The 144179-nt window shown below is 38.6% G+C and overlaps 2 protein-coding genes and 1 pseudogene across 11 annotated transcripts; 1 reads left to right on the forward strand and 2 right to left on the reverse strand.

Annotated features, from left to right (window-relative positions):
- Nucleotides 1-18764: 18764 nt before the first annotated feature.
- Nucleotides 18765-58346, reverse strand: FBXO8 (F-box protein 8). The gene is made up of 6 exons (XM_022594901.3): nucleotides 57777-58346; nucleotides 43083-43419; nucleotides 40192-40318; nucleotides 23303-23421; nucleotides 21263-21459; nucleotides 18765-19750 (listed from the first exon to the last, which is right to left on the reverse strand). The coding sequence occupies exons 2-6, from the start codon at nucleotides 43409-43411 to the stop codon at nucleotides 19563-19565; spliced, it is 960 nt and encodes a 319-aa protein (XP_022450609.1). The 5' UTR covers nucleotides 43412-43419; nucleotides 57777-58346; the 3' UTR covers nucleotides 18765-19562.
- CEP44 (centrosomal protein 44) lies at nucleotides 57711-77138 on the forward strand. 10 transcript variants are annotated; one of them, XM_089912723.1, is made up of 12 exons: nucleotides 59982-60070; nucleotides 61019-61216; nucleotides 64490-64628; nucleotides 67211-67358; nucleotides 68555-68701; nucleotides 69083-69205; nucleotides 71189-71350; nucleotides 72559-72765; nucleotides 73253-73328; nucleotides 75745-75869; nucleotides 76123-76160; nucleotides 76941-77138. In XM_089912723.1, exons 3-12 carry the CDS (start codon nucleotides 64540-64542, stop codon nucleotides 76981-76983), a joined length of 1158 nt encoding a protein of 385 aa, XP_089768849.1. In that variant the 5' UTR covers nucleotides 59982-60070; nucleotides 61019-61216; nucleotides 64490-64539; the 3' UTR covers nucleotides 76984-77138. The 10 variants fall into 10 exon arrangements, with proteins under 10 accessions (XP_089768852.1, XP_089768853.1, XP_089768851.1 ...); XM_089912727.1 differs by lacking the exons at nucleotides 61019-61216; nucleotides 64490-64628 and adding an exon at nucleotides 57712-58519 and having other exon boundaries at nucleotides 59962-60070; XM_089912725.1 differs by lacking the exons at nucleotides 59982-60070; nucleotides 61019-61216 and adding an exon at nucleotides 58426-58519.
- A 59242-nt stretch (nucleotides 77139-136380) lies between these two features.
- On the reverse strand, nucleotides 136381-141374 carry LOC149748846 (peptidyl-prolyl cis-trans isomerase FKBP4 pseudogene; annotated as a pseudogene).
- Between the last annotated feature and the right edge of the window lie 2805 nt (nucleotides 141375-144179).

Here is a 144179-nt window from a genome sequence, read left to right on the forward strand (position 1 = left end):
CGAGAGCGTCAAGCCCAGAACGCCTAAGGGCAGAGTTTGCTGGATGAAAACCAGTCCCTTCCCTAATAGCTTGTGGGAAGGTGAAAGCTGACTGCCTGACCACTCGCCTCGCTTGGCATTTCTCTGCGCCCGCGCCCACCCCTGGTCGCCCACCTCCCCAGTCCTCTGGCTCTGCTCAGAATTCCTCTTTGTGGCTTTGATGGGCGCCCAGAAACCACTGCCCGGGGGCCAAAGCGGTGGGGAGGTGAATTGGGTGTCTAGCACCCTGATATCTAAGATCGCCAGACATTCCTCGTATCTGAATTTGTGAAGTAGAATGAGGAAAGATCTGAAGTACATTCCTGGGATGATAACTGGAAATGTCACACTGAAAATTATACTGATCCATTGCAATGACTGCAAACAGTGTTCCCCTTTTACAAGCATCCTTACATCCTGCTATCTCTAAAACAATGAACTTGAGAGGCTGGACGGTGGAGGGACCAGGCAGTGATAGCGGGAATCAAGGGACTTAGGATCAAGCAGCAGTTTTCCTAGAGCTTTACGTGACCTTGAGAACGTCACTATAACCTTGATGGGCTCAGGCTTCCCCGTGCACAAAACGATATCTGATGATGCGCTCTCGGGCTCTCTGACTGCTGGACAGCAATCAGGCCCTGGCGTGCTGAGGCGGTCGGTTGCTAGAACCATCTCCCCGCACCCTTTGCCTGTCTGATAAAGTGCAAGCGCGTATTTGGAGCCCAGGAGACGCGGATGGGAAGTCTGAGGGCAAATACCGCGGGTCGGGGCATTTCGCGCAGAGCCCGGGCAGTGAACCAGTCTAGAGCCGGCGTGGTCAGGACGAGTGAGATAGCTGTGCCCGCTCTGTCCGAGCTGACAGTGATATATGCGCCGGTGACACAAGCTGGCCGTGAACCTGGATGGTTGGACGGTACTTGGGGGTTGCGCGGAGTTAAGGCAGCACCGCGCAGCACAGGGCGGAGGGAGATAACTGCAACCCGCACGCCTCTCCCAGGCCTTCACGCCGGTGCTCACAGCTCCAGGGCGCGGAGATGGCAGCTCTTCTTGCTTCGTTCGATTCAGTGTCAAAGCCCTCGGTTCACTGAAGGCATTTCCACTTCTGGACGTGTCGCCCGCGGGCCCCGTGGCTCTGGACCCAGCTCGGGATGCAAGTCCCGCGCCGATGGTAGGAACCACTCGCCCTGGAGTTCAACGCCGATTGCCTTGATGATGGCGGGCGGGGAGGGCGAGTGGGGAGCGTTTGCCTAGGGGAAGAACCATCCCTGATCATCTATTTTAAGATGTGAACTCCTGCGGAACCCAACAGCGGCTGTGGCCTTAGCCCCAGCGCCAGGCAAGCGGCCAAACCTCGCTCTCTGTGAAGCAGCGAGACGGTTCCATCCGGCTGCAAATATACTGTTTTTGTTTTTTGTTTTTTTCTTTTTTTACAGCCACCGTCCACAGCAGCTGCAGCACCGAGGCTGGTGGCGGCCTCCCGGGATCACGAAGCGAACGCCTCTGCCGGGCAGGCCTCCGGCGGGGCCGCGGGACACCTGATGAGTTCCTTGGATGCTGGCCTGACCCTTCCCGGTTCCTTTACCAACCCAGGGATTCGAAAATTCATTTTATAACCATCTCCGGACAAAAGCGCGCGACTAAGATTGCCAAGAGTTCAACTGAAGTCAGGCACCCATGTTTCGGGGAGATTTTCCCTTGAGACTGGGGCAAGGGGCTGTCCCCCTTTACGAGTCGCCCTATTTCTTCCAACTCTGTGGTCCATTTGGTTCCAGAGAGAGAGACGTGGACACGGTCTGGAACCAGACAGGGCGGAAAGTGCGGCTCCTGTCCCTCGCTCAGGTGTGGAATCTCGAACCCACCCCCATCCCCCCCACCCCGTCCCGGATGCAGGGATGCGGGAGAAGCGCGCATCTCCGGGCACCGGTGGGAAGATGGAGAGACCAGGATGCGACAGTCAGGCCTTAACGCTCTTCGGGGATGAGGTTTGGAATCTTGGAGGAGTTGCGCCCTGCTTCCCTGCTGTGCCTCTTGTTTATAGCGCGCGCGCGCGCGCACACACACACACACACACACACCACACACACACGACGCACACACCTAGAAGTGGATGGAGAGGGGCCTGGAGAGACACTCCCTCCCCCATCCCCACCCAAACCCCACCGCCGCCACCCCCAGGCGATCAGACTCTCCTAAGGCCACGGGATTTGCCCAGTTCTGGTGGAGGTCACAGAAGATGTTAATGAGAAGATTCAGGAATGGTCCGACGCGGCAAAGCTCAGAAGGAGACAACCCTCCTTCATTCATAAATATTTTACTCTAATGTATTCAAGACCCTAAATGACTTTTATTCTGTTTGGAGTCTTCTCTGAAAGGGACCTTGGTACGGTTTATGCTCGTCAAGCGCCAGAACACAGTTAAAGTGAAAGGAAAAAGGCAACTAAAAGAGTGTTTAAAAAGATGCACGTAACATTTTAAGATAACCACATACAAAATGCTCACATAATTCTTATGAGAACAGTTACAATGAAGAAAATCCATCTCTGATGTAATAAAATGTAGTCCTTTTAGTCGTTTCCACAGTCATTCTAAGCTGATGCTGTTTGATTATACAACTTGACTTTGCAGAAAAAATAGTACCTTTGGCTTTTTAAACATACACAGTTATTTTGAAGCAAAATGTTTTTTAACTATCTGGCATGCACACGAAACGCTAAAAACACGGTCACTGTGTTTTAGAAATTGTCATAATAAGTTCTCCTCTATGAAATCAGAATTTGCCCCATTTAAACCAAGAAATAACAACTAACTCTTTGGTTTCAACAGGTTTTTCTTCTTAATTCCTAGGTGTGGATTGAAAAGTAGTAAATGAATATTTGCAAGAAATCATTAAAAAGCAAGATTAAAATGGTGTATAATCTTCCTAGATTATAAAACATTAACATATTAAAACATAATTTATATACCTTTCATCTCTGCCCATATGAAACTGTCATTTATAAATTTTACACTTTTATGAAACATAATTCACTTATGTTATATGTATTTTACAACAAAACAGAAGTCGTTTAGTTTAAGCACATATTGTATTAATTCTTTTCTTGATTTATTTTTGTCTTTAAAAAACCTCTCTCCCAAATGAGATGACTTTTTGTTTAAACAGCAACTTATATCAAAATATAAAATCTGAAGGAATTGTCTACTTGAAAGACTTTCAACAACTTTAGAGATATTTGTTGGGGTTTTTTTCCCTCTTTCTTTCTAATTTCCATAACTTCTCTATGTGAATATGTGTTTGTGTGATCTTCACTATCTTTTCCCACATAAGTCATGCATATCAGGCAGGAAAAGTTAATTTTGAAACTCTTATTTGTTTTAAAAATGTTACACACTGTGTGTTTGAGGCGAATAAGCTAAATTTAGAATATTTCTAGTCACAATGATAGAGCAAATGCAAGGAATACTATACTATTGATGTTAAAAGACAAACCCTCTCAGGTAGAAAATCAACTACTTATCTTCTTTTAATTAAAAAAATATGTACATTGAATTCTTTGGTCAGGCTCTATAAATAATGTGTCCTCAATAGCTTTGATTGTCAGTAGTAATGTTGAGATTATGAGCTAGATTTAAACCAATTAAAGAGAATTTCTGAACAACACAAACATAAAAGGGAAAAGACATCTCCCCCCCCATACCCACACCCCGAACTTCTATCCCCGATGCAGTAAGAATAATCTTTTTATTCCATTAAAATTGTCACTAACCTTATAATGATAAAAGAATGTTTCCATCTCTTACCTGAAGGAGACTTGTCAGTATAACAGGAACTGAAATTGGGACTGTTTTGTGTTGTCTATTACAGTACAGGGCTCTGTACTGCTTTGCCTCTTTGAAGGCTGAAGTAACAATGTATGACTATTGCCCCCTGGGACCTTATGAAAATGAGAGAAATAGCTGGTTCCAATAAATGCTATAGACCTTGACCCTGGGACAGAGATGAGAAAAACAAATTATTTCACATACACTAAAAAATAATTAAAATGTTATTCTAAACTTTGTTTTTCTTGCATATGTTATTTTGTATGTGCATCTGATGTTATACTCAGTCACCCAAATATGTAAGAAATGATTTTACTTATAAAAATGCTACTTAAACCTTTTTAAGAGGGGCAAAAATCACCTTAGAAAGCAGCTGCATTGCAACTTCCACTTTTCAAGTATGTAACATAAATGAGTTTTACATAATGAATATACATGCTTTCAGCTAAAAAAGAAAACAAGCTTTGTATCTCAACAATATATTATGAAAACATGTTAGGATATTGTCAACCTAAGATCAGCCTGATTTGAAAACAAAAAGAATAAGTTCTTTTAATGAACTACTAGCATATGTTATATGTATACTTATTTTGCTGATTTCAGAATGGAAATTAATTCTCCTGAGAAAGAAATTTGAGGCGGATTACCTATGAATTTTTTTAGCCTAAATGTTAAGGTACTAAAACATAGTCATATGTTTTGCTTTTCAAAATATTTTCAAAAGACAGTCTGAAAAATCAAAGACATGAGAGGAATACTGAATTTAAAAGTTATGATCATTATTCTGCGTTTTAAAATTACCAATCTTTATGCCAGGAGAAATATGTTTAAGAATCATTAACACTTTAGTCTCATTGAAGTAGAGGCATGGAATGTTATTTTGAAAAAGAGAAACATATTTATACATTTGCATATGTATTCTTTTTATAAAAAGAGGGCTAAATGGGTTTAATAATTTTTGGTAACAAAAAAGGGAATAAGAAGTATCACAGCCTAAAGCAAGAAGAAAGCCAGTCATGGTTTTTAGTCAAAGGAGAAAGGGCATTTTCCAGGGTAAATTTAGTTTTATTTGGAGCAGTTGGGGTGAAGCCTCGAGGGGTAGGTGCTTATATCAAGTTGAAACACCTGGATATCTGTCTACACAGAGCAATGACGTCCAGTGGTAACTGATCCTTTATTAAACAGCTATCTACTGATGGCTTACTAAGTGCCAGGCACTGTTCCAGGAGCACCAATGCACAAAACAAACAAAATCCTTGCTCTAGGTTGACTCAGGGCAATTCTTCCTGGAGAGTATGGAAATTAATCATTGGGTGGGGGGAGGGGAATCTTGTAGTTTTCAGGTTGTCCACTAGGTGGCAAAATGTGAAAAACCGACCGCAACGTGGAGCAAAACTTGGTGCAAAGAAGACAGTATTTCTCTGAAAATCTCATTCATATTTTGTTTAAAATGTCTCGTTTTGAGCACCACGGTTAACGGCGAATGGTCAGAATACATCTTGTGTTCAGTTTACAAAGCATTGCCAGCTGCTTTCCCCAGACTCCCGTCTGCAAGATCCCGAAGCTTATCTTAAGAAATTTTGCTCTTTTCCTTCCCATATTTCTCAGTACCTTCAGGTGGGCGGTGTACAGAAATTTGTCTAAGGATATGAACATCTGGCTTTGCCTAGGGCCCCACGAAGGCTTGGATCAAGTTCATTCAACTTTACATAGATAAATTCAGGCATTAGACTTCAGTTTGCTAACTTGGGGAGTTACTGTCCAAAACACTAACATCTTAGCATAACATTCATGCTGACAAGTACCAAACACATTTGCTAATATATATACACGCATGCAATCATGCATAGATTTTGTATTCAGAGACCACTTAAGTAAGACCTCACACTTACATTAAAGAAATACAATTACTTCATTTGATCAGATCTGTTCTTTGGCATAGAATGAAGATATTAGTTCCAAATAAAATCAGATCTGCATTCATTTTTAGATCTTCCAAAGACATGTTTAAGGAATCTCCCGTTCTTAGAAAAATGGTTTATACAGGATGTAGAAACACTTGTAGAGGGGCTTAAATGAAGAATTTGAGATTTTGCTCTGCTTTTGTACTTCTGTGAAGTCAGGATCTTTGTTTCCAGATGAGTGTTCTTTCGATCTAAAACTGAAATGTTAGAGATAAACATGTCTATGTGGAAAAATGCTCTCTCCAACAAGTCTGTGTGCTCTTTTCCTTAAGGACAGTATTAGTAGAACATTCACATTTTAATAAGTGTTGCGGAAAATTTTCTCCTTGCATTTTCACTCTGGCCTTGGGAGTTCTTCGTGCATTTGAAATGCATGGATCACAGCAGAATTTATCAGTTTGGTCATCGGGTTTGATAACAGCTGTGGATAAGAAGGAAAGCTTATTTTATACAGAAATTGGAAGTGTGGGTAAGTTTTCTGGCAGATGTGGTTGGTTTTGAGTTCGTGGAGTTCTAGGGTAACCGCTGTTTAAAGGGATGTGAAAACATGCACGTGAAGCTCAGGGCTTTCAATACACACCAGGCACCGGTTTATACCCGCTCTGCTTCCCTGGGGGTCCCACAGAAAGTTGAACTGTAACAACTGCATTATTGATCATGATAATTTCATGCAGAAATCATTTGTATAAAATCCATTTGTAGCTCTCAGTATAGCCAAGCTAAGGGTGTGGTGTGGTATTACTACTGAACAATCTCTTCTTAACGTGCCTTAGCATGGTAACAGGATTTACCTGTCTGAACAAAAGAAGGAATAATTAAAAGGTGTTCACATATATGAAGCACTCCTCACTGAGGCTGACGGTGAGTTGTAATCCATTCCCACTGACCGCAAAACAAGAAAAAGCCTCGAAGTGAAATATAGGGAGACTGGGGCCCTTATGGTAGAAAAAGGTGGGAAAATTCTAAGAAATTAAAGTTATAATGTATATATATATGTATAACTGAATCACTTTACTGTACAGCAGAAATTAATGCAACATTGTAAACCAACTATACTTCAATAATAAATATTTTTAAATAAGAAAGGAATTAAGTTTATAAGTCATGGAATGGATTATAATGGGAGCTCATGGAATCTCCTTCTCTTGAGGACTTTATCAGTAAAATTTTATGTCAGTAATCTGGGTTTGACTTTCTTGTTTTGTTTTGTTTTTGTTTCTCGCTCTCCCCAAATGTCCACATTAATTCTGCTTTGGATCTCAAGACCTGGGAATACAGCTTTTAATGGTTTCATAAAAATTCCATTACAACATTCTTTAATGAATTTATTATAATGAAATTTTATCCTGCATTGCAATCATTTTAGACTTTTCTCATAGACTTACAGCCTTTTACTAGAATTTTGCTTTTTATATTTCACAAACAATATTGTAACAGGAAGAGTAAAGCTTCAAATGAAAATGTTTAAAACACAAAATTCTCAACAAATCAACGTCTTTATGCAACCATATTTTAAACTTATCTTTTTCAATATACAATCCTCTTCATAACTGTAATTATTGTATACATTCTGACTAGGTTTTTTTTTTACTTAATATTTTATTATAAACAGTCCCCTCTATGCTTAACTAGTTTTTATATTTTTCTAGGTTAGTAGCTAAACACACTTGAATTTCTTTCCTAAACAAATTCTTCATCATAGTAAATGGCACCATCATCTACCCAGATTTTAAAGCCAAAAATCTCGGAGCATTCAATTTTTTTGTATCTCTGAGGCCACTGCCCTTTTCCAAGCCTCTGTGACTTTCCATCTGAACAACCTCAAAAGTCTGAAAACTGGCCTCCTTACTTTTATTCTTCTTCCACCCTATTGTCCATTGTTCACACAACAGTCAGAATGATTGTTTTAAAAACATAAATCACATCACATCACTCCTCTTTCTAAATCCTGCTGTAACACCCCACTGCACTTGAACAGAACCCCATTGTGTTACTACTGCCTACCAAGATCCACAAGCTATGACCTCTGCCTTCAGCCCTAAGACCATTTCCCTCTATGGGTTCTCCTATTCATTCATTCATTCATTCATTCATACATTCCTTAAATATTTACCGACTTTTTCTTATGCTTCAGTGACTTTTTTAGATGCTTGGAATAGAAAAGTGAATAAAACGTCAACTTCCTTCCTGAAGCTTCCATTCTACGGTACAGGGACCAAACTTGTTCTTGCCTCACAGCCTTTGCATTTGCTGCTCCCTCTGCTTTGGCATACCCTTTTCCAGACCTGCTCAGGGATGGATGGATATATTTGGATAGATACAGATGCGCAAATATGTCACTATAGCCAGTATATCCAGAACTCACTAGCCTGTGACCTCTAAGTAAAGTCACGTTTATGTTCTCAGCCTGCACTTGTGAAGATTAAATGAGTCAGAGAAACATTATCTGTAATTTTGATTTTATTAAGATCATTGCCAAATAAATATCTCCATAATATTTCCAGAGATTTCTGAGACACAGTTCCTTAGGGTTTTGACCAAACTACAAAATGCGCTCCTCTGTAGAGGGATTCTAAGTTACAAAATGCATTTCCAACAAGCTGAAAGATTATTTCCCTCCAGAGCCAGAGCTCTGCTGTGTAGCCTGGTGCAAATACCCCCGGCTTAACGGTATGGTTTTTATCATGGATGCTGACTGGAAAATAATTTAGAGATGTTTTTGATTGGAAACAAATTTGGACCCATCGGTGCATTGCATCTAAAATGTTTCCCCTGCAAAGTGTTTAAACTTTTATTTTTGCATTTATCACATTGTATTATAGTCACGGGCAGAGCGACCACAATTCCTAGCTTACGCCTGTTGTCTTGAGTACCTGGTATAGACAATAAACTCTAGTCCCCCAGGTTATGAGGCAGGTGTCTGGCTGGAGAAGCTGAGGCGTGCTGGGTGGTCCTAAGCCGAGTGTGGGTCTGTTGGAGAAATTGGTGAGGCTGGTGACCCAGGGATGTCTGGCCGATTTGCATGCAGAGAAGGGCTTTGAGGGGAAACTGACACGCTGGAGGCTGAGGGCAGAATCAGTGGAGGAGAGTCAGGAGGGCCTCAGAGATTATGTCTAAGCCTGTGAGGAGAGAGTTTCTGTTCCCGTTTCTGCTAAGAACACATCATAATCTAAGACAAGGAAACTGCAGGGAAGAGTACCATTTTAGTTATTTATTTATTTATTTTTAAAGAGGACCATTTTTAAAGTCTTTATTGAATTTGTTACAATATTGCTTTTGTTTTATGTTTTGGTTTTTTGGCTGCGAGGCATGTGGGATCTTAGCTTCCCGACCGGGGATCAAACCTGCACCCCCTGCTTTGGAAGGTGAAGGCTTAACCACTGGACCTCCAGGGAAGTCCCCATTTTGGTTGTTTTAGAGCTTAGTTACGCTTGTATCAGGAACAGCATCCTGGCGGAGGAAATGAGGGCAATGAGACATAATCCGAAGGTACTTTGCAACCCTCAACCTCAGAGAGCTGTGAAAGCAACTCAACCTGGGCTTCTAAGGATTCTGAGAAATATTCAGGTTGGGGGTGGGGTAATGGATTTGCGTGGGTCTTAACCATCAGTGCAGGATTTAACTTGGTTTGGTATCATTTTAGTTTTGAGTCCTCCAGTTATAGGGCCAATTGCAGCCTATCCATTAGAAAAAAAAAGGCTATTTGATAGAGCCCTTCTTATCCTGGCAGGGACATGGATTGGCAAGAGGAAACTTTTCTGAATAGATAGGACCTTGGTGATTTAGTGAAAGGTTCTTTCCATTGCAACAGGATGCTATCTTTCTCTATCCAAGGCTTGTTATTAAAGTACTCCGAGATTTTTGGATATTTGAGAACACTTATCAATATCAACTTGCTCATTCAACAAATAGCTATTTAGACCGTACTGTTTTCCGTGCCCCGTGTGAAGTGATCATGACAACCTCAGTATATGTATCTATTCCTGTGGTTTCTTCTGTCGTGTGTATGCAGAGGACTCTCCCGAAATGTAATCTTAGCATCTATCTCCAATCTCTGCGCTAGATTACATTTCAAACTACCTGCTGAATGCCTTCACATAACTGTCCTGTCTGCACTTTAAATCTACTGACCTAAAGGGGATTCATCCTCTCCCTCTCGTCACCACCTTACCTCCAACCCAAGTCAGTTGTCCTGCACTTGTGTTCTCTCTGTTTATAACAGCAACACCTTCTTCAGACCATTTGGAGTCATTTTTTTTTATTTTTTTATACAGCAGGTTCTTATTAGTTATCCATTTTATACATATTAGTGTATATATGTCAATCCCAATCTCCCAATTTATCACACTTAACTCCACCTTTATGGCCAACAGTCAGTCTTTCCCCAAGAGGGTTTACTTCCAAAATGCCTCTCAAATCTTTCCTCTATCGTTTCCACTCCAACAGCAATACTAAAATTCAGATTTCCACCTTATTTCACTTGCCTAATTCCAGTAGCCTCTTCACTGGTTTCCTTATCCTACAATCTGTTGCATTTCTGTTTGACATTTTAGATTGGCTTTAGAAAGTTCTTCCCAAATCACAGATCAGAAATTACATCTTTGTTCATGAACATTTCCAATTGCCTACAAAAATAAAAAGTCCCAACTCTCCATTTTAGCATCTCCTTTGTGCAATCTATATTTTCCAGCCCTTTCTTCCACTATGTCATTGCTCAGAACTTACCCTCCAATTCCAGCAGATTATTCACTTCCATGACCTCAGACACTTGTATGTTTCCAGGCTTTTGATTATGCTATTGCCCTACCCGGGAGGACACCTACTGAAATCACATTCCTCCCTTTATAATCAGCTGGTTAGTACTAATTGATCACTCTCCTCTTCCTAAAATACTAGGTTTGGTTTTGTTTTAAACTCTTTGAACACACTTCTTCTGCTGTACTTTACGGTTAGTAATACACCAAATGTACTTGGGGGTCTGCCTCCCCTGATCCCTATAAATGGTCATGTGAACTTCCAAAGCTCACATAGCATCTCCAGACCTCTGCAAAGTTGCAGTGGTAGATATAAAATATTATAGAACTGTATGTGATTACGGTTGCCTTCCTCTCACTGAAGTCTTGGATGACAGGGCAGTTTTTTTCATTTTTGTTCTCTTTCGCCACACCTGGTTAACTCCTTCCTTGCACAAAGTGAGCCATCTTTGAAGACTTAAATATTTATGTTAAAACTTCACTGTCATGTAAAATGTAATGCCCTACATTTATGTCATATTATAGGTACTTGGGGACTATAGTAATCTTGAATATGTGAGAAATGAGATTTCTCTGAAATAGAAAAGCACAGAATGCATCAGAATAACTTTAGGAGAGCAGGCCATGCCCGAAATGTGATTGACTATAGTAAGGTTTTAAATAAGTTGATATAATAATAACAAAAGTATTAGAGACATTCTGAGTCGATGACAAGGGAAATTGCTGAGAAGGTCAAAACACTGTTCCACCTAACAGCATAAAATAAAGAGACACACAGCAGCAAATATTGACAATATCTGGTGGCCAGTGACTTCAGTTATCAAAATGTATTCATGCATTTATGTATTTATGTCTATTTATTTATTTATGGCAGTAATCCCATTCAGGAGGGCTCCAACCTGAGACCTAATCACCTGCCAAAGACCTTACCTCTGAATACCGTCTCACGGGGGATTAGGTTTCAACATATGAATCTGGGGGAGGGGGGACACATTCAGTCTATAGCACTAGGAAGTTTGACTTGAACTAGTGTAGCTTGCTCTTTGCTGCCCTTCCCAAAACATCTGTGGCCCCCTCCATCCCATTCTTATCACAAAACCCATGCTAGTCAAAATGCAATTCTGATACGGGTTGGAGTCGTTCTTCAGTCTCAATGATACCCATCTCAGGTTGCCAGCTGCCTGAGAGGTACTTCTTTTCGGGGTCTTATAATGCGTGAGTATTATTTTATTAGTGTATTTGTATAAAGCGGAGGAAACTGCTGCTGTTTACCTGGTGCGCCATCTCCATGACATACGCATCCCAGTCTTTGAAAAAATACATGCATTTATACACATACACACATTGAAAAAGGCAGGGCCACTAGCTCCAATCAGCTAATGATGGGGCCCTGGAAGTGGGAGGGGATGGGGGGGGACAGGGTCCCCCGTGTCATGTCCTTTATACTTTTCTTACAATTTTTTCAATTTCACATTTTTAAATTTTAATTTAATTTTTTTTTCAACTTTCAACTGTGCAAAACTCATCTCTATTGAGAGAGAGATGCATTTGGTTATTTTGGTCTGATGCAAAACAAAGCATTTGATTCTGGTAGTTTTCCTTGCTCTGATTCCATGACCATCAATCAACTTTCTGTAGGCTGGTAAAGAGAATGTACTGATCACATTCGGTAAGTCATCACAGTAACATCCCCTTTAGTTCTGGATTTAAAAATCAAAGCCACAAATGACCAAATTGAAAAAAGAGAGAGAGAGAGAAAAAAATAAATCACACAAACAAAATATCAATGCCATGAAAAATATATATTTTTTGAGGTGAGTTGATAAAACCAGATTTCTGAGGAGGTAACCAGACCAAGAACACATAGAAATTCAACCTGGTAATAAACACCACCTGCGAGAGCTGGTTGCATGGGCTTCACCTAACCCAACAGGAACTGGGCCTCATGCAAGAGTTTCTCATTTCTCTGGTTCATTATTGACAATGGCCATAATCTTTTTTGGATGTATTATTTTCTTTGTTCCAGAAAAAAGGAAGGAGATTAATTGAGGGAGGGAGAGAAATATATATATTTTTTGATTTATGATGTCAGTAAGGACAAAAATCTCCAAAGTTAACTAAAATAAATAACTGTGAATTCCTTCATAAACGCAATTGTCTACATTAGGGGAAAAATATGCAATGCAGCACCCAAACTGCAATAACACGAAAATTCACACACCTTGAAAATAGTGTCTATAGTTTCTGAGAATTTTAGAAATGCAATAAACTATGCGATGGCCTCAAGATTGCAAATACTCTGGAAGAAACTCACTGCAGGGCAACGTGATAGGTGACAGTGGTGCTGGTATATACACACAGGGCCTTATTTTGTTTCTTGTGTTGTCTTCTCGGTAAGAGCAGCAGCCTCGATCAGCTGTTCTAGGCCTCTCCACTTTTCTGTGATTTTCTCAGATTTCCTAGCACGGGAATGAAGCCAACAGTCAATGGAAAGCCCGGCTCTGGCTGAGGGTCTTTCTCTTCAGGTTGTGTACACGCACACAGCTCAGAAGAGACCACCATCCTGATGCTGTTTAACAGGAAAGCACTCTTTGCTAATTTTTTGCTTTGATAAAAAAAAATTGGCAAATATACATTGTGTTACATTTCTACAAAGATAGTCCTACATTAGTATGGTTTCCTTATGTGGTTAATTAAGCAACAAAGCAAAAATACATATTGTATTTACACCTGATAACTGGCCACATTCAGTAATTTTGTTTTAGCTAATCATATCATCGAACATTTTAAAATGTAAGTTCATAAGTACGTAAGAGTGTATTATGTCAGATCACAAATTTATAGCTTATTTTAAAAACTTGATGACAAAATTAGGTCATGCTAATGGTTAAAAAAAAGTATTTTCGAAAGTAAAAAATAATTTTACTTTTTAAAAAAGTTCCACCTTAATTCTTTAAGTAAAAAAAGAAAAAGAAAAACAGCAAGTGAGCGGAGATCTTGGAATTCCTTTCTTGTTTAATTTTTAAAATAATTTAGGGGGAAGGGACATACTGGTAAAGATTTTGTCTTTAAATAGTTTCTTTTGGAAAACATCAACAACTGAAATATTTAAAAAGTGATTAACCACTTGCAAGAGACTGAAAACATCCTAGGTATGTGCATTCCCAAAACATACATTTTCCAATTGAGACTTTTAAACTGTCGATACCCAAGAGACAATGCCATTGACGTGTACCTGGCACTAGTTCTGCCAGTTAATTTTTTCCCCAGAGAGTACTTTTGGGCGACAGAGTGGCGTCCTGGCTTCCCAGGTTGTTGCATTGACAAACTGCAGTGGAGTAAAGTCAAGGGGCCTGACAAAATCTCATTAATCATTTTAAATTAAATCCAACCCTCCTGTCCAACCAGGCCGAGAAGAAAGCCAATTTTTTTTTTTTAAACAAATGAAAATTTCCTCTGTAAAGATTTGGTATCTTTCTCTGGTTGGTCTTTAATTTGATTAGACAAAAATAAAATAAAACAATCCACTTCTCTAAGCTTGAAAACAAAACATTTGTCCAGATATGATTTAACAGATCAGCCAAGTGTCTTTTAAAAATGAAACAAATTTTGAATAAAAATACCTGGAAACATTCTGAGGGGAAGCAATACTAGTTAAATTAGGAACACTATTTATCTTTATTTTCTGAATACTTCAATGAATTTATTTTGCTCTATCGAAAATACATCATCCTTAATAACATTTAAAAGAAGAAATAAGAGAAAAAATCCATTATCCATAATATCTTGGTATATTGTATCCCAGTCTGTTCTTTCCATTCATAGGTTTTTGCTTTGTTTTACATAGTAACCATAATGTGTGTATATATGCAATTTAATCTTCTTTTTAATACTTATCATTATTTATAACTGTTAACTCACATTATTCATAAACATCATGGCATCATAATAACAGGTCATGAGGATGCGTTCTGGTCTACTTGACCAGTGCTTAGCATGCTGTCTGGTACCCCGTGTGTACTCAAACATTGGTTATTTTTTACAATAGCCCCAGGTTTGGGGCATTCCAGTGGTTTCTATCTTTTCCTTTTTTTGAAATTAAAAACAATGACGTGACTAAGAGTGTACGTACTGCCTTTCCTCTATTTGGGATTATTTCCTTAGGATGGCTTCCCAAAGTGGACATATTCACTTACAAATGCTTGTAAACAACTGTAGGGAGTTGAGCTATTAATAGCGATATTAAAGAAAAAGTTCACTTTAAACACAGGAAAAGACTCCAATTAGAATAAATGGGTTATTATTTTAAATATATAGACTTCTGAACAAGCTAACTCTCATTGAGCACCATATTAATAATATTGCCAATCATGTAAGAGATCAGTTTAGAGAAGTAACAAGATCAATGGCTTAAACTCTCAAAATTAAAAAAAAGACAATCAAAGTAGCAGTAATTTATGCAAATATTTGAAATTAGAAGACCCAGAGAAATGAATTTACATCCAGAACAATACATAGGTTGAATCTGTATTAGTTTTTTTAAGAGTTTACTCTAAACATTCTGATTTGTAAATTGTGTACACCTGAAAGGTCTGGTTATATTTTTTTGAAATGCAAATAGTAAAGTCATCTTTCTATATACTTATATATTAGAAACTAAACCAGGGCTAAAATAATTCAGTTAGGTTTACTGAGAAACTGCTTTGGGCCAAGGTCTGTGTTAGGTGCTGAGGGAGACATAAGAAGAATAAAATTTCCACCTGCAAGAATTGAGAAAGTTGCCCTGGAGGGGAATGAGTCTGAGGGGACTTTGAAGGACAAATAACATTTCAACAGGTAAAGAGGCAGAGGGGTTACAAGCTTTCCGGAGAGAAGCACCACAGATGAGATTAGAGAGTGTTAGTTTGAACAGAGTGCGCTTAGAAAAAAATCCTGTTGATGATCAATTTGGAGGACTCGTAAAAGTTTTCGAGCATTTTCTCTTTTCCTTTTCTTAAAAAAATATAATCTGTACTGTATTTTAAAAACATAAGTAATGATGGTGTATAGAAAGGATGCACTAGCAGTATGCAGTTGGTATGGTGTGTTCTGGGCTTCAAACAACACGGCCCTTACCGGAAAGGACGGTGTAGACAGGTCTGAGTTGCAGTGGACCATAAATTCTCTTGTGGGTTTCCACAGAGCTCAGATTACACACTGAATAAGGAGGTATTTGGGCAGAGACGATATAAAAGCCATTAGCGCTACTATGATTTTCTAGCCTCAAAGAACTCAGCCCCAAGTGGAAAAGGTAGACTCTCGAAAAGGCCTGAGTGTAGATGAGAAAGGAACAATCTACTTGGGCTGCAGCACATGCAAAGCTCAGCGTCCTTCTTGAAACTCCCCTTCCCTAGCTCTCGGGATGCCATTCTTCTCTGGTCCTTCTACAGTTTTTTTTGTTTGTTTGTTTGTTTTTTGTTTTTTTTTTGTGGTACGGGGGCCTCTCACTGCTGTGGCCTCTCCCGTTGCGGAGCACAGGCTCCGGACGCGCAGGCTCAGCGGCATGGCTCACGGGCCCAGCCGCTCCGCGGCATGTGGGATCTTCCCGGACCAGGGCACGAACCCGTGTCCCCTGCATCCGCAGGCGGACTCTCAACCACTGTGCCACCAGGGAAGCCCCCTTCTACAGTTTTAAAGAGCCCTCATTTTCTTTCTTCTTTTTCTCTACAAAAGCTGAAATGCTGCGTTTCCCAAATATTTCTTTTTACTCAACATATTCCCTAGAGGAGGTGTCTTTTCCCATGCTTTACCTCGTATAATGACCCCCAAACTTACATATCTAGTCTTATTCTGTACCTGCAATGTTCTATTGATTCTTTCAAATTCAAAACATCCAAAAATTGGAAACATCATCTTTTCTATTTCATCCCATTGGTTGCTTCCCCTAGTAGCTACCTTTGATGATAGGACAACCAGATCCTCATATTAGAAGCCCTTCCCCCAAATCACTAAATCCTATCAATTTTCAGTTGGTTTTAAAAATTCATTCCTCCTCTGTAAATCCTCTGCCACTTGCCTAGTTCAGGCCTTACAATAGAATCTGACAGGCTGGGAGCAATCCTTGACCTTAAGAAGATCACATTTTGATAAAGAAGTTGGACATGTAGAAAATTAACACCAGTAGTATGTGTGATAGAGACAGTCTTTGATAGCTTTGACCAAGAAATTAGATTTGAGGTGGATCTTAGGTGATAAGTTGGGGGACTTTAAATATTTACTTGGTTCCACCGGGTCTTAGCTGAGGCAGGTGGGCTCCTTAGTTGCAGTTCGCCGCCTCCTTAGTTGTGGCATGCAAACTCTTAGCTGTGGCATGCATGTGGGATCTAGTTCCCTGGCCAGGGATCGAACCTGGGCCCCCTGCATTGGGAGCGCGAGTCTTAACCACTGTGCCGCCAGGGAAGTCCAAGGGGGACTTTAGATACAGGAGGGAGAGGAGGATGCTACAGAAAGAACAGCTTGTAAAAGGCAAAGACAGACCAGACCACATTTGAGGAATGTTGCTGGAGATGAGGCTTTAAAGGTAAGCGGAGGCCATGGGCTTCCCTGGTGGCGCAGTGGTTGAGAGTCTACCTGCCGATGCAGGGGACACGGGTTCGTGCCCCGATCCGGGAAGATCCCACATGCCGCGGAGCGGCTGGGCCCGTGAGCCATGGCCGCTGAGCCTGCGCGTCCGGAGCCTGTGCTCCGCAACGGGAGAGGCCACAGCAGTGAGAGGCCCGCGTACCGCAAAAAAAAAAAAAAAAAAAAAGGTAAGCAGAGGCCAGATCGTGAAGGGTCTTACATGCCACACTAGGGAGGCTACGCTTAATTTTGTAGTGAGAAATGAGACATTGAAAGACTTTCTCTAAACTCTCCCTACTGATCATCTAAGAGCCACCTCAAATATAATAATGTGGGTAAATGCAAAAGAGCTTTTTTTCTTAATTTATTTAAAATATATATGACTGTCCACAGCAAATTATACCATTATATTGTGGAGTTTATAACATAGGCTATATATAAGACAGATGACAACTATAAGATAACCAACAGGGTAAATACACCTCTATGGTTACAAAGTTCATATTTTATATTAGGGGGTACAGTGTTAAGTGCATATACATTGTGTAAGGTTGCATATCTTGATATGGGCTTGGTTTACACAGGTGTGTGCATTTATGAAGACATTGATTAGTACACTTATTAGAATTATTTTGTCATAGAATTCAAAATTATGCACATGTGAAATATATTTAGATATCTGCTTCAGAATCTTAGAAATTGTTTACTACCAGTCTGAAATTCCCCTTGATTTTCAAAAGTTGTTTTGGTTATCTTATGTTTTGTCTTTGAAAATTCTGTAGTACATCGTTCAGTTGTAATATCAGGGCTAGATCTGGAAGGCAGGACTACTCACTGCTGTGGCCTCTCCCGTTGCGGAGCACGGGCTCCAGACGCGCAGGCTCAGCGGCCATGGCTCACGGGCCCAGCCGCTCCGCGGCATGTGGGATCTTCCCGGACCGGGGCACGAACCCGTGTCCCCTGCATCGGCAGGCGGACTCTCAACCACTGCGCCACCAGGGAAGCCCTACACTGTCCTTTATCATTCCAATGTTAAGTGTTTTAATGATTAAATAACTGTTAAGATATACATCATACGTTTGCTCTCCATTAAGCGGTAGTTTTCCTCTCATTACCCAATCATGTAACTTCTGTGAAGGCAGAGCCCATGTCCAGGTATCACTAGTACCTGGCACAATGCTTAGCACATGGAAGACCCTTGATAAATATATACTGAATGAATGAATAAAGACTGTTTACCATCATTCACAATATTCCTTTCCCAACTGATTCTGAACAGAAATCATCAAGATTAGGAGAGGGCCTCCCTAGTGGTGCAGTGGTTAAGCATCCCCCTGCCAATACAGGGGACACGGGTTCGAGCCCTGGTCCAGGAAGATCCCACGTGCCGCAGAGCAACTAAGCCCATGTGCCACAACTACTGAGCCTGTGCTCTAGAGCCCGCGAGCCACAACTACTGAGACCGCATGCTGCAACTACTGAAGCCCATGTGCCTAGAGCCCGTGCTCCCCACAATGAGAAGCCCGTGCACCACAAGGAAGAGTAGCCCCCGCTCGCCTCAATTGGAGAAATCCTGTGCACAGCAACAAAGACCCAACACAGCCAAAAATAAATAAATAAAATAAATAAATTTATAAAAAAAAATTAGGAGAATAGTAAGGTTTGACTACTTCAGATATAAGTTCTAATGACATTTTGTTCTTATGTGTGGAAACAGATTTTAACGTGTTTTGCTATGGTTTAAAGGACTTGAGACTTAACTAACGCAGAAATTTAAAAAATGAAGTGATTAATTTCTGTTATAAAAATAAGTGCCTGTTTTGCATAGTAACAAATCAATACTCTTTTCAAAGTTCAAAGGAAAGAGAAGCTGGTATTGCTTTCTATTGAAGTCAGATCCAACGTTTATGAAGACAGTAATAATTTCATATCAGAATCAAATAAATTTCAGAACTCAGTTTGAGAGAAAAAGGAAAGGCTTTAGTTAAAATCTTTACAATAAAATAATTATGATTATAAATCTTTTTAGTTAAATATGTACACATTACATGGTATTTTAAAAAAGAATGGAAATGAATAAAGTTTTTCAGGCAAATCTAATGCACAAATATACCATCTTTTTTAGAGTATAATGTCAGTTTAACATTCTTAAACAGCTGTGTCAGACAATGGCTCTGCTTTGTGCAAAACATGATAAGCAAAATTAAGAAAAATTCTGCAAAATTCTTTAGTTCCCCAAGGAAATTACTAGAAAAGAAAAGAGTAAAAGAAAAAAGGTTGTACACTCAAGCTTGATTGTATACAGAGGCTAGAATGACCAGCACTAATGTAACCCCCATATCCCCTAAATAAGTCCTTGGGTAGTTTTAGTTTGAAGTTAAAAGTTAAAGTCCTAGCAATTGTGCTCTTATGCAGCCACATGGCCAATAAGGTAGATGTTGTCATAAAGGTGCCCCACAAAATCTTCACTAATGTTCTGAGCAGCACGGCGGGTATTTCGAATAAATTCTCTTTTTGACATTTTATTCTTCACATGAGGGCTAGTGAGATCAATGGAAAGTAGAATCAAAGAGTAGCACAGTACATAGACAGCATCTGGAAGGAAAAAGAAACACCTTGAATTACTGGCTGGTTTTTAAACTGTGGTCTCAAAGGCAAAACTGTTCATAATTTCTAAAGCTCAAGATTAGATTATAATTAAACATAATCGCCTGGGCCTTCCCCAGTCTGGTGATGAAAGTCCTGTGTCCTAGGAAACTCCTCTCCTGGGCAAACAGGGATGTCGATCATCCTAACTGAACACCAATTCAGTGAGCATTTTCTTCAAACAGTTTAGGAGTTTATAGTAAAAAGTCATTCTAAATTTAAAAATTTCAGAATTGGCTTTGTCTCTTGCTTTCAAATGTGATATTCCCATTCAACTACGCATTAAATACATTTGTACTGTCAGTATATCTTCCCATTAAAAAAAAGTCGGGGGGCTTCCATGGTGGCGCAGTGGTTGAGAGTCCGCCTGCCGATGCAGGGGACACGGGTTCGTGCCCCGGTCCGGGAAGATCCCACATGCCGCGGAGCGGCTGGGCCCGTGAGCCATCGCCACTGAGCCTGCACGTCCGGAGCCTGTGCTCCTCAACGGCAGAGGCCACAACAGTGAGAAGCCCGCGTACGGCAAAAAAAAAAAAAAGTCGGATGTTTATTTTCAAACGCTTTTACAAAAACCTAATTTAATTAGAAAGCATTTTAAATGACAATAAAATGTATTAACTTGGTACTAGAAAATAAAACGTAAACATCTCACAAGCTTATTAAATTACCCTTGTCATTTAAGATATGTATTTAAAAGGTCTATGGAATTTACATATTAATCTCGAAAGTAAATCTTTAGGGAAAAAATTGCTAAACTTGAGCCCACGCAACAAAAACTTTCTTCTTTATATTGTTCAGGGCAATAGTTGATGTTTACTGTTAAAACAGTAAGAAACCTCATGATACTTGCTACTACTACTTGCTACTACTATGGTGTTTATTTTTCAGAATATTGCGGTCTTAATAAAGATTGTCTTGCACAAGCATGCTCAACAAATTTCATATGATAGGAAAAGGCTTTGCAATCTCTGTAGTAAGAGAAGCACAACAAGAGTTTTTTGATATGAAGAGAGAAATAAATCCATATCACATGAAAAAAATACATAGGTGACTCAGGCTATACCATGCCCATATACACATACACACAAACAGTGAAAACTAGTTGTATTAAAAACAAATTTTAGTAGAAAAATTCTAGGTGTTACCTATGTAATATGTGCATTATTAAAAGCTTTAAAAATAATCTCTCAAGTTTTTGATTAGACTAGTAAAAATATCCAATGCTTAAACAAGAATTTTAAAGAATTCATATACCTAAGTCTAACTTTCCTCCTAAAACAGTATATTTACTACATGTAAACAATAGCTATGACAAACTAGTTATTGCTAGAAGCAATAAGACAAGTATTTGTAACTACAGGAAGCATTTTTCCCCATAGTGAGAAAAATATCTCATCTACTACTATTTTTACCTAGAGATGGGAATGGGAGAAGGAAGGAATTCACTATATACATTCTTACCAGGACTAAGGCCAAGTTCCCTCATTAAATCAGGGTTACAAGCACAGAATCTATGTGAGAACTTTGTTATAAGTGTTTCAAGATACTCTCCGCGCTCTTCAGGGGCATGGATGTGACGAAAAAATTCTCTCAGTGCATTGGGCAAGAACTGATTTCTAAAATTATGCAGTGTTACAAGGTCATCCAAGACATCTCTCCTAGTAGAAAAAGAAAAAGGTACAGCTTTAGTTAACTTTTCTCTATTAAAAAAATGATGGGAAAAATCACAGATTATTCATTTTTTGGATGAAAATACTTTGTTGATTACCACATCAGCAATCCTATAAAGTATATGTGTCTTAAAATTTTAAAACATCAAAGTATGATTATTTATAAAATTAAGCAATTTAAAAATCTTCATGAATAGAATAACAAAACAAGGTGAAACTAGAAATTCTAACTATAAAATGAATTTTTCAATATTAAAAATGGTAACTTTTTTCAAGTATCTTCTTGGCTAAATCCAAATGACAAACAGAATTCTTTATTTTTTTAATTATGAAAATAAGGAGAATCTTCACTTTCCATACCAATCCACATCACCAGAGGTAACAATTGTTTATGTAGACTTTTTTTAAGTGTCTACATATACCCTATATTGTTCTAGAATTTGCTTTTGCTTGTTTCATATAGTGTATTGTGAGCAGCTTTCTGTGTCTTTACACAAAGGTCTAACTCTTTCATTTAAATGGCTCCACAGTAGCGTATCTTATGGATATAAGAATTCTAATGATATAGATTTAGGTTGTTTACAATTTTATAAATATTTGTGTACATATGTGCATATATACTTATCTTTTATCAATAGCGTTCTAATAGTCACACTTTGTTATAATATGCTTCAATCCTTACTGAACTCAAGTGTGATTATATGACCATGATTATAGAAATCTTAATTTCTACCAGTTGCTTATGGCAGGGATAGGCAAACTACAGCTAGTGGGCCAAATACTACAGCCCACTGCCTGTTTTTATAAATAAAGTTTTACTAGAACACAGCTACACTCACTTGTTTACTTATTGTCTATGTCTGCTTTCATGACACAATGGCATGTGTTATAAGTTATAAGTAGCTGCAATAGAGAGCATATGTCCTTCAAAGCCTAAAATATTCACAGAAATATCTGGTTCTTTAAAGAAAAACTGCTGATCCCTAGGTACCTAGCGTTTAAGGACAAAAAGAGTTAATGACACCGTCTTTACGTAAGAAATTTCTTTCAATGACCGATATGCTGAACTATAAACCCCTCAAGGACAGGGATTATGTTTTAATCAACTGTATACTGCTACTTCTAGCAAAGTTCCTGGAATATAATAAATACAAATTGTTGTTGAAAAATCCTGAGAAATAAAAAAAAAAGAGAGAATTACAATGAAAAGACAAACACATTTTTGAGCCATTCTTTAGATTTCTATGAGATCTATAATTTTTAAAATGGTAGTTCGGTGACGTCACATCAAAATATTTTCACAATATTTTTCTGTCTGTTGATACCCAGAATTCAAGAGGACAAATGAATGACTATCAAGTCAAAACAGCATACGAGGCACTGTCTCTGTAAAGCACGCTATTAAATCACGCTTCCAGAATTTTCAAGCTTTTATGTGACACTTTTGCGTAGTATGATGCAAATATACACACCTTATAGGGTTTGTGTTTCTGAGTACTATTTGTCCATTTGATTTGTATATGGACAATTTCAAAATTCAGAACTTTTAGTTACCAAACGCTTAGATTTTATGTCTAGTTTTGGTCTGCGATCACAAAGGTGCTGGACTTCCATTTTGCGTCTGTGCTTGGGCTTTTTTTTTTACCTTTACAATGCTAAATCCCTCATCAGCTCGCAAGAGAAATGATCTGCAAGGTATAGGAATCTTTTTCCTGTCTTCACTCAATTTTGCAACTAGATGAATGCTACGTAGTACAGTTTTTAAGGTAAAACTTAACTCATTAAAAGCAGTATTTAACTCATGTCTGATGAAAAATTAATTTTTTTTTACCTTTCATCAAGATAGATTCTGAGTTTTTTCCAATTTAGTGTTCTTGTACAGAAGATAAACTTTGCTATTTCCTTTGGTGAATCATCTAGGATGCCCTTGGACATAAAGTAGTTCACTCCCTAAGACAGAAAGACAAGTCTACATAAATAAAATCAGTCTTCCTTTGTAAATTTAACAATTAGGCAATAGCAGAACAATAGCTATAGATTCTTTCCAGCATTAATAGACTGTTTATAGCTTTAACATGCAAAATACAAGCTAGAACTTGAACTGAAACTGTTATTTGTGGTTGATAGTTTACATGCAATGAAAAGTAGGAAATTCAAAGTTAAGACTTCTAAGGACATCCTAATTCAATTTTCTGGCTCAGGTCAGTTAAAACTAACTATCCAGAAATATGACCTAAATTGGCGGTGGGGGGAGTGGGGAAGAACAATTACACAGACTTTAAGAATAAGCCTTACAACAAACACTTCAATTGCCTAATGGAAAACATGATTTCTAAAGCTCAGACACATATTCTAACACACTTTTCAAGGAAATAGCTTCTTGAGAAAAAAGGATTCTCCAAATCAAAGACTAACAGGTTTTTTCTGGAAAGAATAATCATTAAATTTACTTAAAGTAAAAGGAGCAGAGTTCCAGACTGGTTTATGGGTTGTATACACTTTGGCTTCAATACATTCTGTAAGAATTTAGCTCCAATACACACTGAGGTTAAACATAATAAGACAAAACAATTTCAGTGTTTTTCATAGGGTTTATCTTTGAATTTCCTTTTCTCTGCATGCAAAGTTTTCCAGAGAAGCATTACCCGTAAGGTTGTACCCTACTTTAGATTTAAACCACCAACAACAAAATAGCAACAGAAAAATCAAACACTGAAACCAACGTTCTCTCATGTATATGAAGGTCACATTCAAATAAATGCCTTATGTGGATTTGAATGTGCAGTTATTGAAATAAAAGCAGGTGTGTTTATTTCAACTCACAGTTATCCAGATACATGCATTCCCATGAATGCTCATGTCTGGATAATAGCACAATGTGTGCAGTTAATTGGTAGAGAAAATGACATATTATATACACACAACATACTGTTTTCACACATAAATTCCTTCCGCATTTCTTCCCTTTACAAACACTTACATAGTGATCAGAAATATTGCATACATTAGGAATTCAAAAAATTGGAAGAATTTTAATAAAAGCTCTCATAAAATTTTTATATTACATTTTTAAAGCAATTTGGTACCATGAGGTTATGCTTTTGAAAGGTTATAATTATCTATAAAATGTAATTCAAAGATAAGGTTTTTATATAAAACTAATTTTATGAGGATAACAGGCTATTAGCAATGTTATCAAATTTTCATAAGAATTTGAAAAGTATAAAAATAATCCTAAAGCACTGATTTTAAAAAGCATATAAAGAGCAGAATGTTAGAACGTGAAACTTTGCCAACTCAGTGGTAAGCCATATTTCAGACTGCACCCTGGATACAAGGCTAGAGCACATAACATGATCAAGATGAAAAGCCAAAGAACTTGTTTGGAATGAGGCTCTCAGCAATTGTCTGAGGGGGCAGGAACGAGAGAAACAGGAATGCTTGTTCCATCCTTTCCTCCATTCGTTTGAACAATCGAGAGTTGACTGTATATTTAATTGATCTACTCTGCAAAATTAAGCCAGGTTTTGATTTTTTTTTCTAAAACTCCTCCATTTAAAAAGCATAACAACATATTAGAAGTATTACCAGTGCTTAATTTTAATCCAAGTGATTCAAAGACAAAGGAATGTCAATTAAGTAGTAATTAATAGGTTCTTTATTCATGCTTACTTGTAAATCAGTATTTAAGAGACACAAAACTAATTCTAACTTACTTTTTAAAAATTTACAAAATGTAAAAAAAACACTAATGTGATCTGTTAAATAGCATGTAATTCTCTAATTATATGATATATGCCATTGTTAATATGGTTTGATGCTCCTCAGTTGTAGATTAACACTGGCATTTGCCTTATGCAAGCATCATACAATTGTTGGTCATTTCCTTTTTTTACGGAATACATGTTTGAGAATTTAATATGTAACCTCACTTGAGTTCTCTAAAATCAATCAGATGCAGAGGAGTAAGCAGATGGTTTTCAACCCAGTCCTGAAAACCGGCTACACAGGCTTGAAATCAGCCAACACTGCTGGTTTTCAGGAAAGACAGCATCAGTTTCAAGCCCGGGATTCCTTTGGAAAGGAAGATTACTTTAGCAGGGCTTTCAGAGTGAAGAGTAAGGGATGACAAAACAGAAAAGGACATGGGACCGGATTATAATTGTCTTCAATAAGCAAGCTGGCCACCATCCGAATTCCTATCTTGTTTTGTAAAAAGCAATAAAATACGAAAGAAACCATAGCATGACATCTGTTGAATAACTACGTATTTGTTTAATACATGTATGAGTATTTTTGATTTTTAATAATGTTTTACAAGAATGGTACAGAGGAATCCCTAGATCATACAGCATTAATTATAGTTATTAACCAGGACTAAAACTCTCAGCAGTATATGTGTGTGTTTCTGTGTGTGTACGTGTGTGCATGCGCGTGTGTCTCACAGGCAGAGAGGAAATCATGAACATTAATATTAGCCTATATTAACATAGTTTCCAGAAAAAGGAAGGTTTTAGCTCATTATCATCTACATGATTCACTAAAAAGTGTCCAATTCTGGATGTCACATTTTATGGGGCATACTGACAAATTAGAACTATCTGAATAAAGGAAACCAGGGCCTGATTGGATTGTTGGAGGGTCTAGACTTCATGTTATGTGAGGAAGAGTTGAGGGATACAGGGATATTAGGTCTAAAGATGAAGCTATTTAGGAAAGAAGAAAAGATTAAGGCATTAAGACATCTGAAAAGATTAAGACTTATGACATCTGTGTCACAAGGAAAAAGGAATAAACACTGTGTGTGGTTTGAGTGAAGACCTTAAGCTGATGAAAGCTATGGAACGTCTTCCCCAAATAATGCACACTGCCAGGTTTACAGTGATAGACACAAGTAGAAGAGTTTTGCTTTAAGAAACTTTTAAAATAATGTCTTTCAAGAGGTCCCTTTCCACAGAGTTATGGGAACTCAAGTCCAAGTAGAAAGCTAGCGGATGAGCAAGGTAAGGAAACTGAGTACAGCCAACTCACTTGAAAAATGTATTCGTATATAGGAGGGAAAAAATGGCAAAGTTAAAGCGCAAAAAGATAAGAAAGAGAAGATAACTGGAGCTGCAAGTAGAGAAGAGGAGAGCAGGCGAAAGGAATGAAAACACAGGTGGGGTCTAACATGCTTTCTCAGCCTGGAAGACAGGATAGCGGTACTGGTTTGGAGACAGGTGCATGAAGAAAATGTTAAAAGACAAAAACAGAGTGCATGTTGGTTTTCTTTTTAGGGAGGATGAGCCATCTGGAGAGAGTTGAATAAGAGAGCTGGCTTGGCTCCTTGAGCAAAATGGTAAAGATTTCTACCAACAGTGGTGCAGGGTATAACAGGAAATCCACTAGGAATAAAGAAAAGGAGGGCCAAGCAGCAATGAAAACCCAGGAGAAGTTAAGGTGAATTCATCTCATCTCATGCTAAGGTTTTCTTTAATAGAACACATGCTGTCAGTGATTCAAAGACAAAAAAAATCAAGAAATTCTGTAAAGCATTCTCCATGGATTATGTCACTAAAAATTGTTATGCAAATGACAGCACCAAGACTTAAACACTCCAATTAGAGCGGTAAGCTGTTTAGACACAATGTTTATTTAGGTGGCAAACAAATAATTCAAGAAAACATATGCAAATAGCTAAAGCCAAAATTAAGAAGGAATTCAGAGTGGAGAAAAGGATGTGTTGGAGCTCAGTCCCCTACCTAATGTATCTCTCCATTTGCTTACTATGATAAGAAGGGCTCCTTTCACACAGCAATTCCTGTTTTTATATCTACTTTCTTATCTTTTATTATATAAATATCCATGTTTTTCTCTCCTCTTTTAATAAAACCTATTTTTTGGAATCAAATCATTATTATCCACAGTGTGCTTCAAAAGTAAAACCTACCATATATATGTTCAGAACCAAAAAATATGTATTTGGGGACAAAGTGAATTCTAGTAAGCTAGGCATGCAAAGTACTGACTTCTGCTGTGAAGCTAAAACTGCTCTTAATAAAAAGTCCTAATTTTTTTTTTTTAAAGTGCTGACTACTAGTACTGAAAGTACTGGCAACTGGCCCAGACACTTGGCAGACACACTGTGTAACAGTTGGTATCAATAAAAGAAATCACTAATAAAACAAAACTGACATGCTAGGGAGTACCCTTAATTTGTTTCCCTAAAGAACAACTTAGGAAAGAAATTTAGTTAAAAAAAATTTTGCTTTAGCTAGCTTTGTTCAAATTTGCCATTGTATAAAATGTAAAAATCAAGTACCATGGCTACTGCTGTTCAGGTAATAAATCTGTCCTTTGAACATTATACAATAGAAAGCGAACTGGACACTGCATTTAATTTTCTTTTTAAAAGGACATTTGAAAACTTTTAGAATAACTATCCTTAAATTTTAACAATAAATATTTATAAAACAAAATACTTCAATCTAGGTTTCTAATCTATTAACATTCAAGTATACATTTTAACCAGTGAAATGAACAATTGAAATGTAACATTTTCGTACTAAAAATACTGTAAAAATAAGATACAATATATATTGTGAAAGCTTTTATTTTAAAATCTTAATTATTTCTAAAAAGTTAGCACACCAGAGTGCAGCCCTCTACAGGTCAGAGTATTCCCATTGTCTTGTTTGAAAATAGCAGCAGCAGTGGTTAAGATGACATCTCTAATACTATTTCTCCTTTTTATAGTGCTAGCAGAATTGCTAATGAAAATGTAAAATCTATTAATTTTTATCTAGTCCAGCAGTTCTCACTCTTCCGATTTAATTAGAGAACATGTGCTCTACAGTTAGAGGAAAAAACACATAGACCTTGAATAGGTGAAATTCTTCTAGGGATACGTATTCTGCAAATTAAAAAAAATCAACACCTTGCTTTTTAGCTGAAGTGAAATAAATGCAGAAGATTACTTAATGAGAAAGTTTAAGACTAGGTATCTATGCTTTTACGCTGTCATTTCATTTCATTCTGCCCACTAAGTTTTACCATGCAACTCTCCTATGTATATAACACTGACCTTCAGCACACAACTTCAGAAATGTCAAACAATAGTTTTATTCATGGTAATTTTATTCATGGGAATTTACTCTAATTATTCCTAATCTAGTCACTAGATTGAAAAAACTAAAGCAAAAACTATGCCCAAGTTTTTTAAGTCATCTATGTAGAAAGATTATTTTATAAGAGTAATAAGTAATGCTTTCCTCTGACTGAGGTACCCACAACTAGGCTATTCACTGGAAGGTTCTATGTGACTTATAACTAAGAGGAAAAGGGGGGTAATAAACGTTGGGAAAGATATGTAAAGATAATGTTGATGTCAGCTTCAAATCTGAGCTGCAGATTTCAGTCTTGTCAGTTCCCTGGGAAGAACAGAGTGCACACGCCGTCCACACTTACATGGAGAAGTGACAGTTGTGGAGAGAAGAGAGAGGGCCCATGTAGCCAGTTCCCTCTGATTCAGTTACTGAAATTGGTCAGAACACCACATTCTATCTGGAGGATAATGAAAAGTCATGAGTACGGACTGAAGTCAGCTTATTCATGGACCTGTTTGCATTGGCAAGGCTTTCAGCTACCAAGAACAATTTATGGAAGGCTGTTCGTACGTGAAAGTGCACAATGCTGAGGAATTGCTAAGAACAGTCACACATACGCCCTAAATTACTTGTAGCTAGAAGATGTCAATAGGAAACTCACAAAAAGGAGGGATAGTTCAAAAAAAAATCAAAAGAAAAATGGAAAATCATCTCTAATGGAGTCCAGGAAAAATGGAGGAGAGGCGTGGGACAGATCTTCTGCTTCTTTTTCATAGGAGAGAAAGCAACGACATCGGACAAAATAACATGAACTTCATCATCTAAGGTTTCAAATAACAATAAAAAGTCCCTATTAATTGGTTCTAATAGCCTCAAACAGAAAACGAGCCATGTCTGTGAGTTCTAACAGTCTCCAAGGAGTCACACCCATAACTGGGCTAGATCACTGCATGAAGATGATGTTACTTGTGATAAATTACTACTAATAATTAAATATAGCAATCATTACTGCAATTAGTATTGACAATTGCTGGTCGGTGATGTAAGCTTCTAGAAAAAGCCCCATCTCTAATCTGTCTGTAAATTAGAAAAACACAGCATCCTAATCAAAATATGGAGATAAAACTCTATTAGGTTAAGGTATGATAAATAACACTTCAAACTAATGATAAAGTGACACATTTGAGCACAAATGTTAGTTTAGAATTCCCACTTTATAAAAACCACACACAAATATTGCATTGTAATATGTGCATTTATAGATATACACGTACATACCTACACATATGGCTATTTAAATGACTGACTCTACTTTGATAAATAAATAAAAATTACAATTTTATCATATTACCTAAATTCTAGAATGTACATTTATAAGTATGTTTTAACAGCTCTGAATCAATTTTTAAATAAACAAAATTCTTTTTAAGTGTTCTCCTAACAGAACATATACTTTCAAAGGGAGGTTAAAATTAAAAAATTTTTTAAAAGCCCAAATCTTAATAGTAGACAAGCAGAGAAGTTAGGATTTAAATGGTAGTTTCACTGCCAACACATGTGCATACTTCTTCATGTAATTAAAGTATCTGTTCATCCTACCACCATTTCAGCCAAGACACATTTTAACTTGAACATAATTTTGGACCTCGATTTATTGCTTAAAATGTCTTCAAGAAGATTAAACCAAACAGTACCACTGAACTAAAAAGTTATTGTATATGCAAAGATTGCTCATCACATGTCAGAAAATGAAATTAAAGGCAAAGTGTATCACCATCTAAAGCTAGAAGATGTTGTTGTGACTGATACATACTTCATGAAGGACCATTACTCAGGTGTCAAATATGTATTTACTACAATCCAAAAGTTCCAGGAGAGGAAGAACCTCCAAGCCTAGAGCAGTGCCTTCTCCTGTGTGTGGTGTGTGTAGCTCTACTTCCAGTATAAATATAAGACTACATTTTAGTGAGCACTTAGAAGCACTAAGCATTTAACACATATAATTTCATTAAATTTTCACAACACTACCATGATATAGGTACTATTATTGTCCCCATTTTTTATTTTTGGTCACGCTGTGCAGCTTGTGGTATCTTAGTCCCCAACCAGGGATTGAACCTGGGCTCTTGGCAGTGAGAGCTCAGAGTCCTAACCACTGGACTGCCAGAGAATTCCCCTATTGTCCCCATTTTAGAGATGGGGAAACTGAAGCACGGAGAGTGTAAATAATTTGCCCAAGGTCAAAGTCATATAACTAGCAAGTGGAGAGATACTTAATAAGTGTCTGTTGAATGAATATTTGAATCTCTCTGTATAAAGCTTCCAGATGACTTTCAAGAGAAGCTGTAGATTTGTAAGGATTATATAATTCAAATAGGGGAAAAAAGAGAAAATAATAACATAACAAAAGAAAAAAATAACATAAAAACCTATGAGTTGGGGCAGTACACTGTAAATGCCTCAAATTATAAACCCCCAAAGGTCGAAGCAACCATTCCAAAAATAAAAAGCAACATGTCATTCTAATGATATATTTAACTGCTAGTAAGTGATTCAGAAAGATGTTAAGACTTTGATTATAAAGAAGGCATCTCTAAAAACGTTGATATGAAAGGAAAAAAGGTTACATAATCTTATGGATAAATGTACACTACGATTAGTTGGTCAAAAAATTGCATTTAATGTAGTGTTTCCTTCGAACTTCCATATTTCAAAGCTGTAATTAAATTGATGGATGCTGTACAAGTGATGACATCCAATAACTGAGGAAATATTGTCTTTTCAATTACTGAAAAAAAGCACTCATTGTGACACTGGTAGCAGCAATTTCAAATTCAGGAAAGAGATGTAGGAGAGACAACTACCTTGGACATTAAAGCTGAGAACTTAAATCTAGAAAGTGATGTCAAGTTTCACTGAAAATGTGGTCACATCAGATAAAGAAGAACATGGTGGAGGTGCCAAGGTGGTCAGAGAGGGTAAAGTAAGGAAACAAAAGGCAAACAGGTTTTTCTTTGAAAGGTACTTAAAATATTAATACAATACTGCAAAGTCTTTAGGTACACTTATCTAAATTTGTAACAAAATTCATAAAGAAAAAATCTTGTTCACTTTAGCATTTCACATTTTTTAATTTGTAGTATGAGTGTTGTGGTGCTAAGATATTACAATTAAAATATTCTAATTTTATTCTTTCCTCTAGACCGAAGTCCTAGATCAGTACATTGTGCACTAATTTCAGTATGCTTTTACCCCAGACAATTTACACTTAAATGAGGTAGCAAATTCGTATTTCCTATAACAGACTTAGGAAAACAAAACCAAAACCCATCAGGTGGTTTGAGAGATGAATAAACTATGGAACACTCCAGGCCTGAATCTTGTTCAGTTAGATACAGACTAGCAAGCAGCCTGGGAAACTGATTCTCTTCGAAGCTTCTGAAAGGTTTACACTGAGTCTACCAGTGTCTTTCTATGGACTGATTCTAAACCACATGCTGGAATGCCTCTTGCAGGCAAGGAAGGGTAAGGGAGGGTGACCACAGATATAGTATGGTCAGGGCAGAGTGTAAAATAAAGCTGACCTCATAGACACAGGATAAAGTTTTCTTCTTAATCATAAAATCCACACACGACAGATCAGATTGAAACAGACAGAAGCATACATCCACATATACCCACACATACATCATGTTGCCCTGAAGAGAGTTAATGGCCTCTAGTTTAGTATGACTTGACCAGCTGTACCTGGATGAAGGTTATTAACTTATCGAGAGGATAATATTCAGTGTCTGAGAGGCATAATTTTGCCCTTTGACGCCAAGGATGATCAAGGTAAAGGGACTTTGCCGATGAACGTGAGTGTTTTAGGTCTCCGGGGTACATAATCTTTATAGAGGAGAAGCTATATTTGGTGAGGGACTCCTCTCATTGTCAACTAGCTCTTTTTACTCTAAACTCTCATCAGCAATCTAGAGATAAAATTAACTTGCTAATGAGAATTAGCGATGCTTATTTTTATGAACAAGTTTTTGTGCAGGATTTCACATCAAACTCCTGCGAGTTTGGGTAACAGCAGTGATGGTGATGATGATGATGCAGCGTTAGGATGTTTCGATTACAAACATAGGAACCTCAATTCAAAAAAAGTACAGGGATTTATTACCTTGTATAAGGAATCCCAAACTACTAAGGCTCCAGGTTTTTAGGCTCACACTTGGCATCATGGGACCCAATTCTTTCCTTCCAATGTGCTATTCTTGGCGTGTTAACAACCTGCATGGCTTCAAGGTGGCCGCAGGTGTTCCTGTCACTGCATCCTTATATACCGATGTCCAGAACTCTGCGTGTGCATATACAGTACTCTTTTGTCACAGGGTCTGTCACAGGTCAGAAATGGATTACATGGATCACATGGAAGCCAAGGGGAATGGAAGTAACATGATTAGCTTGGGATAATCTATATTTAGCTCTTGAGGAATGAAGCCAGCCTAGCCTCTCAGCTGGTCGAGATTCTTTATCTAGTGATGGGATTTAAACCCTGCCTCTACAGGACTACTGTGATCTTTCAGCAATACCTTTCACAGTTGAATATAATGGAATTAGAAGAACTCTAGACATCTCCCGAGTTCCACTTGTATCCTTTTGTTTTTCCACGCTGTGTAGCAGTAACTATTTCCTTCTGGTAATCAGGCTCAGTCACTTCAACCACAACATAATTATCTACCCTCATACCTTTTTAATTTTTTCCTTTTGGTCTGTTTGCTCAGTGGCAGGAGGACTAAAATGGCAAGAAGGTAGCCTCCGCCAGCAGTTGGAATTGTTGTGCCTCTGGTGTCAATATTCCTGCCTTGAGTATTAAGGTGTCCAAACGAGCAGAGCCGCAGAAATAAGGGAAGCAAAATCACACATTTTTCAAGTGGCTCACTAGTGAAAATAGTGTTGCAGATGCTTGGATGCCTTCCCAAAGGCCGTTTCGCTCCTTCACTGCTTCGAGCATCTCAGCCACAGGTGCTAAATCACGTTAAGCCTAAGCCAATCACATAACCCTTCTACCCTGTTTTCTACTGGTCTACGGGCGTTCACGTGATTCAGTTCTCGTGAACTGAAGGCTCCCGAAAAGAATTTTTTCTCTCTAATAAGCATAAGGAATTTGAGGAGGGAGTTTGCCCCCTTTCTTTGTGCTGAGGGTACTTTCATATGAGAATGTGATATCTTGAGTAGTGGCAGCTACTTTGTGATCAAGAGAGGGCAAAAGTCAACACACTGAGGTCCCACGATGAGATCACCGTATCACTGAAATAACTCTGGGATACCCATTCTGGGTGTCTTCTGAAGTAAATAAATTTATATGGTTTAAGCCATTATTAGGTTCTTTGTTCTTCCAAGCCAAAAACACCCTAGATGAAACATACAGGGAAGGTGGGTACTATAGGTGGCAGATCATACTGAGTGCAGCAGCCTGGTGCAGGGCACTGAGGACCCAATTATTCCTATATATATATTTTATTTTTTAATTTATTTTTTAACATCTTTATTGGAGTATAATTTTTTATACTTTACAATGGTGTGTTTTATACTTTACAATGGTGTGTTAGTTTCTGCTGTATAACGAAGTGAATTGGCTATACATATACATACATCCCCATATCTCCTCCCTCTTGCATCTCCCTCCCACCCCTCTTGGTGGATACAAAGCACCGAGCTGATCTCCCTGTGCTATGCAGCTGCTTCCCACTAGCTATCTATTTTACATTTGGTAGTGTATATAATAAGTCCATGCTACTCTCTCACTTCGTCCCAGCTTACCCTTCCCCCTCCCCGTGTCCTCAAGTCCATTCTCTATGTCTGTGTCTTTATTCTTGTCCTGTCCCTAAGTTCTTCAGAACCTTTTTTTTTTTTTTAGATTCCATAAAAATGTTAGCATACAGTATTTGTTTTTCTCTTTCTGACTTACTTCACTCTGTATGACAGTCTCTAGGTCCATCCACCTTGCTACAAATAACTCAATTTCGTTTCTTTTATGGCTGAGTAATAGTCCATTGTATATATGTGCCACATCTTCTTTATCCATTTGTCTGTCGATGGACACTTAGGTTGCTTCCATCTCCGGGCTATTGTAAATAGTGCTGCAATGAACATGTGACTCTTTTTGAATTATGGTTTTCTCAGGGTATATGCCCAGTAGTGGGATTGCTGGGTCGTAGGGTAGTTCTATTTTTAGTTTTTTAAGGAAGCATACTGTTCTCCATAGTGGCTGTATCAATTTAAATTCCCACCAACAGTCCCAAGAGGGTTCCCTTTTCTCCACACCCTTTCCAGCATTTATTGTTTGTAGACTTTTTGATGATGGCCATTCTGACCGGTGTGAGGTGATACCTCATTGTAGTTTTGATTTGCATTTCTCTAATGATTAGTGATGTTGAGCATCCTTTCATGTGTTTGTTGGCAGTCTGTATATCTTCTTTGGAGAAATGTGTATTTATGTCTTCTGCTCATTTTTGGATTGGGTTGTTTGTCTTTTTGATATTGAGCTGCATGAGCTGCTTGCAGATTAATCCTTTGTCAGTTGCTTCATTTGCAAATATTTTCTCCCATCCTGAGTGTTGTCGTTTCATCTTGTTTATGGTTTCCTTTGCTGTGCAAAAGCTTTTAAGTTTCATGAGGTCCCATTTGTTTATTTTTGGTTTTATTTCCACTTCTCTAGGAGGTGGGTCAAAAAGGATCTTGCTGTGATTTATGTCATAGAGTGTGCTGCGTATGTTTTCCTCTAAGAGTTTTATAACGTCTGGCCTTACATTTAGGTCCTAGATATATTTTAGTTTATAATATTAGCTAAGAACTTAGGCATTCTCTCTTTCTTCATGCTATGAGGCACTGTTCAAAGTACACCCATTTTATTGTCAACCTGCCTCAGGTTCTACTATCTACAGCTTAAGTTTATTCCTGAGAGACTGATCTAATTTTGGTGAAAGATAAAGTCAAATTTCTAGACCTGTAGAACTAAGGATAAAACCTCAAAAGGCAGTACGTTTGCCGCACTAAAAAGCATCTAGCGGCCTGTCAACCTTCCCTGGGAATACTCCTGTGTTTCAGGAGACGTAATAGAGTTAGTGTAGAGAACGAGATACCAAGAATATAATGATGAATGATCTGTTCCAAGTTATTTGACACGGATACTTAATCAATGTCTACATGTAGTTACTTGAATACAATATTGTTATCAGGTTTGTTGTCCTACTCTTACTTTCCAAACTAACGTTTTCCTTAAACATGTTAGACTACAATCAAAATACAGAACATGAATAAAGCTCTTGGTTGTCAAGACTCAACTCTGTTTTATTTTATCTTTTTGTAATTAATACTCTCAGACCAAAGGAAAGAGAACAAATAATTATAGATCCATAGACTTTCAATAAAAAGAAGATTACAGGTAAAATAAACATCAGGTAGCTGTCAGTGAACAACAGGATATTTCAATCATTCAAGCCAGGTGTCTATTCATTTAAGAACGCATATTCATTTACACATAGAAAGACTGCAGATAATCTACAGTAGCGTATCTCAGAATGTGTTCCCTGGAATGTTACTTTATACTCCCCCCACCCCGCCCACCTGCCAAAAAGACACATGTCAAATAAACCTGCATAATACGGCACACAATACCCTCCTCTTAGATATTCACAATGTGCATCAGTATATTAGAGGCTTTGACAGGTTATTCTGTAAATGAGCCAACTAATCACAACCTATCATGGTCAAATTTATTAGACTTGGGAAATCCTTTGACTATGTCCATTATCCTGTGGAATAATTATTACAAAGAATACATTTGGGAAATGTGTAAATTCTGATGATATCAGGGTTTTGAATCTCCAGGAACAAAAGTTATTTTTCATCATTGTTTCTATGCTATGAAGTAATGGCAATGAACATTTTGCTGCAGTATGCTGGAGCAAAAAGCTAAGATTTAATATATGAGATATTGTAAAATCTGAGTATAAACACCTGAGTTCTTTTCTATAATGGAGAACTCCTCCAAATTTCCTATTTATAGTTTAGCTGGTCCAACAACAAAAAGAAGATGATATCTCAAAAATAGTTTGTGCATACATTTCCATCTAAACATATGCTTAGGTCAAATTTAAAATGTTTCTTCTAATAGATTCTATTCCAGATCAATCTAATAGAATGCATAGGATTGTATGCATGTGGGTCTTTCTATATGAACAAGGAAAAATGTGCTTACATAGTTTTAAAAAAGACTTCTTTTACCTGACCCCAATGAGGATATAATTTTTTAAAAATATAAACATATTTATAGAAATATGAATAAATAAACCTATAATATAAAGTTAAACCACATTCACTACCAATTTCAGAAACTCTAGTTTTAAAAATAACTATGTCAAGAAAAAGTTTAATACTAAATGGAGCACAGGGAATATAGCTTACTGGTTGATAAGTAAAATTACTTTATTATAATACTGCTGTGGAATAAAATCACACACGTAACTTGTACATGCAGGGGAAATACAGCCTAATGTAAACAGATGGTTTTTAGCACATTCCTTTACTAGAATGTGGTCACCTGCCACAAAGTACACAAGCTCATGCATAAGATCAAGACTTTACATACAGCTGAGATCACAACATCATGCATATAACAGCAGCGTGCTAGACAATCGTACCACAAACTGTGCGGAAGTTCGCCCCCACCCCATAAGCCACTGCCAGCAGCTGCTGTGGAGTTTGGTTACCCATATCCGTGACATGAACGATGTCCTTTGGAGAATCTCGTTCCCTGTGGCTGTAAGTATTCTTATTTTTATAATATTTTAATGATGCTTGCTATCAAAATGTTAAGTACATAACTAGAAATTATGGAAAAGTAGACTTGTTACAATACTGAACAATTATATACATCTTATCTCAGGTACTTAAAATAAACACCACTTACATTTAAACATATCATCAAAAATAATTTACTTCTCAGGCTTAAATGAACCCAAATAACACATCTGATGACAGTGTTCCAGTGAAGGGGGAAAAAAAATCAACCTCCATAAAGTATTTCCTGACTGCTAGCACTAAAAAATCATGGCAAGAGTCATTCTAAGACCTGGCTAAAGTATGACTCGTTGTAGGTAAGTTCTATATAAAAACATCTATTAGGATAATCTTTCAATTATATTTTGGTTGGATAAACAACCAAATTGATATTGATTATTTATTAGTCAATGAAAGCAAGTGTGGAATAGTTATCAAAATACTTCTCATTTCCCTGCACCTACAAGTGTACTTCAATGTCCTTCCACGCCTATTTATGTCCTAAGTATATTCTGGTAAAGAGAGAATTCTATTTTGTTATTAGGCGACAGCTGCTTGCTGAGTTACTGATGTTCATAAAAGCATAGAAGCAGAATTCTGGAACCAAAAGTCATTTTGAATGGTTCAGTTCCATGCCGCCTGGCAGCAGTATGTGCCCCTTTCAAAACAGTAAATTCAATACTTCTGGAATGCTCCAGGATATCCTTGAATCAGGCCAGGGAGTAAAGAAAAAAATACAGCCAACTCTCAATAACAATGGTAGGTAGGATGGATAAGTAAAAATCTGAAGATCTAAAAATCTTATTTTAATTAGTAAATTGAATCCCCTCTTTAAGTAAATATTTGACTGAAAATTTTTAATATTTTTTTGCCAGATAAAAAGAGGACTTTAATTTTGCCTCTTTTCTCTGCCCCCACCCCCGCCCAAACACTCTAGAGGAGGTGAAGAACTCTATAGTCTGATATATGTAGCTGCAAAGATGGAAACATATTTTGACATCTAGCTTTTCCAATTTAGATGTTTAAAACTACCCATATCATATTCTAGTATATAAGGGCCTATCTACAGTTTCATCTTTGCATAATAAGGATGCTTTATAACTTGTTTAAAAATTAGTACTCCTTTAGCAAGGAATGACTACTTACCATAATCAACATGAGCAGTCACATCCAACTTGTCTGACTTTGACAAGCTATAACTCAGTACTTACCAAGTTACACTTGCCTTAGAATGTAACATTTGCAAGTGATATGAATTGAAGATGACAGTTTTACTCAACATTGGTGTTAACTCATGACTGGAGCCAGTATGCCTTGATAAACTGGGCGTAAGACAGGGCCTGTAATAGCTGCCTTTCCTGATCCCTGCGTATCTGGAGTAAAACACCGTACTACTCTGCCCCAGTTCTTCTCCAGTAATCGTCACTCAGTTACCTCAAGATACTGATGCGAAATACTTCTTATTGTAACGCTAGTCATATAACTGCTTCAATTAGCAACATCCATATTATATTGGTTTCAAATGTGTAATTTGAACTTTAACTGCTTATAAATCATTCTACTTTCATTAAAAGTATCAGTCTTCTATTCACTGAAAGTAAAAACTGGTGAAAGAGAACAAATATAACATATTTGTTGCTTATAACATATTTGCTTTATAACATATATACTCTGTTGTATTTGGGCTAAGACTTAACTGATGATGTATATGTATTAGTAAACCTTTGTAGCAGTGTTATATTTTTATTCATGTACAAGAAAAATTTAACAGAGAAGTCATATATAATAAGCAAAAGTCAATTTAATTTCAAAATGTCATTTGTATTATTATGTGCATATTTATAAGATCAGTAGTTCTTTAATATGAATTAATATTAATTAAAGAATATTAATATTAAGGTAACTAGGGAGTCCTTAATACCTCTACAACAAATGAAGAACGTTGGTTTTTGAAAATTAAATAAATTAACATAACTGCCAGATAAATTTTTCCATAGAAAATGATCCACCCATAAGTATTAGTTCTGAGTGTTACATAATTTCTATTAGATTTCTAAGAGTAAGTCTAGTAGATACTTAAACGTTTCTGAAACTCTGAATCTTTCCAGAATATATTAAAATAAGAACAGGGGTAAGGGGGAATCAGAGAAAGAATTGTCTTCACATTTTGATCACTCATATGTTATGTTAAGAAATAATTAAATAATTAATTAATTTCAAACAGTTCTTTTTGCTTCTCCCACTCTCCCTGCTCTCTATTCGTGTTTGCTTATTGTCTTAAGAAAAAAGAATTAAAGAAATAATGCAAAATTATTCAGTTTTATAACAGAATCTATAAGTTGTTTCTATGCCATCATGTATTAGATTGTTAAAGGCATTATTTAAAGACATTTTGATGTGTCACAGACTAGAAAAATGTCATTTGTGATTATCTCTGATAAAAATAGCATTGTTAGTAAATGGAAATGATGAAACAAAGAAAATGCTGCAGATAAAGTTTGATGAACATATTTTGTGCTCTCGACTTATAATGTAGTAGTATCTCAACCAAGTCCAGTGGCGGGCTGCATATATGTCATGGAAGCTGCCATACAAAGTGAGCAGTAGCAAAATTAGAACATGACATGGTAAGGTAAAAAGAAATGACTAAGTCACATAGCAATAACTTCAAATACCGGGCTTTGCAATGATTGAAAAGTCATGTTCAGTGACTTGTAATTTACTTGCAAGTTTATTATGTTGGAAAGCTGCAGCAAGACAACAATAAAGTTCGCAACTGTTACAAATATTCAAATTCTTCACTTACCTCATCTGGGTTGGCATTAAAGGTGAGGCTGCCTTCATCCAGCTGCATGTACAATTTTCTAAAAGAAAATCCTAGAGGTGGGTTCTTATTGTATATGGAACAGTGACCCCAAGTGGATTTACACAACCTGTAAGTAAGATAAAAGCAGACGAGAAAACATGACTATACTGAATTTTTCTAAGTTAAATATGTATATATATGATAAAATAGTGATATGAAATAACATAAAATTGGATTTTACAGCTCTAAAGTATAAAATGTTTACTTTTATACTTGTTTTATTTGTTTACCAGAGTAAGATAGACAAATGTCTTCCATTTAGCAGTTTTGACAGCACTTAATAAATGTGTTACAAAGATTAGTAATATTTGTTAGTCCTACTGAAGTTGAACATAAATAACGATGATGATGATGATAGCCAACATTTACCAAGTGCTTACTCAATGCCAGGCACTATTTAAAGCATTTTAATAGTATTAACTTGTTCAGTCTTTACAACAATCCCATGATTTGGTGCTACAGATAAAGAAACAGACACCATAAAAAAGTTGCCCAGGGAAACACAGCTTGATCTGAATCCAAGGAGCTTACTCCTGAGTTTGCAAACAGGCTCCAGACGCGCAGGCTCAGCGGCCATGGCTCACGGGCCCAGCCGCTCCGAGGCATGTAGGATCTTCCCGGACTGGGGCACGAACCCGCATCCCCTGCATCAGCAGGCGGACTCTCAACCACTGCGCCACCAGGGAAGCCCCTGAGTTTGCAATCTTAACCAAGAGTTTAAATAGAATTAAGCAAGTATGTGCTCTATTGCGAAATATAACCGAATTGGTGGAAGGAGGAAGGTTGCTGGGCAGAGGGAGAAATTGTAATGCTATAACTTCAATACTTAAATGAAAAGTTGCAACATTAAGTTTAGCAGTTTCAAAACGCTGGTTCTTTACTATCACAGCTATATATGATTGTTTACAAAATCTGTAATACTTAAAATGCTAATGGTTCATACCTCAAAACACACTGTTTCTACACATTGGTATACCTGTTTCCAACTCTGTTTGAGGCATTAGCTACTGGTTGTTATTTGAAAGCTAACGTTTCATCTTATTACAATGCCTGGAAATTCTGGATGTATTCATCCAGAAAGTGAACCATAGTTTCACTTTCTGATATTCATCATTGATTTTTGGCTCAAACTTCCTTCTTTTCTCACACACACAGCTTACAAGAAAACAAAAAAGTTACCATCTCAGCCTGTAACATCAAAATTTCTGAGGATAGTGGGTAAAATATCTAATTTTGTATAGGAATATCTTCTTAATAGTTAATTTATATTAACTAATGAAATCACTGATTTCGTAACAATGAGTTTAGTAACTTGTTAGAAAATTATCAATATTTTAGCAGTCTCTTTAATCTAGTCCCATAGCTTTTGATTTTATTACTAAGCTACATGAAAGCAACAGAACCTCTCAACATCCAAATTAAAAAAACAAAAAACTAAGCTAGCCTTTAATTTATCACTAAGAAAAAAAAAATCCAAGCATCAGATATATAGGCATAATTATGTGGTAAACACTAAAGGAAGCATTTCTTTTAAAAATGAACAATCCAAATTTAAATCCCAAATGAAAACCACATTCTGATTGAGTTCATATAAGCATAGAAATAAACTCTTATACAAAGTTCAAATATAGGATCATAAATTAAGTTTGATGGGAATACTAAAGTGTAGAAAAGAGGTTATAAATAAAAGTGAGCCAGTTTTAAAGTACTTTGTTTTTTAAGAAGATGTTGGGGGTAGGAGTTTATTAATTAATTTATTTATTTTTGTTGTGTTGGGTCTTCGTTTCTGTGCGAGGGCTTTCTCTAGTTGTGGTGAGTGGGGGTCACTCGTCATCGCGGTGCGCGGGCCTCTCACTATCGTGGCCTCTCTTGCTGCGGAGCACAGGCTCCAGATGCGCAGGCTCAGTAGTTGTGGCTCACGGGCCTAGTTGCTCCGCGGCATGTGGGATCCTCCCAGACCAGGGCTCGAACCCGTGTCCCCTGCATTAGCAGGCAGGTTCTCAACCACTGCGCCACCAGGGAAGCCCTAAAGTACTTTTCTTTCCTCTTACACTGAACAATTAAAAATTAATAACTATACTTTAAATATTACTAATAGAATTTCCTCTCACTTCCACAGTAACTTCATTATGACAAGACAAGGGAAGAATAACAAGATGATATTGATGATTTTTAGCTATTTGAAAGTTGAGAAATGAACTACATAATTAATACTATAATTCTGTAGCATCGGGAAGCCTGAGTTAAAAATGTCATTGTTGGTAATACATTTTTACTAAAGTTTGGCTATTTAGATAATTGATTCTCTCCATAGATTTTCATTGAAAAATGGTTTTAAAGTCTCAAAAAACTTGTTTTTAGACATGTTTTACTCCGTTCAGAAGTTTCATTTTAAAATAATGAGACTTAAGTAAACTTTGGTAAAGAATGCTAGAAAACCCAAGATTCAATGATTCTTTCATTTTCATGACTCATGTATACAATCTGTTAAGGAGTAACTTAGGTTCCATAGATTCTATTGCACCAAAAGTTCTTAGATTTATAGCTTAAATTTAACCTGGTAAAAGAGCTGCTGAAATTTCTACAGTCTACTTTCACTTCAGCAAGTAGATTATCTCTTTGCTTTCCAATATTTGCCTAATTCATTGAACAAATAGTGGTTAGAAAATATAAAAAGTAGATGAAATATTCACCAGTTAAAGTTTATGCTAACAAGCAGCACCAACCCCCCCCCCAAAAAACAAACAAACAAACAAACACAAAAAACCCACAACCTGTAGGCAAGATTCTACTTAGAGCTATCTGGATCCAACATGGTGGACTGAACTTACCCTTGCCAGAGAAGTTCATCATTGGCCAGGTCCTGCCAAACACAGGAAGCTAAGCAGAGGTCAGTTGCATTCAGGTAGGACAAGATGGTAAAGCTTAGCTCGGGAGGCAACATTTCCAAATTAATGAATCCTTCCTGTTCTTTCGATTTCCTTGTCTTCAAAAGATGATATATATCAATGCCCCCTTGGACTTGTTTGCGATGACTGGTGTTAGAAATGCTGCTGGCAGCCATCCTCCTGCCCTGCTCTCTGCTGAGGTAGCCTTGCTCACTGTAGCCTTCCTGCTGTAGCTGCTGGTTTCTGGCCACTCTCCACAGCCCCTGACCCATCTGCAAGCCTGGGAGAAAGCCAGAATGGAGTAAGAAGGCGACATTACAAAAGTAATCCACCTTTCCCTGCGGTACAACAAGTCTACATGAAGCATTCATTTATCAGAATGAACATTGCTCATTAAAGCGTATTAAATGGAGTAGGAAATTACAAATAGTTGGAACATAGTAAGTATGAAACTTGGATGGAGAACTATTTAGTTTGATTATCACCTTTATCTCAGTTTGCTAACCACTTTTAAAGTCCACAGGTGACATAATCATTTTTCACAAGGTAAGATTTAAAAGTTACTGACGTCTTAAAGACTCTTACAAATTATAATTATGTGGACTTATGGGCCAGTATTAAATACAACTCTGATCAGAGCACAGGACTTCACTTAAAAGACCTGTACACCCTGCTTTTTATCACAACCCAGGCTAAGCTAAGCTAGGCCCTTTTAACCAAATTCCCAGATGCATAACAGCTGTGAAACAGGCTTTTCATTTAATTCTTGCCAGTCTGCTCTTAAGTTGTAGGCTGTAATAAAATGTAACATAGGCCCTGAAGTCTAATTCAGAAACCTTATAAATTAGACACGTAGGACTCCATGATAAAGAGCTCAGTAATTACTATTTGATTCTGTTGCTGCTTTAAGTACAAATCATAATTTAGACTAATTTTCCAGTTCTTCTCCAGGAGCCCTATGGACTCCTCAGAGGTACCTGGGAAAAGGCAGGAGAAGGGATGGGAGTGCTCTAGCCTCTTCTCTCTCCACTTGACCTCCAACCAAAGTAGCTCTACATTTATCTCTTACAAATATCAGACTTCCTCATATACAAATATTTAGAAGACTATTGGCCTAGACTTTCTATTTCACTTGGTTTTGCAAATAAGTAACTTTTCCTGGGCAAATAAATTCACTGAGAAAAATGAAATCAGGAAGAGCTTTTAACTAACACAAATAATTATTTTCATGATCTCTTTTACAAACAAAATATTCTTGTTTTAAAAGCCCAAGTTGACTACTGGGACGTGCGTGTTTTAAAAATTTGGAGGAAGAAATGGATTTTTGTTCAAAATCATTAAACTAAATTTCATAGCGTGACCTAACCTTAAAATATGGTTTTGTTTTAATTGGCTGCTTACAATAAGGAGTAATAATCAAACAATAAAAAAGCAACCCCTCCCCAAGCCCACTGGTGACCAGAAATTCTGAAAATTATTAGGAATAATTTGAAAATTGAGTAGAATTTCAAAGAATGTCACCGAGTATTTTTTCAGTATTTAAAAGGGCATGTATATTTATTGAATTATTGTCTGTTAGTTGGATAATGGCCACTGTAACAGGCTACTTGTTGATTAAGACAGAAAAAACAGTCCAGGATAATTTTTCTCTCTTTGTCCTTACTGTGAACTGCTTGGAAATCCACAAGCTTACGCTATAAAGAGATGCGGGAGGGAGGATACAGAGAGAAGGAACATATTAATAATCTTTAAATGTGGGGAAATTTGTTTTTGCAAAGAAACCACAAAAGGTAGTAACTTTTCCTCCCTATGACACATACTACCATAATGGTAGCAGTTCCTGAAGTAGTGGTTAAGCTATTAATAATTAAATTCTTATTTTCTATTAGAATGATTGAAATCCCAAACTGACAACACCAAATGCTGGCAAGGATGTGTGAATTCAAAATGGTACAGTCACTTTGGAAGACAGTTTGACAGTTTCTTACAAAAATAAACATACTTTTACCATATGGTCCAGCATTCATGCTCCTTGGTATCTACCCAAATAAGTTGGGAACTCATGTCCACACAAAAGCCTGCACACAAACCTGCAGCTTTAGTCATAATTACCAAAACTTATAAGCAATCAAGTTGTCCTTCAGCAGGTGAATGGATAATTTACTGTGGTACAACCAGACAATGGAATGTTTAGTGCTAGAAAGAAGTGAGCTATCAAGCCATGAAAAGATATGGAAGAAACTTAAGTGCATATTACTAAGTGAAAGCAGCCAATCTGAAAATGCTATGTCATATGTGATTCCAATTATAAGACATCCTAGAAAAGGCAAAACTACAGACAGTAAATTAACACAGAAAAAAATACAGAATATCAACAAAAATTTGTAAGGAGCTATAAGTTTCCTTAAAGTTTAAATATGCTATGTCATGTTACAACGTAAGTACAACTTAATTTTGACACAAAAGACTCATAAACATTTTAAAATTTTTATCATAGCCATTTCTCTGTTTATCTTAGCAAGAAAATATCTAGAAATTGAATTGATTGCTAAGCTCACCCAGTGTATCTGTCATCATTTTAGATAATTATATTTATTCTTCTCTTTTGCATTTGCAGCACTAAAGGTAAATAATCAAACGTGGTGACTGATGTCTGAAGTCTCAAGATTTAAGGCATTTAGTATCAATTTTGTATGTACTTTCCCTACAACATCTTTCTAGTGACATATGGTTAGGCAGCTGATATTACTCTCAGGGATGTTGCTAGGGGACACAGAATCAGGGTGATTTCCCTAGGCTCTGGACTTTAATGGGGATCACTTAAATAGAGCACTGGATAAAGTGATTCGGAGAGCATCCAGCAGGTAGAAAAGAGGTTAAGCCAACAGCCGGTTCTTAGGATTAAAAAAAGTTGATGGGGAGGGTGGAGGTTTGAGGCTTATCTACACGTGATTCAGACAAAGAAAACTGCATTTTCTATTCTTCTACTGCTAAATAAATATTCTTCTATTGCAAATTACCCTTGCAGGATGTCTTTTTCCCTTTAAAGCAGTTCTTGATATGGAGCACGAACACAGTATGATAAATCACTTGAGAAGGATTACTATCATATATTTATCCTTCGGAGAAAGGAAAGGGTGTTGACAGTGTTCCACCCCACTCCCAGTCTTCCTTAGGGTAATAGTGGTGTGGAATGTGGACAGAACTGTCAGAAAAGTGATAAAACTCTCAAAAAGACAGGAGATCCACTACAGAAGCTGCGAAGCAAGTCACGGAGGGAGCATAGTGCTGTGGACTCTGAAGTTGAACAGACTTGAGTTCAAATCCTGACTTCACTGATGAGCACTTACAGGACCTTGGGGAATCTACTCGACTAGTCTAAGCTTTGGTTTCCTCATATTTAAGGTGATAATTTGCATATAATATAGGGGTAATACATATAGCTCAGAGAGCTGTTGTATTAAACATTACATATAAAGTGCACTTCACAGCTAATAATAAAACGTTAGCTCATTTGTTTTGACAAAACCATATTTTCACAGAATGAAAATGATGAGCATTTCAGTAAAACTTATTGAATGATACTTCAATTATCACATAAAAAAAGAAATCCATGAGTGAGTCTACACTGATGATCACTAAATATTACATGAAGAAAGGAAAGCTCTTCCTTATAGTAAAATTCTGAATAATGAGTTAGAAAAATCATCATTTAACTACCATCATAGAAAAACTAATTCTTAAGGCAAGAATTATCAGTGGGTGCTGAATCTGGAATTTGATAAAGAATGGAAGATTTACAGAGTCTCAAATATATTACTCATTAATTACAAAAAGAAATTAAGAAATCAGACAATATTTAACCAAGTGTTCAAACTTAACATTTACCAATAAGAGACAAACGGACATATATGCCTCTCTGGACATGATACCCTGAGAAGGATAGGACATATATGCCTCTCTGGACGTGATACCCTGAGAAGGATATAACAATTATACAGTACTCTGGCCAAAAATGTATAACCTTTATCTAATCATGAGGAGTATCAGAGAAACCCAAGAGTCTATAAATAATCTTTTTTTCCTTCAAAATTGCCAATGCTGTGAAGATAAAGAAAGGAATCATTCCAGATTAAAGGACACTGAAAAACATGACATCTAAATGCAGTGTGTGGACTGGATCTTAGCATGAAAAAAAAGTGCTAGAAAGGACATTATTGGGATAACTGAAAAACTAGACATATGGGCTGTAGATTGGATAAAAATACTTATATGAATGTCAACTTTTTTGAATTTGATAACTGTACAGCAGTTTTGTCAGAGTATATTCTTGTTCTTTAGGAAAAAAAACTGAATTATTAAGGCATAATGTATAAGACAGTCTCAAATGGTTCAGAAAAACAAACATCTGTCTCTATACAGAAAGAATGTTAACGCAATGTTGCAAAATGTTTAAAATTGGTGAATCTGGGTAAAAGGTACACACCAGTTATTTTTATTAATCGTACAACCTTTCTGTAAACAGAAATCTCCTGGTTGAGGAATCCAAGCATGTGAAATTTGAAAATAACTGAGTTTGATGTGTACTAAGTATAAGAATTACTGCCCTAAGAGCTTAGCGTCATACAGACTGAAAACCATCACGGAGATAAATGCTCAGCATCACAGTTTAAGAGTAGCAGAGACCCCTGTCAAGGCAAACATCAAAATAGTAAGAATTATTCTTGCCAGTTGTGGTAGAAAATTTTCTTTTAAAGGCTGAAGAAGTATTTTTAAAGAAAGTAGGGGAAAAAAATACCCCTTTAACTTTGCATGTGCAGATTTAAGGCTTGGAATTCCTGGCTGCGTTCTCTCCTTTCATACATAATATTATGTGCACAATGTTTTTAACATAATATTTAATAATATAAATATTAAACCATAATATTGTTTTTGTACTATAAACCACAATTTATTTAGTACTTACTCTATGCCAAGCATTGTGGAAGTTTTAATACATTATCTCATTTTTGTCCTCAAAACAACCTTCATAGGTAGATATTATTCTAATTTTATAGCTGAAGAAATAGTGACTCAGAGAGGTTAAGCAACTTTGCCCAAGATCTCAGAGCTGGCAAATGGAAAACTTAGGATTCCATCTCAGGTCTATCTGAGTCCAAAGGTTAGTCTTAACCACCAAACCTTATGCCCAGAACTGGCAAAGACGATCCACCATCTGCTTCTTCATCACTAGCTCTCATCTCTTCTCCCTCTGTCACTGCTTATTACCTCCATGCTGCTCCCAGCTGCAGCCTCTCTTTAGGCTACTGTTCTTGTGGAAAGCACATACACTTTGACGTGAAAAAAGATCTGGTTCAGACTCCCACACAGAATCTGTTTAGCTTATAGTCTGTGGTACTCATTTTCCTCACTAGATAAACAGTGAATAAGTCTTATCCCATGGAACTTAAAGGGGTTAAGAGAACCTAAGCCATAGGGAATTTATCATAACAGGTAGTTTTGTAGTCACCACTCAGTCCCCTTTAAATGATAACTCTTATTTATTTTGGTTCTCCCATTTCAGAGTACACCTGGTTATTCTGGACCTAATGATCTGAGTAGTTATAATCCTGGTTCCAAATTCCATTAATTGAGGATCTGTGAATTCGGAGGTGCCATTTACCTTCGCTAGGAGAAAAAAATAACAACTAGTAAATATATAAAGTTAGAAGAAACTAACTTTGCTTAGGCTGACACTCTTGGCTTGGCAAATAAGGTCAAGTATTTAGTTATCAGTCAGTGATAACAGAGATACCTTTTGGCATTTAAGTACTACCATCATCTTTAATCACTATAGACATGTTTCTAGAAATGAAAACTTTAAGACTTCATGGGAAGATTCAACATATCAGGAGTCCTTATGGCGGTATCACAAAATAAATCGATTAATAAGAAAGTTCTACTCTAGATCTTTATGACATCTTCACATCCCAGGAACTTGAATTATAAAGAGCTTTATGGATAGAGTGTCAATTTCTTGGATCTTTGAAATCAATGTTACAACTGTTGAGATCTATATTTTTAAAGCATATTTCTTGATTATAAAATACGAATTAGGGGCTTCCCTGGTGATGCAGTGGTTAAGAATCTGCCTGCCAATGCAGGGGACACGGGTTCGATCCCTGGTCCGGGAAGATCCCACATGCCGCGAAGCAACGAAGCCTGTGAGCCACAACTACTGAGACTGCGCTCTAGAGCCCGCAAGCCGCAACTACTGAGCCTGTGTGCCACAACTACTGAAGCCCACGCGCCTAGAGCCCATGCTCCACAACAAGAGAAGCCACCACAATGAGAAGCCTGTGCACCACAACGAAGAGTAGCCCCCGCTGGTCGCAACTAGAGAAAGCCCACGCACAGCAACAAAGACCCAATGCAGTCAAAGATAAATAATAAATTAATTAATTAATTTTTAAAAATAAATAAAATAAAATACGAATTACTCAAACATATGTTCCTTAAGATGACAATAATTTTGGAACTCACCTATCATACTGTGCTTTATTATTGTTTATTAAAAGAAATAAAAATTTAAAAATATATACAGGTAGTCCTTGCCTTGTACAGTACCAAGCTAAATACTGGCTGACAGTTCCATAGGACTGTGCACAGCAAGGCCACAGTTCTAACACTCATGCATTTCAGTTTACATGGTACTGAGCAGAGTAAGAACTGCCTGTAAGTACTAAGATGGGGGACTAATTCAACACAATAGGCTACATGGAAAAATCCAATACCAAACACAGTGCCTTAGACCTACAAAGCACTCAGTAAATATTTGTTGACTGCAAGAACGGATGAATGGTAAACAATAAGAAAAACTGAATTAGATGAACCTCGACCTAAACATCACATCTTTCAAAAAATCATCAGAATGGATCATAGACTTAAATGTAAAGCATAAAAGAATAAAACTTTTAGAAAAATACAGAGAAGGAAATCTTAGGGATCTATGTCTAGGCAAAGAGAGTTCATCAAAAGTACAATCCATAAAAGTAAAAGTTGATAAAGTCGACCTCATCAATATTAAAACTTTTGCTCTTTGATAGCCCATGTGAAGACAAAAACACAAGCTACAGGCTGAGAGAAAATATTTCCAAACCACATATCTGACAAAGGACTAGTATCGAGAATATATAAACAATTTTCAAACTCAAAAGCAAAAAATCAAACAATTCAATTAAAAAATGAACATAATATTTACAATAGCCAGGACATGGAAGCAACCTAAGTGCCCATCGACAGATGAATGGATAAAGATGTGGCACATATATACAATGAAATATTACTCAGCCACAAAAAGAAACGAAATTGAGTTATTTGTAGTGAGGTGGATGGACCTAGAGTCTGTCATACAGAGTAAAGTAAGTCAGAAAGAGAAAAACAAATACCCTATGCTAACACATAATATATGGAATCTAAAAAAAAACCTAGGGGCAGGGCAGGAATAAAGATGCAGACATAGAGAATGGACTTGAGGACACGGATGAGGGGAAGGGTAAGCTGGGACGAAGTGAGAGAGTAGCATTGACATATATACACTACCAAACGTAAGGTAGATAGCTAGTGGGAAGCACCTGCGTAGCACAGGGAGATCAGCTCTGTGCTTTGTGTCCACCTAGAGGGGTGGGATAGGAAGGGAGGGAGGGAGACGTAAGAGGGAAGAGATATGCGGATATATGTATATGTATAACTGATTCACTTTGCTATACAGCAGAAGCTAACATACCATTGTAAAGCAATTATACTCCAATAAAGATGTTAAAAAAGAAAAATTGAACATAAGACATGAACAGATATTTCGCCAAAGAGGACATACAAATGGTACACAACACACGATAGACATTCAGCATCATTACCCAGGAGGGAGGTGGGTGTAGTTATAAAAGGGCAGCACCAGGGATCCCGGTGGTGTTTGAACTGTTCAGTGTCTTGACTGTGGTGCTGGATATGTGAATCTGCACAGAATCTCATACACACAGATACACATTTGAGCAAAAATAAACTGGGGAATTCTGAATAAGATAGGTGCAATGTATTAATGTCAATATCCTGGTTGTGATAGTATATAATGGTTATGCAATATGTCACTGCCTAGGGAAACTAGGCAAAGTGTACAAGAGATCTCTTGGTATATTTCTTGCAACTGCATGTGTATCTACAATTAACTGGAAAAAAAAAAAGGACAGAGTATTGTACACTTAAAATGGGTGAATTTTACAGTATGTAAATGATACCATAATATAGTTTTTCAAAGAACTAGAGACTCTAATAAACACTCTAAAGAAGGTGACCAAGGACACAGCAAGCCTAGTGTCTATGACAAATAGTAACTATTTTAGATTTAAGGATACCCAACTAATTATTAAAAATCTATGACCTATGAATCACCTCTGACTTCGTGGAATGTACTGTATAGATTAAAAGAAGACAGAATCAAGGAATACGAATACTTAAGGATACAGATCTATAATAATGTTTTGACTATTTACCTAGGAAGTATCAATAATTGAGTAACAGTATAAATGCAAAAGGATTGATGTGTGCCTGTTACTTGGTCTAATAAAAAAAACCCCAGCATAAATGCAAAATACATTAAAGAAAATTGGTTTAACTACTCATTAAAAATCAAAGTACATAAACTAATGTGATTTAATTTGGATTGCTTCAATTCCAATTTTATAATATTTCTGATTTGTGGGAATAATGATCCAATTTGGTAAAAATATTTTAAAAATCAGTAAGTTGTTTAATCTCCTTACTACTTAGATATCCTTGTTTCTATGAAAATAACAGCGACAATAATAATAGTACTTTTTTTACACATTGACCGGATAATTTAGAAGTCTGTATTTTTTAATCTAAGTATTTAGGCCTTTTGGTTTTTAAAATTAATATCTAGCTTTATTATGCTGAGACTAGAGAATGTGGGCTCTATGATGTGTGCTTGAGAGAAATGTGTAGGTTTTCTTGACACTGCTACTTTGGAGAGTGAATTTAAAGTTGGAGTTCCAGTTATGCCATATGCTGTATGACCTTAGATATTTCAAACGAGGTTTCTGATCTTCGGTTACCTACAAAATAGGGGAAATCACTCCTATCTATTTTACAGGATTGCTATAAGCCTTAACTGAGATAACATATATAAAAGCATCTTTTAATTGGCAAAGCAGTATGTACGCCCTGACTCATTTCCTTTTTTCTAATGCAAAAATCTGAGAAACAGCTATATTTTTCTGACATATTTTGGATGTACTTTTCTCATTTTTTAAAAAAGAAATACAGTGGTAGTCTAAACAAATCTGTTGTAACATAGCACAAAGGCACTTCCACTTAGGACGCAGCATAGATTAGATTAATTACCAAGCACTCTATCAAGTTAATTATTAATGTTTATGAGAACAATACTTTTCTGTTATTGTAATGTCTTGTTCTCTTTTCAAAAGAGTAGAGTATTTCCACAAAAGAATGATAGAGATTACTTTATTAATACCTGTTGGTATATCTAATATAAAATTATCTTTAAAATATATTAAACAGCTTTAATCAAAACATCCCTATGTAACAAGTTAAACATCAAATAAAGTACTATTCTAAAAGAACACACTGTACCACTGCTTTTAGCAATTTTATGGCACTAAGCATTCAAATAGCACATGCTGTGGAAACAAATATATGTAATAAAGAATGGATTATGCACCATTTAGATGGATGGATGACACGCAGTGGAAGATGGGAAGAACACAAAGCAGCCTGGAGGTCTCAGGAAAGCATTCTGCTTTAAACACTTTTGTCTGAAGCAAACGAGATTCCATAAAGTCTCTTCCTGAGCAAGCAGTGTTAAATCATGGGTTTAACATGAATGAGCTACTTTATGAGTGACATGAATGAGCTACTTTAAACACTCATTATAAATGGTTAGTTTTTTTCAATATTTCTTAAGTGTCTAAATAGTGGGGTTTACAAATAAGAAATTTCCTATCTCAGATAAAGATCTAAAATGTGTACCAAAAGAATTATTTCTAACATGCAAATTCTATTGCCTTAAAGATGAGGAAATTCACTCATTTATATCTTCTTAGAGATTTTCAATTTTTTTCCAATGAGAAAGTAACAACTAGATTTTTGGTTACTTTAGGTTTTAAAAATCTTTTTAAGTGTTATCATGTGATATTACTCAAAGGCATAAGAACATGGGAGATTCTATGAGAAAATATTTTATACATATATAACCAAATTGGCAGCCCAACATTTACTTCTCTACTTCCAAAAGAGCAGACCACCAAAGTAGTTTAGAACAGACTGAGTAGAGGGGAAAAAAAGAAAAGAAAAAAACCTGATAACCAATCACACTTCTAACATTGAAAGGCAACAACTGTAGAGAAATGAAGGAAGGGTAAGTCCACAAGGAGGCCTTTTTCAGGAAAAAAGGGAAATAGCTAAGTACTAAGAGGTCACAGGGTACATTAAAAACATAAAAAAACAAAACAAAACAAAAAAAACCAGTCATTAAATTTAAAGATCTGGTCCTGCAAGAGCAGTTTTTGCTACTAAAAAGCATACCATTGTAGGTTTTTTTTTTAATTCGAAAAAGATTTACAATATTACTTTGTTTTCTGAAGGTTTTTTCCTGTTCTTTGATTCTGTAATGAGTGTTACCAAATGGTATCTAAACAAATGTAAACATTAAGATGTCATTTAAAATGTAACCAAAAAGCAGAGAATTGGGGGCTTATTTAATTTCACTTATTTCTTCAGCTTCTTTTGCAAGAGATGTTCCACTGTCTGTTTTAACTTTCAAATAAAATAAATTTATTGAATTCCTCACTGGCATTATTTTTAATTACACTGATTCTTTAACTGCACTCTTTACTCAACCCAACTGCAATCAGCAGTGGTCATGGCAGCACATCCCAACCTACCTCCTCATGGCACACCACACTCCATGCCCACTGACTGCAAAAGCCATTCCTATGAGAGTTGGGGAGTTAAAAAACAAAACGATGTGTTTATTAATGCCACTGAACTGTACACTTAAAAATGGTTAAGATGGGGCTTCCCTGGTGGCGCAGTGGTTGAGAGTCCGCCTGCCGATGCAGGGGACACGGGTTCGTGCCCTAGTCCGGGAAGATCCCATATGCCACGGAGCGGCTGGGCCCCTCCGCAAAGGGAGAGGCCACAACAGTGAGAGGCCCACGTACTGCAAAAAAAAAAAAAAAAGCTAAGATGGTAAATTTTATGTTATGTATATTTCACCATAATAAAAAAAATGGGAAAACAAAACAAAAACTGTAATTCTCACTGAATTGCTTTTACACAAATAAGACAAGGTATTAACATAAAATAAATATTGACAGGAGCCAACAGGAAAGTCAGAAGTGAGATGAGAAAACATCTAACAATGAAAACAGACTGACACAAAACATGAGCTTGATTCAGGCTCCTTCAACTAGTTGTGAGTAGAGGGCACAATACTCAAAGCCTCACTTTCCTCACCGGTAAAAAGCGGGTTTTGAACTTGATGATCCCTAAGTTCTCTTTTTGCTATAAAATTCTATGATCCTATAAAAATGAGAAAATCCTAAAAAATTAAAATAAAAGGAAGAGGTGATGGAGATGGACGTATGTGTGCCTGTGTATGTGTATTTAGCATCTGTCCTTTCCATCTCTTTCCCCCCATGTCCATGACTTCTACAAATCACTGCTCAGGATGAGCAGATAGGGGCTCTCCAAGCATGGCTCACTTGCTAAAATCTTGTTCCTTCTTTCAAATAGCTTATGAAATCCCCTGCAATCTGCTCTTGCAGGATACACAAACTGCTGATCACAGAGCTAAATTCCCAAACAGCCTAAACTTGAAAGCAAATATCTTTTCTCATCTCTATCTACATCACAAAAGCACTTGCCCTAAATGGAATATAAACTCATTCAAGTTTCACTGGAGAATCTATGTCAATAAATGTCAGTAAAACAAAACCACGAGAAAAAAATAAAGAAATGGAGAACATAAATTTCTAGAAGTGGATGTATTTCATTAAAGTTGTTTTCAAATAGTAAGTAAAATAATTCAGTGGAAATGCAACGTGAGTTAATGTATAATTCATAGACTTCATGTTAATGATTTTGACACATTATCATAGGTCAGCCAATGGATTAGCCTCAGTTTCCAAATCTGAATCAAAATGTAGGAAAAAAAGAGAGTTGTATCAAAACATAGCAGTTGGTTAAGTAATGAATGATAAAATCATAAATTTGAATGACTAATTTCAATGCTTTGTGATCAAAGAAAAGGTAATTTCTTGGTAATTCATGTTTTTGTATCGTGAAATAAGGAAAATAACTATCTTTTAATTTATACAATTCTAAGCACAATAAACACACAAAACATTCCCTGTTAAACTGATAATAAGTGTAATAAATTACAAGACATGGTTCAGCTTATCTAGTTATTACCATAAGATATTTTGTGAATGAAGTATTTCAACTGTGTTATTTTAGCAAGCACCTGTTTAAAATCTGGCAGACATCTAAGGGGCCAAAACTAAATTTAGCAGACATCTAAGGACCCAAAACTACACTAGTTAATTGGTTGTAACCTACTATAAATGAACTATGTTAACCTGATAGGGAGTACCTATTTAAAAGCCAAATCTACAATTTGAGGATTGACACAGTCGGGCTGGCGTTAAGCACCTGAGGTATAAAAGATGACAACATCTTTCAAACCTGGAAGAAGCATAGGCAATTTTACAGTGGGTCAAGGCCAAAACAGTGTCACAATAAACCGGGAAGCCCGTACCTTTCATTGCCAATAAGCTCATTTGGTTCACTGACAAAAGCTGTGCTGGTGATGTGCGCCCAGGTAATGCTGAAAGAAGGTGGTACCTGACATCTAATAATGCTTAAAAACAAACACACAAACATATTTCTGTTCTCAGACAGACCTCTCCCACCCGTTTGCTCTCATACCAACATAGAGACGGCCACATTCTTTCTACACTAGAAAGGCTTACCTCTAGCCTTTCCTAACTTCTTTCCACCTTTAAAGCTATCTTTGCTCATGTTTATTTTGAAACCATTTCAACCATATAAAATGGCAATGGGTAAGGAATACACAGTCTCCAGTTGTGATATGCTCTATTCACGTACACCTTAAAAACACAAACCTTCCTCTCACACATGTCATTCCTCAAGCAAAGTTTTCCAAGAAAAATAATAAGCCTCTCTTCAGGCATTTAGCAGAAAAAAAAAGACAACCTCCCCCAGGAAAAAAAAAAAACACAACTTTCCAAGAAATAAAATCCATGTATAAGTTTGTCTATTTCATTACAATCAGGCATATTTTTGCTCAGTTATTTCTATCTATTAACTCCTAAAAGTTATTAGCCAGGGTGTCTGTGTTAGGTCGCCTCTAAGATGGCTCCCATAGGCCCTTGCGTCTTGGGACTCACGCCCTTGTGTAATCCTCTCCACAGTGACTGAGTTGGATTTATTGACTCCTATCAACAGAATATGGCAGTAGTGATGGGATGCCACTTCTGAGATTAGCTTATAGAAGACTAGAGAGAGTCTTGGGTGCTCTCTCTTGGATTGCTCACTTGAGCGAAAGTCAGCTGCCATACTGTATACAGTATCTCAGACAAACTGTCAAGTTAACTGGATAAAAATGGCGAGTTTCCTACTCAACCCGAAAAGAGAATAAAATTTATTCTTAATTCTGATATCTGCTCAAGTTTGTGAACCATTTTCTTAGAGGGTAAAAATTCTCCCTACCCCAGAAATATGGTCACCAGCTGCAACATTAAAAAAATATATGTAAAGCTGAAATGGAAAACATAAATTAGCTTCACTTTGCAGTAATAAAGGTCATAATCTATTGATATGGAAATACCTGGGATCCTTGAAAATAAAGACTCCACTTGTTAAAAGAAGTAGATTCAATTATTAAATTACTAAATACATACAGAACCTAAAAATAAAACAAAACCCTTAAACGACTGAGGATTGGGATCCATTTGTGATTTCACCCAATTTTAATAATAATTAAGTGAGCACCATATAAGAAACTAGAGCCTAGTCACAGAGAAACAAGCAAGAGACAAGTTAAGAATCTGCCGAGTTTATAACCAAAGTTTAACAGCTGAAGCAACTGGCAATCCATCGTGACCTTAACTGGATGTGTTTGCATTCATGTTACTGTAAAAAGTATGTTAAGAGCCAAAAACTCTGCCTATGCACCAAAAACACATTCTACTTGGAAAGCAACACCTGGGCTAGAAGAGCGTAACCTCTGCTGTTTCCCGGCTTTATTTCAGAGTGAAGCCGGGTCCTACCTGGGGTCCCAAGCTGACCTAGGGGTCCCCAGTGACCCAGGAACGCAAGGAGCACACCTACTCCCGCCTCCTGACACGGATTCCTCATTTTAATTAGCCAACTCCGCTGTCACTCAAGGTGCTTCGCACAGCCATTGGCCCCAAAGTCTCGCTGGTTGGCAAGTTTCTGCCAACTGGAGCACCGATGGTCATCATTTCCGAGAAGAAAAGTAGGGGTGTACAGGGAAGAGAGGCAAGAACTCTGAAATATCTAGGGGGACACCCTTACCTGAGCGACCTGCGATTCCCCACCGCCGCCGCGACGAATCGGCCTCTGGGCGGGGGCTTTCAGCCAAAAAGAAAATGGCTCAGCCGGGAAGGGGTGCCCAGGCCATGGAGTAGCCGGTTCAAACTTTATTTGTTCACGCTGGTGAAGGTGAGGTCGGGGAGAATCCCAGAAACAGCACCTGATCCCTCCGAACTCAGCGTGCCCCAGGCTGCAGCAACCTGAACGGCCGACTCTCCGAGTTTTGACGTTTCCTATTGTTGCCGGAAGTGACGTCCGTATTCGGGGGCGCTTCAAGAAGAAGTATTTTTATCCCCTCGATCTACGATTCGCCACAGAGTCCCGGTCTCTCACTTCGCAGTCCGAGCCCCTGTGAGCCTCAGAACCGGGCAGACTTCGAATCTGCACCTTGGGATCGGACTGGACGTAGGAAAGACTCTCGGCAGGGTCAGTCTTTCCAGGGCTCTGTACGAACGTGCTGTGGAATCTGCAGCGGGGAATCCAGGAGCTCAGGGGAGCCGGCAGCTTGGAAGGTCCTGCCGCGGTGCGTGGCGGGCTTCCACCCGCTGCTCAGAATACAAACGGTCGGCGGGAGAAGCGCGTCCCGGCGTGGGCGTCGGGCCGCAGGGAGTCGTTGCTGGAGGCTGGGCTCCCGGGGCTCTGGGATTGCACATGCTACCACCTCCTCTGCCCGTTGTGCGGGGCTGGAGGCCTTTGGAGCCCGTTCTTTGCTCGGCCGCTGCTGGGTGAGCGCGGGGGGTGCAGGCGGGGCTGCGCCCCGGGATGGGCCGGGGTCGCCTCTCTCCGCTGCCCTAACCGAGGCCCCGGCTGGGGCGAGTGACCAGGGCTGCCTTTTCATCCTTTTAAATCAAGTGCAGGGGAGGAGAGCGCTAGACGTGCCTTGCCCATGAACCCGACTGGGATATCCTTTTGATAACGAAGAAATGGGAAGAGCTCATCTTCTCAGATCAGGTTGTAACTTAGGGTGGGAAGTCCTAGACGGACCGATTCCTGCTGTTGGAGCCTCTGAGCTGAGGGGCAGTCCGGCTCCTCGGAAATACTGATGAGAAGGAAGAGCTGAGAATAGTTGATGTTTTCCTTGCTTTACATTTCCCTAGTGTTTCAGTGTTTCTCCACTTTCCTACAGGACTATAGCTTTTTCCCTTACCGTAAAAAAAAAATCAATCTTGAAATTTGGATTCCGGAATTACGGCTGTAGTAGACTGTTTTTCTAAAATTATCCACAAACCTTTTAACGGTTTTATATATGAACACAGCAATCCTACAGAGTTATATACTTGACCCTTACTCCCCGTTTTCCCCAATTTTCTCCTCTATTTTTTTTTTTTTTTTTTTTTGCTGTACGCGGGCCTCTCACTGTTGTGGCCTCTCCCGTTGCGGAGCACAGGCTCCGGACGCGCAGGCTCAGCGGCCATGGCTCACGGGCCCAGCTGCTCCGCAGCATGTGGGATCTTCCCGGACCGGGGCACGAACCCGTGTCCCCTGCATCGGCAGGCGGACTCTCAACCACCGCGCCACCAGGGAAGTCCTCTCCTCTATTTTTGATAGATAATATTTAGCGTTATGAGCTGTCACAAACTCTTAGCCCTCGACCGTCATCTTTACACCAGTCGGTGTAGTTGCTTCATTCTGAACAAAAATCACTGAGTTCAATGGCATTCCATTGGGAGGCATCATTTAATGGCCTCTAACAACGGTGAGATTCAACTAGATTAAAAATCTTAAAAATGCTATTTTATACCATTTCCACGATGTCTCCTGTAATAAATTCAGTGGGGCAGACCTAACTAGTAGCGGAGAACTCTCTGAGGAAGCTAGGAAGCAATATGAGACCATCTTAGTGGTTGAATCTGTGCTACAAGCTGAGTGATATATGCTTTTGTCTTTTAATTTCTTTTTATAAGGGTTATAAAGCGAAAATGTTAAGCGATTTCTTAAAAAGTTACTTTTCATGTCTGAAACTACTATGTTTAAATGTGCACAAGTCCTAAATTGGCTTTTTTTTAATATCTTAATTTCTAGGGTTTTTTTCAGTTTTATAATAGAAAAGTAAAGCCTTTCATGCAAGTGTAGAGCAGTAGCTGTAATTTTTTCTATAATACTCAAAAATATTTTAACCCCTTTGTTTTTTTCTATCCTGTTTATCACTTGTCTCCTTCACCTGCAGATCCCAGCTGTACCTGTATCTTACTCTTCTTCAAAATATTTATTCTGCTGGTACTGAAGAGGATGTGTTCCAGGGACATACTTTGTTGTCAGAAATTCCATTACCAAAGGTAGAAATAATGAGACATTGGTATATGTTACAGGACTTCAGAGAAAGGAAGGACGGAAAGATACCTTAAAGTGTTAAATAAAACAAAAATTCCACGTACCGCAAAGATGGAACATACATCTGAAAGGATTAAAGGAAGTCTGTGGGAAGAGATAAAATTTATATTAAAATTATAGAATGTCTTAGGAGAAAAGGTCCCCCTAGAAGAATTGTGTTACGATACGTGGGTCTGGAACTTAAAACGAGCTAACACCTACTATATTGGCCAGGGGCAACACCCAAGAATATATATTTTTTGCATTCAACAGCCAGATTAGTTCCCACTTTGTCTTTCCCAGGAAAATAAAGACTGGTCTTGGGAAGTCATCTTCAACCGCTTCCATATGCACATAAATCCCCCAGTCATCCTAAAAGATGTTAGAGAAGGTTTACCCTTCTTGGCCAATATATTGTAGAATGTGATTTTTAGGATCACTTCCTCTTTTCTCTAGTTCCCTCCCATTTGACACTACTTGAAATTCCCTCTGCCTAAAAATGTGTTTAGTTGAAGTAATTGGTTGGCTGAAAAATATTGACTAAAACCCACGCGTGAGCATTTAAAAGTATATTCAATAACGTGTTCTTTACCGTGTTGATAAAGGAGAGGAAGCTTGGAACAGGAATATTCTATGTTCTTTAAGAGGAGGAAAGGGTACAGAGCTGGGTGGCCAGTGGCTTAAAATAGAAAGCTTACTAAATTTAGGATTTTGCGAATTGCTAGCCCACCTCTGGTTATGCGTAGATATAGGGAAGGTGTGTAAGAAGGTGATTTGTATCCTAGGCAGCTGCTGGGGTGTTGACTAGGGGGAAATGACCGTACTAACTCTACTTCGCCTGATTTATGTGTTGTTCTGTTTTGTTTTTAATGTCAGTGACCTATTTTTCTATTTGTCTTACATTTTACATGTAGATTTTCAACAACATACCTGGAATTAATTATTGAAGGATGTGAGGTACCCTTTACATCAAGGGGTCAGGATTTATTTATCCCATTTGGATGTTCAGTTGACACAGTACCATTTATTGAAAAAGACCATCCATTTTTCCAGGGCTGCTCTGCATCAACTTTGTCATAAGTCTAGTGTCATTGTATGCATGGTCTGTTTCTGTACGTTGTTCCATTCCATTGTTCTGTTTGTAGATATTTTCAATAATTCTAAATTTAACTTTATACTGAGTCTCATTATCCAGTGGTTGAATTTTCCAATTTTGATCTTCTTCAGCATTATGTTATTTATTGTTTATCTTTTGCATATCTATGCAAAGTTTGGAATCAGCTTGTCAATTTCCACCTTTAAAAAACTGCAGGGAGTTTTGGGGAGGGATGGCATGGAGGGAATACATTGAATTATGGATCGACTTACTGAGTCTTTAAGTCCTTGCTCAAGATGTAGACCTCTTATTTAGGGCTTCTTTAATTTATCTCAGTGAAGTTTTCTGGATTTTTTGTTTTGAGGTCTTACAGATCCGTTTTAGATTTATTCACATGTTTATGATATTGGAGGCTAGTGAATTATTTACACATTTTTTTAACATATTTAAACATAATTTAGAAATTATTTGGGTAGTACAGAGAAATAACAATTGATACTTGTATATTGGCCTGCTATCCAGCAGCCGTGCTAAATCCATTTGATTTCTTTTGGATTTTTTCAAATACAATTATGTTGTCTGTGACTAATGACATTTTTATTTCTTCCTTTTTAGTCTTTATTCCTTTTATTTCTTTTTCTTGTATTTTTGTACTGCCTAAGACCTCTAGTACAGTATTGGATAGAAATGGTGAGAGTGGATAAGCTTGCCTTTTCCCAGTCTCAGGAAGAAAGCTTTTAATATTTCACCTTTACATATGATGTTTGCAGTAAACTTTTTGTAGGTATCCTGCAGATAACTGCAGGCAGTTCCCTTCTATTCCTAACGTCCTAAGAATTATATCCTAAATGTTGAATTTTATCAAATGCCTGAGTTTGTTGTTTTTACTGTTCAAATTGTTTCAGCTTTGACCACTGGAAGCTGTTTCATTTGGTTCCTGTGTCCCTATGACATACGTGTGGGATTGGTTTGTTTGTTTTGTGTGTAATTTCTTACTTTCTAGAATTATATAATGCCTCAGGCTCATCTCATATATTTCCTGGCCCAGTCCTAGAATTGGCCATTTCTCCAGGAATCCAGCATTACACATATTCTGCATCTATATTAAGCTAAACATGAGTTCATACTTGCATGTCTAACTAAACCATGAGGCGTGGCTCATTCCAATCTCGTCCCCTTGCTTATCTGTAAATTCCCACTCCAGCAGTGCGAATCCTGGCTTCTACTATTTAGCCATCCATTTGCTTAATTGTTCAATTCCAGCATATATGTGGAATTAACTCATATGTACATGGGAGACAACTTTATACACTGGAGTACAGTGTTTCTGTGCAGCTCATTTTGCCTTTAGTCTCACAGGCTCCACTCATTCCCAAAGTTACTTAGCAGCTTTTCCATCCACCCCCTCTGTGAGGTAGCTTTGCACATTACCTGTATGTGACCCTCCCTCTTACCTCTGAATCCTTGCAGCCGTGATCTCTGTAGTTTTTATTGTCTCTACAGTTTTGCCTTTTCCAGAATATCATAAAATGGAAACCAAACAATATGTACCCTTTTCAGACTGGTTCCTTTTACTTAGCAATATGCATTAAGGTTCATTCGTGTCTTTTTGTGGCTTCATAGCTCTTTCTTTATTGCTGAATAATGTCCTGTTGTATGGATGTGTTAATTTTTTAAACTCATTTGGCTATTGAAGGACATCCTGACTGCTTACAGTTTTGGGTGATTAGGAGCAGAGCTGCTGTAAACATTTGCATGCAGGATCTTGTATGTGCATTAAATTTTCAAGTCACTTGGGTAAATAACTCTAAGCACGATTGCTGATTGTATGGTGTTTAGCCTTGTAAGAGCCTGCCAAACTGTCTTCCAAAATGGCTATGCGATTTGCATTCCCACCCACCAAAAATGAGAGTTCCTGTTGCTCCATATGCTCATAAGCATTTGATACTGTCAGTTTTTTGGATTCTAACCATTGTGATAGATATGCAGTGGTATCATTTTTTAAATTTGTAATTACTTAAAGACATTCGATGTTGAGCATCTTATATGCTTACTTGCCATCTGTGTATCTTCTTTAATGAGATTTTCAGATATTTTGCCCATTTTTAAATTGGCTTGTTTGTTTTCTTACTCTTACATTTAAGAATTCTTTGTATACTTTGGAAACAAGTCTTTTATCCAGTATGTGTTTTATGAATATTCTGTCTGCAGCCTGTCTTTTCATTTTCTTAACAGTGTATTTTGTAGAACAGAAGTTTAATCTTAATGAATTCCAAGTCAATTTTTTTATGGGTTGTGCTGATATTTTCTAAAAACTCATTGCTAAACTTGGGGAATCAGAGGTAGTTGCCTATAGCTGAGCAAGTTATATGTGTCTGGGGGTGGTGGGTGGGAGGGGAAGCAGAGGGAAAGTAAAAGTCTAGGGTTTAGCAGCTTCTTATACGGACTTTCAAATAATCGTTCTTATTTCAAGGCCATGGCCTTACCCTTCAGCCTTTCAGAAGTATCAGGTCCCCTCATTTCTGAACCTGTTGCTGTTGTTGGCTTCCTCCTAAACAGGAGGATGGGATTGACCTACCTTTGCTCTGCTAGGTTGGTTATCACCCATCCATCCATCTTCCAAAATTTTGTTGACGCATCCTTTGTCATGTGGAATCCCCTCTAGTTTTCTTTACCCTGATGAGTATATATGGTTTCTAATCATTTACTTTCATTTTAGTGGTGTTTAGAAAAGGGAATGAAGGTAACATGCATTTAACCAGCTGCCATATTTAACCAGCTGAATTCTGAATTTAACTTATCTATTTTTATTTTTTAAGCAAACAATCTGATTTACAACTATGTAAGTTCAGAACCCTGGGAATACTGACCAAATCTGTGCTAAATTTCTTTGTCTCCATTTCTTACTGATTTTTATTATGTACCCTTTATAAGCATCCACAATACTCATTGATGGAGATTATTTTAGGGTGATATGTCTTCCCAAATTGTACTTTGTTGTACCATTAAGTATTTGGGAGAGTGTCATATAATATCAGACACACTGTTAGAAGATGAACATAAGGCAAACTTATTTTTTTAGTGAAAAAATATTGAGGGGGGAAAAGTGCACCTGACATTCAGGAATATATGGAAGGTACAAGACAGTACTACACCAGTAGGGAAGATGAATTAGGGGAGAAATAGCTAAGATAAATATGGTAAGTGTGTACGAGATTGAACAAAAGAGATTAGAGAAGCTTCAAAGATACAAAGAGTTGAGCAGTGTTTTATGGATTTTTTTTTTTAGGTGAAAATTTAGATAATTTCCAAAGCTGGAGCTGAATCGAATGTTAAATAATGGCAACAGGTGACTTAAAAAGAAGCTTACGGAACCTAGAACAAGTGCTTCGCTTGCTGAATTATCCTAGAGAGGTGGATTGTTTAGGGTGAGCTACAATATCAAACTTCTTTATATTATTTTCAGTAATGATGTGAGGTAATGCTTGACATGAGGGGAGTATCTAAATAAAAATCTGGATTTTATCTGGGTCCTTTAAATTTTTTCCTTGAAATGACTAAGAGATGCTTAGAAAGCAGTCAGGAGTTTGTTTCTAAGTAGGAATTAATGAAAAATTCCAACTCAGGAGATTTAAAACAACTTTTAGAAGTAGAAGCACAATATTGTTAGAATCAGGTGTGGTCTCTATACAACGTTTAATCTCACGGAAGTGTAATGGATTTCATTAGTTCTGTAATTTACCACCCTCGCACACTTAGTTGGGTGGTATTCCTTTTTGATTCGGGAGATTCTAGTTAATAGATTTCTTATGACAATTTATACCATGCTTGAAGATTGTTATTAAGCTATCTCACTTAAACCTTTTGCTTTAGTTTCCACTTTCCAAATGTGACTTACTCGCCTTTGTAGAATGTCACAAGGTACATTTCTTCTCTAATTCTGCCAACCTAATACGGTACTCCCATCATCCTCTTATCGTTTAATACCTCTTTTTCTTCCTCCCTGGGATGGCTGACTGGTTAAATGTTTCCCCCCACTAGAATGCAGCCTGACATCTGGGGCTTTTTGTTTAGTTCACTGCAGCCCCCCACATCTAGAACTGCCTGGCACATCTTAGAAGCTAATTAGACATTTATTCAATGACCGTGTCGAGGGACAAGTCCAGATTAGGCATATGTTCAAGAAGTGAGGGAAACTGGGTTGGTTTAACCCAGTAGAATCCTAGATAGTCTTGTAAACTAGGGAAAGCTAACCAAGAGAAGGCTGCAAGTGAATGGATACTGAGGAGACTAGGGAAGGTTTAGCTCTGATGACTGTTATTACGAGCATCATATGTGAGGAGCAGAAGGCATTCCCTAGTCTGCTCCCACAGTGTGTACCAGTCATATACTGGTTCCTCAAAACAGGGAAATCTCTACTATCCAGACTGGCAGGGGCTGAGTCAGTTTGAGTAGCCAAGTTTTCTTCTTCCCACTTTAAGTATTAACATTTTAACAGACATTTTGGTTAGGAATAATTCTAAAATATACTGATGATTCTCCTGTCTTCTGAATACAGCATTCAAACATTTGATTTTCTTATTGACCCGAGTATCATTAAGAACAAGTTTAGATTATCTTATAAGACAGTAATGTCTGCAGGGTTTATTGAGACGGGTAGTGCTACTTGCTGCTGCTTCAGGTTGCGCTCCCCGATCCGACATGCACACATATACGTACAGATACACACTCCGCGTATTTTGATTCTGTATACTTTTTGCCATTTTAAAATTTTTTCCTGACATCTGCTGTTTTTCGTGTTGGCCTGTCAATTTATAATGTCTGTTTCTCTTACTGTTTCTAGTCTAAGTCCTTAGAAACTAGGTAACCAAGATTTTTGAGATTGTTTAACTTAAGAGGTATTAAATGCAGACCTGGCTGTTTTCTATTCATAATGTGGATAAAATGGACACATTTTGCTCTAAAAAAGTACTTTTTCCGTTCCTGTTTTGAACTGTCTTACAGAGAGACAAGGTTGCTAGAGCAGTTTTCTCATTGGGTAAATTATAATTTTACCCACGAACATAAAAGAGAAACAATTTATGTTTGTCCTGCAAAAAACAAAATATAATCTTATCATATTTGTTCTCTGCCTTATTGAAAAAAATTGGGCAGGGATGGGGAGATTTATGTATGTGTTTGAATTTTGTGGAAAACAAATGTTCTAAGTAAGTACATTATCGCATCAGTTGAACAAATACTTTCTGTGCCTTGTTGTGAGAGAATCAGTGAAGGCACTTCTTGAGAAACAAGATCTGTGTGTGGAGACAGTTAGACAACAGTACAAGGCAGAGCATCAGGTGTCAGATCCTGAACACCTGGGGAGTCGTTCTGAGCGAGATCCTTGTGGATCAGAAAGATGGCTTCATGGGAGGCTTGAGATTTGACTGATGATTCACAAAGAATGAATGACAGATAACAGAAGAGTAGGATACCTTTCTGGGCTGGAGGAATTAGCGTAAGATAATAAGGTAGATTCCAAATGAGCCTGATGTCAGGGGAAGATAGTAAACTGGTCAGCCTGGTCACAGTTGATAGCTTTTCCAGCCCTGTTTTCCTCATCTGTAGCTTAGAATTCCTAATATTTTCCCTCTGCAGCTTTGTGATAAAGAGCAAGTGAGGTAATGTGAGAAGTGTTTGCAAAACCGTAAAGCCTACTTGTGTACTGTAAGACCGTACGTTTGCTTTATTAGTAGGAGAAAATGGACTAGATCGAGTAAGGCTAAGCTTTGGAAAATCAATAAATACTGTGGTAAATAGACTGTTGGTACTAAAGAGTTTTTGTTTCATAGTTAATTTGCCTACACTGGTTTAGAGTAGGGGATGGAATCTAAAGGGTCTTGTGCATCACCTAATTATTATGGCTATTGTGTTAAATTATGAGTTTTTGACAGCATTTCTTTTATTTCCCTGATTATCCAACTTTGTGGCATTAAGCTTATTAAAAATCTTTTTCTGTTTTTCCTAACAGTTTGGTAAAGGGAGACACAGCAGCCTCTCTGCCCATCATCAGCTATTCCCTTACCTCATATTCACCTTATGTAGCAGAACTTCTGGTGGACTCCAATGTAGAGCTCATAGCAAAGAATGACTTACGCTTCATAGATACTGTCTACAAGGTATTTTGAATTTATGAAACAATAATTCTTTTAGAAGTCATTGAATGGTTTTCTTAAGATTAATGTTATTATAACTCAAATATATGCCACATACATAGTTGACAGAGTATTTTCAGATGCATTTATCTCCTGTAAATGCAGTCCCTGTTATAATCAAGATGCTATTCAGGTTTGCTGTATGTGTCATACTCTAATGAATATGAGGACTGGTAATTGTCATTGGCTATCATTTGCCTTTTTTAGATCAAATTTTAGTAAAATTTGGTATACTGGCAGAAGTTAGAGAGAAATGTGGTTTTAGTGAGTAAAGTTTGTGGTTCAGAAAATTGTGAGTTAATTTAGTTGTTTATAAGAAGGGACTACAACTTATGTTGGAACAACTTGTGTTCCTTGAGGTCTGAAACCATGTCTTATTATCTACTCTAGTACCTGCACTTGTACTATATGTATGCTGAACTTAATCTCATGTTTGATTTTTCAGAACCCTACTTTGTATCATTAATTTTTGCTCACGTACTGTGTTTTTCTTAACCTTTTTAAAAAAATAGTAAAGCCCATTTATCAAATCAAATCTTGATTTTTTTCTTTTTTAGGTAGAGTTTGATGAAATGGTAGCCTTTAAATATAGTCTCTGTTTAATCTTCCCTTTCTTTGTCTCTCACCCCAGAAAGCTTCCATGGAAGCCTGAGAGGCACTTCTAGGAAATCCCAGGGTCCACAGAGTAGGTTTTGAAAATTACTGGTTTAATCTGTATCTCTCATTTTATACATGAGAAATCGAAACTCAGTAGCCTACCAACTTGTCTAAAAATCAAGTCATGATTTCTATAAACAAATAGAACTGTGGTTTTCTGATATCTGCTATAGTAATCTTGTTCAGCGAGCTAAGGAGTTTTTTTTTTTTTTTTTTTAGTACCTATGAGGATATTTGAACTTTTTATATCTTTTTTCATCTCTCTGGACAGCTATCTATCCTCTGGTACATCCCTAGCTAACTGTTTCCTACTTGTTCTCCTACCTGGTCAGGACTCACAGCACCCCTACAGGTTTCTTTAGTGCCCTATATATAATGGCTTAATCCTCCCCTCTCGCCTCTCAAAAATGGCAGTATATCCCTGACCAGGTGGTCATTTATAATTTTGGATTTTTGAAAGAAATTGCTCCCAATTATTTCATTGATCTGTTTGCTCTTTACAGCTTCTTCGTGATCAATTTAATTATAAACCAATCTTGACGAAAAAGCAGTTTCTCCAATGTGGATTTGCAGAATGGAAAATCCAAATTATATGTGATATTTTGAATTGTGTGATGAAAAAGCACAAGGAGTTGAGTGGTCTTGAGAAGGTAATTTTATTAATAGATTTTAACTTAGGCTAAGTTGCTATATTTTAATGTTAAAAAGTCAATACCCTAGTCAGCAAATTAATGCATAGTGCAATTACTGCACTGTTGACAGGTCTGGGTAACCTTACAATGCCTGATGTTTGCTTTAAATACTAGTGACTTGTTTTTGCACATTTGTGACTTGGAGCTACTAGTCCTAAACTAATAGTTCAAACATAATACATTTCCATCACTTTGTAGTTTTCAAGAGACGTGTAGTCTCATTAGACTCGGCATTATTTGGCAGTCACATTTCATATGAAAATTTAAGTGATAGAGGAATTTAATATATACATCATGCTTTCCCACATAATTTATGACATCTTAATACCTTTTTTTTAGGCTCCATCACAACAAAGAAAAAAAATCAGTTCTGCTAAGTCAGAACCTTGTTCAAGCGCTGAGAAGACATCAACTGAACCTGTGGGCATTGACGTCACTGGCAGGTTTATGACTTCGGGAAAGGTGGGAAAATACAAAGAGAATGCGTCGTGTAGTGTTAAGAGTTACCTACCTAGTCAATCCAACGTATAAGGTTCACTTTTCTGACTAGCATCTGGTAAAACATTCTGCTTAGACATTAGAGTGTAAGGATTTTTAACAGTGCATATCACATATTATCTGGGAACATTCCTAAAGTTATAAGAAGAGGGTAGAAACGTACAACTGAACAGCCTTTCTCTTTATATTTCTAATCTTTAGTTCTGCCTCTTGCGATCATGAACATTTGCACTTAATTACGTATCTAGTCTTCCTAAAGACCCTCCCTTTACTTACAGTGATAGGTCATGATTTACGTACATTCATATTTCTATACCAGGACTGTGAATTATCCAATGATTGATAGTTCCTTAAATCTATAATCTGGTTTTGGGGTAGTGTTTTGAATATTTTCTCTTTGTTGGTAGATATCTTCCCTGCCCTTGTCTGCTTCAAGCACCTGTGGCTGAATGAGTCCAATGCCTTTAGGGATAGTTTTTCCATCTCCAAGGGAAAATGAAGCCAAAATATTATTTTATAATGGTAAATATACTTTCAGCTGTCTTCCACCTTGGGCAAGCCCTTTGAGATTGAAGGATAGACTACCAGATGAATAACCGATGTGTCGTTAGATAAAGGAATGTGAGTATTTTTTGGCTGAAGTAAAATCTAGGGAATTATTTTTCCCCAATTCAAAATATGAGTTATATAAACAGAATCTGTGAAGATATTTATACTTTATGCCATTATAAAAAGTAGTGACATTTAACTGTAAGAAAAAGGCTCTTATGTCAGTAACTTTTAAAAAAAATATGCCTGTTTTGCTCCAGGTGATGAGGGCAATATGAAAAGGAATGTAAGTGTCTTGTATCCTTTCCCAACTAGAATTTATCTAAACAGGGATTTTCTTACACTGGTTTTTTTATATTCATTGTGCTTAGCACAGGATTAGGTCCACTGTAAGGACTTACTAAGTATGAGTTGATAGAACTGAATGCATTTTTCAATCTTCTATTTCAGTATGGGGGCTGAGGGGTGATCTAAATTGTCCTAACAAAGAAAGATACAAAATTTGAAGACATTAGACTTTTTAATTCTCGTAAGATAAAGTTTCCTTTGTTATCCATCAGAATTTTGTAAATTACATCAAATTCTTAATTCTCAGAAATTTGAATAGTGATTAAAAGTATTCCAGTTTAGAAAAGTTGGAGTAGTAAGTGCATTCCTTTGTTTACATGAAAAACTGAGTCAATACTGAAGCAAGTTGTCTCCTCCCCAGTGCCTTCTCTGGGGTGGTAGTTGTGACTTCTATGTCACATGTGCTGAGTTCATGTTCATACGTGGATTGCCCGTAGAAAAGGAAGTAGGCAGAAGAGTCCTACGTAAATGCGGTTTGACCTGGTGCCTTTACTCTCAGGACTTTCCCTTAGTTTGAATTGTTATTGACAGTTTTATGTTTTGTGGTTTGTTTAATACAAAAAAAAAAAAATTGTAATGAGTCCTACTCATAAAGCCAGTTCTTGATTATCTACATGTGAATAGTGTGTTAACCTTTTAAAAATAACTTCTTCTTATGGAACATTTCAAACCTGTACAGAAGTATCCATTCTGTGATTCAGCAATTTGTCAACTCTTAGCTAATCTTGTTTCTTCTTAATTGTAACCACTTTTCCCAACATCTTTTCTCCCAAACCTGAAACCATTTGAAACAAGTCCCAGACATCATTGAATAAATATTTCAATACTTTTGTAAAATATAAGAATGCTTTTTAAAAATCATGACCACAATTGTATCATCACACCTAAAATAATAAGTTTGTAATATTTGGTATATGCATATGTGGTAATTTAAACTTCTGTAAATCTTAAATGGAAGATAGGATGTTTCTTTTGAAAAATTACTACGTGTATGTTTAAAATAATTGTGGAGAACAGGGAAGCATCTCTGACATGTTTTTCTCTGTGCAGAAGAAAGCTGTGGTGATCCGGCACCTGTACAATGAAGATGGTCCTAACATTCCTGAAGATACAGTAACAGATGTTAATGAAGCATTTGATATTTGTGACTTAAAGGCTGCTGAAATAAAGATTCCTGAATTACAGGTTCCTGAAATTAAGTGTGAGCGGCAAGTAAGAATCTGGGACTTCTTTAACAGATGCCAATATTTCTTGCTTTGATATACGTGATTATTTCCGCATCTAATCTTTGGAATGTTTCTAGCCTTTTAAATTATTGATCGTGACATGTTATCTTTGTTACCATTACTTAAGAATCAATAAGTCTTACTGAATATAATTCAAAAGATATTATTTGCTGCTTATATTTAGGGTACTAGGAGAGATGTCATGGGTAATGCAAAGATGAATAAGACATAGGACTTGACTTCAAGGAATTGACAGTCTGGTGAGAGATAGAGATATACTACTTTGTTTAGTGAAGGTTCTTTATCACCTCTTCCCCATATTGATGAATGGAAAAAAATGGTGCATTACCACCTTTTCATTTTCCTTTTGGGGCCCTTGCTGTCTTTTGCTCTCTTTCTCTCAGAATATCGTTGCTATTACTTTATTGCCACAGACCCCATTATAGTGTCTCGTCTCTACTGCTTCTGTTAAAACTTCTTTTTCTGTCCGTCTTCTATGTCTTGTGACTTCTGTACATCTTGGTATACAGTTGGCATTTAAAAACTACCAGATGGGGCTTCCCTGGTGGCGCAGTGGTTGAGAGTCCGCCTGCCGATGCAGGGGACACGGGTTCGTGCCCCGGTCTGGGAGGATCCCACATGCCGCGGAGCGGCTAGGCCTGTGAGCCATGGCCGCTGAGCCTGTGTGTCCGGAGCCTGTGCTCCGCAACGGGAGAGGCCACAACAGTGAGAGGCCTGCGTACCGCAAAAAAAAAAAAAAAAAAAAAAAAAAAAACTACCAGATGACCTTTAGGCTTACTTCCTGTTTATAGCAAACGGAACAATCTCATTTCTCGGTCATTTCCTCTTAGCTTTCTGCTAGATCTAGTTAAAAGAAGCTAGTCACTTATAGTTCTATTGTACAAACTGATACTGTTCTAAGAGCTTTATACAAATTAATCCATTTAATCTTACAAGACCCAAATGAAGTTGGCACTCTTGTCATCTTTTTCTTTTTAGATAAGGAAATTGAGGCATCGGGCATCTCGCATGAGCTAGTTTAAGTGTCCAAGGTGCCTGCTCCAGAAGTAGCGCTCTTAACTCTCATGCTGTCCTGCCTGCTGTAACTATTGAAACAACACGTGGAAATGGGAATACACTGAATTACAGGAATTTTAATCTGTGTAATATTTTTAATCTTTCTAATCATTTTAGGATACAGAAGTCAATCCTGAGATTATTGCACTACAGACTATGCTTGCTGAATGCCAAGAAAAGCTGAAGAAACTGACTTGCATAGAAAGTAGATTAGAATCTTTGGAAGAAAAAATGAAAGGGAAAGTGATGGTGAATGAAAAAACCTGGGCTGATCTTCTAAGTCGTGTCACTCTTCTTGAAACAGAAATGCTTTTATCTAAAAAGGTATTTTCTTTCCTTTACATTTATAGAATATCTCAAGATACAATAAAGTAATTCCTTTGTTCATTATTATTCTCTTATTTGGAATGTTAAATAAGAGAATACTTAGGTAATGGGAAGTGTTCAGTTGGGATGAGGGCCTGTTTAGGAACACCCTGTTTGGTGATGGTTGTTGTGACTATTGCTGTTCTCTTCATCAAATAAGATAATCTGACAAACTTGTAAGCTGAGCTTTTAGAGACAGTTATGTCATTTCTGGTCCTAGTCTGTCTTTCCTTCCTAGAAAGTTAGTAGATTCAAGTTTTCTCTCTCCTTCCACATTTAAGAGATCATTTTCTATATGTAGGAATTTTATGTTTTGCTTGTAAATAAAATAATCAAAAGTAAGTATTTATTATGTCATCTATATATTTTATGCTTAGCAGTAAGAGCATAAAAATGAGAACATATCTTTTTATTTTATTCTAAATACTAAATCATATCATTCCAGAATGATGAATATATAGAGTTTAATGAGATGAGTGAAGACTGTGCTTCTAGTAGCGACATGGATAATCTCAATCCGGGTAAGTTCTTGGCATACTGGAATTGGTGATATGGTAAGGAGTTTTCACAAAAATGTTTTTATAGTATTTGGTCATTTTAATTATCCTCAAACCTTATTTTTTTAGAAATTGCAAAGCTCCTAAGAACAAAGAAAATATCAAACTTACAGACTATAAGTCAAGGATTGCTAGAAAAGCCAACTTACATGTCTTACATGTAGTAGTTGCATAAATTCCAGTGTACAAAATGGCAAACTTTTAGAGATGTTTTACTCTTTTAATTGCAAAGTGCTTTAGAATAATAAATGGACCTCCAAAGTTTCTAATTTAAACTTAAGTAGTAGCTTTTGCATATATAAATAATATATGTAAGAGAAAAAAAACACATTTGTCAGTAACCTGTAAAGTGTTACAGACCTCTTGCATTTCAACAGTTCACTGATGGTGATAAAATGAGAAGGACCTAAAATTAGGACAAATCTTCTCCGTGTCACTTAACCTCACTAGGCTACTGACATTGTCATTGTGACGGAGCAGCAGGGATAAGATTTCTGAGCTGCTTTTCAGTTAAAGCTTTAATTTTTTTGATTCTTACACTTTTTGAAAAGACAAAGGTCTAAATTTTGTCGTGTTTGTAATTAAATCATATTTGCAGAAGAGATATTTTGTCCAGTTGAGAATTCATAATGAAGCTAACTTTTTAAATCTGTGGGTGTTTAACCTCATTAAATCTTTCAGCTACTATGTGTATAACAATTTAACAACAACACATTGTAGTGGTAACTACAGGCCTGCACTGTTCCAACTGCGATAGTAAAACATTTAATTCTCAAAGCAAGATAAGTGCTATTATAACCCATATTTTACAGAGGAAGAGAGATTAAATAACTGCCAAAGGCCATACAGCTGTTGAATGATGGGACATGTTTGAAAAGAGGCAAACTAGCTTTGACGTTTTCTCTTCAACACTACATATTCAGTGCACGTGCCAGTTTCATTGCACAGAAAACAAGTTCAATAACTAGGTTATTAAATAAAATTATTTGAGATGCTGCTTCTGGCAGTAGATTTATTATAGACTACAAATTTCAGATTTGGTAGAAGTTGAGTTTTTTCCATTTATCCTTCATTCATTACTCAACAAATTTCAAAGCTCAACTCTAAGATCCTTGAGAGCAAGAACTTTATCTTACGGTCTGTCTAACATAACGTCTGTGCTTCTGTCACCAGTATCTATCTGTATATGGTAGAAATCAAGTTTTTATGCATTGAAAGAGTACTGAAGTCTGCTATTTGCAAAACATTGCCTTTTCCAAGTTCGATTTCACCTGTTTGGGCTTAGTACTTTTTAAATAACAGGTTACAGAGCATACTTTTAACACATTAGTCCTATGCTAGGACTTAAGAGTGATGAGCAGATAGACCACTATCTGAAATGGATTATAGATTATGAATGATTTGAATACCTAGTCTCAAAAAATGTATAATCTGACCCTGATCAGTTGAGTCAAATTTATGAAGCCTGACACATTACACCTTACCTCTCCATGCTACCTGGAAGCAGAGGGTTTGAATTCCTTTTGATGTTGAGAGCGACAGTTCACCAGTCTGATCTGAGGATCATGTTAAGTTGGGAATGCTTTTGGTGAAGTTCATGCCCATTAGTAAGTAGAGGAATGGAGCAAACAGGCAAGAGAAGGAGACAGGAGAGACTGTGGCTCCATGAGAGACCAGAGTCCTCATGTGCTAACACTTTGTTCCCTGATTGAGGTTGTCTGTGTAGGCTTACAGCTAAACTATGTAAACCAGTTTAAATGGGTATCTGATTTTTTTTTTTTTTGGCCTTGTTTTTGCAGCCAAATGTACCATGACTAAAAACATAGGGCTTATGAGATTGGTTGGACAGGAACTTATCTCTGATGTTCTGTATCCAATTTGATGGTAGGAAAGACTTGCCATCATTTTGTTGAATAATATCCGGATACTGGAAATGGAAAGTTGTTCAGTTCTTTAGAGTAATAAATCTGTGAACCTGAATTTTAAGCAATTTTTTTCCATACATATCAACTTAGGGTAGAATGTTTCCTGATTTTTAGGAAGTACATATAGTCAGTTTTAGTAATAGTTGCCACCATTTTAAGAAAAGAATATACACGGATCAGTAGCTTATTTAAAGATACATTAACCTGCATATTCAATTGATTGCTATCATGATAAAGATAATGTTACTTTTTGTGATCTTTATTGACCAGTTTTTAACATCCAGATCTCCATACGCAGGTCATTATCCTAAAAGAATATTAAAAACTCATCTAGACCTATACCAGTAGGCACTTTATATTGAGAGGTTTATGTTTCTTCCCTCTATACATAAAATTTTAGATATTTGACTCTACTATGAAAGGAAAAGGTAACCTAAAAATTAATTTCTCCACAGATAGAAAAAGCAAAGAGGAAAGGCAAGCAAATATTCCTTTGTCCTCTGGTTATAGTATGGTATCATCCGATTCAACTCCCAGAACCTCAACTATTAATTACTGTGGTTTGAAAGAGATTTCTGAGGTAAGAAGAACTGGCAGCTACTTAGGTGATTTCCTCTGTAAGGTCAGGAGAACAAGCAAGCATTAGATTTAGTTGCAGAAGCCATGGGCAAGAAAAATAGTGAAACTGTAAATCTTAATCTCATAAAAATTCTTTGTGATAAATAAACGGTACTTAATGCAATGTCTTAGACTGTGTTTTATATGTTCACGGTCCATCTTTGATTATGGTTTACTTTGAGAAATGGCCTAAATTTGTTGCTTTTAAATTAAAGGAAACAACAATCCAGAAAATGGAAAGGATGAAAAAAATGTAAGTAACAGAAAGGGGCAACAGAAATTCATTTCTCTATAGGGAATTGTGTTGGATTACGATATATAAAGAATGTGCATGTGTGTTTCAAACCTTGAAGGTCTCTCAATCAGGTGTGGAATTTCCTTCAAGACTCCAGTGGATAATAAATCCACCTCCAGTTATGTGTTTGTGAGATAAGTCACTGTTTTTGTTTCCAACAAGTGATGTAAAACATTGTTAATGGAATTAATTGGAGATTAAAGAGTGCAGTGATGGTTTTGGTTGATAATCAAGAAGTTATCTATTTTTGATAACTACTTTATCAAAATATTAAATTGTGTATGTAGATGGATGGTTTGGAGACATTTTAAGTATTGTGAAAGTATTGCTAGTCCTTTTCAGAAAATTGTTGGTATGGTAGTACTAAATATGATACTTTTATCTAGTACAAATATGAAATTACATGATTTTTTTTAAAGAACAGTTGAAAGAAAATATGAAATGAAATTGTGTAAGATTATCATGCAGCCTACTACTTTAAAAGACTATAATTTTTTTTTTTTTTTTGGAAATTGAGATGTGCCAAAATAACTTATGCTTCAAGAATTAAAGACACATAATTGACTCCAGTTGTTTTTCCTCCCCTTCTGGCCATAGTATACTTATTAACAGTAACTACCTATAAATAATCACTGAAATTTATTTAAGGCTCAAAAGCATAACTGCAGCAACCTAATTCCTATGCCTCACTATGAATTTGTTATTTACTTAATATATTATTTATGTATTATATTCCAGGTTTGAAGAAACTGCAGAGTTACTGAAATGTCCAAATCACTAATTATAGAATTTTCTGCATGAACCTCTCTAGGACTTTGGCTCCTGTACATAGAGTTCTCTGTACAGTTTTAATATACTGTAATATTTTTATTAGAATTTGAATTCCATTTGGTATATTAGCTTTTTCATTCAATGTTGAATAAATACTTAAATATTTTTGTGCTGTGCTTATACCGCTTTACAGTTTTACTATTCTTAGGAAAACTTAGGTGCCAGTACATTTCTTTTACAGCGTGAAGTCATTCCAGCACTGTATTTTTGTGTTGACATTTGTTGGCAGCGTGCTAAGTAGTTTTTTAAAGTACAGGCTTGAGGACCATGGTTTACATCCTGTTGGAAACACTCCACCTGGGACTTGCATGTTGTCCCCAGGAGGCTCTCATACATACCATCTTGCCATCTGTACTGACGAATATCTTGCAATGAAAAGTTAAATATGCTCATTGAGATTGAAATACAACAAAAATACAGCTATTTCACGCTCAGTCAAAAGGCAGCAACACGCTTTCAGTTAACGTTGAGGAAGTTAGGGCATGGTTCTCCTTTTGTATTTGAAAGCAGGTTGGACAATGGTGAAGATGTGCCGGGTATTTTAGTGCTCTACTCTGTAACACATTTTGAGGGCAGCAGCTCAGACCCAGATGGTGGCCATTCCTGTATTACAAGATACACAGTGAGGGTTTTTTTGTTTCTTGTTTTTTTAAATGATGGGAAGTTACGTATCTTTCTAGAGAGAGAAAAAGTCTTAGAGGAAGTTAAATTAAAAGAAAAATGAAATTCATTTTAAAATACTAGATAAATTCTCTTATTTATTCCTATGCTTATATAAATGTAATTTGATATTTGTCACCTATGGAACATTAATAGTAAGTTAAAATTCTAAGTAGAGAAAACTTTTAAGAAGGCGTTTTTAATATTCTACTACAGGTACATGTGTAGTCATCATACTTTAAAATTATGAACTTTTGAAGTTAGCATACAGCTTTGAATTTAGTAGTTTCAGTAAATATTTCTAGAATTAATGAATCCAATTAGCTTAATTTTTCCAATTGTAAAAAATTATGAATCGAGATTATAAAAGAAACTACTTTGTCAATTAAACCTCTAAAAATTCAGCATCAGCATGGAATTGTAGCACCACCTTGTGGTTTACATGCCAGTATTTTACCTTTTATTAAGATATGTGATTTCCTGTAAAACATAGGATCATATTTTCCCTTTTGAAAAAATTCCAATTTTAAAAAGAAGTGTTTTTGAAATTTTCTTTTTTGTGCAAGAGAGAAGAAAAAATCGTCTTCTTTTCTCACGGTCTCTTTTCCCCCTCCCTCTCCTTTTTCCTTTATGTTAGTGTACATATATACCAATTAGATGATTTTAAACATTTTAAATTTCCTGATATACATTAAGTGTGCCAAATAAGTTTCTATTGAAAATACAGTAAAAGATGTCTTATATTATCTAGTGGAAATTTGGAATCCAAATTTTTTTCATACTTTTATCTAACAACTTAAACAGGAACTAATGAAATCAACACATAACGCCACCAGACATACTTACAAAGAATCTCACTGTTGTCTCCCCAAAGACAACGTAATCTTTGGGGAAAAAGAAAATAAATTTGACTTCACTGAAGTTATTGAAGAGAGAACAATTATTTGTTATTCTAATTCTCTTAGAAATAGTAGAAAAAATATTTCCCTCTTAGGTAATTAGTAGTTGGTAACCACAGACCAGCCCCTTTTGATTAACTTGAGGTCTTGAGAAGGTAAGGGAGGGGGGTCCTGGAGAGATTTGTAGCTACATAATTAAACCCGTAGTTAACTGGAATTTTCACTAACTCCATCCCCTTAATTCTCCCGTAAGTGGGATGAAAGGTAATGTATTATACTGCTCACAAAGGCGTTAGCAGCTGATGTGGCCCTATTTGTACTATGCGCTGTGAATACAGCTGCACAGAGGTCAAATAGAAACACTAAGAATGCATAAGGTGAAGTAAGAAGAAGTAAAGTCAACCGTATGAAAATTCTAGGCAAAGCCAAGGACTATTAAGTTGGAAAAAGTAGTTCTATATTTGTTTGTTTGTTTTACTTTAACGCTTTGTAATGTAATGTTTTAACATGTAATACATTCCCTAAAAAATGGAACTTCAAGCCTTTGGAGCTGCGTTTCATGCTACTCATTCCTCACAGCTTTACATCATTGACAGGCACTTGGGGAAGCATTAAAGTGCAAAAGAACCTTGTCAATTTTACAAGTTACAACACTTTTTGAGCTCCAATAACATTATAGATTTAATTTTTACTTTTTAATAATCCCAAGGTTCCCCTAGTGAAAACGTCAGGTTGTTTATACTACTCATTCAAAGAGTGAAGAAAGCGGTAGCGACACTGAGAACGTGCAGATTTATTGGGGTGGGAGGGGATTTTTTAAAATCCATACTCATTTTATCATGGTTTTTATTTATTTCTAATACATGTAGGAATGGATACTGTATAGTATGTATGTCTTATTTTTCTCTGAAGTCCACTAAATCACTAATAGAAATTATTCGATTAAAAACATTTTTAATGCAAAGTATTCAACTCAGCATTTTGAAATTAAGAACCAGAGCACTTATTCAATAAGTATCCCGAATGTATGTTATTTGAATTATACGTTATAGATGGGTGTTAAGAAAAAGGAGAGAATCATAATTTTAGTTACCCAGGAAGGTTGAAAGGTGGGGATTAGAGTGATAGGAAGGCTGAATATTTTGGAACACTAACTGGCACCTAGTAAGTCCTAATTTGTAGATATAATCCTTCAGTTCACCTAAATTGCTGTGTACTTGGAGTGTAATCAACTTATTAAATCATGGGGCAGAGCTCTTCAATTCGTTTGGTGTTGAAATCCTCAAAGACATGTGTCTTGATTGTCTCTGTGGATTGGCCTCTCTTAAATCGTGCTTTTGCACACTTTCTTTTGCTGAGAGTGACTTCCCCTCCCATCTGGAAAATTTCTGCTTATCCTCTAAGACACCGTACCTTCCTTGGAAAGACTTTTCACAATTACAGAAGCCAAATTATATTCTCTCTCTTTGCTGCTTTATAGTACCTTGTTTATATTTCTTATTTTTACACCAGTTTCATAGCTCTTACTTGTTTATATGAAGTTAATATCCATTACTTCTGTTTTTGAGGGTTTTGGTTTTCAATCTTTCTTCCAATGTTTATTTCCCTTAGTGCTTAGCGTTTGTTCAAAGTAAGTGGTAGTTAATATTTATCTGGTGGCCAAATTAATATCAAATTATAATGAAATTATAAATTATAATCAAGGTTTCCTGATAAGTAAGATTTTATCAGGTTGAAGCTGTGGTCTGGTCAGTCCTGCTACATCCTTTCTATGGAAGGAATGTGTTGACAGAGGAAAGATACAATCAGTATACGTTCTAGACAAGGGTTATCATACCTTATATGTATGCTGATGGATACATTTACAATGACGCTTCAAGCGTTTACTAGGTGCCAGTTAGTGTTCCAGGCACTGGCCATAAGCAGAGTACAGGTATAAGCATGATTCCTGTTCTCCTCAACTAACAGCTGAGCAGGAGAGACAGATAAGCAGTAACAGTGTCTAGTAAGTTCGAAAAGGGAACTATCATGCATCTGAGGAATCTGGCGTAGAGGAAGCGGCGTTAACCTGAGTCCTGAAGGATGAGTGATGGGGACGGGTAGCCAGGGAAGAAGGGGTAAAGCAGAAGGCCTAGCATGAAAAAAACCAAAGGCCGGAGAGGAAGGCCGCTGGGACGAAGTCCACTAGGGCCGACATGCGGAGTGTGTGTAGGTGTGGGAGGCGGCGGTACAGTGGCTGAAGATCAGTTTACCCAGGCCCCAGCAGAATATCAACCAGAGATCGGTTTTTGAAGAATTTGATTTAATGCTTTGGTATGGAGAATGAATGAGAGGTGGCAGGCCTAGAGGGAGAGGAACCATTTAGGAGACTACTGCAGTAATCTAAGAAACGTGGGAAGCGGGACTCCAATTATGATGGCAGAAGAGATGGAGGCACATAATGGGGTTTGAGAGAATGTATTTTTTCCCTTGAAGGCTGTCTTACATAAGAAGCTCAGTAAGTCCAATTTAAGGACTGTCCGATTTGGTATCTGCATTGGGGGATGGGGGATGATACCACGCTAATGTTTAGTTTAATACTTCGCCCAATTAGTCCTGGATCTACAATCTTATTAGAAATACAAAATCTTCAGCCTCTCTCCTGACCTACTGAGTCAAATTCTGCATTGCACTGAGAACCCAAAGTAATTTGTAGCGACCTTTCATTTGAGGAACTCTAATTTACATTTACAAAGCTCTTGCTTCGTTATCATAATCAGCATTTGGTCTGAGCCTTAAATTCAGATTCTTTTGAGTTGCTTTCATCTAAACACGACGCTTTATAGTCCGTGTTCAATATCTTGGACATTTTCCCGTTTGAATGGATGGCTTTAGGCTTTTGAATGCATTCATTGAAATGATTTTTTAAAACTCAGTTGAATTACATGTAACTATAACTATAACATATAACTATATATAACTGAGTTAAAACATCCTTTCTCTAAAATTAGGTGTAAACTTTATACAAATTAATGTTTGGTGTCTCATCAACAGTGGTCCCTCACTAAGCATGTGTGGGACATACCAGTATCTTCTGTCTGAAATACCTGCATGTATGCTGAGAAATTACTAGTTTTTTACCTTTATTATGTTGCCCAAAGTGTAATGGGCAATCTTCTTCTGCATACATAGAAACTTTTCAGTATTATGTCAGAGTCACCTTTTTGAAACCATGGAAAGTGATTATTAGCGATCTATATTTTATACGTAAATTTATATTCAGTGATATATGGTCTTACGAATTTTTTTTTTTTTTTCGGCCACGCCGTGTGTCTTGCTGGATCTTAGTTCCCCAACCAGTGATCGAGCCTGGGCCCCTGGCAGTGAGAGTGCCGAGTGCTAACCGCTGGAACGCCGGGGAAGTCCCTTACAAATGCTTAAAAAAAGAAAAAATTTATTAAGTACAGCCCAATTAGAGAAGTGTTAAAATGAGAGAGGAACGAGATGCAGATTTAGATTTAAGAAACATATTCAGGAAGCAGTCTTAATAGATGGATCGGGCCTGAGGAGAGGAGAGGAAAGGAAGGTGCAAGCCACTAGGAGTTCATCAGCTTTACCGTGCCCTCTTACTAGTCTAGGATCTCATTTCTGTTTTCAAATTCTGTTAAGTGGTAGTCTGTTGATGTTCAAACTAGAAAACTAAACACCACAGCTGAAGACTTTAATGAGTGTTTAAAATTTGAAAGCTTCTCGGTATTGCATTATTCTTTTCTCAAATTTGCAACTTTCTGGAATCACTGTGTTCTCCTCTACTTTCCCTCTTCACATACTGTGCTGGCCTTTCCACGACCTTATCCATTCTGTTCCATCCACTTGAAATGCTCCTTACCCACCTCTCTGTCTCCTGCCCTCTGCACCAGGTCTAGCTTACTTCTTCTCATCCCACAGCTTTCAGATCAAACATAACTTCCTTCCGGTCACATCCCCTAATTCCCCAGCATATTTTAGACTCCCTATGACATACTGTTAAAGCACCCTGTAATTCCCCTGCATTTCAATGTGTACATTATTAAAGCCCTTATTTGCAGTTACTGCATGGGGGTCTCTCCTCCCTGCTATGTTTCACGTGAGAAAGGAGGTGAGTTTTGTTTACTGATGTGTCCTCCATCCCCAGCACAACACCTGCTACATAGGACATTCTGAATTCATTTTGTCGTTTGTTAGATGAACACTTGAAGGCCCCCCCCAACCGCTCCCCCCTGTATTTATATAATTTGAAATTGGAGGCAACTTTTACTGATTTCTAAATCCGACATCCTAAATTAATTTCATTAATATCAACTCCTTATTTAGATGTTATATCACATTGATCTCTCTGGTAATATATTTAAATGTGGAAAAAAATATGTAGCATTAATTTCTAAGTTGGTAACTTATAATTTCCCATACTTTAAGCAATAATAATTTTAAGCCTAATACAGGGAGTTTCTCCTAATAAAGGTGAGCAATTTTTAGGAACTACCACGTTTTAAAAGTTTGCATAAAACTACCTAGGTCTCATTTAAAGCACTAAAAGCCAGCGAATTTTTACAGAAAATGAGATTTGTGCTTGCAGCAATACAGCAGACAGGCTATTAAAAAGTTTTAAGAACTCCTGCAACAAATCATCAAATATTCTGGAGGAAATACACTAAATACTTATCATAAGAAATTAAAAAGAAATTCTTAAGGACCCAAAGAAGAGGAAGCAGAATTCCAAGTATTAAGCTTGCAGCTGCCCTGAGGTAGTTTGCTGACAGTAGGAACCTAAGGCCTTGAGGGTTTTTTCCTCCTGTTTTTCCCTCAGCCTTACTGTGGAATAATTTACATACAATAAATTCGCCAGTTTACATGCATAATTCAGTGAGTTTTTACAAATACATACGTTCATGTGAAGACCTGAATCAAGATCTAGAACGTTCCCCTCTGCAGCCAGTCCCCCCCCTCCATCCCTGGCCCCTTAACAACCACTGATTTACATGCTGTCATTTTAAGGTTGCCATTTCTAAAATTTCATGTAAATGTAATCTCTACAGTATCTTCCTTTTGAGATGCACCCACGTTGTATTAGTTCATCCCTTTATATTGCTGAGCCATATTTCATTATGTGGAAACACCACAATTTCTTTATGACTCAGCAGTTGATGGACATTGGGTTATTTCTGGTTTGGGAATGTTATGAAGAAAGCTGCCGTGGACATTAGGATGCAAGTCTATCTGAACATACACTTTTGCTTCTCTTGGGTAAATAGTAAATACCTAGCAATGGAATGGCTGGGTCATGTGACAGGTTATGTTTAACTCTACGAGGAGCTGCTGCTACACTGTTTTCCAAAGCGGCTGTGCCCTGTTACTTTTCCCACCAGTCCTCTGAGAGTTCCACTTGCTCTGCATGCTCGCCCACACTTGGTTTTGTCAGTCTCTGAGTGGGTGTGTGGGGTGAAAGGCAGAAAGTTAAGGCTTAACCTTGTGTGCTGCCTTGACACCTGGTAAGATTGGGAGGGTCTCACACGGCCCCACCACAAGCTCCCCTCCCCATTCTGCTGCCGCGGAAAAGGTTCTCTAGCCAAACGAACCTCCTTATGGGGGGCAGGCACAGTTCCTGCTTGTCCCTGAGTGGCTGCTTTTAGTTCCATGCCAGCCACAGAGTTATTCAAAGAAACCAGTCACATCTTCCTGCAGCAACCGGGGGTCGCCTCACCCTCATAATGCTACAAAGCATGCTTCCTACAGCCCCCAGCTGGCCACTGTGCCCAAGTGCAACTCCCACATGGCCCTGCTTGGCCCGTAGCATTGTCCTCCCACAGGTGGTGAGTACATGTAACTTATAAACTGTTCAGGGATCTCACCTGTCCTGTGTTCAGCCATCCCCGTCACCCTACGGTGGGACTCTGCGCCTCACCAGTGAATAGTGAATAGGAGGTGACAGTGTGTAATGGTATCTCATGGTGGTGTAAGTTTACATTTCTCTAGGATGTTGAGCATCATGTCCTTATTTGCTATCTGTATATCTGCTTTGGTGAAGGTTTGTTCAGTCCTCTTCCCTATTTTGTGATCTGGGTTGTTTGTCTTCCTACTGAGTTGAAAGAGTCCCTTGTTGAATACACGTGTTGCAAAGATTTTCTCCCACTCTCTGACTTCCCATTCATTTCCCTCACTGTGTACTTTTAAAGAGCAGAAGTTTTAAGTTTTAATAACATCCAGTTGATCAACTTATTGTTGAAAGAGGGGTGTTGAAATTTCCAGCTATGATTGTAGTTGGAAGCCACAAAAAATTCTTATTTTTTTTTTAGTTTTGTCATGTATTTTGAATCTTTTATTAGCATAAACATTTTGGACTATTATTTCCTCATGATAAATTGACTCCTTTAACATTATGAAATGGCCCTCTTTATCTCAAATAATTTCTCTCTTCTGAAATCTACTTTGTCTGACGTTAATATAGCCACTCCAGCTTTCTTTCAGGAAGTATTATTATGGTATTACTCCCGATCTTTTTATTTTTAATATATCTGTGTCTGTATTTGAAGTGGGTTTCCTGAAAATAATATATACTTCATCCTTGCTCTTTCATCCGACCTGAAAATCTCTGGAGTGTTTAGATCATTTACATTTAATTTGATTATGGACGTGGTTGGGTTTAAATCTACCATCTTATTTGTTTTCCTTTTTCCTGTTTGGCCTTAGTTCTTTTTTTAACCTCTTTTTATGCATTATTTTGCATTAGTTGAGTATTTTTTGTATTTCTATTTTACCTCTTTTCTTGGCTTATTAAGTACAATATATCTTATATTTATAACGCGGGTGGTTGCTACAGGTTTGCAGTATACATCTTTAACCTACCACGGGCTACCTTCAAGTAATATTATAGCACTTCAAGTATAGTATAAGAGCATCATAACATTATATTTCCATTCCCCCTGAAGCCCTTTTTTGTTAAGCATTTTACTTCTACGTATGTTATAGCTCCACAAAACATTGTCATTATTTTTGCTTTAAACATTCCTTTATTTTTTTAAAGAGGTTTCCTATAAGATATTTGAAATTATTATAAAACTATAGTAATATAACAGTAATTACAGTTGTCAAGCAGCTGCAATAGTGCAGGGCAGACAAATAGGCTATTGGAGCAGAGTAGAGAGCCTCCTACTGGACTCTACATAGAATAAGGAGTATGACAAATACTGCATTGCTGACTAGTGGGAAAAGGATGGATTAGTCAGTAAATAGTTCTAGGAATACCTGGCTGTCAACGGGGGGGGGGGTGCGGTGGATTAACTTAGAGCCTTATTTTACACCACTCGATCATTTACAGGTAGGTTAAAGACACAAATATGGAAATAGAAATGGAAGTGAGGTCTGTGGCCACAGCGCGGGCATCACCCACGAGCTAAATCTGCATTAAAAATACGCATACGAACACTGGGGGAACACTGGCAAAGGAGATGATCTTTGGGGAAATAGTTGTCAACTCAAAATGCACAAGCCATGAAAGAAAACATAAATTTGGTATACTGTACTTGGATTACTGGCTAGAAAGATGGTGGCTTCCTGAAGGGTTGGCTGTTCATGCAGAAGGTAGCCCTCCCTGCGAATACGTCTGCTGGAAGGTGCCTGGAGAGCAGCCCCAGCATCCTGCATCTCCTGCACAGATGGCTTAACTTAAACCGGCTTAAGCAGGAAAGGGCATTTACTGGCTCATCGGTGTGATGGGTAAAGGGAACCGTAGACATGGCAGAGCCCAGAAATCTCACCAAGAAGGAGGAGGAAACAGCTGTGGCTGTGCAGCCATTCCAGTCCAGAAGGGGATGAGAATCAGACATTGGGGCTCAGGCCAGCGTGGGCAGCCCCGGTGTGTGTGAAGGAGATGCAGCTGGGGCTCGTGACTGCCTCACCGCCTCCCCTCCACCCCCGACCATCCCACAGGACGTCTGCCCACAAAGTCCAGGTATGTATGCTGAGGAACAACTGTCTAGGCCTGTCTGAGGAAATGTCAGTATTAGAGGGGTTTAACGGCTCCAAAGCCAACACGCTTTGTGTGTCTCAGAAGATGATTTTGATGTTCATGCGGACAAAACACAGGATGAGTTCAGAGAGGCATGAGTTAGTGCTGGTGGTTCTGGCCTGACTGTCAAGCCAGACCTCCATCCCCAGGGAGCTGTTCAGCTGCTTTATACCAACTGGAGATGCACCTGCAACCTGGAAAGCCTCTTCCACCTCAACCGGCGAGAGATCAAACTGGCAGTCATGGAGAATGGCCCTTTCACATCTATATTGACTACTTTGTCCTTAGCCACGCCGCCCACTCTGTGAGCCCTGATCGTCCCCAACAGAGCACGTGAAGTAAATGGTTCCAGTGCTCATATTTCTTCTTTGATGTCGCTTAAAATGTCCACAGTGGAGCCAATGAGATTGCAAAGGTGAGCTGGCTACCTGGATGCCAAGGGTGCAAGGTCAGCTCTGGGGTAGTACTGGCTGAAACCCTCAATTTGCACATCTGGGAGCCAAACAACTGGAGTGGCCGTGCTGAAGAAGGAGAGCAAGTCGTCCGAGACCGAGGCCACCATCCAAGCACCCTGCCACTCCAGAATACTTCCCCATCCTTTCCTTCCTGATAGCAGTGGTGGAGGGGGCCACCACCAGGGTTCTTGGGGGCAAGTAGCTCAACCTCTAAGCTTGGTTTCTCCCCCTGTGCAGGGAAGTTTGGCCCAGGGCGCTGGTCCTCAAACTTGGCACCACGGAACTTTTGGAGGTTCCAGAACTTACTGGAGGGCTTTGGTAGGAAGCATGGAAGTTCTAAGAGGAACCCCAGGGGCTCTGAGCACTCATCCCCCATGACTCCCAGCTGATGCCTCACTCTCCATTTGTAAATTTTATTTTTATATGATTTATTCCCATGTGAGTTCATCACTGAAATAAGCCATGGGGACCAGAATTCCGTTTTATGAAGATTACCCTGGTGGTGTTTTAGAGGGGAAGTAGAAGAGGACAAAGCTGGAGGGAGGGGTACTGGTTAGGGAACCCCATAGGGTCCAGGAGAGAAACGAGGCTCAAGGTAAAGAAAGAGCATCGGAGATGAAGGGGGGACAGAAAAGGAGAAAGAAGGGATGTTTCTGTCTCAGATAGATGATAGTCACCAGAGGACGTTGACAGTAGTCCCGTGGAGTCACTTTAAAGAGCCCTATCTTCAAATGGTTCCAACAGGATTAATAACCTCCAACCTAGAATTTCAGATAAATAAATACATTGACTTGTTGGATGGACTTGTGTATACGTGGTTGATATGAATTTAGTATAATGTCGAGCTCAAACAATGAGTAGCGGGGGCTACTCTTGGTTGCGGTGCGTGGGCTTCTCATTGCGGTGGCTTCTCCCGTTGTGGAGCACGAGCTCTAAGTGCACGGGCTTCAGTAGTTGTGGCATGAGGGCTCAGTAGTTGTGGCACACAGGCTCTAGAGCTCAGGCTCAGTAGTTGTGGTGCACGGACTTAGTTGCTCTGCACCATGTGGGATCTTCCCGGACCAGGGCTCAAACCCATGTCCCCTGCGTTGGCAGGCGGATTCTTAACCACTGCGCCACCAGGGGAGCCCCAAACTTATTTCTTTACTTCCTTCCTCATGGCAAAGAAGAACTATTCGATACACATTCTTTTTTTTTTTTTTTAACATCTTTATTGGGGTATAATTGCTTTACAATGGTGTGTTAGTTTCTGCTTTATAACAAAGTGAATCAGTTATACATATACATATGTTCCCATATGTCTTCCCTCTTGCGTCTCCCTCCCTCCCACTCTCCCTATCCCACCGATACACATTCTTTAACTGTAATATTTTGACACATGTAAAAGATACTATTATACAACTCAAGCTAATTAAATTCTACACAGAAGGTATCAATTGTTCTTAACTTTCCAGGTCTAAACCATCATTTAAGAACAACAAAAAAAATTAAAATGGCTTTTAAGATCTGAAGTTATATAGAAAAATCTACAGCGAACCATTAGCATTTAAGGTTAGGATGTAAAGAGTAATGGCAACTATACTTTCCCATTTTATTAGCAAAGTGAATCAGGATGAGTAGGAAAATACACAGGAAATCACTTTGCTCAAACAAAAAAATTACATTTTAACAAGAGCTGGTCATAAGAATTTTCAGAAAAGTCGCTACCCCTTCCCCTCTTAGTACAGTTTTAGCTGATTTTTAAGTTGTAAAAGCTAAAGTTAAAGGAGACGTGTTTTTAAATTGTTTTTGGTGTATCTTCAAAGTTATAAAAGTTATAAAGTAGTCAGTGTTAAAATATATTTGGTAGTTTAACAATAACATTTTGCTTCCAGGATAATGTTCTCACACTTTATAGCTTTAAGAATGTACTTTACTCATGGGAACTAAGGCGGTTATGAGAAACTGAAGGGAAAAAGTTCAAAAGGTAGTGCATGACTTTTTTTTTTTTAGGTTCTGAAAAAGGATAAGACTGTTTGGATTATGTTGTTCTCTGATTTAGGAAAAAAAAATGCTAATGAATATATGTTAACCTTGAGGTTATCAACATTCTTGCTCCAGATAGATTTATGGTAAAAATAGACTACTGAACTGTCTTGTTAAATTTTAAAAGATGAGTTTGGAGGAGTTACAAATAACATCCTTTATCCTGAGGTCAAAAAGAATATGTAAACTCAAATTTTTTAGATAAGAATACTTATTATAGTTTCAACTTTCATACTTCCTATTAAAATGGCTGTGTAAGAATATACATCTTTTATCGTTTTATTCTGAATATATACCACTCTCCCTTTTTAACAAATTCAAAGTAACACATGTTCATTTTATTTTCATTTTGAAATTTTTTAAAAGTACAAAGAGTACATTGCACCCAGAAATAAACTTTGTTAATAGTTTGGTGTTATCTTTTTTATTTTCAATCTACGTGCACATTTAAGTGGGTTGTGTGGGTTATTTAAAAATGGAGATTATATTTTAGACATAATTTTAATTTTTTCATGGAACTCGTGAGCATTTTCCATGTCATTATATACGTTTCCGAGTGCAAAATCTGGATTTTGATAGCTACACTCTATTCTCTCCTAGAAGTTTAATAATCATTTGACCTTCTTCAATGTGTCAGGCATAACACCATAATCTTTTAAATAATTTCTCTATTGTGCATTTTACTGGTTTATAAAGTTCCTAAATATAAAAAGCACAATGATAAACATTCCTACATGTAAATCTTTGATGATATGTATTATTTCCTTAGGATATGTTTTTAAAGTATGCACTGATTAAGGTAATTGGTATCTATTTCTGATTTTATGTCCACAAAAGTTATATCTTCTACAGGAGTCTTTAAGTATACACTTGCCACAATTGAATATAGTCACTTGGTAAATTTTTACTAATTTGTACCTACATTATTTCATCATTGTATTTATTACTAATTTTTTGTTGTTAGATTAAGACAATTGCTGAGGTTTCGTATCCCCACAGCTCTTCACCTGAGTCCCACTCCCCAGAGGAAAAAATCTTGACCATTTTAACTGTTTGTACGGTGTCTAACTGTGTATTTCAAAATAATATGGTTAGTTTTTTTTATTTGGTCTGTTTTAGGCATTATCTCACTACCTGCCATGGAAGAGTAAGAGCTAGCGCACTAACTCCTATGTACCCATCCTACTTAATCTGCTTATATACTATTGTAATCTATCATGTTGTGTTTTCTTCCTAGAACCTTCCCACGTGGAGTGTCCCATCCTCTTGTTCCCACCCGGGCCGGCTGCGCTCTAGGCCTGCTCCATCCCATTCATCCTGGACTCTCCTGGGCCCCTCTCCTGGGTTCTGTCTTCGTTTCTGGGATCCCATGTCCCCCTTTCCTTGCTGCACACGGATGTGTTAGTGGAGCTCCTCCACTAAACCCAGAGTTACTCTTCAGCTGCAGCTCTCTCACTGGGTGGATCTCCATCCACGGCTTTTCCTTCCTGCTGCATCGCACTTGTCCATCTGATTTCCATTTCCCAGCAGTTTGTTAAAACCTCTGCTGACAACCCCTCGCCCATACTCTCTTCATGTGGGTTTATAACGTTCACATCCCTTTGTCATGGTACATGGGGGCTATAGAGGGCGGAAAAATACATGCTTTCTGAAAATAGAAGACCTGCTTCATTCACTTAAATATTTTCCTTGACTTTAGAAAAAACCCCACAAAATTAGTGCAAGATCACTAGAGAAATATTCAGATGTTGCCAAAGTAGCCCATCCCTACTTTCCTCCCATCACTGATGAAGTCCACAGAGAGGTAAAGTGTTATGTACCCAGAATAGTGAAAGGGACGAACATGGGCTGAGGAAGTAGGAATTAAGACGTAGCTCAACAGTGAAAACTAGGAAAAGAGCTGGGCAGGGCAAATAGGACAGTTTTCTGTAGGGTTGGCAGCCTAAGGGCGCAGTGTTCCCATAAGCTGGGGCAACAAGGAGAAGACAATTGAGTTCCTGTATCTAAGATCCCTGCTCCTGGGTTGATTATATGTTCTAAGCTGCACCATCTCACTGGTTTCAGTGGAGCAGAAGAAAGCAGTGGCAAAGGAAAGAAGGGAAAATTATGGGGGTAGCCTCTGCTCATTGTGTGAGCCTGCAGCATTGGCAACACTCGCTTCATTCTATTAATTGCATCAACCGCATCTTGTAAACACATTTCCAGAGACCACATGTAATGGGCCTTGGTTCCATTCAGCCCCTTTTTTTTTTTTTTTTTTTTTGCGATACGCGGGCCTCTCACCGCTGTGGCCTCTCCCGCCGCGGAGCACAGGCTCCGGACGCGCAGGCTCAGCGGCCATGGCCCATGGGCCTAGCCGCTGCGCGGCATGTGGGATCCTCCCGGACCGGGGCACGAACCCGTGTACCCTGCATCGGCAGGCGGACCCTCAACCACGGCGCCACCAGGGAAGCCCCCAGCCCCTTTTTTGACTCCTCAAATAGTTAACGTATAATTTTTTTTCACATCATTTTCATCAAATAAAATTCACTTTCATTTTTATGACCATTTTTAAAACAGCAAATGTCTCCCCAAGCAGTCTTGGGTTTCAAAGTGGCAGTGATTTTATGTGCTGAAGCATTTGAACTGCCAAGGATCTCCCGCGATGTATGCGTTAATGACGACCACTTGGAGTTCTTGTTCAGACGTTTGCTCAAAGCGTAGAGCTACCGTCAGAGAGTGCCTCAGCCTAAAGAAACAATTCTTCCAGTTATGCAGATCCATAAATTCCAACTCAAGCAATGTATTTTGCGGGTAATAAACACGTTTGTTCCTAATTGGAGAGAAATAATGCTTAGGCTTGGACCTGTTGCCTTCCTGGAACTGAAGTCGAGCACACATGGAGACATTCCTCTCTCAAGAACACAGTCGCTAATAGAAACAAGCAGTCCACCAGGATGTCGAGCCAACACTTCCTGCAGAGGGCAGAGTTCTCTGGAATTTACTGAAAGTGGAAAATTGATTACACTGGGCACAGAGGACATTTATATTTATAGAAACACTTTAGATAAGACAAGACTTTTAAAAGCCAGAAATCACTTTTAGGGAGATTTCAGAAAAGTGTTGTAATCTTTTTTTATTATTAATAGGCATAAAAAGGATTGTTATATTGATATTGACAGAAATTAGGTGATTAATTGAAGATTTTAACTTGAAAGGATGAATTGCCCCAACATTGGTTTAGAATTTTTCATTATATACAGTTCAATCTTGTGGTCTGTCAAATGCCCAATAGCCATTTATCTAGTACACATACCTTTACGCTGGATTTCCAAATATGATTATAAAATTCATATGATAGAGTGTCCTGAAAGTAAATATGTCAGCAGGCTTTGCTTTATTTTATGCATTTATTCTGGATGTAACATAACTTGATGTTACGTAACACAGACGATGCTCTAAGACATTTTGCCAGAGCTATTCAAGTACAGCATTGTTTGAGATTGTGGAAGGTGATTTAGAAACACCTGGATTGAGTATTTCTATCCATGCTTTAACTCCTAGAAGCCTTGCAGTTTTATAGTCCTTTCGGGGAAAGACAGGAACTACATTAACACTTGTTAGCATAACAGTTAATATACTTCTGAGAAAGATTTTGTAAAAATTTTGAAAATTATGCCAAAAAATTAAAGGGAAGATTAAAAAGGATTAGTGTTTGATCAGCCTCTGTAGGTTTAGGAATACTTTTTAGAATATATATTTTTAGAAATATTTACATCTTTTATACTTGGGGGCTTGGGAACATGAAGGCAACACGCGTTGGAACAAAATCCTAAATCTTACGTTCAGATGAGCATCATCATTTGTGGTAATATTCATGGAATGGAGCTCAGCGTCCCAGCTAATGTCAAAGCAACAGTCGATGAGATTATTGTATTCAAGTTGCTCTGTGTGGTCCACTTGGAACCTCTGTCTCTTTGATAGTATTTGGACGCTCTCCTCTCTCCCTCCCTTACACCTCGGTCCAGTAGGACGCCACACAAGACAAAAAGCTCACGTAATTTGATAGAAGAGGAGCTGATAGATTAGTAGGGAGAAGAACCATCACGTTTCTTCCTCTCTGAACCAGCAACATATTTGTATTAACAGCCGTGGTCTGGACAAGCGCCTCCACCTTTCTTGTCAAGAAGGGTAATTTTCAGCCAGTGTAGTAGGAGGGCTACACTGTAGCTCACGATGTAAATATTTTTTCAAAGTGGGAAGTTTCATAGGCTATGAAATAACATATTAGCCACATGAAGTGTCAGACTTTTGAAAAAGTCCCCTCTCCCACAAGCTAAAGATTATGATAATAACAGTAACTCTAATCATGGCTAACCTGAGTACTCACTCTGACCGGCCAGAGTGGATTATATATATTATCTCATTAAATCTCCCAAGAATAGATAACCAATAAGGACTGTGTAGCACGGGGAGCTCTACTCACTACTCTGTAATGACCTGTATGGGGAAAGAATCTAAAAAAGTGGATAGATGTGTATGTATAACTGACGCACTTTGCTGCACAGCAGAAACTAACACAACGTTGTAAATCAACTAAGCTCCAATAAAAAAAATTCATTAATAAAAATAAATAAATCTCCCAATAGTCCTATTAGGTAGGTAACTTCTGTTATCCCATTTCACTGCTGAGCTATCTATCAATTATCTGTTGTGATTAACAAACTCCCTCCAAAATTATCAGCTGAAACTATCAACCCTGAATGTGATTCTGTGGATAGTGATTTAGGCAGGGCTTCGCTGGCTGATTCTTGGTCTTGACCTGGTCTAGGTGATCTGGCAGAGCTGTGAACTTGTGATCAGAAGTCACTTTGAGGCTTCCTAGTCTAGAAGGGCCTTAGCTGAGACAACGGGGCTCTTCTCTAGCCTAGAAACCCAGGCTTGTTCATGGGATGCCCTCCAGATTCTAAAAGCTGCAGAGTGGAAACTCCAAGACCTCCTGGGGCCCAGGCTTGGAACTAGCTCAGCCTCATTTCTAGTGCATTCTGTTGGTCAACGCAGGTCACAAAGCCTGCCAGGTTTCAAAGTTTGGGGAAAAGACTCCACGTCTTGGAAGGAGCTTCACTGTGACTAGTTTTGCATTCTACTGCTGTTTCTGAGTCTGAGAGATGTGTCGCGACTTGCCAAAGATCACACAAGTTAGTAAGTAACTTGACTTTCATACACTGCAGGGGGGCTCTGTACGCCACCTTGGGAAACAGTTTGGCATTTTCTGAGTTGTTTGTCTTCTTGTTATTAAATTGTAAGAGTTCTTTCTATATTCTGGATACAAGTTTTTCGTCTGACATATGTGTCATGTATATTTTCTCCCAGTTTTTGGCTTTCCTTTATTTTCTTAATAGCGTTATTTTTTTTTTTTAAAGAGCAAACATTTTTCATTTTAATGAAGTCGAATTTACCAATTATTTTCTTTCATGTGTTGTGCCTTTGGTGTTCTGTTTAAGAATGTGTGAATGAGAAGTGTAGCCCTAGAAGTCTAAGGGTATAGCTTGAAGTGGTCCAAGTGTTTTATTTAAAAACGAATTTTGGGAAGTTCCCTGGTGGCACAGTGGTTAAGAACGCGCCTGCCAATGCAGGGGACACGGGTTCGAGCCCTGGTCCGGGAAAATCCCACATGCCACGGAGCGACTAATCCCGTGCGCCACAACTACTGAAGCCCGCGCGCCTAGAGCCCATGCTCCGCAACAAGAGAAGCCACCGCAATGAGAAGCCCACGCACCACAGTGAAGAGTAGCCCCTGCCCGCCGCAACTAGAGAAAAGCCCGCGCTCAGCAGCAAAGACCCAAAGCAGCCATAAATAAATAAATAAACGAATTTTGCATTCTACTTAATAAAGTAATCTTACTTGCCTTCACATAAAAATAATGCCTTACATAAGAGAGGGCTTATCTAATGCTCCAGGATAGAAACCCACATTTATATTCCATGGCACAGAACTGCACATCTTCAGAACATAAGCACTCTAGGTGCCTCAGCAACTAACAACATTATCATTCATAATAAGTTCTAGTACAAATAAAAGCGATAAGGCTACAAATAAAAGGGGAAATTGCCAAATGTATATATTTGTACACACGCACACACATATAATAAACTCTGCGTTAACCTTTTCCCATCATTGACTGTATTATTAGCTTTCCATATAGATTCAACTATTCAACTGCTTATATATGTCTAAGCTACTAAAAATCCTTCCTGAATGAATAGCAGATGAACAACTGAATGTAAATGAAAACAGATGCTTCAAAGAAAAGGATCCAGAATTGTCATCAACTCTTCACAGTCACTCCATGTTTTCTCTAACAAGCACATATGCCCACAGCACATTGCCAAACTCTATTGACGTCTTCCAAAATTTCTGTACGAAATTATGATTATGATCTCATAGAGTTCAGGACTTTCGGCTAAAGAGCATGCCTCCCCAGGATGTTTTTTTCAAAGAAGTTGGTACCCCCAGGAGTGCTGGGGGAGGGAAGCACACACAGGTATTGGAGGATGTCCCTAACCTAAAGCCTGCTGTATGATCTCAGAATCTCCAAAGTTTGACTTCTTTCAAATCTGAGAATCTGGAGTCATGCCAGATTTAGAGACACAAGGCAAGCAGAAAAGGAAACCCACTGACCCTGTATTTAGTATCCACATTCTTGTGCCTTTAAAGTATGTATTTTCAAATGTAACCTATTGAAATATCAATAGTCCTCTGAATATACAGATACTAGCACAATAAATGCATTCATGCTGTATAAGAAACGATGGGTTCTTACACACCATAAAACACAAAATAACGTAAAAAAAAATAGCTGCTGCTCTAGAGGTATTTGCTTTAGACTTAAAGTCTGTTTAAATGTGTGTATAAAATATGTTTAAGCAGTGATAATAGGACAAAGTGAGAGAGTGGCATGGACTTATATATACTACCAAATGCAAAATAGATAGCTAGTGGGAAGCAGCTGCATAGCACAGGGAGATCAGCTTGTTGCTTTGTGAACACCTAGAGGGGTGGGATAGGGAGGGTAGGGGGGAGATGCAAGAGGGAGGGGATATGGGGATATATGTATATTTATAACTGATTCACTTTGTTATAAAGCAGAAACAAGCACACCATTGTAAAGCAATTATACTCCAATAAAGATGTTAAAAAAGAAAAAAAAGGAAGTGATAATAGATTAGGCGGTCAATTACTGAATGTGGCAGCTAGGACTAAGGAACATTACCGAGTTTTTATCCTCATTGGACAAATCCTAGAAGACAGAAAATTCACTTTTACCTCATTTCTGCGCACACATCAGATTTAACTGCAAAAAAAATCTCATGGGTCTATAGCCCTGATTCCATCTATCTCTTTTGTCTGACTCCTTTTCTGACAAAAACTGTTGATTTTCAAAGGTGCCTTAGGACAGGAAAGATGTGTTCAGACACGTGTGCACACGCAGATGGTGGGGTAAGGGGGTTGGTGGTGGTGAAGGAAGTGTGGGCTTGTGAGAAGCATCCGTCATATTTTTCTTTTTTGCATAGAAGCAGATACATGTGTTAAAATATATGCCTATTATAACAACTGCTAAAATTATGGTTCGTTTTGATAGAAAGACGTCCTGCTCAAAATCTAATTTCAGGCAACTATTCAGCAAGCAGGATCAGAATAACTATCTTATCTGTACTTTTTATGTGCATAGTTTCTGACAGGTTGTGCTAGATATAGTAAGCCTTTACTAGCGCTGTACAGAATGTATCACAACTTGTGACTTGAATAAGAACAAGTTATTCAAACTTGCTTTGCTCTGTTATTCAAAGTATTTGAAACTTCAGAGTGCTCATTCCTTCCTTTGCAATGATTCCTGGCTTCATCTTATTTATGCCATTGGCCCTAGAATCAAGCAGCTCACCAGATTTGCAATAAAGTTATTCAATTTTTTGTATTATGTAAGAATATATTATCATTGCATAAAATCTTAAAGCACCAGATTTCTTGGAAAAATGCCCATGAATTTAAAAGCAGTAGTTTTAAAATTATGTATATTTGGAAATATCCTTAATTCTGAAAGAATGCACCGCATAAACTGCTAGATTTTTTTTTAAGTATTAAAATTTACTTTGTTTTTTCTCAGTTTAAAATATAATAAATAGTTCTACCTCCCAAAGACAATGTCTTTTAATACAAGTTCCCTTCTAAGCTTTTTTTTGGATACGCTTTTACATAATTGGGACCATACTCTCTATAGTTTCTATCCTACATTTTTTTTAAACATCTTTATTGGAGTATAATTGCTTTACAATGGTGTGTTAGTTTCTGCTTTATAACAAAGTGAATCAGTTATACATATACATATGTCCCCATATCTCTTCCCTCTTGTGTCTCCCTCCCACCCTCCCTATCCCACCCCTCTAGGTGGTCACAAAGCACTGAGCTGATCTCCCTGTGCTATGTGGCTGCTTCCCACTAGCTATCTATTTTACACTTGGTAGTGTATATATGTCCATGCCACTCTCTCGGTTCGTCCCAGCTTACCCTTCCCCCTCCCCATGTCCTCAAGTCCATTCTCTAGTAGGTCTGCGTCTTTATTCCCGTCTTGCCCCTAGGTTCTTCATGACCATTTCTTTTTTTAGATTCCGTATATATGTGTTAACATACGGTATTTGTTTTTCTCTTTCTGACTTACTTCACTCTGTATGACAGACTCTAGGTCCATCCACCTCACTACAAATAACTCAATTTCCTTTCTTTTGATGGCTGAGTAATCTATCCTACATTTTAAACTTAAACATAAGCTTTTCTTATACTATGACCAAAACTTCACGTGTAGACATCTAACCAGTGACTGTGCCATAATTACATCAGTTGAACTCACAATAGTGCACGTTTAGGTTTGCTATTATAAAAATGCTCTTGTGGTCACCTCATTACATGAAACTTTCACAAATTTCAGATTATTTCTTTTTCGAGTGTCAGTCAGGGCTCACCCAGAGAAGCAGAAGAAGTAGGAGATGTATGCTAAGAGACAGAGTGCAAGGAGCTGGCTCACCTCGTGGAGGCCTGCGAGGCAAGCATGGAATCTCAGGGCAGGACGTTTGGAAGAGCCGGCCGGCACCCTCTGGGCTGGCCTGAAACTGCCTTCCGTCCACAAGCAGAATTGCTTCTTCTGAGAAGCCTCAGCCGCATTTCAGGACTTTTAGCTGACTGAGTAAGGCCTACTCAGGATATCTAGGATAATCTCTTTTACTCACAGTCGACTGAGTTTTTGCTTTAATCACATCTAAAAAAAATACCCTCATAGCAGATAAGTGTTCGTGAATAACTGGGACTGTAGCTTAGCGAAGTTGACCCATCAAAAGACCATCAGGGTTAAATTTTCAGAAGTAGAATTACTGAGTCAAAGGGAATGGAATTTTTTTTTTAAAAAATCTGATACATATATTTAAATCCCTTTTCTAAAGGGTGGTCACAATTTTCTATACTTTGCCACTCTATCCCTGCATTTTCTTGGGGTAGGTACCAGACTGCCTACCCTACGATACTCTGAATCAATAACACAATCGAGAGGGCCCCTAAAATAAAAAAAGCACTCGGGTCTCAAGATGAACACAAGGTTTCCTGGCTGTAAGTATCTGGTATCTAAAGATCTGCTTTCCCAGGACAGTTATTCTGCCCTGAGCCCTGTATGAGCCTCACTGAGCAGCTGCCAGACCTATTTATAGGTGGGAATATAGATTCCTATTTATTATTTACTCTTTATAGGGAATGTGTTAGGCATTTTGAGAGGAGATAGAAGTGTTTACCCTGTCCTCAAAAAGTCTAAAGTCAAGGCTAAGTTTTAAATAAATATTTGATGTTATTATATCCATGTTAAACTTCATTTTCATAGATTTCCCTGGGAAATGGGGCTAATCATGTCTTTAAACTCTACATAACTATAAATAAAAGGCAGACCTTTCTGAAACCTCTTGCTGTTTCAGTAGATCTACATAAAGGTCCATATTATTTTATCTGTAGAAAACTTATCATTAGGCAGAGTTTAGTAAACTGATTAATTGGGTGGATTTGGGGATGAGGTTTTTTAGTTGAATTCTTACTTTTATTGTGTACTATTTTTTAAAACCTGGACAAATAACTTAATCTCCCAAAGGCTCAGTTTTCTCACTTGTAAAATGGAGATAATATTCTCTCGTGTGGTTGTATGAGGTTTAAATGCGCCAATACATGTAAAATGTTTGGCATATGTGCTGGCACACGATGTGCATGTGTGCTTGCGTGTGTATGACTATCTCCCCTCTGTATCTTCTACTTTCTTTCGGTCCTCCACCCACCACACCAACATTTCAAGCAATTTAGAGCAGGACAGAAAAATGCAACTGGCTTGAAAATCATTCTTTTATTTCTTCAAAGGCTCAAACCTTCCGAGAATTTAGGTTTCGAAGGAAGCAGGAAGTGAGGTCGGGGCGGGGGCGGGGGGGGAGGTTGTAATTTGAAGACAGAGATAGATTGCCTTGAAAAAACATAAAGGAACACATGCTCCTCCAGAGGACACAGAAGGTCCCCAAGCAGAAGGAGAGGAGGAGGGGGCTGTGAATCCTGAGAGCAGAGGGGTCTGCATGCTTCGGGGCAGAGCCTGAAAAGCTGGGAAGACCCCCCAAGAGGAGGGGCCTCACAGAGCCTCGGGCAGGGGGGCCTGGACAGGATCACAGTGGGCTCCTAAGGATGAGGAAGAATAGTAAAGATCGGCCAGAGCCGAAGGAGGCACACCGACAGGCTCAGGGGATCACTCTCGTCATTGGGAGGATGGTCGCAGATGGCCAGAGCCTGTAATATCATTTCACGTGACCCCAGAACCAGAGCAGTACTCTGGGTGGGGCAGGGAAAGACTCTCAGAAGGACCGGTAAGTTTCACAGTAGCCCAGTGGGGCTTGGAAACTGAAATTAAGTTGATTTATAAAAAAAAAAAATAATGAAAATAAATAGAGCAGGTGCAACTCAGCTGGTAACATGAGATTCACATCCAATACTTACTCAAAAAGTGTCATCAGTGACAATTATTTAGCTCTTACTGATATGGAAGAAAGAGGAAAACGGAACATCCTCTGGCTGACATCTCTTAATACTTCTTGCCTACTTGTGGGCCTTGCTTGACCAGTTGTAGCCAATCTCAAGAATTTTGGACCTTTCCTTTCCATTGGCATCTGCCTGCAAACAGGCTAAAAATTCCTCTTATCCTTAAACAACCACCACCAATTTCTCTCGATCCAAACATTCCACCAAGTTCGTGTAACCTCCCTTCTCTTCGCTATCACGTTTCTCAGGAGTGCAGTCACACTTGGTGTGCCCACGTTCTGAACTTCCATGCACCCCTCAACCGATTGCAGTTGAGCTTATTCTCTCCCCGTTGAGGGAAACTACTTTCACTAGGAAGATAATGAATGATCTCCGGCTGCCAAATCTAAGATTTGTTCTGTATTCCATTTAATCTTTTTTTTTATCCTATTTAATCTTTGAGCAGCGTCAGACACTGTGTGCCTTCCTAAATGTCAAAAAGATTTGTTTTTTTCAAAAGACTTTATATATTTTTTAGAGCAGCTTAAGGCTTACAACAAAATTGAGAGGGAAGTACAGAGATTCCCATGTACCCCCCACCCCACACATGCACGGTCTCCCCTGTTATCAACATCCTTCACCATATGGTACATTTTACCAAGGATGACCCTACATAGACATGTCGTAATCACCCAAAGTCTGTAGTTGACCTTAGGATCCACTCTGTGGGTTGTACATTCTATGGTTTGCATAAATGTCGAGTGAAATGTATCCATCATTATAATATCAGATAGGGTATTTTCACTGCCCTAAAAAGGATTTGTTTTTTAATCCAGCATTGTACAGGATGTTTTTAAAATTATCTATAAAGCAATATTGCTCGGGGACTTCCCTGGCAGTCCAGTGGTTGGGACTTCGCCTTCCAATGCAGGGGGTGCAGGTCTGATCCCTGGTCGGGCAGCTAAGATCCCACATGCCTCACAGCCAAAAAACCAAAACACAAAACGGAAGCAATATTTTAACAAATTCAATAAAGTCTTTAAAAATGGTCCACATCAAAAAATATCTTTAAAAAAAAAGCAATATTGCTGGAAATAGAAGTCACAGTATCCCTCCTTCTTGAGACCTGCTCCAGTGTTTTATATTCTATGCTTCCGTTAATGCCTCTATCATGCTCCTGTTCTCCTGGGCTAAGACTTACTTTGTCCTTCCTCATTTCTTTCTTTATGGCGACTCTCAAATCCAAGAGGATGTCCAATCCTATTGCTTCTACCTAAGACATATTTCTTTGCCATTCTTCTTTATTTCAGTTTCTACCAGGATAGGAAACTCTCGGGAGTTCCCTGGTGATCTAGTGGTTAGGATCCGACACGATCGCTGCCATGGCCAGGTTCAGTCCCTGGTCAGGGAACTGAGATTTTTGTTTATCTCTCAAAATAGAATATTTAGTAATCCCGTATTGATTTTCCCATTACCAGACTTTCATACTTGGGCAATACGCCACACAGTAAACCAAAGCCAATGATACGCATGTCTCTCCATTCATAGTGCTCTATGGTCTGTCGTTGTGGTCGCTCCATCGCCCTCAGGATGCAATCAGAGCACCTGATCTCAGTGTTACCCGGCAGGGTGGTCCCTGGCTCTGCAGAATTAGCAAAGTCTTGCCTCACCCCCATCCTCACCTCCAATCCAAACGCCCCATCTAACCCCCCATCTCCCACCGACCTACGGAAAGCAAAACTCTTAGTTCCCCTGCCCTGTGATGGATCAAGCCCTCCTCTAGGTGATTCAGATTCAAGTGAAAGCTGCAGAAGCACTGCCTGGGCAGGCTGGGAGAAGGGCCTTTTGCTCTGGCTCCTCGCACACTTGGCAGCCTCTCTTGCGTTTGTATCTGCCATGCACTGTATACTCTTCTCTCATTGACTGTCTCAGCCTGCAGCACTGCTCCTCCTGACTGGAACATCACACTTGCATTCTTCTTGCTTCTTGGAAAACTGCTGTTATTTCTTCAATTCCCATCTCAAATGCCGTGAGGATTCCGACCTTGCCCTGTCCTCCAACCGCGTTTTATCCGCATCTCTGTAATAGCATTTACCATGTTACATTTTAATTTATTTTTATAATATTTTCCTCCAAAGACTGTGTGCTCTGTACGTACACAGACCATTTTTTTTTTTGTCTTTTTTACCCTTGTGGCCTAGCTTACCGTTTTCTGTTTTTCTCTTCTTTTTTTGCTTCCTCTTTACACACAGGATTTAAGACAGTCGGGAAAATATCTTTGAAATGAAATATTTCTACTCGGTACGGTAATGGTAACCAAGAAACCTGGCCACTATTACAACCTTGTAAAGGTCTTTATCACATATCAGAGGAATCCATTTCCTATTTGGGCCACTTGAGTAATAAAAGGACAGTAATTTTTTGAGCGGCAGCCTGATTCCTCCCACATTCTTGCCAAATGTTTTTTTCTAGTCCTGCTTTATCCCTGAATCCCAGAGGCCCCTTGATACAACTTCCTGTGTGACCCCAAGTTTCTGACAACAAGGATAATAATATTTCCCAGTGATTTCTCTCTACTGTTCAAAAATCCTATCGCTTTAGCTGCAGCTATTTTAATTCCCTCTCCTGGTTTTTTTGTTTGTTTGTGTGTTTTGTCTTGTTTTAAATCTGATTTCTGTTCTCAGGTGAGGTGACACTGTGGGTGAAGAGAAGGAATTGAGCAAAGGAGGTCTTACTGCCCCACCTCAGGGTTTGGAGTCTGTTTGGTGACCTCTTTCCTCAAAACACAGCCCTCCCCCATTTCTCAGATTTAATTCCTTGAGATGAACATTTGGGGAAAAAAGAAAAAAGAAAAGAGGCAACTTTAGGTGTGAAAATACATCAGTTTTCACAAAACGGGAGCTGAGATTTGCTATTTGCAGGTCAGCTGGGAGGTGGCTTCGCCAATACTAGTGATTCATTGTAAATGTCTCTGTGTTCCTATAGCTTGATGTTAAACTGTTCAATTACTGTATCAAAGCACCTAATTTAATTCAGTAGCTTAAAAGCTTAATGCAGTTTCAACTGGTAATTGAACTTTTACAGAGAAAATCATGTGCCTTGTTTCCAAGAAATGAAATTAAAGAATTAAGTCAAAATAGATGATATCAATTATCAATAAAGCAGGTTGGAATTTTTTGATTAATATCTAACAAAAAAAGTAAGCTAATAATTCTTGAGTGAACTTTTTATTTCATCACTGGGTAGTGGATATTCCTTGATTACTTCCACAGATTCATTTTATAGGACATGGAGGAAAACACATCTGCAAAGGCAGAAGCAGAGTGACTCCTTAAATGCAATCTTCACCGTCATTGAAAGTGACAGATTTTTGACAAAACTCAGGGTTCGCTCTGAGCTATTATAGCAGTTTATTTTCCAACAGCAAGTCATTCCGACCCGATACATGGTTAGTGTGGACTTTTAGCTCATGAGCTAAATCTTCGAAACCCCTGACTGTTCAATGCACTTACTTCAAGTTGGGAAACTTCAGGGTCACCTGCTGTGATTTCCTACAGAAAAGAAACAGAACTGTTGCAATACTTTGAACTCCAGATGAGTGAGAGACATAAAACTGATGTGTTTCTGATGTTCCATTTCAAGATAATAACAGGGGACCTGTTCTTAAAGAAATACATAAAACCGAAGCTATTGGAGCCACAGCAGCTGGGAAGAGGACGCATTTGGAGACAGCTGGAGGTACTGATTAAGATCAGTACTGATCACCACACCAAATGTCAGCTGCTCATGTGTCTGGACCTGCCAGGGTGGCCCCTGAGGCCGGATAACACAGTACTTCTTTCCCGGCAGACTCTGAAGCATCCTCTTCCATCTGTCAAAGGCAGACAGAACCTCATCCCACAACAGCTCTTCACTTGAGTTCCTTGCCTCCCCCAGTGGCCAATAGTTGTTAACCAGTTATCATAAATGTGACTTTTCTCAGCAGATTCAAATGTTTGCCCCAAATTTTGCCTATTCTCTTGGTGTATCTTTTTTTTTTTAATTTTTAAAATTAATTTACTTATTTATTTATTTTTGGTTGTATTGGGTCTTCGTTGCAGCGCGCGGGCTTCTCATTGCGGTGGCTTCTCGTTGTGGAGCACGGGCTCTAGGTGCGCGGGCTTCAGTAGTTGTGGCACGCGGGCTCAGTAGTTGTGGTGGACGTAGTTGCTCCGTGGCATGTGGGATCTTCCCGGACCAGGGCTCGAACCCGTGTGCCCTGCCTTGGCAGGCGGATTCCTAACCACTGCGCCACCAGGGAAGTCCCTGGTGTATCTATTATGATTATTCTGATGCAGGAGAAGAATCAGCCTCATTCCTAACCTTAAAAAATAGAGGTAGGAATTAGGCTAAGACGGTCTGCATGGGAAGCACAGAAGGCGGCAGCTTCTCTTTTCCCGGAGAAGCCTTGTTCATGGCTGTCTTTTCCAGCCTTGGAAAGAGGTCATCAAAGTCAGTGATGAACGTCAGCCCAGAATCCTGCTCTGACTCGTTTCCTCCCAGTGGTGCTCTGAGAGGGGCGCGTTCCCCAGACAAAGCGCACACCCTGGGGAAAAGGCAATGATCCTGGCAGGAGGCTGAGCTCTGCTTCCTGTGTGTGAGGTGGGGCTGAATGTTTCTAATCAACAGCCGTTTTCATCACTTGCTCTGCAACCCTCTCAGTTTAGCTCAGAAAATCAGGTGAGGGTAAGAGAGCTCCTTGTGGTCTTTTTGTAAGCATCGGGGTGGCCCAGGTGTCGTCCGGTGCCCTGCGGCATGATGGAGAAGGTACACGTCCTCTGCTGATGAAAAACCTCCCCACGAGGAAGACTTAGTGGCAGGTGTTCACTGATGAGATGTCTGGAGTCAAAATTATGGAAACTGGCCACAGTTAAAAATGATAAGCTAGGGACTTCCCTGGCGAGCCAGTGGTGAAGACTCCGGGCTTCCACTGCAGGGGCTGAAAGCCCCATCCCTGGTCAGGGAACTAAGATCCTACGTGCTGGGAGGTGCAGCCAAAAAAAAAAAAAAAAAAGACCCAGGTAGATAATCGGTCTGTTTTGGCCTTTGTTTTAGAAAACAGTTACTCAGAGAACTGCCCATTCCTCTCCTTCATAGCTGGTCAAAGGTTTGGGGTTGATTCTGATCGACTTTGACTAATTCTTATCACTGTTTCAGGGAGGATGAGGCCAGATTGGCTTAAATGAATGAAAAAGTGTTTGTATTTTTAGGAGTTAAACCCCTCGTGCTTTAATTTGTTCATTTATTCATTCAGCGCATTTTAAGTAATCGTCAGCTATGTCCCAGGTACTCTGGCGGGCACCAGGGATGCTCTTTCTAGAAAAGCTGAGCATTATTTTTATAATCATACTGATGAACTCGGAAGCTCGCTTTACTTCTCTGAGCTGCACATCAATCAAGAAATTATTGTGAAGACAAATTGGTCTAACCCAACCAACGCAGACAGTTTTTGTGGCTATGGGAGCATATGACAGGATTTAGGGAAAAATTATTACTAAAGAATGAGGATTCACATCCCTTGGGGGTAAGTTGATAACACAATGAAACATGAATGTAAGAGTATGAGATAGACATACTCCTCCATTTGGACTCAAGATCAACTCATTCTGATTCATTCAACCAACGACTTTGGTTGAATATTAAGCCTATAGAGGAAAACAGGAGTTTTCTTTAGTAATTTCACTAAAATAAGATTGCTACTTACTTCATTATTCCAGAAATATTTTTTGAGAAAACAATTGTGCAAGAAGATTACAGTCTAGTAGTGGAATATGTCTAAACCAGTAAGTGCACTACAGGTTCTCAGTTACTGAGCCCAGGAGGGTAGAGGAAAAGTTTTTCCTTCCCTACACTTGCTAAGGATTAAATGGGATAAACTGTTGAGAAGTCATGTGTCCCATTCTAATGATTTTCAACATCACCACACCAAATGTCTTTCATTCAAATACAGACATAACATAATCCAGTTAGGAAATATATTGTCCTAACATTTGGTCCAGAATTCTTCTCTATGAGCCCTTTCTGCTCAGAAAACAAGTTCATAAATGCTGGGAGTACTCCAGCTGGTGACGTCAGAGGCCAGGGAGGTTGCTCGGCATGAGGTAAGGGAAGAATGTGCTGTTTCCTAGCGAGAAGGACAGGGACGGGGGAGAGGGAGTAAAGAGGTGGGCAGAAGAGGAGAGACAAGCCAGCCAAACAGAGGAGCAGGTGCTGCAGAGAAAAAGCCAGGAGAGAAACTTCTGGTGCTGAGCGGTAAAAATGGGCCTGGAGAACAGGGCAATATAATAAGTGATGTGTTTTTGTCCCCCAACCTTTCCGATCATCAGTAAAATCATACGTTTACAAATGCTTTGGTTCAAATTTTGAGGCAGACAATACAGGAGCAGTTTGATATCCAGGTCAATAGGAGGGGGCACCCAGTCAGCCTTTGTGGGACAAGAGCCCAGGAAGCCATGAGAGAGCAAATGTCCAGACATTCACCAACGGTCATTGAATGACTTTGGACTTCTTCAACAAGTGGAAATGTAGGGTTCAAGTCCAGGTTTACCCAGCTCACCAAGGGTCAGATGAACTCCCATATGGCACATGACTTACACCAATTTATAAAGACACCAGGAAAGAGTCACATTGGTTCGAAGTTGGCTCCATTACTGGGCAGTTATTTTTAACATCTAATTGAAAACCTTCCACTTAAACCAATCGTATTCCAGATCTTCTTTGTTCACCTACGGTACCTCAGCTTGACCTTTCCTAAGTCAAATACATCCCTGTGGATCTATGATTCTCACCTACATGGTCTTCAGAACAGAAAAGTAAAATTGCTCTACCAGAGATCACGATGATATAATATTCTCTAAATGGAGATGGCTTATAAAACTATTTTTGCAGCATTCTCACACAGGTATTTTTAAAGTTATAATTCACCAGTCTGTTCTTTGCCACTTCAACTATAAAGTCAAGTGTTGTCATTTTAAAAAATTTTATTCAGGGAAAACTTTTCTTTCTGCGTCCAGTGATGTTCTGTCTTTTATTTAGCCTGCTTTCCTCCCTTCTTCTCTGAGATCTCCCCACTGAATTTTGCTCCAGGCTCCTGATTCCTTATCTGACAGTCTTTGTAATTAGAATTGGAGGTGTGGGAGAAGCTCACATTCAGAGCAATTCCAGACTGAGCCAGCTGCAAGAGTGTAAGTCTTACTGTCGTGAGCAACTTTCACCCGTGGACAGTCCTGTGATGATATTGCAGTAAAACGCCCACATGCCCTTGGTTGAAGCTGGTCCCTTCTCTTGCTTTACGAGCTATTTTCAAAATGCCAAAGACAAACAATACCCCTTCATCCCACAGAAAAACAGCAATCTTGGATCCAATTCCTACATCCCTTCTCCCTCCAAATTGGTTATGATCACACTTCCTCAGGTCCATAAACTATATTTAGGTGGAAAGGAAAAAGAGAGACAGGCTGTCACTGATCAAAGGAAACAGATGCACGGGCGTTTCAGGTCACTCCCAAAGTGTTTCAGGACAGTTCAGGGTTTGCACTGCGCCACTGAGTGAATTCTCTTTCCTGCTCCCATGTTGAAAATGGTTCAGCTTCAGGGAGCCATTCCAGCCTTGGCTATGTTACTGGGACTTTCTTTTGAAAAGACATGGACATGATCCTGAAAATAAATAAATAAATAACAATGCTAAAACTTCTTGTCTTCAAAATACTAAATACACAACAAATTAATCCATAGGAAAAAGTACAGTGTTATTATGATTTTTCAAAAAAAGTTAATAGACTAGGATGGAGAGAGTGATGTTATAAGGTCAAGAGGAGACGTTGATTTCCAAGTTGAATCTACTTACTTATTGCAAGAATACGAACAACTTTTTTTTTTCAATCCAAACTTGCTAAGCCACTTATGCTTTTGTTGCAGCGACTGCTCCCCTGAGCGGGCTATGGCTTTGCTTACGATGAGTTCCGTTGGCTTCTCTGAGACCTCTTGCTTCTCTGGACGAGGGAGGCATTTGCCATCAGTGAGGTGGGCTGAATCAGCAAGATGTCACTCTCTATTTGCTGAAAATTGGTGCATTGTCAGGAGGCAGCGGTGGTGGGAACCGTGAGTGATTTGACTCACCCTAGGATGTCACCAGAGGTTCCAGGAACTTGAAGACAAGCAGCCTGTGCTAACTTTCTTTCAAAATAATGATATATTTAAAAAATAACATTATGTATTAGGTCATTATCTTCATGAGAAATAAGTATCCGCGGTGCTTGAATGCACCATACAGAATTTTCTTTGTCGCTGATTAAGCCTCACGTACGCTAATTAAGCTGATCAAACTCTGCTGCGCTCCTGTAGCTGGAGATTTCCTTAATCTGTGTTTCTCTCTCTTAGGAGAGCAGAGAAACTTCATCTGCATGAGTTTTGTACAAAGTTGGTCCTGTCTTTAAAAACTAGGTCAATAGAGTTGCTGGAGTTGAAATTCCCCAGCCCTCTGGCCACATTTGGGCTTGATGGATACTGAACCTGGTTAGTCTCATAAGCCTCTGGGAACTGTAGCTTCCCTCCCTTTTCTATTTTGAATGGCCTACTTTTGCCTGTGAACGGTAAGATGCAATCTAGCATAATGACTGCTTTTATTGCTTTTTAACCCTAGTGGCCACCACAGTACTTTCTATACACATCAGGGCTCCAGAAACACTTGATATTGTTGATAACAGTAAATGATGATAACCAGTATTTTATTATTTTATTTTTTTAAACATCTTTATTGGAGTATAATTGCTTTACAATGTTGCGTTAGTTTCTGCTGTATAACAAAGTGAATCAACTATACGTATACATATATCCCCATATCCCCTCCCTCTTGCGTCTCCCTCCCTCCCACCCTCCCTATCCCACCCCTCTAGGTGGTCACAAAGCACCGAGCTGATCTCCCCGTGCTATGCAGCTGCTTCCCACTAGCTATCTGTTTTACATTTGGTGGTGTATATATGTCCATGCCTCTCTCTCACTTCGTCCCAACTTACCCTTCCCCCTCCCCGTGTCCTCAAGTCCATTCCCTACGTCTGCATCTTTATTCCTGTCCTGCCCCTAGGTTCTTCAGAACCACTTTTTTTTTTTAATTCCATATATATGTGTTAGCATACGGTATTTGTTTTTCTCTTTCTGACTTACTTCACTCTGTATGACAGACTCTAGGTCTGTCCGCCTCACTACAAATAACTCAATTTTGTTTCTTTTTATGGCTGAGTAATATTCCATTGTATATCTGTGCCACATCTTCTTTATCCATTCATCTGTCGATGGACACTTAGGTTGCTTCCATGTCCTGGCTATTGTAAACAGTGCTACAATGAACATTTTGGTACATGACTCTTTTTGAATTATGGTTTTCTCAGGGTATATGCCCAGTAGTGGGATTGCTGGGTCGTATGGTAGTTCTATTTTTAGTTTTTTAAGGAACCTCCATACCAGTTTCCATAGTGGTCGTATCCATTTACATTCCCACCAACAGTACAAGAGAGTTCCCTTTTCTCCACACCCTCTCCAGCATCTATTGTTTGCAGATTTTTTGCTGATGGCCATTCTGACCGGTGTGAGGTGATACCTCATTGTGATAACCAGTATTTTAAATCTTAGGAGTAGTCTTTACTAAAGCAGTAACTGACCATGGTAATACAATCTCCTGCTACTTTAGCTCATTAGTTCCTTGCAACCATCCCATTTTACAAGGAAGAAATGAACTTAGAGTAGGGAAACTGCTTTAGGATTAAGGTTAATACAGCTCATCCTGAAAGATAGATTTGTCTCATGCCATTACTAGAATAATCACTTTTTATGTCAGATCTGATTCATGATAGCTGACATTGATTGCATTCCTAATATGTCAAATGCTGTTCTAAGTGTTTCACATGTATTAATTCAGCCTCACAGCAGCACAAGGAGAGACGTGGATTATTACTTATATTTCAAAGATGAAAAATGCAGAAATTGAAAGGTTTAGTTGCTGGGGACCCGGGGTCCTGTGGCTGGTAAAGGGCCTCTCCAGGATTTAAACTATGGAAGCCATTGCAAAGCCCTGCTCTCTACTGTTTGGTTATACAGCTTTTCATTTAAAATTAGGTTTTAATTCAGCTGGCGAGGTTAAGATTACATAAGATTCCATTCCTCATTTTGAATAATTTTCTGTGTATTCCTAGCCAAGGTCATTTAATGTTATTGAGCTTCCCTTTTCATTTTTATCAAATTGCCTCTTTTCATTTTTTTCGTATTAGTTTCACCAAAAGATTGTGCTTGGGAGTCCTCATGTAATATATTTAACTATAAAGCAAAATAAAAGTCCTATGTTATACACAAACTGACCGATTTTTGACAAAGGTGCAGAAATAATTCCATGGAGGAAGGATATTCTTTTCAGCAAATGGTGCTGGAGCAATCGAACATGCTAAAAAGTGAAGCTCAACCTAAACTTCACGCCTTATTCAAAAATGAACTCAGGGCTTCCCTGGTGGCGCAGTGGTTAAGAATCTGCCTGCCAATGCAGGCGACACGGGTTCGGGCCCTGGTCTGGGAAGATCCCACATGCCGCGGAGCAGCTGGGCCCGTGAGCCACAACTACTGAGCCTGCGCGTCTAGAGCCTGTACTCCGCAACAAGAGAGGCCGCGACAGTGAGAGGCCTCCGCACCGCGATGAAGAGTGGCCCCAGCTTGCCACAACTAGAGAAAGCCCTTGCACAGAAACAAAGACCCAACACAGCCATAAATAAATAAATAAATTTAAATCATATGGGCTTCTAAGAAGACCTCTGCTTAAAAAAAAAAAAAAAACTCAAAATGGATCAGAGATTTAAATATAAAATGTAAGAATATAAAACATTTAGAAAAAAAAGCGGGGGGAATATCTTCAGGACACAGAGCTGGGCAGGGCCCTTGGACATAACATCAAAAGCATGATACGTAAAAATTATTTGCGAAATTGGACTTCATCAAAATAAAAATATTTTGCTTCGTGAAAGACCCTGTTAATAGAATGAAAAGACAAGCTACACCCTGGTAGGTAATATTTTCAAACTGCATATCTGACAAAGGAATTACATCTAGAATATGCAAAGAACTTTCAAAAGTCAGCAGCAAAAAAAAAGAGAAAAAAGTTAGAAAATGGGCAAAAGATATAAACAGATATTTCACAAAGAGAAGATGTACATAGCATGTAAGCACACGAAAAGAAATTTGGCATCGTTAGCTACTAGGGAAATGCACCTTAAAGCCACAACGAGACATCACTATACACCTATCAGTATGTAAAATAAAACACAGTACTAAGACCAAATGCTGGGCAGAATGCCGAGAACCTGAATTTCTCACACACTGATGGTAGGGATCTAAAATGGTACAACCACTCCGAAAAGAGTTTGGCAGTTTTTCCATGGGAATCTATATGCTATTATTGCAACATTATTGCATCTCTATCCCATGACAAAAAGTTAAAGAAGCCACACGTTCAACATAGTAAGATGGGAATGGGCCATCACTGCATGCATTATCTTCTTGCAGTGGTAAACATGATATTGTTGATAATAATGTACCTATAATAGACATGCAGAGTTTGCTTTTTAAAGTTTTTATCTCTAGTTGTTTCAGATTAAAATATCTAAAACATTCTAGCAGTTTAAGGGGAAGAATCCTTTTAAACTGCTAGTCATGGCTTGCTGCACCAGAGATGTTTTATTTGAAAAAAATTCAGAGCCACCACTAGATGGCAGTAGAGGTTCGTATTTTTGTTCCCTTGGTTTTTTTTGGGGGGGGTGGGATGGGGGGAGCTGAGAAAATAAGGGACGAATTTGGTTCTGCTCTCAGACCCAAATAAAAAAAAATCTGTAATGATAGACATTATTGGTGATTAGCAAGGTTTAAGCTGCAAATACAATCATTAAAAAAAAATCAATATTGGTGTAAGATAAATAAAACCTGCAATAAATAACACACACTGTGAAAGACCATGGGCAGAGTACACTTTGTAAAATAAATCTTGGACTAACAGTCTGGATGAAAATGAACAATTTTAGAGAAAAAAAAGTTTGGCGTTGAGCTCTGTAACGGCAACTGGGATTTCCTGGTTCAAAATCTTAATGGCTTTCAGAAATTTTAAACAACTCTTTTATTTCTGCCTCTTCCTACTAATAACTACACAATATTCAGCTGCTCATCATTTCTTTTAAATTTAATTTATTAAAATTTTTTATTTTATATTGGAGTATAGTGGATTAGCTACTATGTTGTGTTGTGTTAATTTCAGGTGTACAGCAAAGTGATTCAGTTGTACATATACATACATTTCAGATGTTCTTTTTCAGATTCTTTTTCCATTTAGTTTATTACAGAACATTGAGTAGAGTTCCCTGTGCTCTGCAGTAGGTCCTTGTTGATTATCTATTTTATATATAGCGGTGCGTGTATGCTAATCCTAAAATCCTAAATTATCCCCCCCCCATCATTTCTAAACTGGGAAAGTCTTCCTTTTTTAGATTACAGATTAAAGCCATATGAGGCAGAAGAACAAAATTCTGCTGTTTTTCTGATATCACATTTCAAAATACTCAATATCTTTTCGTCTTGATAAAGCTGAGAGAAAATCTCTATATCATTTGCTGGATTTTCTGTGAAATTTACTTGCTAGAGACAGATTGAAACACTGACTTAATATCAAGTTTCAAGGGATGGGGCAGTGCCGTGGGGAGGAGGGGGCAGAGGGGACCCCTGAGCTGTCCATCCTGGCCTTTAATTAAAGGCTTCCTAGGTTTAAAAAAAAAAAGAAAGAGAGAGAGAGATCCTAGGCTTTTCTTCCTAGAGGTTAATTGATGGGGTTAACCCATTCATGCCTCTCATTCTAACTATATATTGTCATCAAGAATACTTCTAAGAGGATATCCCTGGTGGTCCAGTGGGTAAGACTCTGTGTTCCCAGTTCAGGGGGTCCAGGTTCAATCCCTGCTCGGCGAACCAGATCCCACATGCATGCCTCAACAATGATCTCTTGTGCTGCAACTAAGACCTGGCGCAGCCAAAATAAATAAGTAAAAAAAATTATTATTTTTTTTAAGCATATTTCTGGGCTTCCCTGGCGGCGCAGTGGTTGAGAGTCCGCCTGCCGATGCAGGGGACACGGGTTCGTGCCCCGGTCCGGGAAGATCCCACATGCCGCGGAGCGGCTGGGCCCGTGAGCCATGGCCGCTGAGCCTGCGCGTCCGGAGCCTGTGCTCCGCAACGGGAGAGGCCACAACAGTGAGAGGCCCGCGTACAGCAAAAAAAAAAAAAAAAAAAAAGGATATTTCTGAGGTATTTATTAGCAGATGTTACTATTCTCCTGTGTCACCTTAATGTCAGATGAAGTGAAACAATGTGTATTATGTCTGGGGCTCTCTGTGTAGGAGAGACACATTCAAAATCTTGATGGAATATTCACGGAAGTGTCAAAACAAATTTCCACATGAGTCAGGCATCAGAACAATTTTTACAAACAAATGGTGCAGCTTTTAGTCAGCCTGCTACAATGTCACCTAAACCTTCTGGATGCTAGGTGATGAAGGAGTGAAATTTCTATAATGAGACATCCACAGTGAGACTGGGATGGTAATAAAGGACAGCGCCATCGTGGGGTTGGAGTGTGAAAGCGCCAGGAAAGAAAGGGCTGGTATTCCCCACCCCAGAGCAGGTGATCAGTAAATCCTATTGTCTGTGAACCTGGGTGAGATCAGATGATGCTAATTCATGGTAGATTCTCAACACAGTAGATTGTTTAAAAATAAAGAGGTATTCTTAAATGCCTCAGTAGAGAGAAGTAGCTAACATTCTCTCATTTACTTTATCCACATCAGCAAACCTTAAGAATTCTGATTTTCACGACATAGTAGTGCTTCTGTATACCCACCTTTTGTGTAAGTAGCAAAACAAGCTTTCCAAGGAATGTGGGTGTCTGTAAGGTCTATAGTTCAGTAGAAGAATAAGATTTTTTATTTTCTCTTTAGTTCTGTAAGTCAATAATAAAATAGTTAATTCTTGAATAATATGAGTAAGTTTCCTACAACTGTTTGATAATGAGATGAATGAAGCATTTAAAATGTCATCACCCCTTCAACGTTTATCAGTTTTCTACTTTTTCTTTAGCTTTGATAACAAACAGGATCTTGGATTTTGAAATTAGAATGTTTCCTGAAGAAACTTCTCTGGGGCTACTGAGGCTAATGCATAGAGATCAATAATTAATAGCGATTCTTACAAATCCACTGGGCTGTATACTTTTTATCATGTCTCCCCTCAGTTTTATTTTTCTCAAAAACGTGACACGGTCTAAGGCACTTGATAATCTTGCATAAAATGTATTTTTCAATTCTCTTCACTGTACTGTCTCCAATCCTTTCAATCCCTGCATTTTTCTGTTTTTTCTTTGTTGATGATGTTTCCACTTGAAAAATCTATCCTTGATCCGAGTGAATCTCTTGGAGGATATATGTAATACAGATAGCGACAGACAGGCATTCAGAGAATTTGGCCCTGGAGCTCAGAATCTCGGTGTTGTATTTTATGAAGATGAATATATATCCAACTTGTCAGAGTTAAATGTCATCACATTGAGATAAAACTTTGACCTTACCCAGTTGATTGGAAGTTGAATTTTGTGTCTTGAAGTGGGTCTCTAGAACCTCCTAGCAACAGCTCTTGAGTGACTTGTTTTTTAATACTTTTAGGAAAAGCACCAGGGGGATAGATTAATGTTTTATTATAGGAGTGAATTTGGTTCATGTACTCAGCATTGATACCCAAAGCAGCACAGTCCTGAGAAATTGCCTGAATATTTGTAGGAAAGAAATTGCCCACTGCATCATAAAGAAGAGGCTTTTTGGAACAAATCTCACTGCAAATTTCAATACTTTACGCTTTAAAATAGTAAGAGATAAGTCACAGTGCTCTCCTCCAAGCATGCCCACAGAGTGACCTGACTGCCACCACTTGTGGTTTACATGGAAACTTTCTTTAATTGCTCAGATCGGGTTTTGAGCAGCATTACACTCAACGTCGTCTCTGCCTCCACAGCAGGGTAGCAAGACGTAGATACTGCATTTTTATGAATGCCGACATTAAACCAGAGAGTTAGAAGGTGCTGGGGTCGATGGTTCCCAACCCTTGAGAAGCATTTGGCTATACATACCAAAGAGCTATCTACTTCTGTGAGCAGACGATTAATCTGTGCTACCCAATTCACAACTGAGTGGAAATCAGGGAAGGTAGGAAAAAAAAGGAAGAAAGAAAGAAAGACCTACAATTGTTTCAATACCTAGTACGTGATTGGCGCTGTCTAGGCACTATAAAACCCTTTTTTATCATCAAATCTTTACAACCCTATGATTGTAAACCCTTTTTTATCATCAAATCTTTACAACCCTACACACAAGGAAGCGGGAATTCAGAAAGGTGATATGACTTAAGTTCACATAGCTTGGAGCAGGTAGAACACGGTTTTAAACCCTGATTTATCTGCCTCAAGACCTAGTGCTTTTTGGAACCCTTGTGCACTGTTGGTGGGAATGTAAACTGGTGCAGCCACCATGGGAAACAGTGTGCAAATACTTCAGAAAGCTAAAAATAGAACTAACATGTGATCCAGCCATCCCTCTTTGGGGTACATATCCAAAGGAAATTAAATCAGTATCTGAAAGAGATATCTGCACTCCCAAGTTCATTGCAGCAGTATTCACGATAGCCAGTGTGTGAAAACAACTTCTGTGTCTACTGACAGATGAATGAATAAAGATAGTGTGGTATAAGAAAACGTATCTGAAGTACTTAGTATAGTATTCCTCAGGAAGTAAATTACTGCCTTTTCCGTAGTGCACTGATTTTGAGGTATTTGTTGTGTTAAAAAACGAAACCCAACTGAGTACATTTGAAGATCTAATTAGCTTTATCCAACGATTCATGGATCAGGGAGCATCCCATCTAACAAGCAAAAGGGAGTTCTGAGGAGCTGTACAAAATGGAAGGCTTTTATAGGCAGAAGGGTATAGAAAGAGGAAGTTTCTAACAAAGAGTGGATTGTCTCAGGCAAGGTCACCTTCCTTTGGAGACAGGCAGGGTTCTATCCTGCCGGTGACCTCACCAGTACTGGTCAGGTAATTCCAGATTGACTGGTTAAAGGTCACTTTTCTGGGAGTGGCTGAAACTGTAATTAGGTTGGATATTAAATCTTGGTTTGCTGTTGTGGAGTAAGTGACCTCATTCTGGGCTTCTCTTTCTTTTTCTTTTTTTTTTTTAGCAATTCCCCCCTTTTGATCAGACTCTCAGCTTCACTGAGAGATGGCATTAGGGCCACTTCCAGCTACCATTCTGAAGTTCTTGCAGTTTTTATTGACCCTTGTGTGTTAGTCATAGGTCATGATGTTTTTGTGCTTAATCTCTGTGATATTCACAGGCCGTGATTTCAGGTTCCCTTTTTTTTTTTTTTTCTCCCTGCAGTGGGCTGTTCCCTAACCAGAGATTGAACCCATGCCGCCTGCATTGGAAGCATTGAGTCTTAATCACTGGACCATCAGGGAAGTCCCCAGCTTCACAATTTTTAAGTTGGTCTTTCTCTTCATTCCTTTTTTGATGCTCCAGTCTTAGGGAGATCACTTGCTTGGTGGTTAGTGGCTGTGGACATGCACTGGAAACTTTTGAGAGCACTTAGCATGCCAGGGAGACTACTAGGACTATTATAGGTAGGGCAATTCCCAATGTCTGGAGTGCACGTCGGAAGCATAGGCTCCAAGACCCAAACTAATCTAAATCAAGTAAGTCCAAGAAGGACTCCATTGAAGGAGTCACCTTTCTAAGCCCAGTGGCTTGCTCAGTCATCTTATGTAACTGAGCTTCAACTTCCCCAGAAGTGTTAATCTAGGAGCAGCAGGTGATGTTGGTCAGGGAAGTAGGGCCCAGCCAGAGGAAGAGAGTCCTGAATCACAAATGCCTCCTGGTTATTCCTGTTTGAATCAGGACTGAAAAAGTGACAGCCATGGATGCCAGTCAAAATTTTAGGGTCTGTAGACCACACAGGCAGTTTTATTCTTGTCTTTTTGTCCTTTTCTTTTTATAGAGCCTAGATGCAATGTTCACCAAGTTTGGGGTGTTAGCCAGAGAGAGGAAAACAGACCAAAGAAGAAATGGGGGACAAAGAAAGGATTTGTACCTGGGAGGGACCCAGAGAGTCCTATCTGGTTTCAATCCTCCCTTTTCTTTGATACTCATCAATCATGAGGAGAGCAAGCGTTGGACAAGAAAGGGAATAACGGATGGAGAGGTTAATCATATACTCGGCAGAGGAGCTCGGTTTTAGGGGGACTCAGTTGCACAATGGGTCTGGACTTGGAAAGGAGGAGACAATGGAAATTTTTATTTTTCTCGCTAGACTGGGCACTGAGACAGACATCTGAGAGAGGTGACTTTGGCAAGAATTTTAACCTTACCTGGCTTCTGCCAGCTTTCCAAGGATATGCAAGATTTTTCATTAATTTTAGTTTCTTTGGCTATTTAAGGGAATAATGTAACAGCTTACTAGAAAATTCCTCAGAGTCCCATCAACCCTGGGAGAGACCCATATGAGTGCCCTCCTTCAAGGGTATATCTAGGGGCATCTGTAAGACCACTAACTTGACGGACTTCTGTTTATTGTCACGTAGTCTCCTCAGAGCGGAAAGACAATTCAGACAGAGAATTGCTAGAATGAGTACTTAAGCACAGGAGGATAGAGGGGGGCAGCAGGACTTATGTCAGTCTTTAATCTTTCATTTTAGGTACCTCTTGTGTCTTTCATTTTTCATTAGCCTTTAGCAACAAAACTTTTATTTTATTTTATTTTTATTTTACTTTATTTTATTTTATCTATTTATGTTTTAGGCCACACCACGAGGTATGTGGGATCTTAGTTCCCCGACCAGACATTGAACCCGCACCCCACTGCAGTGGAAGCACAGAGTCTTAACCACAGGACCACCGGGCAAGTCCCAGCAACAAAATTTTTAATGAAGCTATTTTGGAATTTTGAAGCCTTTCTGGAGGCTTCTGTATGCCAATTAAAACAGGCATTCCCTTCTGTTTGCTTGATTTTGGAGTCCTTGCTTTTGAGTGCACTTCTTAAGTAAAGGATCTTGTCTAATTGGAACGTTTCCCATAATGGCCTTGTAATTCTAGGTTGTTTTTAGTAAGATTTTTGTCATTTTTGTAGATATCTACAGTTTCTGGGACCATAGTTCTTAGACATAAAATAAGTAGGTGTGTCAGAAGGCGATATGCTTAACTTTTTAGGATTTGAGGATCTACATAAAACAAAACAAACAAATGTATGCACCTTAACACACCAACAGTGACCAAGAAATGTTACTGTAGAGTATCCAAGAGAAGGCCCTGTGTGCACCACCGGCAGGAGCTTGGGACAGGGGAAAGGGCCGAGCCAGCAGGCCCCCCGGAAACAGAACTGCAGACTAGTCTGGGTTTCCAAAAAGGGGAACTGTGGACTGGAAAGCCAATTAAGTAGGGAGCTCAACACAAAGAGATCATCCAATTTAGCCAGTGTTAAGGTCTGATGATCAGTCTTATAAAATTAAAATTAAAACTATATTTCCGTGAGTTTGGGGCATCCTGTGAATCTGATGGTTATCAATTGAATCATTTGACTCAATTCTTAAAGCATCTTGGTCTAGATTAAGTTTGTTTGATAATGAGCTCAAGGGGCTCATCAATTTTTCAACAGAGGATTCAGTTTATATCTTGCTTTCCTAATCTGTGCTAAGATACTGGAATTAAGGACTCTTAAAGTGAAGCGTGTTAATTAAAGCTTATTTATCAGGACCTCATAATCAGACAGATTTGTGGATGACTTTCCCATTCCAAGATGTAATAAAGCTAAAACCCTGAGCTTCCTTCAGAGGTGCGATTGTTGGGTTGATTGTTCTGCCATCTGACAGCACAACCTCTTATCCCAGAAGTACTGATTTAGTCATTTTACCAAGAAGTCAGATTTAGTACTGATTTAGTCATTTTACCAAGAAGTCAGAAGTACATAACGAGTTCTGTAAGGTCTTCCAAAATAAGTAGGACTCTGTCTCATATTACTTTGAAGCAAAAAGTTGTTTTTTTTTTTTTTTAAACCTTTAAGATCAGAGTGGGAGAATTCTGACATAACCAGGAGTGCCTGGAAGAGCTCAAGGTTGATAGCACAGAAGTAGAGGTTGATAGCTTATAAAAACCTTACTGTCAAGTTCATCGTCCTCCCGTTAAATACTTCTAAAATAAATTTTGAAAATAAGGCCATGGCTTTGGTGTCCTTCCGTTTGCATCAATGTGGGGAAGCATGTAATCAAAGTATCTCATGCAAAAAAAAAAAAAAAGAAAATGAAAAAGAAGAAGATTTTTGATAATGCCTGAAATTTTAAAACATTTTGTCTGATGGGTAGAATAGTTTTTAGAAGAGATCACTTTAGGGAAATTCAATACCTTAAAAAAATTATTTAGCAAAGTGTTTATTGAACAATCAGGAAAATAAAATAATCTCTTGTCCATATTTAAACCATTTTCTAGAGGCTGCAGAAATGCACTTAAATATTACCATTGTTTTTTACATACTTATTGATGTCCTAGGTTCTTATGGAGACAATGTACTAAGCATGAGAGTGATCAGTTTTAGTTATCATCGTCATTATTGTCGAATTTAACATCTTTAATACCCTTCATTCCTCACCCCCTCCTCCCAATTCCCACCACCATCCACTTCCTTCTTGGTCTAATCTAATCTTCCTCAGACTTGATCCCAGCCTGACTTAAATGAATTCACGCTGCTCTGCTCCACTAAATCCAGCAAGAGTTATGGTTGTGGAGTTTGCTGCCAGAAACCAAGCCCCAAATCTCCTTCATCTTTTCCTTGACCTGCTAGAAATCCAGTAGCTAAATGGGAGCCGCAAAACTGACCCTACAGCCACTTCTGCATACACTGGACCTCCTCCGAAGTTAATAGCAGCTATTACTGCAGCCTCGGAAAAGCGTTTGCTTAAGAAACTGTAAGAGGGTAGTGGGGGAAGACAAAGCGATTACAAGAAGGAAGAAGTGTATGAAAGCTGGTGAAAGTATGAATGACTACAGAGCCAAAGTTGATGGATGAGCTCGTAGGGGAAGGGATTCGTCTGGACTCAGGGGTCAGTGATGGAGGAAAACCTGTGCAACAGAGACAGTACATAGTGAAGTAACTATGGAGACAAGACCATTTTCTCCCAAGACTCTTCCACATCTTCTTTCCTTAACGATTTTCTTTTTGATAATATCATCTCAGGAAACCACCTTGTTTTAACCTGCCAGGATTCTAGAAATCCATGTTTCTTCACGACACCCTTGTTATGGCCCTAGGATGCGATGCTGTTGGCAGTAGATATATTTAAGTGAGATGTCTTCCAGAACTGAGGAATCCCAGTGGCTTGTGTTTCCGGTCAGCTGTTAGTGTCTGCGGCTACCCTCTGCGATGTAGGTTGTTTTGTGGAAAACACAGGATTAAAGCAGACACACAGCGTGCTTGTTCTCAGGGCCTGCGCTAGTCTGCTACGGCTGCCACGACAAAATACCATAGACGGGGTGCCGTAAATAATCAAGATTTACTGTCTCACAGTTCTGGAGGCTGGAAGTCTGAGATCAAGATTTCAGCAGAGTTGGTTCTTTCTGAGAACGGAGAGGAAGAATCTTTCTAGCTTCCGCTGGTTTGCTGGCCGTCATTGGTGTTCCTTGGCTTGCAGAAGCTTCAGCACAGTCTTTGCCTTTATCTTTGCGTGCTGTTCTCCCTGTGTGTGTCTGTGTTCAAATTTCCCCCTTTTGTGAGGATACCAGGCACATTGGATATGGTGCTCACCCCCCTCCAGTATGACCTCATTTTAACTAATTACACTCGCAACCGCTCTGTTTTCAAACAGGTCACATTCTGAGGTATTGGGAGCAATGACATCATCCTGTGAATTTGGGGGGTGGTGCATAATTCAATCCATAACAGTGCCGGTTTGGGGAAATTTCACTTAATTTACCGTTATTGGAAAACTATCATTTTGATTGGGTGTTCCTTCTTGGATAGGCTTTTTCTTAATGAACAAAATCCATGAACTTAAAGACCTTTAATTAACAAAGTACGATTTCCAAGCTACTCAAATAGAAACTTTCATGTGTGTCTCACATGGAAAAACCTACCTATATGGGGTGAGAGTGGGGCACTGAGGTAACCTGGAGGTGGGTGAGGACAGGTGCAGCTGATCACTGGGGTCCAGCTTGCCTCTCTGCAATCACAGAGCCCTTCTCTTTCTTTCTTTCATTTTATTTTTATTTATTTATTTTTAAATTTATTTTTATTGAAATATAGTTGATTTACAGTGTTGTGTTAGTTTCAGGTATATAGCAAAGTGATTCAGTTATGTATATATCATACATATACATATCCAGGCCCTTCTCTTTTGAAGTCAGGCCAATTTATCCAAAAGAATCCTAGCAGTCTGTTTTTAACAGACTGTTTCTACACTACACTAACTGGAATGAATTCTCTCCAAACACATCTTCACTCCTTCGTCTGTTTGTTAAAGGAAGCCCTTCACGATGACTGCTTGTCTTCAATCTCTGGACATGGGGTCTAGTGACAGAGAACTTGTCCAGACCTTTTCTATATCACTCAGTCAATGAGGAGCAATGGGGCTGGGGAGAGGTCATTCTGTTTCTGTTTTGTCTCTGGAATAAATTTACAAACCCTGTGAAAACATTTACCAAATTTACTGTTCATGTATCACATCCTCCCTGCTCTCTGCATGTATATACACACACACACACTCTCTCTCTCTCTGCTGTGGGAGAGTCTTAGGGGCTATCATTGCTCATGGAATCTTCATTAACTCCCCTGAGAAATTTTAAGGTATTGGTTTATACTCAAAAATGAAGAGTATCTTATTTTTAACTCTGAACTCCTAGTACATGCAGGGAATAACACTGTGAGTCTGACTAAAAGAGGATGATTCAGGAAAAGCCATAGGGTTAATTCAAGCAAAAACAAGAAGACAATCACAAAAAGAATTTTATTTGGGATTTTTGAGTATCTAGAAGCTCTAATTCATTTTTTAAATACTGTGGAGAAAATATGCAACCTGCTTTCCCACCCACAAAAGCTGATGTCAGAATTCTCATTTATTACGATTCTTATTGGAAAAGGATTTCCATTATCCAAGTAGGGATTCTCAGTATTACACACATGTGCTTGGGTGGTATAGAGAACTTTGAATCTAATTTTTATAAACATATAAAATATGTGTATTTATAAAAGGGAAGATAAGGTAAAATGTGATTATTTGTTTTGAGCACATTCTAGTTTTCTTATTTCAAAACTAAGAATTTTTTTTCGGGGAACTATACTCCATATTTTGTAGTAACCTATAAGGGAAAAGAATCTGAAAAAGAATATATATATATTCAGTTATGTATATGTATACCTAACTGAATATATATATATAACTGAATGATTTTGCTGTACACCTGAAACTCACACAGCATTGTAAATCAACTATACTTCAATTTAAAAAAAAGAATGTTTTAAAAAGTATTTGTCCAGACATTTTAAGATTCCTTCCAATCGTACTGTTAAATTAATTAAACAAGGAAACCATTAGAATGAGGGTGTCTAATGCCTTAGCAGCCTCTGTAAGCCACCAAGACCTAAGCCACCAGCAATTCCTGTGAATGCCTGCAGGGCAAGAACTACCAATCGCAACCCGCCAGCTCCACTTTCCCAAATAATGCAAGCGTGAAGCTGTAGCAGGTCAGATGAGTTATTTACTTTGCTTCTGCATTTTCTCCACAAGACCCTTGTCCCAGCTCCTCTCTGTGGAGTACTCCTAACCACTTCTGGGTTGGCACTGCCCCATTCACACTGATGTTTGCTCAAATAAACTCTTAGCAATGTTAACATGTCTCAGTTTATCTTTTAGCAGTACCATTGAGGCACTAGTCTTCTTTTATTAAACCTTGTTCCTGATTTCTGTGGCACTACGAGAGAGTGATTCAAGAGGGGCAAGTGAGCATACACAAACACACACACACACACACACACACACACACACACTATTGCCGGCATCCTTCTTTAAGGAACGTGTCTTGTCCTTAAAGAGTGTGTTAAGGATTGTACTGGAGACAGAGTGCTAACATTTCTCAGATTCTTTGCGATTACGCAGGACTTTGTGACTAGTTGTGGTCAATAGTTGTGGGTGGAAATGATGTGTAATATTTGTTACCTTAGCATAACGGCCTCTTTCTCAACTAATACAAAGATCTGCACAAGATACATCACAACACACTTTCATTTTTCAGATATCAGCAATTTTATCTTCCCGGTGTGAGAAAGATGGAGAAGGTGTATTCTGACAGTCAGGGGCTCTCAGTTTGGGATCATCTTTACAGCTAGGAAACAGGAGGGGACCAACCCATCTTTCTAGCTGACATATCAGATGAAAGATCAAAGGGACTGTCTTATCTTAAGAGGAAAATGTCACCACTTAAAATTTCATGCTGCTAACTGATGACTTTTCACTTACAGGACACTCAGGACTACCCAAGATATTGTCTTTGCTTAATTTAAATACATTTTTAACTTCCAACTCCAATGTTTAAACATTTGAATCCTTCTGTTAATCATACATTTTAAGTAGCAGAGCCAACACTGGCAGCTGTTATATTATCTCAAAAAGACAATGTACCCTAAAATCAATTAGGCTCATCCCATTTGAATATTCAACTTATGATCATACAAAATTTAATCTCTTGAAAACGGGTTTTTGACAATAATCAGACCTACTAAAATTATCTTCCAAGAAAGTAATTGCCTGAAGGCATGGTATAAACGAAAGAAGCTGGCCTTACCTCCATATTGCCCAGAACAATGCACCCTCTCTCTCTGCCTTGATATTCTGAGATTGTAGCTGCCATAATACCCAAGAATGGGGGATATAATTGTTCCAATTGACATACTTAGGAGTATGAAAAAAGAAGAGAGGAGAGCGGAGTAAGAGAGGTTGGGATGCAGGGGCGGGTAGGATGGGATGTAAATGTTCACAGGGTGTCAGGGTGGGCCTCGTTGAGAAGGTGTGATCTGAATAAAGGTTGATGGAGGAGAAAGAGTGACCATGAAGGGATCTGGGGAAACAGTTCGAAGAGGAAGGCTCCGGGAAAGCCAAGTCTCTCCGTGGGAGCGTGGGGATCACGAGAACCGGCAGAGAGCTGTCCACGGCTTTCCCTCCATTGTGATGCCAGACCTGGGACTCTTCTGAGCTGTAGAGCTGTGAAGCCCAGTTTTCACGTCATGGCCAGAGGCAGGGATGGCACACACTCTGCCCCGGATTCCTTCCCTCTATGGCGTAACAGCACGCACTCTGCCATTTTTGTGCATGACTTTAAATACATGAGTCAATACTGCAAGCATTAGCTGTGCAAGTTCTTGGCTAAGGAAAGATTAATTTTTAACCTGATCTGAGCCTAAGCCTGAGGAATGAACTCAGAAATGGGGCAAATGAAACTTTACTTTGGGATTTGGATAATCGGAAGGATGGTTTCCTATCAGTATGAAATGTGTCACTAGGATTTTAAGTCTCTATTGGATAGTCAAAGTGGCACATATGATTACTAGTCACCCAACATATTCCAGTAACAAAATGTATTCTTAGTGGCTGATATGAGAATCCTTCTAAGGGAGAAATGCAACTTTTTTTTCTAAAACACCCGGCTGGATAAGCCCTTGAGGGTTCATAGGTTTTGATGAAGAGCGTGAACTGTTAGGCTATAAAATTGGAGGTCTGAGTCAAGATTGTTTATTGCTGCAGGAGACTTGGATCTGATTGTATAGGAGTTACAGGTGGAGTTAAAAGGCAGATGGATAGCGTAAACACTGGTCGTTTGTTGGTTATGAGATTGTACATTTTTTATTAAGCATTATTGACATATTCAAACCTGGCATGGAATGATTCCTAAAGCACGAGAACTCTTTGATAAATGTTTCCTGAGTTTCTATAATAATGAAACACTAAAGGACTTACAAAGATCACAACAAGCCTTTTAATCAACGATTAATTCCAGGAACAAATTGTAAAATTAAATTCATTACAGGAAAGCCTCGTTTACTTTATCATTGTAACAAATGAAAAATTTGCAAGAGAGTTTGAGGAAACTTATAATCAAAGACAAGGACGAAGCTCAGAAGCCAGGGTGTGAGTGACAGTGTCATTTGATAAAGTTCCCTGAGATGTCTGTAGTCATTTACTTATTGGGTTGGAGAAGCTCAGCTAAGAAAGTTTAATTTATCAAACAGATTTATCTTTTCAAGATGTTCTTATAAACAACATAAACATCATATTGTCTAAGATGAGCTTCTGGCCATACATAATTAGGAATTGACACTATAATTTTTCAAGCCATATAGCTAGTGAAGTTAGAATCAGATAATTTCCACTAGCTGGTTAAGGTTATAAAGAATGGTCAGTATGACACTGGGTATTATAAGTGCTCTCAGCTCCTGCAGGAAAGTCTCTGATTTTCTCTCACCTGCTGTGTATTAGGATGACTGTTTAGAAGTCTAATGTGTTTGCTGCCTCTCTGTGAATTAGAAAAGAAGAGGAAAGGAGAGAAAAGAAAAGAGGATAAATGTCTTAGGCTGAGTGACCTCAATAAAGGGAGAATGCAAATCCAAACCCACTGCCATCCGAGTGCTAGATATTCAGGAGAGAAAAATTTCCAGCATAGACCATATAGATGGGAAAGAGACATCACCGGCCATTAAGCTGGGGCAGAAGGAATTCATTTACATCTTCACCGTGTCTGGAAATTAGATGGCGGAGGTGGTGCTGATGAGCAGGTGGACAGTATAGAGGTCGGGGGAAGATCAGTCCGTTCATTTATCTAAAGAGGACCAGCCTGAGCACGAGGCCAAAGTTCACGAGAAAATGCTGAAGGAGAGCGACAAGTCTCTGTTCCACAAATTGGGAACCAGTACGACCGAGAATGAGAATGAGTGTGTGGACAAATGGGAGAGCAGGTCAGAGAAGAAAGAAACCATTTCAGGCGTGGTGCCTCTGGACTCCGTCACCTGTACCTCTAATAACAATAGCAGTCACCTCCAGACCAGCCAGGTCAACGACAGCTAACCTTCATTCAGTCCTTTCTGTGGGCCGGGCACGGTTCTCAGTGCATTATATTATTTTATTCTCGCAATAAACGTATGAGGCTGGGAAAAAAATAAAGAAGGCCTCAGGGGAGAAATGGGAAGGATTCTTATCCAAGTGAACTTGAACTTCCAAGGAGGTACAGGCGGTATGCCTAGAATGCTTTAATTAGAAATGGGCTCTGATGTTGGGAATGAATTTCCTGACAAAATACCATCTTTCAATGATCTGGTTAGTTACTCATCGCCCGCTACACCCAAGCAACAACCCTGGGCCACCACACTGGTGAAGAGTTATGTAATCCCATGATTGCCTTAAGTGAATACTGAAGACATAAGCAGTGAATCCTCCAAACTCTCAAGCGTTTTCATCCATACCATAACTCCTGGTCATGGCCGTTACTTTTTTTCTTCATGTATTTTCTTCATTCAGAAAGAATGATTCAAAAAATTTTTAAATGATGCCATATCATGCCACTCCCTGATTATATGCTTCAGTGGTTCCAGGACTCTGTGTTTCAAAGCACTCAATTTTACTTGATAGAACTTTCCTCAATCACGTGTTATTATTTATTTAATCTGTTTATTTGCTGAATATCTGTTTCTTCTATTAAACTATTAGCTTTACGAGGACAGAGAGCATATCTGTTTATCCAGCCATTATTTTTTATTCATACTTCTTGAACAAGATAAAAATGTTTCCTGACCACATGGACCTTACAGTTTACTAGGAAAAATTTTTAAAAATCAAACAGGTAGTAATATAAAGTATGAGTTGCAATTTTAGAGACAGCAACGCCATGAGGGTGCTTGGAAGAAAGAGCTAGCCAGTCTGAGGGATTGGATTAGGTCAGAAAAGAATTTCTGGTGTAAATGATACATAAGCCGAAACTTAAAAGGTGAACAAATGCTAACCAGGCAATGAAGATAGCTAAGAATATTTCTGGAAGAGGGGAGAGAAAGAATTATGCTATGGATGCTTTTGATACGGTTCAACATGGATGTGCTTGGTGTGTGAGGTGAGTGACAAAAAAGGAGACTAAACAGATAGGAAGGGTGTTGTGAGCCATCTCTGAGCTCTTACGAGCATCAGAAAAACCATTGAAGTGTTATAAATTAGGATTCAAAGGATCACAGAAACTCATCCAGGTACTTGGGCTTCTTTTTGAGAAAGACCTGGGAGAAAGGATAGAGGTAAGCAAGTCAGACAGTTTCAGTAAGCCAAGTGAGTAGCTAGGATGACTTGAAATCGGACAGGAGTGGGGCCGTTGGGAAAAGAGAAAAGTCTAAAAATGATTAGAAAGTAGGTTAAACAAGATTTGATTTTTGACCAAACGTGGGAATGAAGGACAGAAAAGAGTCAAAGGAGACTCTGAAGTTTCTGGCGTGGGCAGTGGGGAACACATAGGAAGAAGCTGGTTGGAGAAAAGGTGAGGATGATGGAGTTCAGTTTGGGATACATTGAGCTTAAAATGCCCAGAAGCCAGCAAAGTTGCAGTGTCCACTAGGCAGGTATGCACACAGCTGGGAGCCTTCACAGAGAAATCGGGCACAAAGATTTGAGACTTATAACCATGGAGTTGATAAAAATCACCAGGAGTGCCTGTGCAGAGCAAGCAGAGAAGATGGCCTCGGTAGGACTAAACCGTGAGGAAATGATTCATATTTAAAGGGCAAGCGTGAGAAGAGGACCTTTAAAAAATATCTGAAAGGAAAAGAGGTTAGGATTATGGAAATCAATGGAAGAAAGTGTTTCAAGAAAGGAATGGTTAACAAGTGGTGAAAAGTCCCCAGCAGATCTGTCAAAAGAAATTTGCCACTCACCTTGACAGGAGTGGTTTCAGTAGGGAAGAAAGCTGGATTGCAGTGGGGTACCAGGGATTGGGGATTAAAATGCATAACTGTTATAAGATGCTTAGCTGGACAGGAAGAGAGATAGGGGGATAGCTGGAAGGGAGTGTGCCGTTAGCAATTTTTTTAACTTTTAATGGAGGAGATGCTCAAACATGCTTCATACTTACACAAAACAATCAGTAGAAAGTGAGTGGTGGAAGACACCAGTGTAATTGAAGAAAAATGTTCAAATCTTTATATTCTGAAATATATGTGATTTTCTAACATGTGGGTAAAATCAAACATCGGGAAGTCATGCTAAGTATGGCAACAGTATTCTATTTTCAAGCAGTTTCCATTATCTGTCAAACATTGTAGAACATGTAAGTTAGGCATGAAATTTATTTTGGCTCATAATGTCCTTAATATAAACTTTGTTTGGATTTCATTGTTGACAAGATGTTTGAAACTGGACATTTTGGAGCATAGCCATCCATTTGTTACGCATTTCGTGGTGAAAGTCTTCAACTTTCTGAGGAAAAGTATTGAGGATTATGTTAAGCAGCTAGAGGCGGCAAAGCAAATTTCTTGTTCTGGGTCAAGTAAAGAAGTCTGTGGTATCAACTAGTTAGATATGTTACACTAATGAGAGCAAAATTAGCCTTGACCCATTTCTGGCAGGTCTAGAAAAACATGAGATATAATTTCTACCACACACAAAGTGTTGCATCAGAATAACATAGGGTATCACTGTTGAGCCTAGAAAGGGCCAGGCTTATGTTGTACTTGGACAGACCCTGCCTCCCAATGGGACCAGAAACCTCAATGACTCTCCAGGTTGAATCAATTCAGAGATTTTGGAACTATGTGGAGATTCAGACTGGAAAGTCAGGGGCCACCATTGATGATCTCAAGAGGTGACAAATTCCACCAGGATATGCAGTTGGTGAAGACTTTCCATGTGAGCAAATCAGCTCTGATACAAGGTGCATAAAAATCACAGAGAGCTCTTATGAGGATCATTGGAAAAGAAAAGAGAGACGAATGTCACTCTCATTTCGTCCACATTTTCTTTTCTCTTCCTATAGATAAATTTGCGAGAATCATTCCAGAAAAGAAAATGAAAAATGAAAATCGTTGCTAGTCCAATAATGGAAACTGTTGTGATTAAGTTTTTGGAAAGTTTGAAATGGAAAGAGAGTTTAGTGCAGATAGGGTAAACAAATCAGCCCACCACCTGTTTTTGTTAATAAAGTTTTATTAGAACACAGCTTCACCCATTTGTGTCTGTCTTGACTATGGCTGGGGCACACTTTAGTAGTTGTAACAAAGACTTTATGGACTTCAAAGATAAAAATATTTTCTATTTGGCTCCTTAGAAAAAAATTTGCCAGCCCTCTAGTCCAGTGAATCAGTTTAGTTTTTCAAAGCTTTCTTTCTGTAGGTTCCTCTTTTTCCCTGCCTATGAAAATATGCTGAAGCAAATAGCAAGTGCAAATGATTTAATTTATAATTGTGTATATGAGACTAAAGACATAACTACTTCTCAATCAGACTTCTCTGATTTCAGTGGAAACGGATGGGGAGCAATAGGAGAAAGTGAGTGTGTAAAGATAAAGAGTGACAGGAAAATAGCTAAGAAAGCATTGATTCATGAGGTCAAATGCACTTCCAAAGAAAATATCTTCAATTTTCATATCCTTTCAATCCTTCGTCAGATAACTCATAGACTTGGCATTTAAGAGGCTTAAAAACAATCAGATCAAATGGGTCTCATTCTTCTTGGTTGTCTTGCCCTCATCAAGTGGTAATTTCTTTATAAGGAAGGAAACAAATTTAGGGGAAGAAAACATGGTGTGTATTGAAGTGGCTTTTTTTCTACTTGGTAGGAGTGACATTAAGTCAAAACTCTCCAAATAAAAGCTAGAATGCTATTTCCTATTATTTGCTCTGTCAAACTGGGGCTCTCCTATGTCCATACTCTTTAGAAATTTTTTTTATGGTAGATGATCATAGAATTTGATAAATGAAGTTGGATTAATTTCTATTACTTGTTCTTAGGCAAAAATGATATCAAATGCTTAAAAAATACACTTTGCCCTAGTAATTCCTTTATTTCAAAATCATTCTAAATAAATTATTAAGGTTATAGGCAGCTACTTAAATATAGAATGTACAACAGAAGAAATCTTTACAGTAAGTAAACATGAAAAATATCAAAATGACCAATAATAAAGGATTTGGTTAAGTAAATTATGGTGTATACATTAAATGGTCTACTTACAGCCACTGAATGATATTGTATGTAAATATTTTTTAACACAGAAAATGTTCATAATATCATCTAAGTGAAGCAAACAGGATACAACATGGTATGTACATTTTGGTCCAATTTTTATTTAAAGCTATACTTTTACACCTATACCCCAGCTTTTTAATTTAAATTTAAATTTTTATTTATACCCCAGTTTTTAATTCTAAAGTGTATAATTTTTGTTATGGTCTAATTTAGACATATACATATCACATTTTTAATTGTGATTATTTTAAGAATAAAATATAGATATTTTAAATGTTAAAAAACTATATATTCTTATTTTTCTTAAATTAATTTTTAAATATAAGAATATTATTTTACATTTTGTAAAAGGCTAATACTGTCCAATAATTAAATGTAGAAATAAAGCTACAGTATATTTTACTTTCACTTGGCTAATTTTTGTTCATTATTTAAGCTTTCACTTAAAATATTTGTGAAGTTACTTTAAAAGTTTCTGAAATTAAGGTGATATTATGTTTGAATCAGACTTATTTGAGTAAAAAGCTAAGAAATAGACCTCCTTTTATCTTAGCAGTCCTCACTGAGACATGACCAAGGGCACAGAACTAGATGAACTTTGAAGTTCATTTCTAGTCCCATAATTCACTGAAAGTGCCTGAAGATGTGAACTCAGCTTCTAATTTACAGTACATCAGAGACTCTGCTTTTAGAAGTGTATGGATACTGGTATATGTAAAATATGGTGGTTAAAAAATTCAGTCCCACAAATCAAGCATCAGGATTAGAGGTGATCATTTGTCAAAAAACAGGTTAGTTTAGCTTAATAAGGCTGTCCTCCAGTTCTTGAGTTCACAGTGTTTTAGTAAAGAATTGGGGGTTCTCACATCACACCACAGTTGGGGTCTGGTCAGGAATCTAGGGTTTCCCTTTGAAAGGATCTAATCCATGTTTATGTAACTATGATTTTTCTATAATTTGTAATCTGGTCACTTATTTGTTAGTATAAATAGTCAAGATTTAAATTTTACTGCACTTGTAACTAAACAACTTGTAAAACAACTTGAATTTTTTTCTAATCAGGTTTTCTGATTTTGGAGTCTGCCTGGTTGACTGAACATCGGATGAATGACTTGGGCTCCCCTGTCTTTGGTGAGCTGGACAGATGTGGTACTTGTGAAACGTTATGGGGAAAGATCTCAATTTCATCCTTTCCACTTAAACCTAAACTCAAAAACATTTTATTTTCCCTAAAAGTATACATCGCAATTTACCTTGGAAAGTCTTGGAATACAATATTTTAGTTTCTCTGGGAATATAATTATCTGCAATGAGTTTTTACATATTGTAGGAAATTAATATTTCCCAGAGGATAGAGGGTAAACCCAGCTGCCATTTTGAGTCTTGGATGCATTGGAACACGTTTTCCTGCTGCTACTTCTGATAGAGCTGATTTGACACCAAATAAATTGTCAGTAAAGGGAGCATTGACTTATACTGGCTTGATTTTACATATTCTCGTATATGAAATGAGTTTTTTTGTTTTAACAAAAAGTAAGTCAAATGTCTGACTTGCTAGTTATATTTGAAAAACTTGGAAAGAAGAAATAATAAGGTAAAATTTTAATGTAGAATAAAGTGTCAGATTGGTTCCTAACAATATATCGGTATTCACTCATTCGATTACCAAATTTAATCAACATCGAAATTCCAAATCACTACCAATTTTTTGTTGTTGTTCATAAAGCCTTTCATTATTAGCCTTAAAGCCAAGGCAAAGATGAACATGACTAGGTATTTTGCTTGCTGCTCTGGTCTTTTGCTACATACTGATGTGATAGAAATTGTCTTCCTGGGTACGCTGCCAGAAGTTTTATGTTGCTTTATCAAAATCACTTAATTACTGCTGGGACTGGATTTTAAAGCTACATTTTCCTCTGACATTTGGGTGCTAAACTGAGCCACTATGTATATTTTTGAAATGTAAAAAGCTATATTCTGAAAGATTTTTTTGGTGTTCAACAAAAGTGCCTTGTTCATTGTTATTTAAAAGTATTAACCTCAATTACCTCAATTGTAATTAAACTTAGTATTAAATTAATTAGTATTCAACCTAATTAAACTCAAAAGCTTTTGCACAGCAAAGGAAACCATAAACAAAACAAAAGGACAACCCACAGAATGGGAGAAAATATTTGCAAACGATGTGACAAACAAGGGATTAGTCTCCAAAATTTACAAACAGCTCATGCAGCTCAATATCAAAAAAACAAACAACCCAATCAAAAAATGGGCAGAAAACCTAAAGAGATATTTTTCCAAAGAAGACATACAGGTGGCCAAGAGGCACATGAAAAGATGCTCAACATCGCTAATTATTAGAGAAATGCAAATCAAAACTGCAATGAGATATCACACCAGTCAGAAAGGCCATCATCAAAAAATCTGCAAACAATAAATGCTGGAGAGGTTGTGGAGAAAAGGGAACACTCCTACACTGTTGGTGGGAATGTAAATTGGTGCAGCCACTATGGAGAACAGTACGGAGGTTCCTTAAAAAACTAAAAATAGAGCTACCAGATGATCCAGCAATCCCACTGCAGGGCATATATCCAGAGAAAACCATAATTCAAAAAGACACATGCACCCCAATATTCATTGCAGCACTATTTACAATAGTCAGGACATGGAAGCAACCTAAGTGTCCATCAACAGATGAATAGATAAAGAAGATGTGATATATATATACATATATATATGTGTACATATATATATGTATGTATATATATAATGTAATATTACTCAGCCATTAAAAAGAATGAAATAATGCCATTTTCAGCAACATGGATGGACCTGGAGATTATCATATTAAGTGAAGTAAGTCAGACAGAGAAATACAAATATATGATATCGCTTATATGGGGAATCTAAAAAAAAATGATGCAGTTGAACTTATTCACAAAACAGAAACAGATTCATAGACTTAGAGAAGAAACTTATGGTTGCCGGGGGAGATAAGTGGGGAGGAGGGATAGATTGGGAGCTTGGGACTGACATGTACACACTGCTCTATTTAAAATAAAATGCCTTCGCATGAAAAAAATAATAAAAGTATTTCACATTAGATGGTGAATAAACAAGGGCAATCATCTCCTTTCCTGAACCCAACTCTCAAGATGCCACAAAAGTGAGAGGGTGAAAATGTAATATAAAATCAAAGAGTATTCATCTGGGAAGGCATATATGCCTCGTGTGTGACTGAAATTGAAGCCCAGGACAGCAGAGGACCTGGCACCATGGATAATAGGATAAGATTGAGAGTCCAGGTCTTTTATGTCCTACCATCGCTCTGGAGGTGGATGGTTGCCTGTTTAACTGCTTACAAAGCAGGAAAGCCAGAGCCCACTGGGCTAGGGAACTCTAGGCAGGCCAGTGGGACTCCAAGCAGGTCTTTATCATTCCTTCTCACATCTGCCATACTCCACGGGTGAGATTACAATTAAAGAAGAAAATTGTCCAATGGAAAAACAACAAAAATAAATAAAAAGAAGAAAATTGTGGAATCTTTGGAAAAGAGCAGGAATTGGGATGGGGAGTGGACTGAATTAATAAGAAATGAATTCGTGACAAGGAAAATTAGTCCAAGGAACTCTCCCAGAAGGCATCCCGCATAGATAAAGAGGTGGAAGGTATATAAGGAGAGGTAAGTGATAGGGGGGTGGAAGTAGACATGTTAAGAGCCTTGAAGGGTCACAGAGGCTGAAAATGAATGGAGAGATGTTAGCTTCTGCTCAGGATGTAGAAAGCTGGAAAGAGCATCACTCCTACCCTAACAACAAGAAAGACAAAACTGTACAAGTGATACGTGGTTTTTGAGTGCATCATAAAACTGAGACAGCAGGGTGACAAACTGGCCTGAAATCTAAGGAAAGGAAGGCACTTCCAGGGATGTGGAGACAGAGCTAGAAATTTCTTTCAATACCAAGATGTTCACGTTAGCAAAGTAGGCAGCATTTCAGAAGCTAGTGTAGTACAGTGTGCTGTGGAGGGAGTGTGGATTAGTCACGAGTGGGATCCTTACAAAGCAACTTTCTAAATGTGTACTTTAATCTATTTTACAAATCCGAACGATCAGAATAATAACACTTATTTCCTAAATTTGTTGTGAGATTTATATGCGCCCATGTGTGTAGCATGTCTTATAGATAACGGTCATTTTCAGAATGATTTTTCATCTCTCCCTTAGCAACATGTTCTTGGTTACAGTATTTGTACTTTCTTATTATCTCTCATATCTATTTCCTTATTTCTTCTTCTTCTTGTCACTTCCTTGGTTAATTTCTCATCTAGATTATTTCACTAATCTTGGCAATTTTAGTTAAGAAATTGTCTTCCTGACTACAAAGGCACCACACTCCCGCATCTCCTATCTGTCCCACACACTGCAGGAAAAGCGATAGGAATAAAGGGCAATCCTGATTTTATCGCATGGCTCTTTTAAATCCCTCAGCTGTTTGCAAAGATTAAAGATGACACTCAGGGCTTCCCTGGTGGCGCAGTGGTTGAGAGTCTGCCTGCCGATGCAGGGGACACGGGTTCGTGCCCCGGTCTGGGAGGATCCTACATGCTGCAGAGCGGCTGGGCCCGTGAGCCATGGCCGCTGAGCCTGCGCGTCCGGAGCCTGTGCTCCGCAACGGGAGAGGCCACAACAGTGAGAGGCCCACGTACTGCAAAAAAAAAAAAAAAAAAAGATGACACTCAGTGTTAGTAAGAATGCCAGAAAATAGCATTCATCCATTACTAATGGGAATGAAAATTGTTATTTCTCCAGAAACAATTTGCCCTGTGAACCAGACACCTTTAAACAGTACTTGTTAGCCCAGCAGTGCCACTTACATGTACTTACTCTGAACGAAAACTAGAAAATTTGCTCTGGATTTCCAGCACAACTGCTTCTACGAGCAAACTTCCAAAAACCCTTCTCAACAACTGATCAATCTGTTAGAAGGAAAACAAGAGGAGAAAACAATAACGGAAAAAGAAAACTATGTTTATTAGTGCCAAGAGAAGAAAACGGCAACTACGTACCACAAAATCAAAGAAATCTCTGCAAAGTCTAGGGAAAATTGAATCAACCTGAAGGAACCAAAACTGAGAGAATTCGTTGTCGTGGAAAATAAGTGGACAAGATATTTAGAAGCAGGGCTGTGGCATAAAATGTGTGTCAAGTCACATGATTATTTACCAATAGGATGTAAAGTAGATTTAATTTTCTTCTTTATGTTTTCCCCGTTTAAAAACATTTATTAATGAATGTGAACTAATTTGATAGCAAAAAAATCAATGAAAGTATTCCAGTGGCCCCTAAATATAATGGGTAAATTGTTAACTTCTCCCTTTCATACTCCAGCTCTGCTGAAACATTTAGCTTTCCAAAATATTGTATGCTCTTTTTCTCTTCCACACCTTTGCAAGTGTTCTCCTTGCAACTGTCCAGGGAGTTCCTTGTAGTCATTTGTTACTCAGCTAAAATGTACCTCCTTCATGAAATATTCTGTGGTATCTCCAGGCAAGATGAGATTTCCACTTTGGTGATCGCATTGGACCCAGACCACACCTCAGCTGTGGTACTTACTTACGCAAGTGTGTTATGAGTGTGCATGTCTCTCTCCTGTACCATGAGAGCTCCAGGAATGGAGGGACGGTGCCACTTTAAACTTTATGTGGAATTTAATACACCTTTACTGAATCAACACACAGGAAATGGGCAGTAATACTTCATTTACTTCAGTCTCTTTCTTGGGTTTAGTGGGGACATTTCTCACAATATTGCCTAGAGGATGTGGTTGAGTAAAGAAGTATTTTTCTTGCATAGTGTTTTCTTTTATATTTATTGTTATATATTCATTTCTAATGAGAAAGTATTTAATTACTTTTTATTTTGTTCTATGTTTATTTATTTTCTGTTTATTCTTCCAGAACAAGAAGATCATGTTTCTTGTGTTTGACTTGCTTCACATACACAATAAGCTGTATGCACATGAGTTCGCTTAAATTATTTTGCAGTAGCATGGACATATTTTCATTCATCAGACATAAATGTCATTACAATTACTAATTGTGTTGCTCAGATGTAACAGGCTTTACGATGTGCTGTGCAGGGGTGGTGCATTTATACAGGCGCAAGAGAACAAACTCATTGCTTTCCTTTTTCTCTGTACGAATCTGCCAAGAAAAACTCTGAGCTGGCTTTTAGACTTTAGTAGATTAGATTTATGGAAATTAAAAATATGTTCCTATGCAAAATGTTTCGTTAAAAGATTTTATGCTGATATCTAGTGAATTTTCAGCTTATTTAACCTAAAGTAAACCACAAAGTTCTTTCCAGAACCTCAACTAAACCCATTCTTTGGAGAAGAAAAGAAAGGAAAACAACTTTAATTTTAGGAGAGAAATTAATTTTTTAAAAAATGATTAAAGGTTTTGACTTTATTATAACATTTTCATTTCTTTTTTAGCAAGACCACTAAATTCGTCCTTTCCGTAATTTAGACACTTTTTTTTTTTTTTTTTTTTTTTCTGATACGCGGGCCTCTCACTGCTGTGGCCCCTCCCATTGCGGAGCACAGGCTCCGGTCGCACAGACTCAGCGGCCATGGCTCACGGGCCCAGCCGCTCCGCGGCATGTGGGATCCTCCCGGACCGGGGCACGAACCCGCGTCCCCTGCATCGGCAGGCGGACTCTCAACCACTGCGCCACCAGGGAAGCCCGCTAGACAAACACTTTTAATAGTCCTCCACCTCCTTGACAAATTAGAAGGGTCTAGATTTTCATAAAGTGGGGAGCCCTGTCAAAACACTTCTATGTTTGCATTTTTTTCCAGGTAAATGTCACAATACCCATAGGTCATACTTAATTTTGGATTCTTATCTAAAATTGCCTTGAAATAACTGGTAACATGGCAAAAGCTTTTCTCAAAGTATGTAACATTTAACCTTCAAACTTTGGCTGAAAACTGAAACCAATGCGAGTTTTTTTTTTTTTAATAAATTTATTTATTTATTTATGGCTGCGTTGGGTCTTCGTTGCTGCACGCAGACTTTCTCTAGCTGTGGCGAGCGGGGGCTACTCTTCATTGCGGTGCGTGGGCTTCTCATTGCGGTGGCTTCTCTTGTTGCGGAGCATGGGCTCTAGGCGCGTGGGTTCCGTAGTTGTGGCATGCAGGCTTAGTTGCTCTGTGGCATGTGGGATCTTCCCGGACCAGGGATCGATCCCGTCCCCCCTGCACTGGAAGGTGGGTTCTTAGCCACTGCGCCACCAGGGAAGTCCCCAGTGTGAGCTTTGATAGAATAAAAAGGAGAGAGAGGAAGAGGGGAAGGAGTGGAGGGGAAGAAAGGAAACACATTAAGTAGAGGACAATACCAGGTTGCTAAAATGTGATTTTTGCATTTGATTAAATCATATTTTATCAAAGCCTACTTTTCCAGTTTTAGTTATGATTCACAGTGTTATCTATGAATCACCGGCATGACCACATGCACACACGCTATGGATTACAATCAATACAAATGACGCAGGTTGCATTTCGAGTCTTCAGAACTTCTGGTTTGGTAGTTTGCCAGCTTTTTCAGGCTCCGCATGAAGGAGAAACAAAATTTCTGCAAAAGCATTTCTTTCAAAAACATGGTCCAGACTTGCATAGAACCATGGAATTTGCTAGTCAGACTACTTAAGAAATGCAACTTTTTCTGTTTTGTGCAATTTTGCGTTTGTGCTAGAATGGTTGGCCTGTACAGAGTGTATTTTTCCCCATGTGTTCCCTGAAGCGATGAGTTAAATAAGACAAGCTGTGGGCATGTTATGGTCTGATCCTGTGACTCATGTGTTGGCAGTGGTCGTGTAAACAGAGCTACTGTGTCTGAAGGTGATGGGTAGCTAGTTAACTTCCTGACAGTTCAATACGAAAACCAACTTTAAAGACTTTCAAAACAAAGACTGTTAACAAGGATTTGATTTCTCAATCTTTGAATCTCGTTATGAGATTTTTTCATTGAAATGGAAAAAAGATCTAAACTTCAAAATCAAATATACAGTATTTGGGGTTTTTAATTCCTCTGCCCCAGTCCATCCTTTTAATTTTTCAAAGTTAATTACTCTTTATCTATTTCTGGATTTCCTACATTATAGATTCCTCTAGGATATTAAAAGTCTATTTTCTTTTTTAATCACAGCTGTCCTATTGCCACGATACATAAGAGTGCTTGTTTGTCCAGAGCCCGTATTTGAATTTTATCCACTATCCCCGTAATGTCGTATAACAGCTGTTTTCTCCCAGTCTAAGATACTCAGAGTTATGAATTACACTTAGTTGTCATGTGTCTTAAGTGTCCTTTTATCTGGAATAACACCCATCAGTCTTCCTTTTTCCTCTCGTAATGCTGGCAGTTTCAAAGAGCACCTATTATTTGTAGAACGGCCATCAATTCGAGTTTCCCTGAGGTTTCCTCTGATGAGATTCAGGTTATACACGTTGTAAAAGCAAACAGATGTGACATTATATCCTGCTCAGGGCATCATATCAAGAGGCACTCGATGTCATTTGTTCCATTATTGGTGGTGTTGGCTGTGATGGTTCTGCCAGGTTTCTCCACCGTCAAGTCACTATTTCCTCCTCGGCTAATTAATACAGAATTTGAAAATAAATATTTTAAGGCAATGGAAATATCCTTTATTCCCCAAACTTTCACCTACTCTAAGCATTCATCGATAGCTTCTGCTTAAATCAATTTTTATTATAATGGTTGCAAAATGGTGATTTTTCTATCGTTCCTCCCATATTTACCAGTTGATATTCTAAAGGAGTAAGACTTCCTCCCCCACCTCCTATTTGTTTAGTTTTAATTAATTAATTAATATATATATGGATTCATGGACTCTTACTGAATTCAATGTATACACTGAATCTGTTACCATCAACATCAGGTTTCTTTCTTCAATATTTTCACACTTAAGGATACACATTCTTTCTTTGGGGGCGCCTTTTTTGGTTTTGGGTTTTTAGAAAACTAAAGGTCTAATTCACTCAAAATTCTTCAGTTTTTACAGAACCAACAGGGTGGAGTAGGGTAGGGAGAAGCGGGGCAGGCAGCCGGGAGCCGGGCTGGGCAAGGCCACACTTCTGCCTCCACCTGAGGCTGGCCCCCTGCCACATGGTTCTTCTGCCCGTCCTTTACCTCCCTGTCAGCGGGCTGGTCTCCTGCAGCGACCCCGGCCTTGGCCTTGCTCTCCTCCCCAGCTAGCCTCTCAAATATGTTGTCATAGAGCTTCTTCTCCCATTCGAGCTCCTTGCGGATCCGCTGCTGGGCCTTGGCAGCTCTGTGGTTGGGGTAGAGCTGCAGGACCTTCTGGAAGTCAGCCCGTGCCAAGTCAAAGTCGTTCACCGTCTGCTGGGCCTCTCCCTGGCGGAAGAGGCCCTTCTCATGGTTGCTGTCCGGTTCCAGGGCCTTGTTACAATTTTCAGCGGCAGCAGAGAAGGCTTGCAGCTTCAGATGACACATGGCCAGGCGAGGCCAGCCGAAGGGCCTGTGTCTTCTGTGCGTCCTCATTAGAGAAAGCCGACTCAAATTCCAGCCAGGACACGATCTCGTACCGCAGCAGAGCTTGTTTGTACTTGCCTTCCTGGAAGTCCACGGTGCCCTGCTCCTTCACTGTGGTGCTCTGCTCCAGCTTCTCTGAACTCATCTCCTGGGACTCCTTGGCCTTCCCAAAACTCTTGAGTTATACATCATACTTCAGCTCAGCATTTGGGGGGATCTGGAACTTTTCCTTCCCAACACTGCCAAAAGCATAGCTGGGCTTGAGATACACAATGGAATGTTCTCCTTTTTCCTTGCGCTGAGTGACTTTCTCCACCCCACAAGGCAGATCCACACACTCGGCCTCGCCGACCTCCCGGCGGTAAAAGATCTGGTCTTTGGAGTACCTTCCAGTGCAATCTCCCCGGCGGTGCCACTCCACCTGGAACACAAGAGTGGCCTTGGGAGGGATCTCGGGAGGGCTGGCCGCCGAACCGTAGGCGTATTCTGGCTTGCAGGGGATGTGGCACACTTCCCCCTCCTTCATGGTCGCTACAGCAATATCCCAAGCCTTGATGACTTCCCCTTTCCCCAGGTCGAAGGATAATCTGTCCTTGCGGTCCAGGCTGGAGTCGAACTTGCTGCCATCGAACAGCCAGCCCGTGTAGTGGACAGAGACTCGGTCCCCGATCATGGGCATCCCTGTGCCTGTGCCCTCTCGCTTGAGGACCTGAAGCACGCCCTCATCCTGCTTGGGGCTGATGTCCACCCCCTCAAGGGACAGCGGCGCCGACTGAGCCCCACTCTCGGAAGCCTTCGTGCCCGAGGCGGTCTTCGCGCCGTTTCCCGGGCAGCGGGCGCAGGAGGCGGGTCTTAGGCGGCCCGGGGAGTGATTGGTCCCACCGCCGCGGAGGGGGCGGGGGGAAGAGGCTAGGAGGAGCCGGCCTGCGGCGAGGGACGCGGGGTGGGGAGAACTTTCTAGAGGCGGCAGCCGGTTCGGGCTTTGGAGTTCATTTCTGCGAAAGGTGGTTTCTCGTTCGTTCCTCCCGCCTTCCGCCTGGCCCCGCCCCGGTCCTGGGACCCTGGGAATCCCTGGCCAGCCCTCGACCCCGCCACCGCGTCCCCAGCCCGTCTCCCTGGGAGTGGTTTTTATCTCAATCTTATCTTTCTTGTGCATTTTTTTCAGAACCCCTTTGCTCTCTGTGAAATTGACTCTGCTGGAATTTGGTGCTTCTTTCCCTACTTACAGGTAACCTGTAGTGTATAAGATTGTCTGTCTTCTAGTTATGCCAAAGGTGTGTTTTGTGTGGTGTTATTTATTCTTCTTGACGTTTGGAGGTTGTTTGAAGAGATTTTGCATAGGCAGCTGCCATTGCCCCAACTGCCCAGGACTCTTGGATGCAAAGACTTTTAAAAGCTGTCACTGAATTTCCTGTGAGGAATTGTCTTTTGCATAAAATGATAAAACTTGAGAAGCTATTTTTTAGTATAATGTGAAAACAATGGCATGGATCATAAGAAAATACAAAGAGGGGGAGGCAATATTCTCTCAAAAAATAAAGAACAGATGTTAGGAAAAGAATGGTGAAAAGAGTGAGAGAATTGAGGAGAAAGGAACAGAGAAATGGCCCAGTAACATGACAGACGGCCATGGAGGAAAATGGACAGTGAGACAGTGTTGAAGGCAGGTCAAAGGATTATAAAGATTGAGGATGTTTAATATTAAATGATAACTTTTTTGAAGCCACGTAAATACACTTTTGTCATTGCAAATTATAAGTTAAACATATTACAATGGGTCAGCGTTTGTAGGGGTGTTGAAGCGCAAGCTGTTGCTTTCTGTGTCTCGGTTTGTCACAGAGCAGGGGACAGAGAATAGCTATAGGGGATCAAATGCCAATGACATCAACAGTCCAGGGAGGCAGGTAGGCAAATCCAGAGTAACCATGAAGGTATTAACACTGGGGAGTTCTCGGAAATCTTGTTGAGGGCACTAGATTCTCACAGAACACGGGATACACGGCTTGACACAATTTTGCCTGACTTTCAAAGGTTGAGATGTCCTCAATAAATATATTTATCACACTGTGAGGTTTTGTTCTATAATCGACATTGTAGAGCATCTCTTTATGAAGTCAACACCTATCTATGATGTGTCAACCCCATGCCAGGTACATTCTCAGAAGTGGAAATACGATAAGAAACAGAGTGAGTACAAATCCTGTCCTCATGAAACTTTTGTTATAGTGGAGGAGACATACAGTAGACAAGACAAACAAATAAAATGTGTATCATGTTATATTTGATGGCTCTAAGAGCTAAGGAGAGAAATAATGCATGGAAGAAAATGTGAGGGATAAATGTGACATTTTAAGCAGGGTGGCCCCCAGGAAAGCTCACATTGAGAGAATGTGAGTTTTGAGTGAAAAAAGAAAGACATGAGATAGTTAGCCACATGTGTATTTGAGGTATATATGGTAGAGGGAATATCAAGTGCAAAGGCCCTGGGGTGGGAGTGTGCCTGTAAATTAGGGGAATGTTAAATTGGCCAATGTGCCATGAACAGAATGAATTAGAGGAAAGAATTAGGACACGAAGTCTGAAAGGTAACGGGGACCAGATCATGTAGGGCCTTATAAGTCCTAGTAAGGACTTTGGCTTATGTTCTGCTTGAGACGGAAATTCTCAAACCTTTATAGGGAAGGTTTTGAGCAAAGGAGTGACATGATATGATGTACATCTATCAGGATTGTCCTGGCTGCTCTTATGAGACTAGAGTGTGTTTTGGAGCTGGGGAGGGGGCGGTAAAGTTGACCAAGTGCAGGACTAGGGAGACCATCAGCAGGTTATTGCAATAATTCAGTAAAGAGATTATGGTGGCCTGGGCCAGTGTCGTGGTAGTTCGGAGTCTCAGATTCTAGACATATATTGAAAAAGGAGCTAACAGGCTTCACATGGGGGGTGTAACAGAAAGAGAGGTGTCCAAGAGGACCTCAGGAATTTTGGCCGAGTAAGCGAAAAAATGATGAATTCCTTTACTGAAATGGGGAGACTGTATGAGGAGCTATTTGGGGAGGGATTATCAGGAACTCAGATCTGCACAAGTGTGGTTTGAGATGCTTGCTGGACCTCGTAAAGGAAGTGTCAGGAAGTTAGGTGCGGGTTTGGGTGTGTGGGTTTGCGGTTCAGCATGTAGATGGTATTTTTAGGCAGGGAACTGGTTAGGACCACTTAGAGAATGTGGATAGGAAAGGGAAGAGGGCTAAAGAGGGCTGTGAGACACTCTAATATGTAGAGGTTGAGGAAATAAGAGAGAACCAAAATGGCATCATGGTATCCTGAAAGTCAAGAGGAGTTTGTTTCAGCTGACTCTAGTTATAGAATCCAGTGGGGCAAGGAGGGATTCACCATGAGGACTGGCTTTTTCACCATGAGGACTGCTTCAGATCAGGGCGCAGCAACATTTTCAAGCAAGAGAAGAACATCTTTTAAAAATTTTATTTATTTATTTGGCTGTGCTGGGTCTTAGTTGCGGCACGTGGGGTCTTCTTTCCCTCGTGTGGGATCTTTAGTTGCGGCATGCGGGATCTAGTTCCCTGCCCAGGGATCAAACCTGGGCGCCTGTATTGGGAGCAGGAAGTCCTAACCACTGGACCACCAGAGAAGTCCCGTGAGAAGAACATCTTTATAACACAAAGGTCTAAATTTCGATTCCATGGACAAAAGGAGGCTCGTTGGGTGGTTGGAGTTTCAGGGAGCACACAGGACTCCGAATTCTGTGTAATCCCATTTCAATTCTCTAGTGCTCAGTTAATCCTGATCCCTGTGTTGTATTATGTATGGTTAGGAATATGGACTATGGAATCAGTCTGATTGCTTTAACCGTAGCTCCACCATTACCAGCTATTTGACCTATGGCAATTTACTTAAATTCTCTGTGCCTTTGTTTCCTAATCTGTGAAACAGAGAAGACAATAATACTTAAAAGGATTCTACTGAATGTTAAATATGATGATACAAATATAGCACTTAGCACAGTGCCCTGAACATAGGATTTTCTAAGTGTCAG

Source organism: Delphinapterus leucas, chromosome 6, assembly GCF_059928025.1.
Source record: "Delphinapterus leucas isolate spDelLeu-1000000601 "Yukka" chromosome 6, BTC_Dleu_Yukka2, whole genome shotgun sequence".
In the NCBI taxonomy this organism is placed as follows: Eukaryota; Metazoa; Chordata; class Mammalia; order Artiodactyla; family Monodontidae; genus Delphinapterus; species Delphinapterus leucas.

Excerpts from the sequence above, each read along its gene's own strand:
- FBXO8 (XM_022594901.3), bottom strand. The coding sequence starts at position 43,411 with ATGGGTCAGGGGCTGTGGAGAGTGGCCAGAAACCAGCAGCTACAGCAG. Across the intron at positions 40,319-43,082 it reads GATGAACTTCTCTGGCAAGG|GTTGTGTAAATCCACTTGGG; the intron begins GTAAGTTCAGTC and ends TCTTACTTACAG. Across the intron at positions 19,751-21,262 it reads GGAACTTGGCCTTAGTCCTG|ATGCTGTCTATGTACTGTGC; the intron begins GTAAGAATGTAT and ends TTTTCCTTCCAG.
- CEP44 (XM_089912725.1), top strand. The coding sequence starts at position 64,540 with ATGGCAACAGGTGACTTAAAAAGAAGCTTACGGAACCTAGAACAAGTG. Across the intron at positions 72,766-73,252 it reads AAATGCTTTTATCTAAAAAG|AATGATGAATATATAGAGTT; the intron begins GTATTTTCTTTC and ends ATATCATTCCAG. Across the intron at positions 76,161-76,940 it reads ATGGAAAGGATGAAAAAAAT|GTTTGAAGAAACTGCAGAGT; the intron begins GTAAGTAACAGA and ends ATTATATTCCAG.